The following is a 109307-nucleotide window of genomic DNA, read 5'->3' as shown; positions in this document are numbered from 1 at the left end:
ATAACGACTACATCGCCTCAATAGCACCAGGCATATTTAACAATATGCTATACTGGCGTTATGAGTTAGGAGAGGGCACAACAGAGGTTGTAGTTGAACCCTCATTTATTTATCTTATCTTATGGGGTTTAGGTCTAGTTTTCACCCGTTTTTATTCATTCTAAACACATAGATAACAAAAACCCACTCCTTCAATTTCATTAAGATATGATATAACTCACATATTGGTCGATATATGCGGTATAAAGTCACCTGAAAGCTCGAGAATCTTTATATTAGGTATATAGAAGCTACAGGAAGTATTGACCCGATTCAACCCATTTGTACCATACCGATATCAGGAACGAATTTTCTATGAATTTTAATTATATATGTATGTTGTATATTGAAAAGTTTCATCCTGATATAGTAATTGATTCCCTATTTTTGTACTGGAAAGTGAAAGTTTCAAATGGAATTTAAAGTTGCGTTATATGAGTCGATCTGCGATTATCGATGAGTTTGTATGGCAGCTATATGCTATATTTGTGCGATATCGGCAGTTCCGACAAATGAGCAGCTTCTTGGAAAAGATCCTAAGCAAGATTTAAGGTCGACATCTCGAAAATTGAGGGACTAGTTCGCGTACATAAAGATGGACAGACAGATATGGCTAAATCGATTTAGCTGATCAGATGTAAATGTATATAAAACGCGCTGTCGAGCTAACGCCAGCTAAAAGTAAGTAAGCATAAATGACCGTCATGAGAATACCTGAATTGCTACCTCCATTTGTTGAGTCCTGCAAAAAATTTAAATATTTCAAATCACCTTACGACATTTTTTAAAACCCTTTTAAGTTGTTATATTGAGTATAGTTCTCTGATACTATTGTCAAAAATAAAAAAGAAATTCGTTTTACTCTGTTACTGCATTTTTAGGAGTATTAAAAGTTATAAGAGCTTTCTAATGAGGATTTCAATATGCACAAACGTAAGAGGTCAATCAATGAGTCCCCGACCTACCATAGTAAACACTTTTTTTTTGTTAAAATTGGTTTTTTTATTCAACTAAGTACTCCCCAAGGGTAATACCCTAATTATAACGACTCTACAACTTTTCGATACCATTTTTCTAATTTGCTCCATGTTTCAAAATAAGCCTTAGTTGCAATCAATGAAAATTTGTTTTCAGCGAGCCTTCTTTTGCGATATGAGAACTGGAAATAGTCGCTGGGGGCCATATCTGGAGAATAGGGTGTATGCGGCAGCAATCGGAGTGAAATGATCGAGCCATGTTTTATCCATTGCCACATATCGATGCAAAAACTCGAGTTTTTTACATTTTAACATCTACAAACACTGCTGCCAATCATCTGCTCGTGAGTGATCTGATGATGTACATACATGCTTCTTTGATATCTTTAGAGTGTCTGCCATTTCGAAAAATTTTACTTTACGATCATCTAAAATTAGTTTGTGAACTTTTTTGATGTTTTGGTCGGTAACAACCACTTTTCCACGTCCACTGCTTTCACTGTCTTCGGTGCTTATTTCACTACTTCTAAACTTAGCATATGAATCCTTAATGATTGGTTTTCCTGAGTGTTCTGACACTCGTCATCAAGCCAAGTTTTTACTTCAACATTGTTTGATGACAGACTATATTTCGTCTTGTCCATGTTCACTTTCAGACCTATTTGCTTAGCTTCCTTGTCTAATGTGGAGAAAGCAGAACTAACGGCGTAGTTGTTGCGGTAAATGATATCAATATTATCAGCGTTTGACAGCAGTTGTCCACTTTTGTAGAAGATGGTACTTTCTCTATTTAGTTCTGCAGCTCGAATTATTTTTTCCAAGAGTAGTTTGAAGAAGTCCCACGATAGGGGCTCGCCTTGTCTGAAACCTCGTCCTTCCTGATTCTGACGGAGCTTTGGTATTTCTCAACGTCAGTTTACGCAGCCGTATTACCAGACATAGTGGCACAAATTGTGCTGTTAAAGCAGCTTTGACGAAGAGGTGGTGTGCGTCGATCTTAACGTGTCTTTTCCAAGATTTGGTGCATAGTGAATATCTGGTCAGTTGTTGATTTCGAGGCCCAAAGTCACACTGACAGTGGCGTAGTTACAACTTCGGGCGCCCGGGGCCAAGGATATTCTGTCGCCCCCCTTTATCTACCTACCTACAAGAGGTGGTTCGAACACAAGTGAATTTTTCAAAATATCTTCGATATTAATATATAAATTTTGTTGAAGTATTTTTCTGAATATTAAAAAACAGCGAAGATCGTTTTGCCGCCCGCAAAACGTTGCGCCCGGGGTGACGGCCCCCTTCGGCTGGCGATCCATCAGCCCCGGCCACTTTGTTGTACCTTAGACGGGTAATTGTTTCTCGAACTTTATGGCCGGGAAATGGAACGTCGCTCCATCGTCAACGATTGGGAAATCGGGTTTTGAAGGTTAACTAAAAATTATATGGATTTAATTTTAGTAGCAGCTATGTGTCAGGCCGAGGACTTTTCAGTTAATTTTTTACATACCCACTGTACGCAAATCTTCTGCCCTTATGTTGCCTTAGCCTCAATTGCAATTAAGCCTATAAAAACTGTGCGTAAATATCAAATCGTAAAACATACATAGATCCACACGAATTTTGAGAATAAAATACAACTTCAATTTCTTTTCAAAATCATTATTTTGTACATATATTTCTATTTTTATGCTTACGCTGCACATTCAATTGAATTGCATTATTTTACGTTTTTTTTTGTCTAGCTTACCAAATTAAGTGTGTATGTGTATGTAAGTGCAAGAATATGACTATTGCAAATTACATTAAATTATTATACATACATATATTTACGTAAATAACTATGTTCACGCTGCTATGAGAGCTACCGCTTATACAATTGCTACAACATGAATACCATCAATACCCGACTGCGTGCCAAAGCCTTAGCAGACAATGATGGACAAAAAGAAAGTACATTAATTAATTTGTAAATATTTTTCACTGTTTTAATTCGGCTCACATAAGGTGTATAAATAATTTATAATTGGGGTACTCACAACCTGTCGTAAAGCATCGTAAAATCGTAAAATTATAAATTTTTACACTTGTTTAAAAAAATTGTTGTTGGATTTCATACAAAAATGAGTTTACGCATTTACAATTTTCAATGCTATGTTTTCGAATCGTTATAACTTACAACTTTATGAGACTTGTGAATTGCACAAATATGTATATACACATTTATATACATTTAAGTTTGCACTAAAAATAAATTTTAACTTATATTATACATATACATATAGGTAGGTAGGTATATTTTACTTAAATACATAATTAAGTTGAACTGTGATAGTGACAAGAACAGAAATTGCTATTATTCAAAATATACATTTCCTTGTTTTTTGTATTGTTGTTGCAATTATTTAGATATATATTTTTGTAGTGGGGAAATTAATTTTGCTGTGATGTATGTATGTTCTCAGCCATTTTGTTGTTGGCGGGTTTATGTGTTTTGGAAACTGTTTGAAAATTTCGCTTGTATTGTGGTTGTGTGTAAAGAAAAAAACTTAAAACAGTTTTATAGGAAGAGTTTGGCATTAAAATAAATATTCGCTTGCTAAATATGTTTTGGGTATATATACATATATTTTTATGCTGCTTGTACATGGGTTTTTGTTGCTATTTATTATTATTAATAGTTTTTTGTTTTTTTGACAAATTATGCTAAGCAAATTGTGTGTGCAAATTTGTTATACTTTTATGCATTTAAAGTGCTATTTTTAATTTTAACTTAATTTAATTGTTTTTTTTTAATTTTTTTACGCACATAATTAACAACAAAATCAATTGTTAGGTTTTTAATTACATAGACATAAGTTTTATTTTTTTAATTTTTCAAAATAGTTCATTTTTGTAGCTTTTCAAAGTGTAAAAACATAAGCTTACCTGTTACATAAGTAAACCCGATGACTTAGCGGCGTGTTATAGGGAATTTTATAAATAATAAAATTAAAGTAAAATTACTAGTTAACATAATTTAAACTCAAAAATAAAATATTTATATGCATATTATGCAAAACAGGTGGCAACATTTGCAATTCAACACTTTCGCTTATAATATTTACAACCGAAGTGGTTTTTTAGACACCCGAAAGCATTTTGCTCAGCACAAATTTCGTTTTTAGTTTTCAAAATGTTCATAAATAAGCGTTTTATTGTTTTAAATCGTTCAAATAATATAAATAAATAGTATTTCATTGTAACAATGTTTATATTTTTATATATTAATACATATATGTATGTGTGGGTGTGTGTGAAAGCCCTTAATTAGGGCAAATGCATCTGCAACATTACTTCAATTGCGTTTATTTCAATATTTTTCGTTTATATATGTACATACAGTTAGGTCAAAAGGTAAAAAGTTACAATATTTTTCGAAAAGAAAATATTTGTTACACAATTTTGTAAATTTTGTCAATTTCGCATGGGAATATGCTTGTTTGGTTGTTGTTCGGATTATGAAATATCGACTACTGTATATAATATACACGGCGTTGTATACAAATTTTCAATTTCAAATAACAATTTTCTTTAACTACACATACATGTACATATGTAATTGTGTTTTTATTGTAAATGTGCCGCTTTTCTTTAATAGTTTATAAATTTCAGTTATTTAATTTCAATGTACTCGCAGTATTTACGTAGTAATAGTAGGCGTGGTGTCGCTTCGATCGTTTATTCGCTCGATCGGTATGCTAGTATACTTATATAGTACTTATATATGTACAACGCTGTACATATGTATGCACTTAGTATGTAATCGTTAGGTACGCTCGTTAAATTGTACACTTAAAAATTATTCACAGCTTTTCTCAAAGTGCTCGCCTAGTTGTTTCCGTGGTGGTTGTGGGTAATCTTTTTTTTGCTTTTACGTCGCTTTGCAATTTTTTTTGTTTTGAATTTAATTTAGTTTTTAAACTTCACGCTTAATATGTACTAAACACGTAGTATAACTAGTGAATCCTTATTGTTGTATATACATATGTATATGTGTATGCGTATGTGTAGGCATACGTGTATATTAGAGTTAGCGCACTCAATCGCTGGTGGACATTGCCATCACCACATTGTTCTCCTGATCCATTGCCACCGGCGACGATGGTATGCTGTGATTGCTGCTGGCTGACGCCGCTATCGTCAGGCTCGTCGTGTTCGTTGTGGCTGCAGGCAACGATTCGTCGGCCACTTCGCGTATCGACATGCACGACTGTGACTGTCGTATGGGTGCGAAGGTGGAACGTAAGTTGAGACGCAGTTTGGCGGGTGAATGGCGTTTCGGCATGTTGTTCGGTGTGTAGCTGAGGAAGGGCGATTGTGTGTTGGTTAGCGCAGCTGACGGTGAGGTCGGCGTCGAGGCGGACGATGAAGCGTACGAGGAGGCGGACAATGAGGAGGATGAGACTGATGATGAGCAGGATGCTTCGGTCGAGGTGCAGGGTGAGAGCAGTACGGCAGGTGCACCGGTGGGCGGTGGCCACGTTAGACGCATTGTTTGACTATTTGTGCAATTACTACTGCTACTAGCGTTGCTGCTGTGACTGCTGAGCGTACTGCGCGCATCCTCGAATAAATCGTCGGCGGCATCTTCATCGTTGGCGCACAATTTGCGTTTAGCATCGCCTGGCCGTTTGCGCAGTAACGCGGCATCTGTTTCGTCCACATCCTCAGCATTGGCGCTTGTGTTGTTGTTGTCGTTACTGCTGCTACAGCTGCTGGTAAATTCGACTTGACTAGACGTTGGTGTTGTGGGTGTGGTGGCGCCTGGCGATACGGGCTTCAGCACGCCGCTCATGCGCAAATTTTGTTCCAATTCGAGCAGTTGACCCATGAAGTTGAGGTTGGGTGAGATGATGGGTCGCGCGCCCTTCACCAGCTTGTAGGCCTCGAATAGTGATAGTGATTTGTAGCGCATGACGTAGGCGATGGCAATGGTGGCGCTGCGCGATATGCCCGCATGACAATGCAGCAGTACGCGGGAGCCGGTTTTGCGTGCTTCCTCTGTGAAGAAAGAAAGAAAGAAATAGCGGAAATTAGCACATTTTGTTATTTTTGGTTATTCGTTAATTGAAATAGTTTGCGTAGGTGAGCCAATCAAATGGGTGGAGTCATAATTAACGCAAGCGCGTTCGCGTGTTTGTGTGCCAACAGAGATAGCGTGTGAAATATTGGCGCTTATCGTAGACTCCTATCAAAATCGTTATTTTTAAATCTATGCGCTCATCACTCGACTCGCTAACTACATGAAAACCGGCGCTGAGCTAAGCATTTACCTCACACTCAGCTTATCGGCATTATTTTATCTAGATAATGTACTGTATGTATGTACATATGTACATATGTAGTCGCTTGCTTGTGCGCAAATGTCATATGAATTGCAGTTTTGAGCTCATAAAAATCTGTACTACCGATACAATTAATCTGACAAACGTTGACATCAGAAATTTTGAATTTTTTTCGGTTTTCAAAAATTTTTATTTAATAAAAAACAAAAAAATTAAATTACATTAAAAAAATTTATATTAATTAATAAAAATTATATTAATTAAAAATAAAAAGTCTAATAATAAAATAATATTATGTATAAAATAAAAGAAATAAATACAAAAAAAAAAAAATAAAAAAAAAAATAAAAAAATTTAACCAAAAAAAACATAATTAAAAAAAAAAAATAATTAATTAAAATAAACGAAATTTTATTAGAAATTATATAGAAATGTTGCTATAAAAATATTTTCTTAATTTATATCATCTGTTTTTACTGTTATAAATTGTGTAAAATTTTAATTGAGAGCACGCCTAAATGTATGCAACATTTTCTTAAAATTATTTGTATGCCACTCTTACGGTAACGTATACGCAGTGGTGACCTTTTTATGCGAACTTGCGCTAATTAAATTTTTGATGGGCTAGAATCGCTATTGATGATTCTATATCACCATAAATTTCTTACTTTAGATACAGCAGTTATAAGACTACGTTCAAACTCTTTAATTATTTTTTTTAGTAATACAAAATGAAGAATTATAATTAAATTGGAAAACATGGTTGCATGTATTAATAAAAAACGGTAAGATATCTGTATAAAACTGTTTTTTTTTATCATTTAAAGCTTCTTTGTGAAAGCTTATGGTGAGCTCCAGCACATAAGCTAACATTTTCTGCTTAAAAACATCTATCCTTCAAATATAGAATATCTAAGCGTTGTCTAATTTCCAAAGTATGAAATAAATCCGACTTTTTCAAATATTTCTTCACGAAAATCATCTTAGAATTTAAAATTTACAACGAGGAAAATCACTTTTTTCCTAACGCCAATGAATTTTTGCTGCAACATCTAAGCAATTCACAAATTTTCATGTTCCAAATTAATAATTATTCAATAAAGATAAAACAATAATTTTGGTTATATTCTTATACTTCAAAGGTGAATTATACAAAAAAAATTCAAATGTCGGATAGTTCAACTTCTTTACCAACATACTTTCCTTGAGGGCAGCGAAATTACTCTCTTATCAAAATCAAGCAAATTTGCTTAAATAAATAGACATAAGCACACATTCATGCAGACAACATATGCACATACACACATAAGTATTTATGCCAGTTATTACGGTGCATTGCACTGTATTCCCTCAATAGCAACAAGGCCAAAACGATACTTTGGTTAGTTATCAACTAACTTTAATATTTTATATATTTTATTGAGTCACAAAAAATAGAAATTATTACTAAAATTAAAAAAAAATTGCGTTTAAGTGATAAGAGGGTAAAAGCGTAATTTCCACAGTTTGATTTAAGTTTGAATTAATAGTGGAAAATTTTCGACTTGCGCACTTTTGATAGTCGTGCAACAACAACAAGGTGTAAATCATGTAAACGCGCCACAGTCGAGGGAAATACAGCCCATTGACGTAGTCCACATACACTTACCAACAATATTTACAACAATTTTACGTGCAAACAAAAAAAAAAATATTTTTGCTTACTGTTTTTCTCATACGCTAACTACTTTATCGTTTTTGGTTTTGTTGCTAGTGAAGTTCGCGCCGCTGTTGCTTACTTACTTAAGCCGACGAGCGTAAATACGACGATAGTCGAAAAGCAACAAACAATAATACCGCAATTCAATAACGTTACGGTGTTGACAATGTTTGTTTTTGCTTTTTATTGTTGTTGTTTTTTATTATTTTATACTTGTTTCATTCTCTTGCCTATGCGGATGACTCAGAAATGTACTCGCCGCTGGCAGCCTTGTTGGCACAATTCGCAAGCAGCTCCTCACCGCTATCGACCGACCGACTGACTTATTGACTAACGTCGTTCGGCTGATTGATGGGCTATGCCGGCTGTAAGGGTACACTGGCGGGTGGTGGCTGTATAATGGGTGGGGTGCACTGGACGCAGCAATTTTTATTGACGTATGGCAAATGTAGGCATTTAAGTGCATACGTAGCACGCTTAAGGCTTTTACAGCTAGCGATAAGCAAACATGGAGTTGATTGACGAAATATGTCGATATGTATTGCATGTAGATTTATGTATTTACATATACATATGTACTTATGTGCATATGGCGATTTACAGCAAGAAAATGACAATAAATCAGTAGTCAATATTTTATTTCAATTAAATGAAGGTTCCGCATCGCGATTATGGCAGGAGAGTGCAAGGTAGAGGGTAAGCGTTCTTCATGCTATTTATTGCATTTGTTGTTGTTTCGAAACAGATGTTTATTATTTATATAGTTTTATAGGAAACTTTTGCGCTTTGCTGTGCTCAATTTTGGTTTATCAATTTAAAAAAGACGATAATATCACGCTGGTCGATTATTCACGAATAATTTGAACGCGTAACCTTAAATTTTCTTGATTATATACATATACATATGTATAATAATATAATAAAAAAAATTGACGTCAAAGAAATCGGATATTTATGCATACATAAATTAAAAAATTTAAAAATTTAAAAAATTCCAAAAATTATCTCCCGACTAATATTTATCTAAATAAATTTTGCCAAAATTATACATTTTGTTGCATGTGACGGCCTAAATAGTACGATTGTGAAATTATAGCAGCAATAGAAAAAAATAGTTGTAATTTAACAATGGTTTTATTATCAATACAAAATATAAAAATACGCAATTGTTAAGTAATCTTATCATTGTTATGACAATAGTAATTATAGCTTGTTTTTATTTCGTACTTTTTTATTTTATTATTATTTTTTTATTGTTAAAAATATTTTGCGTAAATAATCTTGATAAGAGTTTGTTTAGAATGCTGTGTGTAATCAGTGGTGCTAGAAAAAAAATATACAAGAGTGCATAAAATGCCTTTTTACTCGCTATAATGAGTTATGAACTAAAAGCTAGTTCCTATAAAAGTGCTATAATTTTATAGCAAGTTTTTAAATGAAATATTTTGTACAATTTTAAGTTCAGTTAATAACTAAAGTTTCTATAAAAGTGCTATAATTTTATAGCAAGTTTTTTTCGTTTCTGACTTGTATTATGTAGAAAATTACTTAGTTTAAGATAGTATTTTAACTAGAAATGGTGAAACTAAAGTTCCTATAAAAGTTCTAAAATTTTATAGCAAGTTTTAATTTTCATTGCTAACTTGTATATAAAGAAAATTAATTAATTTAAGACAATGCTTTATCTAAAAATCCAAAACTAAAGTTCCTATAAAAGTATAAGTATAAAAATTCTAGATCAGCTTTCCTATATTTATATTAAACTTCTCCAGTGCAATCTGGTCTTAGTTGATCTATTGCTAATAAAATTTATGACGGGGCCTTTACGCAAGCGAGCTAAATCTTTAATTATCAAAATTATAGCACACAAGAACTGCTCATAAATACTGAAAGAAAGGGCCAATTTATAAATCAACAAATAAATCTGTTAATAAAGAGCAAACAAATGCATACTCTCGTAAATCTTATCGAGTCGTATCTTTGTTTTTTATTTATTTTGCAATAGAGAGCACAGACTTATATTTATAAACAGAGTACATTCATATGTATGGGAGGCTTATCAGTTGGCATAACTTTTTTATTTGCTTTTTCATTATTTAATTAAGCAAATACGTAAGCCTTATCAAATTGAGTATTTAAAAAAAAGTAATAAGAATAAGTGCCAAAGGCAGAGAATTTAATTGAGAAAGCATACTGTAATCAGTGAAGAAAGCTGACATCAATTTCTTTTTTTGAACGTAAAAAAGTAGTACGAATTACTAAAAAAACTTCAAATGCTTAAAGGCGCTCAAAAAAGTTGTACGAGTATGCATGTATACATACTCCACTTGACACAGGTGTTTGCAGCCTTCTCTTTATGTTTCTTTCTTTCAGATACTAACTCACTCATACCTCAAGTAAGTACAACATGAATATGTGTGTATGTATACTTGTCGAAAATTGTGCTTATGCTATAATAAAAATAAAAATTAGATCATAATTCGCTTTGTAGTCGCATAAATTAAATTACACAGCGCTTTTAAATAGCGCAAAAGCCCTTGGATCAGTTTAATGATATTTCTTGTTTATTTTTCAATATCATTGTACACATACATTTACATATAACTCACATGAGTTTAAATGTTTATAAACGTTGACTTCAAACAATATAAAATAGCACAGCTGCTGATAGGAAACGCTTACTGAGTTATAAGGAAATACATTACGAAATAAAATTTATTATTTACATACTATACAATATGTAATTTCGTTGAAAATAGTGAGCGTCAAGTTATACGAGTGCCAATGAGGTCGCCATTAGAATGTGGCGCCTAACTTTGTAAACAAAAAACAAAAACTGGCGATAACTATAATGAAGTGTTGAATACTAAATAATTTGAAATTCGAAATAATTCAATATAAAAAAAACTATTTCGGAGAAAATTTTGAATTTATTTCTGTGCGGAAAATGGTTTGTGGATTTTTTCTCAGCATTTCTGTGAGTGCGCGAAGTTCAATTGATAATTGTGGATAGCAATCACAAACTTGCTATGAATATAATTTGAAATCACTTGTTGTATTTATTATCTCCATATCTTTCAGAGTATCGACTCGTATAAAGAACTGGTATAATTTTATTCTATAGTTATAGTCAGTAGTTTGAATAATTTAGCTCCGAAATTCCAAACCTTTGAGAGTAGTGAACACAAGAAAAAACTGGTATAAATGCAATAAAATGGTATAATCATATGTTTAAGTTGTTATTATTCTCTTTTTCGTTGCTGTGCCTAGAGTACCGAAACGAACAAACAATTGGTATAAAATATAGTCAGTAGTTTCAATTAGTTAGCTTCGAAATTTCACACCTTTGAGAGTAATGAACACGAAAAAACTGGTATAAAAGTAAGAAAATAGTAGAATCATTAGCTTAATTTGTTTATATTCTATTTGGACTAACTTTGAGAATATCGAATACCGAATCGAACAAACAATTGGTATAAAGTCATTAACTGGTATAATCAGCAGAACAGGGGACCATATGGGGCGAATGGGAAACATTTTTCTGACTAATCTATTTTTTTTTTTGTTTTTTCAAAATTACCAAAGTGAGCTGTCTGCCAGCAATGGCTCATAAGTACTTTATATTCTTACCTAATTCCCACCTTTGAGTGGCGAGTCTATGATTTTTAGTATTATGTGAAAAATTAGTCGAAAAAGCTAAACGTTTTTGGGAGTGCACTTAAAATGCTGCAAAGGGGTGTGTCAAGCAGCCAGCTTGCCATTAATGACACACACATGTAGCAAGAACAACAAAAACAAAAGTTAATCAAATCGAGGGCTATGCCTGATTGTCTTTCTAACAAACTAACTGTCCGTCCAACTTCCTTGCAACATTGAATAACTGCCACACTGTCTGCCTTACACTAATATAGACATGTCTATACACACTAATATTTTTGTATGTCTGTCGTAATATGGCGGTAATAACATTGCTGACTCATAATGTTTGCCAGAGCATTCAACTTGAGTGGAAATAGCCTTAAAAGTAAACACAATTGTTTGGCTAAATCTATGCGCTGTTGTTGTGGTTGTTGTTGATAGTATTGCAGACAGTATACTCATGCTATTCGCTAAGTGTACATATGCGCCGCGTACTTGAGCTTAGTGGTGTGAGCTATTAGGCAATACGCAATTATGATTTTATGTATACTCGCCTTATAAAAAATGATGGCGCGTCTGGGTAAGCGGAAATTAGACGGTCAAAAAACAAGTACAACGGTAAATTTAAGAATTTCAGTAAAAAAAAGAGGGTGCTTTGAAACATAATTATATATTTTAATAGTAGTTCATGTGACTGAACACAGCTACTTGAAACTTAACTCAGCTTAAGCTACGATTTCGGCTAATTTTCCATTTTGTCAGCGTATAAAAATGCCGGTGAGTCGTCGCAGCAGTTAGCTAGTTCGCATTAATTACCTTGATGACGTGGAACAATGCGCTTTCACACGCTTGCGGCTACCGTTTTTGTCGTTGGTTCGCATTTTCGTGCGAACTAATTATGATTGTTATTGGCGAAAATAAGCATTGCCGATACAATAAAAATAAATTACGAGTAACAGCGCATAAAAGCAATACTTGACTAAGCCGGCAAGTAATAACGAGGCGATGATTAAGCGCCGCCCAAAGAAGCACAGGCTGAATGGCGACTGTAAAAGGAAATGTGGTGGTGCGCATGCGTGACTCGTACACGATGTTTTGCTTACTCACACGCAAATACAGAATGCTTTCAGTATGAATGAATGAATATGGGCTGGCGACAACGCATCGGAAGTAAATATTGAACAAATTGCTTACATTCACATACATACATATATGTAAATGTATGTAGATTAGTATATCCGTAGCACGCTTTTACTCATTATGAACGCTGATGAATAATATAGCACCGCGTCTAGCGCGCAATTAGTGGGTGACAGCGCGCTGTTCATCGCAATGGAATGTCGGCTATTCACGCGCTAGTATTGTCACTAGTTGAGCTGTGTTGCGCGCGCTGCAAGTTGCCACCAAATGTCGCACACGCATCACGCTGCCCAAAACGCGCAATGACGCAATGACGCAAGGTCTGCCAGCTGTCTGTCTCATTGACCGCCTGTTTGCGGCACCTAATGCACCAACAGTCGCGCGCCGATGACGTGTTGCGTTGTCATCACTTACATATATGGTCGGCGCTGTTGCATCTTTCACGGAAACGTGCTACACTTGCAGTTTTATGCTTACAGCTCATCTCGATTTGTTCGCTTTGTGCGCTTATTCTTAATTGAACGTGATGATTAAGAATATTTTGGGGATGACTCTTAGCGCAAGCAACACACATATGTACATACACGCTTGTCACTTGCAGCTGCATCATATCAAAAAAACGATTTCATGTAAGTGTGTGTTTGTGGGATTATCAGGCGATGAGCTGGGTGCGCTTTAGCGATATGCATTTAAAAATATATAAACACATACTTATATATATGTCAGATATCTATAAGATTAAGTAGTCAGCTTTGTGCTGCTTTGTTGTTGGCCATTGGCGCGCGCATTCAGCAGGTCGCCGTTAATTTGACCGACTGACGCATAAAGGCAACAGGCAGCAGCTGGCGGCGTGTATTTGCGCGGCGTCATGTGCGCCAGACAGGCATGACGCAGACACGCACTTTCAGATGCTACTTTTTTGTTAACATGGCTTTTTGTTCTCATTACATACACACACGCTTACATACATACGTGCGCGCATTTTATGGCTTTGTGCTGTCTGCCGTATGCCGACTCAGCCGAAATGTCCTTCAGATTTGCGCGTTACAGTAAATGCTTGTGTATATAGTAAATAATATATGTAAATACGCGTCGCTTCCTCGTACTGTAACCGGTGGCACGCTGATATTTAATTGAAAAAAAAACAGTATTTTTGTTGATTCTATAATTCTTGCTACGTGATCTTAAAATTCAAGTCTCATTTGATTTTTTTTTTAGATTTTTTTGTTGATATTTTACGCTGTCGCTTGTGACGCTGACTGATGCGCAGTTTGCCTTAATTGTTCTTTATACTTAATTTATAGCGACTTTTCGTAAGCGCACTGCTCCTTCCCTTGTTCTACGCTCTTTCACAATAAACTCCATTCATGTCAAAATACAAAAAAAAAAATAATAATAAAATAAAAAGAGTTGACAAGCTGTAGTAAGTAGTTGACTCAAAGGCACTCACGCGCCGCTGTGATTTACTTTTAACCCGTGAGTAACAGCCGTGCTACCATACTGCCGTAAACATACACCTTCGCTTTTTTTTTAACTTCAAATTCTCACTGCTATTTTGTTTATTTCCCATCTTTCTTATTATTTATGCATTATTGTATGTCTTCTTTTCCGTTGGCTTTGTATAAGTCATGGTCAAAACGCGTTTTCGCCAACAACTCACACAGTTTTTGGCACTGATGCTATATCTCACAGTATTTTTTTGCTGTTTTGTGTGCGAGACAGATGCAAAGTGGCAGTAAAAATGGAAAGGTAAGCAACGGCAAAGCGCAAAAACAGTAAAAGTCAGCAGCGCGGAGGGAACATAATAAAATCATAAGAATAACAATGATGCAATGAGCAGCTTGTAGCAGGTGGCAGCTAGACATACATACAAACATACACACACATGAAGGTATAATATATAAACATATATATTTATGCATGGTGTTAGGTAAAGCGCAGAGTGTGTGAACGGACGCTAAAGTGTTGGCCAACGGCAGGTAAATTTACACCGATCGCAACAAGAGCGAAGTTAAAGACAAAACCAATAGAAAAAACTATACAAATAAATTTACAGTAAGGTGAGTAATGAGTAGTAGAGTACGAAGAAACTTATATGTATTTTGTTGTGATGACGAATAGGCACAGTGGGGTGGAATGTATTGATTTTAAGAAAAAAATTTAAAATTTTCAAACCAAAAATAATAAAGAAAAAAATTTAAATAATTAAATAAAAATATTAAATAAAAAATAAATAAAAAAAAAATTAAAAAAAATAAATAAAATAAAATAATGTATAAAATAAAATAAAAAAAAAAATAAAATAAAAAAATGTATAAAATAAAATAAAAGAAAAAACATAAAATAATAAAAACATATATATAATATATGTATATAATAAAAATAAGTTATTGATATTCTAAACAAATAAATAAAAAAATTAAAAACAAAAAAATAAATACAAAAATTTGAAAAATTAAAAAAAGGTATAATATTAAATAAAAAAATATGTAAAAAATATATCAAATAAAATAAAGCAAAAAGCATAAAATAATAAAAATAAATTATTGACATTCTTACAAATAAATTAAAAATTTAAAAACAAAAAATAAATAAAAAAAATTGAAGAATTAAACAATTATAAAATATTAAATAAAAAAATGTAAAAAAGAAAAAAAATATATAAAATAAAATAAATATAAATAAAAAAAAACACAATACAATAAAAACATATGTATAAAAACATATACATTCTACGCATAATAAAAATAAACAAAAAGAAATAAAAAATATATAAATTAAAGGAAATTATACAAAACAAAATGTAAAAAACAACAACAAAAATAAATTAGAAGTTAATAAACAACTTTGAAAAAACAAAGTACTTTTGTTATGACGACAACTAGAAATGATGAGCTTGATATGCTATTATTATCAAAAAAAAAATAATAATAAACAATTAAATGAAATGAAAAAAATTGATTGCAAAAATATTAAAAATAAAATAAATATACATACTTCGTGAATGTCGAATAAATTTCAAATTTGAGCAAAAATTTGCAAACTGTGTCTTAGACTTAGGCACTTAATAAACATTTATTGTGGAAACTTCTATTTACGAGCTAAATTAGAATTTTATTTGCATAAATTATCGCTTCTAAGTGGTCGTAAAAGTATTTTTAGTTATAAATAAAGCTCGTACTAAGTCTTTTTTTTTACTGAAAAATAAATTCCAAAATGACTTTTGACGACATTTATTGAGCTTAAGCCAGAAAAGTTTAAAATACCGCAGCATTAGCATACTTTCAGGCGATTTGATTAAAATTAAAAGATTGTAGTATACTTCTAGGCACCCTAGACTTCTAGAAATCAATAAAGAACCTGATATTTTTATAATTTATATGCAATAAGTTTCCTAGGCAACAAATTTATGAGATATACATAAATATATAGAACTAAACTTTCTTTTCGACGCATTATTGCAGCAATTTTGAATCCAAAGTATATTTTTAGGCATAGCGGTTGCAAATAACAAATTTTTACATATTAAATTTTAGTTTAATATTTTTCAAAATCTTTTCACTGTGCGACTTCCTTTAGGCGAGTCATTGCACAGCACTAAGGTTGTTATTACTGCCACTCAAACGCATACATGCATTTACATACTTATGTAGATACATATGTATGTTAATGTATTACTGTTCAGTATAAGTATACGCTTACAGTCAACTGTGCACTTATGCGTTAGAGCTTAGTAATAGGTTTGAATGATAAGTGACATTCGATAAATCAAACAAAAGCCAAATCGAAAAACGAAACAAAAATACACAATAAAAGCATACAGAAATAAAGTAAACAGTAAATTAAACGTAATTATTGCAAATGATTCATGCAAAACTGTTGAGGCCGAAACGACGCCGCAAAAGTTCAAGTGCGTGCCGCCTTAAACGAACTCGACGCTTAAACTACACTTGAGTGAGCTGAACTCAAAGCAGGCAATCAACAGTAATGCGAAAACACAATAAAGTGTAGCAGCGTGGTTAAGAGTAGTATTGCGCGCAAGCGCAGCCTACAGCCTTCGTGCAGTACAGCAAGGCGGTGAGGGCGGTCTAACAACAAATTTGCTGCTTTGTCATACCAACAGCAGTTGCTACACAGCCGCAAACATATTGCACTGGCAATCGATGGCAAATGATTTTCGTTTAAAATTGGAAAAAAAGCGCGAAAATTTTCCTTTAACGCATTGACAGCGCTGCCGCGTCATTTGACCTTCAACTTGCGCAGTCAAGCAGCTGTTTGGTTCATTTGCGTTGAAATCAAGTCATGTTGAGTGGCATGCATGCGAAACCCAACAATTAAAAGAACCCAAAAATATATTATTTTTTATATAAAAAACACGGACAAAATGTATTTTTGCCGAGTTTGACGACTCATCGTCGTCGCGGCCGTGCATTCAAGTGCAGTAATTAGACAAACAACCAAATCACATTTCAATGCAAAACGCAAAGGGAAGTTCATTAAGTTTTAATTTAAAATTCTTTTTTCATATAAAGTATGCGCAGTGTTAAAAATATAAAATGAAAAATGTATAATAAAAATAAAAACGCAAAATAAAATCAACCTTCACTTTCTTATACGGCGCAAAGATTTTTTTGGCGCTGCCGATGATTCATCGGCAATCACACACCTTTGCAGGGAGCGCCTGCGCGCACGCTACCGAAACGCTGACAAACACGCACACACACACACACACCGATGTAGGTATATTTGCGCTGGTGATTTACTTCGGCCGTATGACTGACTGCCTGACAGCTTGATCATTTGCACGCTTCAATGGCTGCATGGATTCCCGTGCGTTGTCAACAGCAACATCAGCCAATCGCAATAACAAAAATAATAATAATAAAGCGTTGTGATCTCATGCAAATGTAAACAAAAACGGCGTATTATACAAATTCGCTATAAAATTTAATGAATCTCGTGTGCCACCCTTCCTTTTAACCAGCGTGTGTCGCCTACCGCGCTCCCCCCATATTCAGATGAGTGTCCATGTTTGGGCTGTTTGTCTCTTTACCGCGAAGCGCTGGATGATTTCAACGCCAGTGATTTACGTTTGCATATATGTATATGTGGTATATATGTATGTATATATATGTGCAAGCATCGCGCTGCTGGAATTTTTACAAGCTACTCCACGCCACATACTCGTCACTTTCTTGTGAACATTTATTTATGACTTATAAGAAATTGTTTATATTTTAAATTGCTGAAGCATGAGTCTGCTTACCGATTGATATGTTTGCGGATACTCATAACTATATACATAAGTATATATATGTACATATGTACTATATGAGTATGTGGTTGCAGAAGTAAGTCATCAGCGCGGATAACCAGCAGCGCTGACCAAAGGCCGCACACGCACATATACATGCATGTGTGTCTGCCTTGGCTCATAATAATATATACTTATGTATTTATATATATTTAGCTTATAAATTCCTTTGATCACACACACAGCGCCTCAATACCAGACACATTTCGTTGTTTTCTTTAAATTTTCTGGGTTTTCGACACCCACCAAAAGCGCTTATTTTTAGCGCGATGACAAATGCGTGGAAATATTAAAATATTTACATGCACACACACACACACACACGCAGCCATGCATTGTCTGTGGCACTTATTAATAACTGTGCACACGTCCTCAAAACATCCGCATTGCGAATATTTGGCATATTTTTCGACTCTAATTGTCCAATCATTGCCTGCACTGCGTTGATTTGTGCCCATTACAGCGCTTAGTAATTATAAATAGCTAATCTTTGGTGACAACAACTACATTAACATACAACTACAACAACAACATTGTAGCGTAAAGAAGTCATAGATTGTCGATAAGTGCTTTTGTTTGCTGAAAACACTTTATTGCTGTCGTGATTAGAGTTGCACCCAGCACCTCGGAAAATAATTCGCTTTCAAATAGCAGAAAATACAACAACAACAACTCAACTATGCATATTCACTGGCGTAAATGGCGCAATGGAGCGTCGAGAGTCGCACTTCTATTTGCAATATGTTATTATTGTTTTTTATCTAATCAGCGCACTCAGGTGATAATTAACACCTCGGCTGTCATTAGATTACATTAGTATTTGAGAAAGGTCTACGTCGGCGGTGTTAATTTGCGTAAATAGTAATATGTCTATGCAGATATGTATATGTATGTGTTTTTGTTATTTTTTTCATGACTAAACAAAGTCAAAAGTGCAGGTTTTTTCAAATATTTTTTCTAATAGTTTATGATACTTAAAAGCTTTAAGTTTAAGGTAAATACGGTGTCCAGCTGTAAAGATTGCTCGGTGAAAAAAGAAATATTTTAATTTTTTTATTAAAATTATCCTTTTTATTTTAATTTATTTTTTATTAAAAATAATTTCTTATTTATTTTATTTTTTTTTTATTAAAAATAATTTCTTATTTATTTTATTTTTTTTTATTAAAAGTACTTGTAAAATTTCGAAAACTCGCTAATGAAAATAATTTTTAATTTCGATTTGTTTCTAATTCATATTTATCTTCGAATACTGAGCGTAAGCGCAGTCTCCAACCAGAAAATTTTCCGCGCTAAATTGCTAAGTCCCCAAAAGCGTGAAAAAAATCTATAAGCCAGCATTTACAACCTGATTTCCTTTTACTTTTCTTATAAATCCTTCATTTTGTGAGTATATTTTAAAAATAGTTACTAAATATCAACTTCAGACTGCTAAATTTCCAAAAATACCTTCGTTGCCTACATTTAGGCTAAAAACTAATTATCGCAATTTTTATCAGGAAAATAACTTAAAAAATATATACAATTTCTTTGCTTTCTAGTGTACATATGTACGGCCGTCTGAATTTTACTTTCTTTGTAGACATTTTTTTCCTCTTTCTTATCAATTTCATCATAGCGTTGTTTTACTTTTACTATCTGCGCCGGCTCTATTAAATATTTGCATTTCTTTTTGATACAATTACTCTAAAAATCTTCGTACATATGTATGCTATTCGTGACAACTTGTCGTCTTATCGTGCAAACAGAGAGTGCAACTATAAGCGAGAAAGACAGTGTTGAAAACAGCGTCTCCGGTTTTCTAAGAAAAATTATACGCAACATGTTCGTAGTAAATATGTACATATATCTAAGCATAAGAAAGTAAACTTTTTTTGTTTTTTTAGCAACTTAAACAATGTACTAGCTTGTTGGAAATAAAAAGTTTTAAACAAAAAAATATTTTTTCTCTTAAATAAGAATAATTTGCATAATGATTTAAGAGCTCAAAAACTGTTAACAGAAAAATATATGATTTTTTTTTTCTAATGCTATATATGCGCATGTTAAAAAATTTAATAATTTTTTTTTTAAGTAAATATTTTTAGAATTTTTTTTAAGACCTTTTACTTTTTTTGATTTTATACTCTTGAGCAATGTTTTTGTAAAAGATCAGATTTAAGCAAAAATATAATCAGCACATTGTTTAGTAACGAAAAATTAATTATTTTACAATTATGCTTTTGATAAAAAATTAAATTTTAGAATTTTCGAAAAACTTGCATGCGATAAATTTTATTGCTAATTTTCAAAAATTGTTGCCAATGCATTTCGATTATGAAAATATAGTCTATACAGCTGTAATAGTTTAAACATAATTTTAAAATCTTGTCTTCATTTTGATGCAATTTGACTAATTTTTTCGCATGCGAGAAATTTTGTTTTTCTTTCTGTTAAGTTTCAAATTTTGATTTTTGTAACTTTCAGTGATTTCTGAATAAATTTTATAAAGTTTTTTAATTTTTTCGCATGCGAGAATTTTTTTTGCAAAGTAGACTTTGTGCTTTTTAATGATTGAAATTAATATTTTTTGAAACAAAATCTTTTTAATTCGTTTTTTTTTGTGTTAAATTTCAAAACTTAATTTTTGTAACTTTCTAAATAAATTTTATAAAATTTTCATATTTTTTTGCATGCGAGATTTTTTTTTTGCGAATTTTCCAAAAGTAGTTTTGTGCTTTTTACAGTTTGAAAATCATATTTTTTACAAAACAATTTCTTATTCAAACTTTTTGTAATTTTTTTTGCATGCGACTTATTTACTACTTCTTTGAAAGCACTTCTTCTGTGCCAAACTCTATATAAGTACTATCTTTTCTTTCTAACCTATATCACCTTAGCTTCATGACAACGCTTGACACGTGCCTCTAAAAAATTTATAGATCTCACTGCATCATTTAGTAGAATTTTTATGTCATCGGGTCAAGAAACAATGAAAAATGGAAAAAAACGAACGCTAATGCATTGTTAACCTGAAAATGTGTGTAAAAAGCCAGCAATAAAATCGTGAAATAGACGTAAGATAACTATCAATAAAGAGCGAGGGAAAGAGAGTAAAAGAGGGAGGGAACTAGCCGTACCTAAGTTACCTATCAGCAACAACAAGAAAGCAGTTATTACAGCAAGCAGAATTAGTGAGCTCTGCTGTAGCCGATTCATTCACGAAACTCACGAAAGTTCAGGCCCTTAGCTGGAGAAATTTTTGGGGTCAAGTGCCAGATATTTTATAAAAAGTGTAATTAGATTATTTACGCTTGAAATTTGAAGAAGAAAATTAGAAAAAAGTAACAACAATATACTAAATATATATAGAAGTATACACAAAATTATTGTTATTATTTCCTTTTTGCTGAAAGCGAATCAACTGCCCAAACTGGCAGCGGCGGAAGCAGGTGGGCAACGCCAAGTCAAACATGGAAGACAACTACTATCTATATATAAACATATATATATTTATAGAAAATAGCAGAGTAAGCCAGAAACGCGAATGGGAAGTGTATACAGTATGTATAAATACAACAATAGCAATCCATCGTGGTGGCCTAGTGCATGAGGTTGTATGAAGGGCAGCCGGGCGGTTTGGCTAATTCTAGCGTGAAGAACGTGCGTAATGACACATTTGGTTTGTTTGGCGAGTCTATGTTTGTATGCTTGTAGTTATGCGCAGACTAATGAATGGATAGTGGAAATAAATCTGTTTTCACACTAAAGCTTACTGATAGCCATATGTAAAATTTGTATATGAATGGAAAAATGTACAGAAATCAATGAAGCGCTAAATGAATGAATGGACAAACGACACTTGAAAGTATAAAAAATCAATAGAAAATGAAATAAGTAATAATAAAAAAAATCAAATGCAAACATACGTACACACAAACGTTGAACGAAAGGATGAATGTGGATAATTGCATTTGTGCTGACAAACAATGAGCCGGAGCTTAAATGGATTTTTAATTGCTTATTTGCATAAATTTTTGGTCGAACAAAAAAAGGAGTGGAAATACACACAAACATATAAATGATTATTATTAAATTATTAGATATGTATATCTATATATACATATTGAATATTTTGAATTACTAAAATTTGCAGATTTAAAAATTATATTTTAAAATAAAAATTAATAGACATTTAAAAAAACATAGATTGCCTGATATCAAATTTAACTATTTTAACTTTTTTTATTTTATTTTTAATTTTTTATATTTTTTTTATTAATTTTAAAACTTTTGTAAAATAAAATATTTTGTTTTATTAAATAAAAATTAAAAAAAAAACATACAAAATCAATTTTGAAATATTTAAATTTAAAATTTATTATTATTATTAAAAGTTTCAACCATTAATCAAATTTTCAAAATTAAAGTTTAAATTAGTTGAAACATTTAAAAAGTCATAACTTGGCGGAATTTAAATAGTAATAAATTAAGACAAAATATTGGTAAACATTAAATTCGAAAATTAAAAAAAAATCTAAAATTAGCAAATATTAAATTTTTTCAAAATTAAAGACTAAAAACTAATAGAAATACTTAAATAATGAATTCTTTCATCTTAAAATTTTCAACTCGTAAATAATTTTTACGAAAAATTAAAACAAAAATATAAAAAATATCGGCAAACCTTAAAAACAAAACTGAAAAAAAATCATAAATTTGCAAATTTCGAAAATTGAAAACCTTGCAAATTAATGCAAAAGGTAAACAAACAACTCTGTGTAACCTAAATTTTAAACATTCCTCATTAACGTTTTGATTTCGGTACATTTTCTGCCAATCCTCATATTTTTCGCATGCAAATTTTCCGCTATTTATGGTTTACTAAAATAGTTTAATTATTATAATACTAGAATTGTACGCTTTTTTCATAATTAATGCCTCCAGTGCATGAATGAATTCGGCATGCGCAATGAGTGAAAATCCATAAAAAAAAAAATACTACAGAAAGTCGCAAAAAAGAAATTATAATGATAATCACAATAATACAGACTGTAGCCAGAAGCGTCAGAACACACACGCACACATACATCTGCGCTTAAGCACACAGGCATTAGCGTAACAGCACACAAACGCGCACCAAAGTGCCACGAAAATAAACACAACGCCTTATAAATATCATACGTAAGTACTTACATATATGTGTATGTGTGTATGCAAACATTTATATTTACTCGCACACAGCGATTGCTTCAGAAATTTCATGGCATAAAAATGAAATGGATGATGAGTCATCGTCAGTCGACAGCCGCAAACCACCAACCTACCAACCAGCCCGCCAGCCAGTGAGCGCGCTAGCAGCCAGCACGCTGTTTTCTTTTTGTGTTTAGCACACATACATGTATGTATGTAGGTATGTGCGTGTATGTTGGTGTATTTGCAGGCAGGGAAGTCGCCGTCAGTCAGCTAGTCATCCATTGCTTTTGTTGATTCTTTACTTATGATCGCTGTTGTTGTTGTTGTCAAATTGTTATTGTGTTGCTTGCTTATTGTGAGCTGTTGCTTCACCGGCAGCAGGCCACGCCGGGGCCGAGTATGAGTGAGTAGAGAGCGAAATTTCGCTTGCACACTCGAATCTCCTAGATAACATTGCACAGACAAACATACAAATATACTTATATGTGTGCTTGTATATGTATGCATAGCTGTAGCGCCGCCATTCAAGTGTGTCTGTGTATTTATGGGCATATTTGCCAGATATTGCCGTGTATTGTTAGCATTTAAAAATTCTATTGTCGTTGTTTCTTGGCGTGGTTGTTGTTGTAGTTTTAGTTTGTACTTAAAAGGCACGACAAATACCAGGAAGAGTGCGGTGAAGAAGCAAAACAACAGCAGCTGAAATGTGTAGCATTAGACACCTATACTCAGCTATGTATGTATATGTGTGTGTGTGTGAACGGGCTGACGTTCAATGTGTTTGTGCGTTGTTCAGGGGGGTTTGGCGGCTATGGGCAGTGGAAAGGTACTACTTACTCACTCGTCGTAGATTATTGCAGACTTGTAAAGTGAAGTGTGCGCACGTATTAAGGCATTGGTGGGGTGATAATGGGCTGTGTGTGTGCTCTGGGTGGTGGGTTGGTGGGATGCAGTAAGGTCGCTCGGCCGGTTGGTTGGTAGGCTGGCAGTGAATGTATTTTTAATGGTTTCGTGCCGTGTGCGAATTTAATGAAAAATAAAAATATTTTTTTGAGAGCTTTTGTTGTCATCATTACTTGCATAAATGCCTGTATATACATACATATTATATACATTACGGGGTATATGTATGTACTATGTATATTGCTCTTATTACATAAATATATTTATCGCATAAATAATTACATAAACATATTTATTTTCTATATTTATTTATTTTTTGTAATATTTTTTTTTTATTTTTTATCAACTTCTTTTATGTTGAGTTATTGGGCTTTGAAAAAAATATTGACAAATACAAGTACTATGTACATATGTTTGTAGTTGTATGTATGTTCAATAAGGCTGTAGGTGCCTTCACAAAATGCCTGCAAATTCAATTTCATTAAAACTACATATATTATATATTTTGCAAACAAATATGCGTACTTGTGGTCAATGAGTCTGAAGTTCGTAGTAAACTTGTATACAAAATGTGTTGTAACATTGAAAACGAAGATTGTGTGGAAATCTTTATTTCTCATGCTACTTTCTAATACAAAGTAGTCATTGAATTTCCTAATAATAAAGTTGAACTTTCATGACTCGAACTTCTATAATTCGCAGTTCTCCATAACTCAAACTTTTGACCTTGCAAGAGAAGTCAAATTTCATACAAATTTCATTAAATAACTTGAAGAGCTTCTGCATGGATTTCTTCAATTTTAGGCTAAGTGAAGGTTTCATATTTTTAATTTCTGAATTTAAGGTAATGTGAAGATTTTTTGCACCCAAATTTTGGCTGAAGTTTTTGAAACCTTATTTTTGATACCCTATACCCCTCAAAACTGTCAACAATGACTAAAACCCAAATTTACCCGCTCGAAATAGCCACATTGCATGTGCTCAATAAATAGTTAATTACGAAAATTTCCCTATAAATTGGTATTTTTATTGAATTTCTGTACGCATTAGAAATATTAGACGAACGGTAACGGTATAATTAGAAAAGGACACGCAAAACAAGGATCATAGACAGAAAACGCACGCAACCCTAGCATGGAAACACTTGCGCTAACGGATATTGCAGAGCCACGCACCTGCCATTAGCAGCTGGCTAATGGGAAAATTCGGTAATAATCGTTAGACAAAAACAGGTACAAATAGCCACTTACGGCATTGAATACGAGCAGTTATTACGGTAAATGGATGGGCAGGTTGTTTACATTAAGCGCAAACAGTTACGTAAGAGTAACAATTTCCTAAACAAATTTGAGAAAGTCTCCAGGATATGACTACAAAAAGAAAATAAATTCCTTATAGACTCCATTTTCCAACGACAACAGCCTAAAAGTCGAATGCACATAACTGTAAGCTTAAGCTATGCAAGAAATCGCTAAGTGCTGATGCAAATTGGAAAACCGCTAAGCAAATAAAAGAAAACAAAAACAGACAAATAAACATGCAAGTTGTTGGAAACACACAAAAACTGCAGGAAGTGGAAGCGGCGGTTTGGAGCGGTGTGAAGAAATAGCAAAAGGCCGCGTGTCAACAATTTGGCCCCAAGGTAGTTCTATTTAGCCGCAAACAGTAGCGCGCTGTCCCGCCAAAAAGGCAAAATTAATGTTTAAGAGTGCCACATTTCAATATACATATGTATGTATGTGTGCATGTGTGACTGTTGTGTGTGTGTAGTGCTAAGAGCGTGGAAAGAATGTCCACCGTCCTTCGGCTGTTTCTCAGCACACGTCCGAAAATAGATCAATGCCCGCGGCGGCAGGAAGGCGAAGGTGGTGGAGGTGAGCGCACATATTTTCACATATACAAACATACTATATACATATGTATGTATGTATGTATGTACAAACATATATACATACATACATATGTATATGTATATACCTACATTTGTATGACTGCTTGCCAGCTTGGGTTGCGGTGGAGCTAAGGATTTGCCTTAAGGCAGCCGACAACCAAATACATAAATACACAAACATGACGCCGCCATTAGAAGGCGGGGTGGTGTAGGAGTGCACCAGCCGTGGTAACGGTTAAATGTACGACGCAATAAAGCGCAAATAAACCAAAATCGATGACAGCCGCAAGGCAAACGAGAAGCGACAAGCCACAATGAAGGTGCTGAGCAGTTGTTGTCGTTGTTGTCGACAACAAAGAAATATAAGAAAATAATAATATGACGGAAGGGTGCCACACCGGTGGGTGGGGGTGGTGTGTGACGGCTTTTTGTGCCACATTTGCCTTTGTAAGGTGATGACTCATCGACAATGTGCGCCATCCTCATCATTAGCTGCTGCTGTTGATGCAGCAATAACACCACCAAACAAGAGCAACACATGCTGAGCAACAAAAATAATGCCACCACCACCACCACCGCCAGCAATGAGCGCAGCACAGAAGTGTAAGTGTATGTATGTATGTATGCAAGTGCTTAAGGCTACAGACGTGCTCATGGCAGCTGTTGTGACAAGCACAACAACTACAACAGTGCGCAAAGGAATGAAAACAGTAGCAGTTGCGACGTTGTTTGTTATTTTTGGATTTTGTAAGCAGTGAGCGCGTGTGTTGGCGCTGTCGTTGCTTTACGCATACAGCAAAAAACACTTCCTACTCACTTGCCTGCTGGGAAAAGCAGCGCTTGTGAAGCGGTGAAGTTCAGGTGTAAGCGCGGCAAAAAAGGATTGAACTTTATGTGAATGAAAGTTGTTAAAGTCCAGAAATAAATTTTCTTTGTTTTTATAAGGGATTTCAGAAAATCAGAAATAAATTCGGTAACGAAGATAGACTTTTGCCTTTCAAATGACATTTTCTTGTATTTTGACATATATGTATGTAGCTTAATAGTCAAATCTACTTTCGAAAATGCCAAGAAGTAAACTAGAACTGCTTTTCGTATATGACAGCTGTCAAAAAATGGCTTCAAAAGTTGAAAGTGATTTCAAAAATTTGTATTTTGAAAATCATTTAAAATTTTAGGCGCCTGCTTGCTCACTTTTATCCACTCCCTGTTTGCTCGTTGATTTCCGATTTTTATTTTTCCTACAGGGTATGCCTTCTGCTCACCTCAGTTCAGTGCGTGCGTACTTTCCTCACTACAAACGCATATGACCGCGGGGACAAAAGTGTGTGCGTGACGTAAAACGTAAACGTTACGTTGCAGGCACAAAAAGCAACAAAAACTTACAACAAGTACCAATAAAAAAACAACTAAAGCATACAAAAATCGAAAAAGTTATAAGGCAAACACAAATGCGTTGAAATAGAACAGCAATAACCCCTCAGATCGATTTTGCTGCGTGAGTGCGCTGGCACACGAAGAAAACTGAGGATGACTAATCAGTGAGAGCTCGATATAAACAAATAAATAGTAGCTAAAGGAAGTGCACTCCTGAGCGCAGAAATGAGGAAAGGTGTAGAGGGTAGAATACCAATTTACTGCTTCGTGAAGGGTACACAAATGCGAAAGGGTGGAAGGTGGGTGGTGGTTATATATATATGCCTTTATAACTGAACCGGAAGAACGCTTGTGGTTACTGTTTATTGCACAGCTAACGGGATGTCTCGTAGCAGGCGCTTCGCTTGCGATGCGTCATGCTTCAGCCGTTGAAGGGCGGAAGAGTAACCACACCACAGCACAAGGCGCTACCTACCACAGTGGAAATGTCAGACAGCACGTCAGCCAGCGGCAGGAGCAAATGCAAAAAGCAAGCAATAATAATAATAACAACAACAACAATTAAACTGCAGCAGCGCTAAACGGTTGGCAGACATGCTTGCCGGCAACAGTCACCAAATCAACAGCAATGAAATAATACACGCAACAAAACCGTTTTGAGCCAACTACTGACCACACTCTGCGCCGTCATTTTGGCTGCCTAAAGTCTCCTGCTTCTTCGGCAATGCCGCAACAACAACGGCCAAACATGCACAGCAATCCAGCCCCAGCCAGCAGGGCTTTCACGTCAACGTCGTTGTAATCGTGTACACAACTTTTCCCAGGCATTCCCTCGCATTGTGTCGTTCGGGCTGTTGGCCTTTTTGCAACAACACCACACCAACAACAACGTTCGCGAATGCGCCTGCTGCAGTCTGGAGGGTCGCATGCCCGTCATACACACACGTACAAACAGCCACGTAACACTGTGCTTATGTAAGTGTCACTAGGAGCCATACTGTCTGTGACGAATGGCGAAGCAAGACACGGCCGACTACAGCAATGCTAACGACAGGCGCTGCGCAGTCTACTCGCGTATATACGTATGTGTGTGTGTGTGTTGGTTGCACGCTTGGACAGTCACTCAAATGGTAGACAGTAGTTGCGTTGTTGTTAGCGCTGCGAATTTTATTGTCGTTTCATACAGGAGCGGCACACAGAAAACAATAACAATAGTCACACTAACAACAAGAGGAGACAGCAAGTTGCTTGCATCGTAAAATTGAACGTTAATGTTGCTAATTAAATAAAATTGAAGACTTCGCCGCCATGACGACACGCTGACAGCTTTCGACTGCTTAGCAAAACAAAAACGGCCTCAAGTGCAGAATGCAACCAACGGCAACTTATGTCTGTTGCAGCAATGTGAGGGTGCGAGAGGCAAATTCAGCCGATCAGCGGTAAAATACAAGTCTATAGCCAATATTATGAATAATAATTTTCATTGCTATACAAAAGCCATAAAATCGTGCAACAACAACAAGCGCGTGTAACGGCGGACACGAAAACACTCATGCATTATTATTGAGGAAAATTTTCAAAGCAGCGAAAACTGGCCATTGACGTCAAGCAAGTATAAAAAGCACACAAAAAGGCGAATGTAGTAATTTAAATTTAGCAAAGAAAATTCACTGTTGGCATTATTGGAATATGTTTCCACTTAATCCCACGAGTTGTAGGCACAATGAGTAAGTGTACAAGGTTTCTTTTCAGTTTTTTTCTTAAATTTATTTTAAATTATTCTTGCAAATGTCAAAGGCGCGTGGTTAGTGACAAATCTCTTTAAGGCTGTGCAAATTTATAATTAAATAAAGGCATTAAAAAAGCATGTACACTAGCGAGTTAAGTAAATGAGTAAGGCGTTGCAGAGTAAAGGCGAGCATGTGTGCACCTGTGCTTAAAATACTAAGCAAAAGCAATATAATAATCTAAATATGCAAAATTCTTATGGAAAAGAAGCACAGGAATAATATTAAAATTAAAATCTTTTTATAAAAAATTAATAAAAATCAATAATAATTAAAAAACAAACACAAAAAATAAATATACACGACATAAACACATATTTTAAGTATACGAGTATATAACATAACAATAATTAATTAAAAAATTAATATAATACAAATAGAAAAAATACAAGCATTTAAATATAAAAAAAAATAATATAATATTTACATACCAAAGAATAATATAATATTCGATTACATAGATAAAATAACATAACTTGATAAAAAAAATTAAAAAAGAAATCATAAAAAAATAAAAAAATGCGGAAGAAGAGAAAAACCAAATGGAAATAATAATAAAAAATATTATGTGTTTATCAATTTTCAAAATAAAAAAAAAATGTGGAAAAATAAAAATGTTAAAAAATATCAAACTTAATAAAGAAAATATAAATAAATAAATATTAATAAATAATTATAGAAAAATTGGCAGTTAAAAATAAAAACAAAAAAAAGTTAAAAATATAAAATAAATATAAACCACAATAAATTATTATTTAAAATACAGAATATATAGATTTATATGAAAATATAAAAAATTATTAAAAAATTATATAATTATTAAAAAATATTAATTTAAAATAAAAAGAAGAAAAAATGTTGAGAAAGTCAAAAATATATAAATACAACAAATTATTATTTAATTTAAGTTTAAATTTTAATATTTTGTATTTTGTTATCTTCATTTTGAAAAATATTATTAAAAACTACTAAAAACAAACACAATCTTTTCACTTCAAACGCCTATTTAATTGATTTTTAAATTTAAACATTTTATATTTTCATGTTTTAAGTTTTAAAATTTAATATTTTGCATTTTTAATTTCTAAATTTTTTTTTTGAGGTTTTGTTGCAAAAAAATTTTTTTTCTTTGCTTATCATGACATAGTATTTAAACTAAATATTTTTTCTTTTTGGACTTTTGCCTCTTCAACTCATCCCTAACCTCAATTTTCATTTACACGTGACTCACAAACCCATCGATATTAGGCTTTGAAAATAGCTTGAAGAAAATACTTTGTACTCACCAATAAAATCGTAGGCTTCCTGAAAATATTGTTTGATATTTTGATGTGGCGTATCACTGGCAGGTATCTGTTTATATTTAAGTCCCGGCGCTGGACCTGAACTCGGTGCTTGGCAGGTAACATTCAAAACACAATTGGCGCCCACACTACTCGGATCGCTGGCATCTTTGCCGTTGCCCAATAGTAAATGGGGGAAAACTGGTGACGCGGGATGGGTTTCAATATCTAAGGTGAAAAAAGAGAGAATTGGAAAAATAAATTATTGAAAAATATCAACAAAAGAATTTTAATGAAATATCTAAGGTGAAAAAAGAGAATATGAAAATAAAATTATTGAAATTTATAAAAAAAAAAATTATTGAAAATTAAAAAAAAAAAAATATTTTAAAATTCATGCAATTTTTTCTTTTTTATAAATTTCAGAAATTGGAAAATTAAATGAAAATTATCAAAAAAAAAATTTTTTTTAATTCAAAAATTCTATTTTTGAAAAATGTCGGAAATAGAAAAATTAAATGAAAATTATAAAAAAAAAATTATTTTAAAAATGTTAATTTAAAATAAAAGCATGTGCCAAGATTTTAAAATAAATAGAGAACAAGTTGTTGAAAACTAATTTCTATTAAGTACGCGTAATACTTCCCATATAATCTAGTCTGAAAATACATACATACGTACATACATATGTACATATCTTTGCGTGTGCAAATTTGCATTTAGCGACGATTCTTTAATATTCTACCCTGCAAATACGAACTTATTACGACGCAAATGACAAGCTTGTACCATAAAAAAAGTTTAAAATTAAAAAAAAATGTAGTGGAAAAATATGTTAGTCAACAAAAATGGTGCGCTGATGAGTGATCTTATTACAGAGCAGCTACGATATACTCGTACTGGCATAGTTAAGTAGGTATGCACATGTATACGCGTATATAGTATGTGTAGCTGAATTTATTTCACATATCAGTGCTCGATTGTGGTTTAAGCCGCACGCGCCCAATTTAGCGCTTTTTAACTCACATACAAACATACATACATATGCACATATGCTTATTAATATGATACTCGCATTATAATATTATGCGCTCATCAGCTTATTGGCAAAGCTGCTCCACCTACAAACGAATATTTATATAGAATAAAAATTAAATTTATTTATATACAAATACACAAATACATATGCATAGCTAGGTATATATAGTTCGCCGCAGATTCATTCTGAAATTAATTTTTATTTTGCTTTCAAGCTCCCGCTCGGGAAGCTCCAGAAAAAACAGGAAGGCGTAGCAGCCAACTGTGATTCTGATTGTGTACGGCATTATTTTCGGTTATTTTTGGTACACAAAGCAAAAACAAAAATATATCCACATACTTACATACATATATACTTGTATATATAAAATTAAGAAAACAATTACATTATATTTATAAATAAATTTTCATCGCAGCTGTAAATTATGGTCCGTATTACGTTTAACTCAGAAAACTGGCCTCATTTAAGCCCTTCGCCTTTCGTTTCGTTTTAATTACTTTAATTTTTTTTGCTTCGTGTAAAACGTGCGGTCAATGTATTCGACCGGCAGCGACCAGTGTTGCTCAATTGTAATGATTTCTGCGTCTTTCTTCTCGTTGTAAATTGTGTATTTAGCGTAAATGTGTGCGATCGTTTGTCGAGATCTGTAGATCAAGCGAGCAGTTTGTGTTTTTCATGTTGGTTTGCCATTGCTGACGTCGCTTCTGCCCTCGAGGCACGAAAAGTGAAAAAAACTAAAATAAATGGCTATGAGATAGTCGTACATGTTTGTAATGTAAATGTGTGCGCTCGTAAAAATATGCGTACGCGCGTAGAATCGCTAGAAATGCTCGGCATTTTGAGGGTCTGTGGTGAGTACGAGTATGCACGCTTGGGAGGCCTTATATTTCCTACGTATGCAGGAAAATTAGACGACAATAATAACTAGAAATCGTAAAATCCGCACATATAATTTTATTAGTTCCATTTTTATGCTCGGTTGTAGCAGAAATGAATTTTTAAAAATATATTTACGCCGAGTTTTTGTTAAATGTGTGATTCCAAACATTTCAGTTTGCATTATTTTTAAATAGAAATTTAATATTTTGGATAAAGAAACAAACCTCATAAATACTTTATACATATTCGTTCAATCCGAAATGTTTTCTAGAAACCGGTATGTACACGAAACCTAAGATTCTATAAAATAAGTTCTTTATAAATATAGGCTCTTTCCTAGTCACTGTGTAGTCTTAATTTTACTATAGATCTGAGGTCTCCGATTATTAAGGTACTTTTGAAGAGTATTCTAATTTAAGACGAGATTTTTCTTGCCAAAAAGTTTGTTTTTATTGAGATATAACCTCAAATGTTTTGAACTGCTTTCTAAGCGGCTAATTGTAAAAGACAACATTGTCCCAAAAATTTACTGGAATATAGTCCAAAATGTAACTGAATCTTGGTAACAAACAATATTTAACATCTTTGATTCACCACGTTTCTCCTCGCTTATGAACTTCTTAAATATTGCTCTCTTATCAAAAATGTTCACATGAAAACACCAATTATATATAAGAGAATACATAGTTACTTTCTTAAAGTAGTAAAATCTCTTTAAATTCCGTATTCATCCAATTAGACCATTATATTTGACTTATGCCAATTGCTTGTTCGATTCGCCATACCCTAAGCTTTGACTAAAAGACAGCTGTTATAATTTTGGTATAGTATAGGCGGTATGTCTACTTCTCATAGAATTTTGAAACGATATTCTGAGATTTCATTCTCCAACTCTATTTTCCTTTTCTTCTCAGAAACAGCGCTAAAATGACGTCACATAATTAGCTCTACTATGATATGTACGAGACAGTTGAGGTGACGGTTGACATTTGCGACTCTCTTTTAACTTAAAGGTGTTCATGGTTTATACATACATACTATGTGTAAAGTATATACATATGTATGTATGTATTCATGTACATATGTATCTATTAATATCCATACAAATTTAATAAATCTGACGGAGGCTCGTTTGGTCGCTGCCTCTCAATCGCCACAACAATAATTATAGTAAAACGAGCCTTAAATGACACACGCATAGCAAGGTTTCGGTGTATGTCTGTATGCATGCATGTATGTTTGTATGTATCTACGCGCGTAATAGCAGCAATTGAAATTTGACGCATATTTACAACTCTACACGCATTGTTGTAATTGCGCTTGTACACCATTTATTATTTCTATTTTTTCTATGCCATGCTATTGTGTGTTGTTGCCTTTTCGCCCTGCTCCGTTACACACATTACACGTTTAGTATGTGTATATGTGTGTGCGAGTTTTCTTTGAAAGAAACGCAGTAAAAATACACGCGGCTCGCATGAGTCATGCCCGCGATGCGATCGACCGCACCGTATGTAATGCCAACACACGCTTACACACTACTAAAGTACTACAATATTTCAACAACGCGTGCAACAACAACACTTGCGTGCGTATTAAAGGCTTCAACCATGCCACATGCACGCCAATATACTTACATACAAACATATGACTGTATTTATAGCCATTATATTTGTACACAACACACCCCCTCCCAAGCCCACTTCCTCTCCATATTTTCTAATATTTTACGAGAGCGTAGTATATTATGCTTGAAGAATTGTTGTAAATTTTTATTAAGTGCTTTCAATTGAGCCAGCAGCAACAGCAGCAGCTTTTACCACAAGCAACAACAAAATTATTACAAATACTACACATGTGTGTGTATGTATGTATGTATGGGTATCTAAACACAAAATTAATGGCAAAAGTAGTCCGCATACACGCAATAATTGCGGCTGACAGTGGCGTTGAAATTTCGAGCTGATGAGCAGCCAGCCAACATTGCGGTGGCGATGGGGTGAACACACACATGCACACAATTAATGCATGTAGTAGGTATGTTTGTGTGCGTAGTGTGGCGCATCTTTGGGTGGCGTATTTTCAGCCACATTTTCTATATTTTCGCTTGGCATGAAAAATTCATGTTGCTCGCTTGTAATTTGTAGTTTTTAATCTTGTTGTAGATATGCAGTTATGTAGTTACATACATACAGTTATATGTGTATGTGTGTGTACGCATATCTATGTTATATTAATTAGTGGTCTTATTTTGCTTATTAAAACAACGGTTTGCGCACATTTACCGCTATACTCATTAGTTGCAAGCAAAATTGTTGAGAGAAATATGCCAATTTGGCAACAAAAATATATACAAATGCTTGTGTAGTTGTATATGTTTACTCTGTGCCTTTTTTACTCAAGTAACCATAGACATTTTCAACGAAACCTTTTCTTTCAACTTTTCGGTGGCAAATATTGATTTTCTACACGCTCATAAAGCTTCTAATTGGGTTATCATGCATTTTCTTTTGCTTCGCGCTTGTGGCATGTCATGTTGTGTTTTTGTTTATGTCCCTTTTATGGCTAAGGATTACCATGACGACCGCCGGTTTTGTTTTGACTGCTGAATTTTGATTTGGATTGCGCTGGTGTAGGCATGCAGCGCTTGAGCACGAGCAAAAATATATACTTATATGTACATTGTAAATGCGCTCTCAGCAACGGTATTTCGCGTGCCTTTGTGCAGTTGCGGGATATTGCATAAGTGGTTGCATGTTATTCGTAATATTTTTGACCTTGCCGGTACTGTGGCGGTATTTGGTAAATTCTTAATTTGAATTCGAAATATTTTTTTGAAAATTCCCATGTCACATGCGTTTTGGAAACGATAAATCCCTTGCTTATTTGTAGTATGCTTTAGATTGTTAGAAATGTTATCACTAAAAATGGCAATCAGCAAACGAAAAATGAACATTCACGGCGGAAATACCAGATAAGCACGAAATCCAAAATATTTTGAAATTCAAATATAAACTTTTTAGATTTTTCTGTCAAGTCTTGTTAGTTTTTGAGTTAAAAATAATTTTTTGAATATTTATTTATTTTTTTTAACATTTTTTCATGTTAATTTTTATTTTTTTATTTTTAATTCTTAATTTTTTTTTAAGTCTTATTGATTTTTGAGTTAAAAATATTTTTTGAATATTTATTTATGTATTTTTTAATCTTTAATTTTTCTAACTATTAGTTCTTACTTATTTTTTAATTTTTAGTTCTTAATTATTTATAATTCTTATTTTTATTTTAATTTTCAGATCTCAATTTTTTTAATTTTTTACTAATTTAATTAATTTTAAGTTTTGTATGTAAACTTTGTAAGTTCTTTGTCAAGTCATATTATTTTTGGAGTTTAAAATAATTTTTTGAGTAATTATTAATTTGTTTATTTTTAGTTTTATTTTTTTTTATTAACAATTTTTATTATTAAATTTTTTTATTTAAATTTTTTTTTATTTATTATATTTTTTTTTTTAACGAAGCCCCTTGCCTTTTTACCGAATGCCTTAGATTGTTAATATGTTCATTCACGGCGGAAATATCTAATAAATCGAAATATTTTAAAGTTCAAATATAAAATTTTTAGATTCTTCTCTCGGAGCTTACTTTTTTTAAATTAAAAATAATTTTTTGAATAGTTATTTATTTTTTATTTCAAATTATTGATTTTTAATGCTTGTTTTTTTAATGTTTATTTATTAATTTTTTACTTTTATTTATTTATTAATTTTTCATTTTTATTATTTATTATTATTTTTAAATTTTTTATTAATATTTAATTAATTTTTATTTGTTAGAGTTTTTATGTAAACTTTTTAGATTCTTCTGTCAACTCTTATTATTTTTTCAGTTAAAAATAGCATTTTAGATATAATTTTTTTAAATTTTAATGTTTTTTTAATCAATAACTCTATTTTTTTACTAATATGTAATTATTATTTTTTTTTTTAATTTTTTATGTTTTTCCTATAATTATTATAAATTATTTTTATTTTTTAATGTTTTTAGTTTATTTTGTTTTATATATTTTGAATTTTTTGGACTTTAAGCAATTATTTCTTATCAGTATTTCATTGAGAGAATGCATAGCACTCACTACATTCGCCAACGCAATTTATTTTTCTTCCTGGAAAATAGACTATTAATAAAGCAACACAGTAAATTCTATTATAGAGTACTAAATTATATTTCTATATATATATTCTGCCTTATAATATGCATATTTTAGTTATTATAAAGCATTTATTGTTAATAATATTTTGATAATCTGAAGGAGAAGAAATTCACTGAAATCACACTTTGCTTTGAATAAAGAATAGGAAACTCTCATCTTTTATGATTTTAAATGTAAATACAGTCCCTGGCCAAATTATTAGACGCATCACTGATTTTTCGTAGTTACCTATTTTAATAGCCTTTTTAGTGTAAAATAATGAGACAAACCTTAATTTTTATAGCCAAACCTTTTTGACTAATAATATTCTTTACTTATTTTCAAAAAAAGACGTAACAATAATAAACAATAGTAGGTAGGTAGGGTTATGACAGCGAGAAGTCGCATTCATGTTTGAACATGATCCGGTTGCGTGCGTGATTACTAACAGTGTGGATGTGTTTCAGTATCGTTTTTGTATTTGCAACGTGACTTTTGACTTCTCGGGTGTTTATTTTGTTTAGAAAAGTTATTAACGTGATTTTTTTTTCGTTTTCTTATCTTTTAAGATGGGTAAAGTGGGGGACCTTTCACCACGCAAAAAAGCCGAAGTCAAGGCTCTCATTAATACAAAACTGTTTTCAAACCGTGAAATTTCACGAAGATTGAAGCTGTCTGAAGCTAGTGTGCGACGTATTAAGAAAAAAGTTGAATCATGTGAAGATTTGAGTCCGAAAAGAGATAACTGATAACTGAGATTTGCATAAAAATCAATAGTGCGTCTAATAATTTGGCCAGGGACTGTATGTGACATACATATATAAATACGAGTATATATGTTTAAAGTAAATAATATATAATCAGTATATATGGAGATTAAATATTACTCACTAAGAACGAAATATATTTGTATATTTTTGGGTATTGTAAACCACATAATCAAACAGGTCACTAATTTTGGGGCTTTTTAAAATAGCAGTCTTCACATCGCTACTTATCAGCACACTTGATTTGAGCTCTGTACCCTTGTCAATAAAAAATACATGTGAAAGCAGGAACAAAGTTATCATAGTTCAATTGAATTAAAGGTAGTTTGAACAACCTTCCGAAACTGGCAAAATCGTTCGTTATTATGCTTCAATTTCATTAAGGCGTTTTATGTATAACAGTTGTTTTTTTTTCATTTAGCGACTCTTTAAAGTTTTGTGAACTCAACTTTAACTATACCAATCCATTATATCAGTACCTTTTTCGATTCGTAATTTTTTTTGGCGACAAAAAAATATTACTCAGCTAAGGTTCTAGGAAAGTTGTTATTTTCTGTATCGCTTTCTTGCTAAGCTGCTGATTTTTATAAAGACTTTATATATTTTTTTTGTAAAAATTATGACTTTAAAAAATAAAATGTTGATGGCTCAATTTTCGGCTTTGGCAACCCATTTTTAATGAGAATTGAATCCTCTACTGGCTAGTACTACTAACAATTATTATTTTTATTAAAAAAAAAATTAACTCCGCAAATAAAAAAATATTGCAGATAAGACTAAATAAAAAAAATATTTATAGATATTTAATGAATGTATTCTCCTTCCATTTATGTATATGAATCACCACTTTAAAAATTCTTCCACCGAGTGACTACTCGATGACTCGAAATGTGCACATAGTTCCATGATGATCTCAATTTTAGGTGCCATACCCTTTTTATTAGCACTAACCTTTAACATTCCCGGCGCACTTGATTGGTGTCTCATAAAACTTATATACATATGTACATACTAATGAAAGGCCATACATTGTACTTGTTCGTAACTTCGCTGATAATCTAAACGTTCTCTCGAAACCAACCCGCATTTTTGCTGATTCAGCGACAGATTACAAATACTTGAGTAATGTCGTTTTATAGACATTGATTTTATGCACATATGTACATGTATGTATGTACCTGGGTAAAATACAAAGCCAGCGCATCCTAGTCAGTGACTAATATCAGTGAGTTTACATTTACATTTGTACATATGTATATATGTATATTTGAGTGCTTATAACTTTGCCTGTGCATGATCAATGGCGCTGAGGAATTTTGACGCGTCATCGTTTGATCCTGCTGAGTAATATATTAACAAAGTGGGTAGTAACAGTAATAGTAACTGATTTCACAACAAGTGAAATAAAGGTGTGTGTGTTTGAGTGATAAATATTCGAAACACTCAAGTAATCGATTATGAAAAGGTTAGCTGATAATTGAGTGGACAGGTGAAATTACAGTCGTGGCGTGTAAGATATGTAAAAAACGTATATTTATATGTAATAACTATACATTTTTGGAATAACATAAAATTATAAAATGCAAAAAATTAACTGTCAACAAAATAATTTTTTTTTTAAATATTTGCAAATTTAAAAAAAAATTATGTATATTTAAAATTTTTTAAAATTTTTTTTTAAATTATATAATAAAAAAATATATATAAACCATTCTGATGACTTTAAAAATTTATTTAATTTATTTATTTTATATTAAACCAAATAATAGTGTTACAAAAATTTCTAAAAAAAAATCAAATTAAAAATTTTTTCAAACATTTTCGAAATAAAACATTAAAAATGTATGAATTGTCTTGAAATTAAAATAAAAAATAAAAAAAAAATAAAAAAATTATATAAAATTAAAAAAAATGTTTACCTCCAGTAGCGTTTTCTAAAAATTTCTAAAAGAAACCTTACAAACTTTATAAAAGTTCTGAAAATTTAAAAAAAAATACTTTAAAAAAAACATTAAAATTTTTGTTTAATATATTGACCACCACTGTACCTAAATAAGCTTACGAAAAGTAAATCATTCCGTGTAGTTTTTAGTTTTTAAATTTTTTTCACTGTGTATCAATACTTAGCCCGCTTACAGTTCAATAATGAATGCAATGCCAACAAAAACAATCGACAATCATTATAAAGTACACAGCGAATGAGCAATTAAGCCTTATAAATGAATCATGCTTAAGCTGCTAAGCATTCAAGCCCGAAGTATGTAAAAAACGTAATTGTACACACGTTTACAAACATACATATGTTTTTTTCAAATGCAATATAAGTAACATTTTTGCATGCATTTACATATGCACATCTGTATATACGTGCTCATAGCGCCAAATACTTATTGGCTGTGTCTTAGCTTATCAGTCGTGTCACCGGGGGCCACTAGTGACGCGCAGCAGCAACGACGTTGGCGCCAGCGCCAGCAATAAGTAATAGGCACACACATTCATGCACACATGTGTACTTTTGACCCCCAGAGTGGCAAGGGGATGAGGATGTTTTCAAATTATTTGCCAATAACAGCGCAGATAATGCATATTTTGATAATTTTGATAATTATGAGAGTGCACACAAGCACACGCACAAATATGAATTACTTATTAGCCGCTGCGCAGCGCGAGTGTAAATTTTACACTGTCTACGGAAGTTGTGCTCTTTGTGCATGGCAGAAATTGTAAATTATTCTGTTGTTTTCACGCCGCTTTGTGAAGGTGAAAATGCAAAAACAGCAATAACAACAACTGCTAAGCTATTTAATTAGCATGCGCTTATAGTTTTGCATGCATGTGCAAAATAGAAGTAATTTGCATGATTACAACAAGCGGTGAAGTGGAATTATTGCCTTTTGCCGAAGTGCCAAAGCGGTGCTACACGGCGTATGAGCAACTGCACTTGCATGCCTGTTGGCAACTGCACTGTCGCTATGTGGCGATGCTGTTGTTATTGGTGGTGATGGTGGTTGGAATTTGGCGTGCATGCAGCACGTGCTCGTTGCAGTAAACACGCTACACTCTGCAATAACAACAAATATAAACATATGTATGCATATGTGAGCGCACCGTAAATAACTAGCGAAAAGCGAGAAAAAATGTAAAAATCAAGTCATTGTAATTTTAAATTGCATTATTGGCATTAATTTGCCTGCGCCGGGACACAGTTGAAGCTGAAACCGCTGCTGCCATTTTGATTTGTTGTTGTTGCTGTAGTTATGTGCGTTTTATGTGCCTTTAATTGACGGCTACTGGTCGCAATTTATTTGTCGTTAAGCATATTCATACATATAAAACTATATTTGCATGAGTGTATGTATGTGTTTATGTATGTATGTATGTATGTTGTATGTAAGCAAATCGCCAAACCACCAACAGGCTCGGTTGTCTATGTCAAAGCAATTGTTTTGTGCGCCAACCTATCACCGAGAGATTTTTATTATTTCATAGCTGTAAATATGGTATACATAACCACATACATCATATTTATATACAGTTGAAGTTAGCCGTCGCTGCATGCCAGCGCGTTGATGAGGAAATAAATATTCATTTAAAACGCATGCAAATACATGTAACTAAATAAAGGCCTAAGTACTTGCACACATGCATACATACATGCATATATACAAAGTTATATATATATAAACAAGCACACATACAATCTTATACACATTAACGCGATTGAACGCGTGACAAAAGCTGTGATTTTCACAAAAAAGCTGCTAAACAAGTTCGCTAAATTGCTCAGACTTGCTTATGCCTGATATCGGTTATCATTTTTACCCTCAGTTATGCAAATATTTTTTTGTGCAATTTGCATTCAGCGCACGTAATGCTTGTCATATATGCGCATCTGTGTGTTTTTGAATGTTAAAAACTTGCATAAATAAATGCTGGCTTACTCAGCTGCGAGTGAGCGGCTAAAATGCCTAACAGAAAGTCATTTGACACAAGTGTTTTACACCCATACATACATACATATACTATACATATGAACGAGTAAATAAGCAAAATGAAATATCGCTAGCAAATAATCGGTATAAATTTGTGAACAGAAGCAATAATAATGCAAATCATTTAGCTTTTAACGATTTTAACTAGGTTTCGCGAGTTTTTAGCTGATTTTAAATACATACATATGTAGACCAATGTGCATGTGTTTGTATGTTTATAAATGTTTAACAGACTCACCATAAACAGCTGGTGTGGAGCAGCTTCTCATCAATGGCGAACGATTGCCAGTTTGCGGCGCCGTTGAGGACCAATCCTCGTTGCAGTCTTCTGATGGCATTGCCTCAGGTGCCGAAGCTGTGCCGTGTGTATCGCAAATTGTCGATCGTTTACAATCTGAAGGGAGAAAAAGCATAAGCAGATATTTATTAATAAAAGTTTAAAAATAATATTTGTAGAATTATTTTTGAAAGCGGACAAGAAATCAGAAAAAGTAAAAAAGAAATTAAAAAAAAAAGAAATTGACAAAAATAAAATAAAAATATAAAAAAAAAAATTAAAAATTGAAAAACAATATAAAAAATAAAATAAAAAATAATATTATTTAATAACCAAAACATTAAACGATTGTAAAAATTTTTGATATAAATTAGTCTTTCAACATCACCTCTGACCATTATCTAAATATTAAATATATAAAACAAAATAATTGAAAAAACTAAAATGAGGCATAATAAAATAATATAAAACAACATAAAAACACATAAAAATTATCTAGAAATACTAAACTAAAATAAAGTAAATTATCTTAAAAATAAAAATATATAAAAAACTAAATAAAAATAATAATTATTATAATAAAATGATTACAAAATAAAACAAGACTAAAACAAAAATCAAAAACAAACCGAAAAATATTAAAAATATTTTATATTAGTATAAAAGGTTTAATATTAAAAATAAATAAACAGGAAATACTAAAATAACATAAAGTAAATTAAATTAAAAACAAAAAACATTCTATACTAAATTTAAAATAAAAAGCTAATTAGATATAACAAAAAACGTAGTTAGCCTAAAATTTTAATAAAAAAAACTAAACTCTTATCATATAAAATATTTAATTAATAAGACGCAATAGTTAATAAAAGAGCAATTGAAAATATAAAGAAAAATAATTGACACTAAATATTATGGGCAATATTAGAATCAATTTAATAACAGCAAATGAATTGCACAAACGAAGCACAAAGTGGCCGAATGCCCTGTAGGAAAGCTAGAAATATTTTTTTAACAAAAATTTTCCAAAAAAAAAAAAATAATTAAAAAAAAAGAAAAAAAATTAAATTAAAAAAAATTATAAAAAATAATTAAGATAAAGCAAAAAAAAAAATTAAATTAAAAAATATTAAAAAATAAAAATAAAAAAATTACAAATAAAAAAAAATTATATAAGTAAAATAAAAAAAGAAATAATAATTACAAAAAAGTTAATATAAAATAAAAAAATTATAAGCAAAATGTATAGATATAATCAAAAAAAATTATATACATATAATAAAAAAATATATAAATATATGTACATATGTACATATGTATATTAAAAAAAAATATGTACATATGTATGTATATTATTATAAAAAAAAAATAAATTTCTTTTAATTTTTTTTTTTATAATTTTGGAAGTTGATTGTCAAATTTTCAGTTATCAAAAAATAATGAAACTCAAATTTAAACAGAAGAGAATAAATACTTATGTTTTTATCATTCTTTTCTTTCAACAATATAAAGAAATCATAAAGGTATTAAGAGAAACCTAATAATACTGGCTATTAAATAAACAATGGACAAGCTTGATATTCAGTAGCACTAAAACAGCTAACACTTTAAACAAAATTAATAAAAAAACTATAATATAATTCTCATAACTTAAAAATTTTTCGACACACCAGCAACAATAGCTGCTCCCTACCGGGTACCTTGCTATAAACAGAAAACAAAACACAGCAAATTGAAACCATATTTGCGTAGATTGGCATACATTTGATGTTTTGTCGGTTTGTACCTTACAAAAGCGAATATTTATATGAATTGAACCAATATCGAAATGTTATACACGGTATACACACAGGCAGTCAGTCATATGCACTTAATCGTACATACTTTGCGCTATGCAAGAGTAGAGAATTATATATGTATAGATATTTATGTATAGAAATTTTTAACACGCAACTCGCATTCAACAAAAGTCAAGTCAATAACAGAACTAAAATCGAATTCGTAAGCGATTCGATTCGATGTGACGGCATGACGTCAACTTGTTTTGCTTGCTTTTTTCGATTTTATTTTTATTAGCGTTTTTACTGCTGCTGAAGCTGAATTTTTACCAGCTACGGTATAGCGTTGGTACTTAGCAATTTTATTGAAATTTATATTTTTATTGACAGACGCAATTTTGTGGGCATTTTATGGAATTTTTGAGTGACTAGATTTGTTGGGTGTATTTTAAATTAATATTAAATATTTAATAGATTATAAAAAAGTAGCAATTTTCCGAAATAATTATGATATTAAAGCAAGTGTAAATATATAAATATAAAGAGTGTAGTTGAAAGATGTCTGTATGTATTGTTATTATTCAGCTTTGCTCATAGCTATGCGCATTTTTTGATTTAAAATAAAGCAACAGTGTACATAATGTTAATTTTTGTTGACTTGACGCGCATGCCAAGCGGTGTATAGCTTGTCAACGCGCAGCTAATGAATTTTGTATGACTTAGACAGCTTCAATACGAGCTAATAATTGACAAATTGAGCAGATTTAATGGCAGAAAACATTTTGTTTTTGCAATTTTTCAACAACAATGCAAAATAATTTTAAAAACATAAAAGTATATAACATATTTTATTATAGAATAATTATTCAAGCGCCGTGTTTGTTAAATTATGGAATTTGTAATAAATTTTTTTAACAAAATAATTTTTTTTTATAAAAAAAATAGATACATATAAGTAAAAGGTAAAAAATCAAGATTTCATATATTTTATAATATTATTTTTTTTTATAAAAAATATTTTTATGAAATTATTTTTTTTAATTTTTTTTTATAAAAAATATTTTTTATGAAACTATTTTTTTTTTTAATTTTTTTATGAAAAATATTTTTTTATGAAATTAATTTTTTTTATAAAAGCTAGTTTAATTTATTTTACAAAAAATATGAAATCTTGATTTTTAGCCTTTTATTTATATTTATTTGAATTCAAATCATTTTTTCAGCATAAGGTTTTTTTAGTTTCTTACGATTTAAAAAATATTATATTTTAATTCATTCTCAATGTTTTTATTATTTTTTTTATTTTGACTTCTGATTGTTATTATTGTATTTGTCCGTTCTTTTCATTTTTGTAAATAAAAAAAAACATTTTTTTCGTTTTCTTTTTAACTTTTTTTTAATTTTTTTTACGTTTTTAATTTTTTTTTAATTTTTAATAATATTTTTGTCTTCCACTTAATGCCATAGTTTAAAATTTACTTTGAAAATACTTTTGTTTAAATAATTAACCTTTTATTATTTAGTATTTGTATTATATGCAGCACTTAATTTGCTTTCTCAAACCAATCACCAACAATTTTCACAACAAAATGATACTGATACGAGTACTATGGTTTCGCTATGATTTTGATTTCATGACTCAGCTTTATTTTTGCTTTTTTATATCAATGAAATACAAAATAATCTTATCAAAACTATACCAATTCGTTAATAACTGTATACACAATATTTTTGTACCAGTCTTAACGGTCTGAAGTGTTCGTGTGGGTTTGCCAATAAACTGACTAACTGAGAGTAAACTGGTGACTGTACGTTTGCGAATTTGAGACGGTACAGCACCTCTAAAAAGCACCTGTCAAAGTTACTAAGTGAAGAAGGAGGTGGGGAAGAACTGTATTATACTAATACTATATACATACATATATGTATGTGAAATCAAAAAAAAAAATTGATAACCAAGAGTCGCTACTAGGATGATTTTTTGATTAATTAAAATTATTTTTTGGAACACTGAGTTTTTGAACAGCGAATTTTGGATTACTGAAAATTTAAATAGTTATTAAAATATTCGTAATTAGCAGTGTATTTTGATATTTAATCAGCAAAATTTATAGAACAATATTTTTTACTAATTATTAAATAATAAATTGTATTTCTTACAAATATAAGATATTTCATATAAATGTAAATCAAATATAATTTTTTTTGAATCCTCTACTTTTGAATTCACATAACATCTTCAACATTTAAAAGTCATTTTTATAAATTTCTGCAACAAAATTTCAGCCAAAAGTATCGTATTTCTGCCGAAATAATACCTCAGAAAATGCCGACTACACAAAAAACGCATTTTAGGCCTTTAAGACCAACGCTGAACAAATTATTTCCATACACATTTATTACAAACGCTTGACACTCACTTCAAATTTAACGAACAAAAGCCCTGAACTGCGCGCGAACTGCTTCAAAAACGGATAAAAAAAACTCTGCAATGCCTGCAGAAATTCAAGTCGCTTGGCGCGTCCGCGGCTGCGACAATGCAAGCGGGTCATTTTTAATTCATGAATTTCAAATTTCAATTCATGAATTTTGTAAATTGTGCGATTCAATGTGTCGCCTCTGCATACACACAGTACTAAAATACAACAACATTACAATACAACAACAAGATGTCACACATTATTGTAGCATATTATGGTGTGTATTAACTTCCTCTGGGTCGAGTGAACAACAATTGTTGATTAGAAATTATGCTTATCAGCGAGAATTGAGTCGCGCTGAATGAAAACACACACAATCACATACATATATACATACATATGTGCAAGTAGAACTGGTTTTAAGCGCGAAATGTATAAAAGTTCTAGTAAATAGCGTGAGCCATATGAAAGGGGAACAATTTAGTTGAACGAGTAAATACAGCAAGTTTAACGCAACTTTTTTGTTGCCACTTAAGGGCTGCTTATCGGCAGCTAAAGTGACAAAGTGCGTACACTTATGCCCGCATGTGCGAGCTCAATAAATATTTAAATAGAGAATGTGTTAAGTAGTTTTTGTGTTATCTGTGCGCTTACGGTACAAATATTTGTGCTTAAATACACATAAATATATTATATATTATATATACATAAATATGTATATTATATAGTGAACAGCCGAAATGTAACATGAAATTTCAGTGATCTGCTTATATAAAAGTGTGTGTGTAGAAAGTGAGGTTAGGTAACGCGTGAAACGATAAGAGAACGATAGAACGTAATGATAAGATAGTCTGTTTTACAAAACTTGAAGCGAGTTGAACTCAAATATTTATAAAATTACTCATTGAAGCGTAGGCAAGACAACTAAGAATTGAGATAACTTGAACTTTTATTTTATTAGAATAAGAAAAAATAAAAAAAGATTTCAACTTTTATGATTATACCGAAATTGTAGACAAAACGAATGAACAGCTGGTATAAAGCAATTAAACTCGTATAAACCGATTAAACTGGTATAAACATGAGCTTTTTACGACGCCGAAAGCATTTCAGACTAGCGAATTGAACTAACAACTGGTATAAATTTCTATGGGAGAGATTTGTATAACCAACAGGTATAAAATAGTTAGACTGGTATAATTTTGGTATAAGCCAAAAATAGTGATATACTATTAAGTTTCATTCAATGCCACAAAACTGTTTAGAATAGCGATTTGAACAAAAAACTAGTATAAATTATATAGACTGGTATAATCCAACCGATACAATCTGGTATAAACCAAATATACTAGCATAATCTTAAGTTTCATTTAATGCCACAAACTTTTTATAATAACGAATCGAACAAACAACTGGTATAAATTATACAGGCTGGTATACTCCAACGATACAAACTGGTATAAAACAAAAAGTCTGACAAACTATTAAGTTTCATTTAATCCCAGAAACTTTTTATACTAACGAATCGAACAAACAGTTGGCATAAAATAGAAACTGGTATAATCAAACACATATAGCATGGCAAGTAGTTGTTGTAATTTTCACTGTTGGTTCAACTAACTTTGATATGTAATCAACCTACCAAGGAACTAACTCAGACTACTTGTGTCTTCTACACTGGTCATTGTAGGCTCAAGAAGCACTTATATAACATGGATCTAGCTTCTTGTGCGAATTGCCGCTTCTGCGACATGAAGCCTGCAGCTTCTAAACACTTGCTAATTGACTGCAAATCAGTCTGTAGGCGCAGCAGAAAGGTCCTTGTATCTATGTTTCCAAATAATGATCACATCGCCTTAACAGTACCTAGCAGTATAAAGGAATTTATCAATATGCTGGGGCTAAGTGAGTCGTTGTGACTTAGGAGAGTGCGTAATAAACCTCAGGTTGCGGTGCAATCCACATTAACTTATCCAAACTTATTATGAGTAAGAAATTATTTAAAGTTATAAGTTCATAACTGCTTAACTAGAGGAGTTATAAAGCAAAATATATTGTTAGAGCAGGTGTTTGAAGCAAAGCTAAATTTTTTACACATACAATCTACACAATTTTGAAAAAAACAGATCAACTCTTTAATAAAATCCGCATATAGGCTAAATTTCAGGTGGATATCTCTAATTTTAATAATAATTTGCAAGTCTGTATATGGGCTGTTAAGACAATAAAGACATAACTACACTTTTGCAATTTCGAAACTCTTGTAAATACAGAGAATCTTCTATATTATGTATCATATGTATCTGCTATATGTACATACTTACATACATACATATGTATGTATGCACTTGTTATTGAGTTCTTTATGCATTCTGCGAAGCGCAATTCAAAACCCGAGAGTCAGGAAATATGCTGATAGAGTGTGACATATCAGCTTTTTCGCGGCTTCACAAGCTTTTGAAAATGATAAAAAAAAATAAATAAATAAAAATAAACCAAAAGTACAGGAAACAAAATACTTTGATAAAAATGTGTAGTACGAGTTCCAAGGCAAAGCATGAGAAAATAGTTGACGTTATCAGTTTTTTGGTTAATTAAATTCGACTTGACTTGATTTTATTTTTTCGAATTTCGCTTGTAACAGCTACTTAAGCGTTAAGTTCCAACACAAACACCAACAGTATTGACCGCAAATATTTTCTGCGACTTCTTGCCTTTTTTGTTGTTGTTGCGTTTTTTACTCTGACTTTTTGGCTGACGTCAAAGGAAGCAGGAAACGTGTTTTGGCAGCTACTGTGTGGCGCGATTTTCCTTACACACTTATATATATTTTTTTAAATTTTTTCGTGTGTGTATGTTTGTAAATGTAATTCGATTTAGAGCGCACTCTTGCCGCGTTGGCAGTTGGACGGGCAAAGAACGCAGCGTAAATAATACCAAAATAAAACACAAAAAAGGCGAGGAAATAAGTTTTAAATAAAAATTAAATGCAAGCAAACACTTGGCTCGCATAAGAAATGCATACATACACACATACAAGTAAATATAAATTTGTATGTAAGAACTGCAATTCAGGAATGATAATAACACAAGAGGGCTGCTGAAAAGAATGCCTCGCATGAAAATCAAATAAAGCGAGCCAGTGCAGACACCACAAATATGTACATACATATGTATGTAGGTATGTACATATGTATGTATGTCAACAAAAACAACAACTGCCTAAACAACTATCGACACAAACACACGCACATTCATACAACTCATAAATAAGCAACAAGCGGAGCTTAAAGCCGCAACAACAGCAGCAACAACACACAACGCCATCAAGCCAAGTAACGTCACCTCTGCGCAACAGTCATCGACGGCAAACAACAACAGCTACAACAACTAGCAAAGGTGTGTAGACAAACAAAAAAAGAGAAGAGAAGAGAAGAAACGCGATCAGCAACCGGAGTTTCAAACAACAAAAATAACAGCAACAACAAACTGTTGCTGTCGTTATAGCAAAAACTCGAACTCGTACTCGAAAGGTCGTTTCAAAACGGGTTCAAAGCAGTGTTGCCAACTAGCTAAAACAACAACAACAATAAAACAGCAAGCGTGTACCAGCAACACAAGTCGCACGTTTTCTGCTGAGCCCTCGTCTGCAGCATTGCGTACAAACGTAGCGTTGAGTCTTGTTGTTTTTGCTGTTGTTTGGGTTGTTCTTGTTTTTGCAGTTACTGGTTTAGTTTGCTGCTTTACTTGTTCGTCAACAGTTGGAGTTTCACATTGCTGTTAATTTTGTTACGTTTTATTTGTATGATTTTCCTCTTCTTCTTCTTCTTCTTCGATTGGCGCTTCTTTCTTGCTTTCGTTCGTTTGAAACGCTTCGCTCAACTGTGACTCACATTGCAACGATACCCCAACAATATTGGCACTTTCAGGCAAATATACATGCAAACATACCTACATATGTGCGTATGTATGTGCATTTGTGTATGTATGTGTGTGCCGACGTGTGTTTGTGCGCCTGTTGTTTGAAGTTGTTGATATGAGGAGTAATTGAAGATGTGCATGTTGTTGCTGTTTGTTGCAAGAAAATATTTCTGTTGGTTTCATATATGTATATAAAATCCACATTGTTGTTATATTTGCTTTTTGCTTATTTGCAACTATGCACATCTACATTTGTACATGCACATATGTATGTATCTGCGCTTATGTTTGCAAAAAGGCGCGAAAGCCGCAACGCGACTTTGAAAATGGGGGATTTATTGCTATAGCATTAAGTTGCTAGGGATATTTCGCACTGGCGCATTTATTAGGAAGTCGCAGAGCAGCTGAATTGTGCAGGAAATGAGTGCCAAGCGCACACATATACACGTATGCAGCATAATGCGGATATTTATGCGTTGCTAATAATGTTATAAGCTGCTTGCATAAATATTTGGTTAAAAAATATATTTCAGTGCGCTTACAACAGAAAAAAATCGATAAAAATTTGCAAATAAAAAAACAATATGAGACTTTGAATGAATATTTAGAAAAAAAAAATAAATAAATATAATAAAATAAAAAACAATTAAAATAAAAAACTTAAAAAAAATGTTTACAAATTCGTATAAATCTAGAAATAAAAAAATAAAAATTATTTAACAAAAAAAATTGTTTTTAGAAAAGACATTTATTGAATTAAAAAAAAAAAATATCTGAAAAATGTTTAGAAAATAGCTAAAATAAGAAACAAAACAATTTTTATTATTACTAAAAAAATATATTATTTTTTTTAATTTTTTATTTTAAAAACTGTTTTGTACTTTTTTAAATTTTTTAAAAAGAAAAAAATATTGTTGAAATGCAATAAGTAGTTAAAATAAAAATGAAAAACAAATACATTTTTATTACAACAAAAAAATTTTTTTTTCTTTATTTAAATTTTTTATTAAAAAAAAGTGTTATTTTTTTAATTTTTTATTTTAAAAAATGTTTTGCTCCTTTGTTCGTTTTTTTTTAAGTTATAATAATTTTTGTTCTTTTCATTTTAAAATAGAAATAATGAAAATAATAATAAAAAAATTATTTTTTAAAAAAAAACAATTTTTATTATAACTAAAAACGATAATTTTTTTTTTAATTTTTTATTTTAAAAAGTGTTTTGTTGTTTGTTTTTAAATTTGGTAAAGTTATAATAGAATTTGTTTGAATATTAAAAAAATAAGAATAATGTTGAAACACAATTTTTGAAATTTTTTTTAATTAACATTCAGTTGATGACTCAATAGAAGCAAAAAATTGGCGAAATTATGAAGTTCTTTTGAAATTTTAAACGATTTCCAGCAATTTAAACTACAACGTCTCAAAAATCATTCTTTAAATATTTTTATTTTGTATGAAGTTAAGTCACGCTTAACTCGGCCTTTACTAAACCACCAACGTTGTGGCAATTTTGCATAAAATTTCGAGGAAAACTATGAGGCACAGCAACAAATTAATCTTATAGCTTTTAGTGGCCCGCGCCACCTGTGTTACATTTCACTATTCTAAGCTTGTAAGTATGTACATACATACATATTGTATATGTAGAATATATTCCAGCATAGAATTCTGCAGAATCGCATGAGGCATTATGAAATGAAGTTCTGAGAAGAAGTTGAGTAAGCGATTAGATCATAAATATTGAAATAAAAGTTTATGAGTGTGTATAAAAATAGTTTTTTAAATGCAAATGTGCGAGTAAGTACTATGTATATGTATATGAAATGTTAACGGAAATTGATTAAATTGTATATATAAATTATAAAAAATGAATGATTAAAGTAAATTTTTGTAAATAAATCAAGCGAATGAAAAAAGAATAAAGAGAATGAAAAAAAATTAAATACAATTAAGGTTTAAATTACAAAAATGGTTGTAATATCAAAAAAAAAAATAAATATGAAAATCTGCAAAAATAAAGTTGTTTGTGGTCCGCTTATAGAAGCTAGTTAATAAGAACCTTAGATAAAAAAATGTTTAACCTATAACAAATTTGTTGTCTTGTTTTGTTTTGTGATCAGTATGAACGATTCCATGACAAATTACAACCTCCGCTTAAATTGAAAATGCTGACGAATATCTTTTTACTTGTTTACTTAATTTTAAGCAGTTATGATTTCACTTTTAGCTCATTTCCACAACTGGGGATTCCCTTACCACATACATACATACTTACATACATTACAAATTAATTGATTTATTACGAAAAATCGTGTGGTGTTCTGTTGCAGAATGATTCATGTAGCTTTGTAATGTAGCTAATGTATGTGGGTATTTTAAGCTTAAAGTCATGTAATATGTAGTTATGAAAAATAAGTTCCAAAATTTGAGGAAAAATGTTATTTTGGGGATTTACAACAAGCTAAATTATTAACTAGATTTTTTTTACCAATAAAAAAATTTAAATTTTTTTCTGCAAATTTATCCAATTGTGTATATTATTCCTTATTGCCTTGCTATTACGAATTTTCCAATATTTTAAAGAGTGAGTGATTATTTTTCTTAAGAAATCAGAAAAAAACCAAGAATTATCTATATTATTGATATGCATATAGTTTTTTGGATTGATTTACATATATTCATACATATTTTGATATGTATTTAAAGCCAAATTTGACCATTATAGAAATTATTGTTGCTGGTAAAATAACCCAAACTCATTATTCCTTCACCACGCAGGTTCTAATAACCCATCGTACCAAATTGTAATATTGATAAAATTCCTTTCCGAAAAATGTTCAACAGACATTACATACAAAACACACATTATTTTAGATATTACTTCTAAAATGAGCTGAGGTTCCTCCAAAGCGCTTAAAAAATTGTCATGAATACTAAAAAATACTAAAAAATGTTCGAAAGAGCAGCACAAGACAGATTTCAAGCAAAATGGTTATAAAATTGGATTATGTTTTGCATAAAACTGGCAAGAAAGTGAAAAGGTGAGACGAGCCTAGTCAAATGGCGAAAGAAACGCACAATTTTAATAGACAAACTGGATTGGTCTCTGCGACTGTTGACGTTCCATCATACATTTTGAAAAAAATAAATATTTTTCAATAAAATTGATGTTGGCGGCCAACTATGCCGCGGCAAGATCACTAAAATAAAATTTATTTAAAAATCCACGTTGTTGCTATAAGGCTATAAAGCGTGCTATGGGCAAGAAGGAGGGTGACTGGGTGTAGGGCGCTTAGAAAACGGCAACATCAACAAAATGATTAGACAAGCCATCAAATGGCAAAAGCGATGATGTTGTCTTGGCTTTGTTTATTGATACGTTTCTTTGCTGTACATATGTATGTATACATTTGTATGTATGTATGTATATATTTCAATACTGCAGACTCACCACTTAAATTATGCGTAACCAAATCAACATATTTTCGACTCTACGCTGATGAATCGCTGATATTTTGGCAAATTTCTAAATATACACGCATATTTCCGCTATTATTAACACGGTTGAAGAGCAAAATAGCTGAATAAATTTTATAATTAAACTGACAAATGAATGCTGAAATGCCGAAAATGCGCAACGTGGGCGTCTATGTGGCCGTTGAGAAGGCGTCGATCTCGTCGTCGTCGCTTGGATGCCTAGGTGGCGAAAAATTTTCCAAGCAGCACTCAGCCCACAATCGGCCGCGTGAAAAGCGCCGTGAAAAGGCAATACTATGTGCTACACACACACATACTTACGTACATACGAGTATGTAAATATGTATGTGTGTATATACTATACTTGGGTGCTGTGCCTTTGGTGGGTGGTGTTAGCGGCTGCTCACCCCCATCCACTTGGATGCACAACGCTAGCCAACGTACTTTAATAACTGTGTATTTTTGAAAATTTATGGAAACTCACACACACACACCATTAAAAAAAGGTAAATGCAAAATGCACATACACACACACACTCATACACTTAAGCGCGCGTGCACACACGTCACTGCGCTGTAGAAATAACTGTCTGTTTATATGTTGTACCTACCATTTCTGCTGTTGATTGTCCTAAATCTCAGCACGAGCAGCGGTGATTCTCTCTTTACCCGCATTTTCATTTCACTTTTATGACTCACGCTCTTGCTGTCACGCTCGCACACACACTCGACTGCCGCACGACACACGTTAGTCGCTTCGGTTTGCTGTTTGTGTGTTTGTGGTGCTTGTTGTTGTTGCTATTATTATTATTGGCTGCTGCGACGCAGGCAGCGACAGCGTAGTGAATCACAAAATCAAATGTATGTGGCTGTGTAGACAAGTTGTGAGCGCTATGCCTCTCTCTGCTCTACGCCGCGTTGTCTCTACAAACACACGTACGTTTGTATGTATGTATGTTTGCACGTAAATTAACAGTGTTTTGCTTTTTGCTTCGCCTGTGTTATCTGTTTGCTGCTGTTGATTTGCTCGCTGTGTTTGTTGGCGTTGTTGCTGTTTTTCCGTATAAGTTTTAAAAATTATTTATACGCTGCTGCTGTTGTTGCTATTATTATTGTTTTGCTGTAACTATGCAGTTGTTGGTGTTGTTAATGCTTTTACCGCCGCTGGGCTATTAGATAATTCATACATGTATGTATGTATGTTTGTTTGCTTGTGTGTTTGATATATGAGCGCACTTTGGGCGACGAATATGAAAACTGTTTAAGGTTCAAAAGTTTTGGCAAAGAAGAAATACGCTGAAAACTCACGCTTATTTGTCACTGGCGCGCGGTAAAGGTGCTGAGGGGGTGGGGTTCGCACAAATTCTAAAGCACTTGCTGTTTTATTGGGCTCTAAGCACACACTGTGTTATTTTCGAAAAACTGCTTTCTTTAATTCTGACGCGTTTTTTCAATGATTCTTTAGTTTCAATTTCTTTTTTTAACTTGCACTTTGCTTTTTCTAAGCTCAATTTTCGTCAGCTTCAAACTTTGTTTTATTTTTTCTCTATCTCTCTCTCATTTAACTCTCTGCAATTACACTTGCTGTGTTTTTCTTGGCCGAAATTCCAAACTAATAACTTGGCTTGCTGACGTTTAGTTAGTTATACACTTACATATACTCACGTACATATGTAAATATATTATTTATATACATATATATTTCTTTTTGTTTTGCTGTCTAGTAATCCACTATCTGACTGCTTGAATGCAACAGAAGCGCGTCTATCTACGGAGCTTGAAGTTAGACAATGAGTTCATCCCCACTTGGTTGCTCAAACACTTAGTTTACTTATAGCGTATGTTCTCTAATTAATTTGTTTAAAATTATTTATTTATTTTTTTGCTTTACACGAAATGCGTGGTTGTTGGTTAGTAGCAGTCGGGGTTTGGTGTTGGTAGTTGCTGTTGTTGTGTAAAAGGCACTTGTTCGTTCCCTTTGCTCCGCATTTACATGTTATGTTAATTCGCTTAAATTCGTTGTAGTCGCGCTTACTTTTTGTCACATTTTTCTCTCGCACTCGTTTTACCAATTTGTTTCTTTTGCTTATTAGATTTTTCTTTTATTTTATTTAGCTAAGTAGTATATTTTTTTTTGCTATTCTTGAATTTAAGTCGACACACTTGCACTTTTATGTAAATTGGCAATTTTTATTTGCTTTTGCTTCTATTTATTATAGTTAGCTTATATTTGCTCTTTTAATTTTTTCCGTTTCTTTGTCGAAGCACAAATTGACTTCCGTCGTTTATATATTTCTTTCCGACACACACGTCCGCTCGTTTGCGTTCTTCGAATTCGTATGAAAGCAAACCAGAAATCGACTTGTTCATTTAATCATCAATCTCATAAAATGCATACACCGTGCGGCGGCTATTGTGACTGGTTGCGTCAGTTTGTGGTGGGTTTAGCAACTAACCATAATTGAATTGAAATCCACCACACAGTTCAGTATACTCTCTGGTTATTGCCGGCAGATGTCGCATATCGGATGTTGAAGTATATATTGGACAAATTTGCAGAATAACAACTGAGAGCAAACCCAGAGCATAATGCAGTGAAAGCAGTAAGAAGTGATTATTCAAGGTTCGAATGATGGAGATTAGAGTAAACATCTCTCTGTATAGCCATGAAGTAGTGCCAATGAAAAAACGTTTACTTCGGCCGTACAGAAGTTATAATACCCCTCACACATAAAAAAGATTCCACACAAAAACTAGACATTTTCGGTAAGCTTGTTTGGCAGCAATTTCTCCGGAAATTGTACCATTGACTTGGACAATATCTATGCCAAATTTCGGGGACATCTCGTCAAAATCAAAAGTTTTCCGTACAGGGATTGAAATCGACTCAGCTAGTCATTTATATTATGTATATATCAGTTTGGGCTATCATTCCTGGTTCCCAGAAAGTATGATTACAGGGATGTTCCGGTTTTAGTCTTGTGAAAATTGGATAATGGAGGAGAAAGTGCTGTATGTTTCCACTTCACATAAGATAGAAATCTTATTATCACCTTAAGAATCTTTTACGATTGCGCCAAGATTTCGGACAAAGAAGCTGTTCGTTGACCAACGCAGAACGTTAGAATGCAAGAAAATAGACCCTGATAGTTTTCAATCCGATATAATTGGGACAAGGGTTCCTCGTTCGTGTGAGCTCATCGACTTTACCTTTTCCAGCAATTCCTCTAAAAACGAGCCTGATAATGAAGTAACTGACTTTGCTTGACCATTGTGGACAGACATTCCTTGCCCAACTTTGAGCGAACTCAACGTGAGTTCTGTCGCTTTGCTGTGGGCGCGAATATTCATCTTCCTGAAAGAAGTTGCACTTCGGAGCACTTACTACTACATTGATGGCAGCGGCTTCTGCTTGAGAACCACTATACTGATCCGCTAAAACTTAGATTGATGGAGTGCTCCTTATAGAAAACTTCCTCTCCAACCTTCTCACTTAGCTTCGACACACCCGTGAAAAAGCTGACTGCACCTCCTCTCTAGTGACTTTATCTGGTCTACATTGTACATATCTCTCGTCTTAGTCACAGAAGCGAATTCCTGAATGTCTTTGTTTTTAGACTCTTATGTACTCAGGTTCTATAAGTCATACAGCGACTTTGACTTTGTCGAAGAAGAGATCGCATTGATATTAATCTCTTTGTTTCATGAGTATTAATCGTTTTCGAGAATTCTGAGATCTCATCGACGAAAATTTGAATTGATTTGAATACCGTAGAGAATCACTTTAAAAATTTGTCTTAATTGCTGCCGGCACTCCCAGAGGAATATCTTAAAAAACATATATAAAATAAACAACCTGAAGGCATAATCAATATAATTATGACTCAAATTCAAACTCCTGTTTTTCATTACTAAGTACAACTTTTATTAAAAGCAAAAGTGTTATATTAAAATGAGTTGTTCAATTCTAAAATGCAATTGTGAGTAATAAAACCGAACTGAATTACTCATTTCGAGCTTTACAAAGGTTGAATTTCATGTGGCGTGGGTATTACCCAACCACCAAAGGCGGCTTCTAATTCACGAGCAATTTGAAAACACAACTTATCTCTATAGGGAGCGGCTACTACTTGAAATCCAACTGGCAAACCATCGCCGTCACGTCCCATTGGTATGTGAGTCGCTGGAAAGCCAATTATATTGAAGATCATAGCATAATCCACATTCCAAAGAGCCAAAAGCGAGGAATCAGTATGCAAAGCGGGCACCGGGAAGGTAGGAAACAATAAAACGCCATAGTCACCAAGCATGCGCTAAAGAAAAAGAAAATGATTACATTGATTAGTTGTAGCAAGTAATAATTGAAATTATTAAAAGACTAACGGCAAACGTCGATTTGAGCACTTCAACTTCAGCTTTGTATCTCAACATGGCTTCCGTTCGCATGCAGCCATTGACCCGACGTAATGCATCGAAGTATAAAGCCTCATTTGAGTATTCGGATTGGGTCAAAACGGCCTTACTCATTTCGGCAAGATGTTCGCGTATTTTATGAGGGCTTGAAGAGTTGATTAAGTACGGAAAATCCTTTAGCATAACAAGACCACCGATCGACATTTCCAGTGAATTTTTGAAAGCGCTCATTGAGATTTTTTGAGTATGTAAGACGCGGGTTTTTAAAAATTTTACAGCTAACATAATTGAAACTTTTATATCTTTAGTGGGTGATCTATGTAAAAGACCGTTGAGACCACTAAATCCAAATGCGTAGAATACCTATAAAAGTTGTAAAGAAAAAAAAGACATAATTGGTAATTCTTTAAATGATTAAAAAAATAAAAACTTATATGTTTTGGTCTTGCTCTCTTGTAATCGAAAACAAAAAGCTGTTAAAAAAAACGCTGAGATAAATTTTAAACGCGTTGAGCTTTCGTTTGTCACTCGTTATATACATATTTGAGAAGGATCCTATTGTGCATCTATTGCTAAACCTTTTTTAATTTTTTTGTGCTATATATGTATGTATGCAGCTACACATGTATATCTACCCTTATGTCCTTGGTTTCCACCGGCGTTGACAGATCCAATAGCTTGGCATTCTTGCCAGCCATGACTTCCATTAATAAACTCAAATCACGACCAAATCGTGTTATTGGACCCATCTGAAGATATTCAAGGCAATCCTTATCCTTACAGTTAGGAAAATGTCCCTCAATTGAAGTGATTCCACCTGTTGGTTTGTGACCGAAGACGCCACAAAATAAACTCGGATATCGTATTGAACCACCAATATCAGAACCAATACCGAATAAGCTTGCGCCGGCCCCATTTAAAGCACCCTGTATAAAAAAGGACATTGGAAATTTACTAAGTATCTGTATTTTTCAATTACATACTTCTCCACCCGAAGATCCACCTGCTGTACGTCTACTGTCGTGTGGATTTACGCAACGTTTTTGTGTTGCCGGATTTGTTTCCATGCTGAAGCAATATTCTGGTGTTATGGAGACCAGTATTGGTATGCCACCAGCTGCTACCAAATTGTTCACCGTTTCACCATTAGCACGACATACTATGTTAGCGCGCTGCCGACTACCAACGCGAAAAGGCATATCTGAAAATTATCACGATTACTTTCAAGTTATCTATTATTAGTTGCTAACAAAGTACCTTTAAGTCCACATGATTCCTTAACGGTAAAAGGTACACCCAACAATTTTAGGCGATTAAAGAGTTCCGGCAATTCCGCGTCAGGAGTTCTTGCAATTAATTCATCAGCTCGTGCGGCCTCTTCTAGCGCTTTATTGAAACGATCTTCTACCACTGCATGGATATGACTATTTACCTCTATGACACGATCAAAGTAAGCTTTGACCAATTTTGTAGATTTCAACTGAAAAATACATAGTATTATCAATGGAAAAACAGTTTGGTAGAACAAAGCCAAATTAAATTTTTTCAAGATTATTACGATTTCTTATTTCGAGAAATTATTGAACGGGTGTTCCATTTCGAAGTTCTCTACTTTTTTAAAGAAAAAACACAGAAACTTAAAATTTAATGGAGAATGTTTATTATATTATAATTCGAATGAACATTCTTTGCCATTTATTTTTTGAAGATTATGTAATGTGCTGGCCACAGCTACTTCTCAGGTGGTTCAATTTTCGAGGACTCGTTCTAACATTTCGATTGGTAACGTTCGAATGACATGGGTGATATTTTGTTACAAAGCTTGATTATCCGAGTGACTGTCCGCATAGACTTTAGGCTTTACAGAGAAAAGCCTAGCGGTGTGTTATCACACGATACCCAATCGACCGGCCCAAAACGTGAAATTAGTTGCTCACCGAAGTGCTCTCTCAATAAAGTCATTGATTGATGCGATATGTGGAAATTAGCACCATCTTGTTGAAACCAAATGTCGCCGAGATCACGAGCTTCAATTTCAGGCATCAAATACGCTGTTACTTCGCCACGACATTCAGTCATACATTCATACAGTCATCATTGAATTTTACGTTCCCACCGGTATCATTTTTGAAGAAATATGTACCGAAGATTCCACCGGCTCACAAACCATATCAAACCGTTGCTTCATCGCGTCGGATCTTCTTGGAACTTTTCAGGGGCCCATAGAGCGAAGCAATGTCACTTGGAAAGGTCGGGATCCCGATGTAAAATGCGCCAAGTCCATATGTCAGTCTAAGTAACTGCGAACGGGCCGACTGTTCAATTTTTTTCACTGGGTGCTGTGGTCGTGGTCTGTTATGTCTGTCGAATACCATCCAATAATGAATGCAGGGTCTCAAGATGGGTGATAGTGTTGCGAATAGAAGCGTCAAGTGAAACGCGCGAAACAAATTTTTTAGCGAACGTGAATTTTCATAATAAAGTTGAACGTTAGAACTCAATTGGCTTTATCGTGAGGTTGGACAAATTTAAAGTATAAATTGTTAGAAATATGCCAGTTTCGAATAAGGGAAGTTTTAATACATATGTATATAAAAACTCAACTCTGTGTTTATTAGAGATTAACGTTTCGAGATGATCTAGAGATGAACAATTGAATTCTTCTTAATTATAAATTCGGAACATGGTTTTCATTAAAACCTATAAAGTAAACACTTAGATGAAATTTCGAGAAATATGGTTTGTTCGATACCAATAATTATCTTTGGATCTTAGAAACTCTCCTCGGGATCATACTCATGAGGAAGACTCAAAGGAACTACTAAACTGATTTCATTCTTTTTTATTAACATTTTTTTGTGAAACGGGATTTTTAGAATCTATATTATACAGAGAAATATGGTATTGTGTCTCTGATCCTGTTGAATCTTTCTGTTAAGTATTTCGGTGCTAAAAGAATTATTTATCTGATGCAATCTATTGTTTACATACACCCATACTATTATCAGAAAATACTTCTCTCCGAATCTCTGAAATATATCTCACAGAATGGCCGATATTTTCGATACAAATTTCGTCCGATTTGGAAAGTTTTTGGTAACAAAGTGTCTCACCTCAAAGGTAAATTTTAATTGGAAATCCTATTTTTTGGGGTTCTTTATTGGTATGAAAAAGATGAAAGAATCAGATGAAATTTAAAATTGTGTTTTATGGGAAGAATGGCTTCTGTCTGATCTTGTCCATTTTCACACTGTAACTTAGGAATATTAGATATAGTTTTACACACCCATCATCCAAATTTGACACCGAGCCTATAAAGCCCATCCATTCCAGGAGAAAGTTCGGGGCTTTAAAGCATATATTTATTGATTTATCGCGTTTTCTGTATTTAAATACCGGTATATGGGGAAAAGGTGCGATTTTAAATCATTTTTTTTTTTTTATTTTCGCACTGCCAGTAGGGTTTCTAAAATGATTTGTTCTAAGCGAATTTGGTTATTGTACCTTTAGTGGTTTAGAGAATACATACTTTAAACTTCCTAGAGGGCGGGACCATGCTCACTTTTTTTAAATTTTTATCATTAATCATTCGTCGGATTTAATTATATTTTCGGTTGCGGTTTCCAAACTTCAAATACCTTCATATATTTATATATTTATCATATTTCTAACACCCAGAAGGAAAAGTCGGAAAACCTATATAAATGATCACCATGACGAGATGAGTCGAATTAACCATGTCCGTCTGCCTCTTCGTCTGTCTCAGTTTTTGAGATTCCGATCTGAAATTGTGCTCAATTCTCACCACGAAGCTATTCTTTTGTCTGAATAGCCGATATCGGACCACTAAAGAATATAGCCGCCATACAAACTGAACGAACGGAATAAATCGCTTGTATGGAAAGCCTTTTCATTTGACGGGATGTCATATTATTATTGCCTAAGGCAAAGGAACTATTGAGATCGGATCCCTACAGCATATAGCTGCCATGCAAACTGACCGATCAAAGTTCTAGTATTTTTGAAGGGTATTATAAACCGAGTAGAAATGAAGCATAAACACGGTAATAGTTTCGGCGCAACCGAAGTTAACATGTTTTACTGTTTTTTTATGGGGATTAAGCTAATGGCTTGGTGAATCGTCATAGCTCGTATTTTTAAAAATAGCAATTTCTTAGTAATTTTTAAGTTCAGCTATAGAGGTCATTAAAGTTTTATGTTACTAAAGATTATGCTAATGTAAAATATAAACGCTCTTATACAGGTAACTATAAGTAAAAATGTAGTTAAGTATTATTAGTACATTATTTGATAGAGTACTTGAGACTGATGTATGTACTATACATAACAATAAACTTATACTTTGTACGCCAATATGTTTGGTAAAAGGTCGTACTTCAAGAAACTCGACTCGACGATCGCGTCTTATAAAGACAATGTTTTCTTTAGGGTAGAATCTCTTAAGACAAAAAATTTATTTTTCTAAGTTGGCAGAACTGTCCTTAATCTTGAATTGTTGCGAATGTTGGAAAAGGCTTATGTGATTCAGTTTTATAAAAAACATAAACATACGAGTGGTACAAAGCCTTCAAAAACTGTCACGAGATCGTAAAAGGGATGCATCGTTCTAGACAATCTTCGACCTATTCAAGTAATAAAAATATTAAAAAAGTGAATGGTGCTTAAAAATCATTAGGCAAGTGTTAGAGAGATGGCAAGAGAGCACCGCATCGATAAAGCTAAATTGTTTTTAAAAAGAGTACGATTGTGACCGAATTTAAAGCCGAAAACAGAATGAATACCATCGATCAACCACAGTATTCACCAGATTTAGCTTCGTGTGTCTTTATCATATTCCACAAACTGAAATTGTCGCACCATGGAACCCGTTTTCAGCCGATCGAAGAGAGAAAAAATTCTCTGAAGGAGCTGAAGGTCATCCCAAAAAATGCTTATGTAAGATGTTTCGAGGACTGGAAAATTCGTTGATGTAAATGTATTTCATCTGGTGAGGATTACTTTGAATGCGGACGGGGAATGTTTGCATAGACGTTATTCATATCTATTATGTTAGCATAGACCCCTGACAGCACGCATTCCCAGAAAAAGTGGTCAAACAAACTGTCATGTTGCGTAAAGCTAGTAGCACAGTCTTGCTGCAACTACTTAGTTCTTTTAAAATTGATCTTGACATAGAAAACCAAAAATTTGGAAATCACTGTTTTGACAAGATCTACTTCAGAATAGTTTTAGGCCCGCAAATCACACCAGACAGCTGTTTTTACTGGGCAGAAGGTAGCCGTCTTTTCAAAGCATGTACTGTATACTGTATTTATGCACATAATGCTTTGACAACTGGTATGATAGCTATCCCTATAGGAAATTCTGTAGTTCTATAAACTTTCTTTAATATCAGTGATTATTATAAATAATTTTGATTTTTGCAGAGGGATCGGTTGTAGAACATAGGGCAATGTGGTTTAGTACTTTTGCTTAGACAGTTTGCTTTAAAATTATACTAAAATAAGAAAAAACGTTGCACCAAAGCTATAATACCTTTTACAAATACAAAATATTTTTTTAAAGAACTTTGGTCGGTTAGCTATTTGCTCTCCGATATCCGTTAAGGCCATTCCGAGTTGACGTTTCTTTTTATATTACCCTGTTCATACTATGAAGAACAATCAAAGCGCATTCTTCGCCATTCCTCCGAAAAGAATTTTGTTAATTTGCATATGACCATAGATATGTAAATGATCACATCATTCTGCCAGCCTTGAAAATAATAACAATGACAAGACAAAAAACAACATCTTAAGATGAAGTGCAATCACCCGAAAAAAGAAAATAACAGTAAAAATATTGCAGCAAATAAGAAAGAGAATAAATTGCCTTTTACTGAATAACAAAAACATAAACCGTTGCCTATGAACAGAAGAGAGAAATTGAAGTAATTCTCTTTTTATACCCTTAACAGGGCATATTAAGTTTGCTACGAAATTTGTAACATTGAGAAAGAAACGTCGGAGACCCTATAAACTAATAATAAACTATTTGTCGGAACCATTATAGCATTTAGCTGTCATACGAACTAAAACACAGATATCAAGTGCTTGTACGGAAAGCTTTTTCATTTCAAGAGACATCTTCAAGAAATTTGGCGCCAATTACTATCCAAGGCAACGGTACAATCTCCGAAGAAGTTATTCAGATTGGACCGCTATATCAAATAGCTGGCATACAAATTGACCGAACAAAATTAAGTCAAAGATATTTTTATACACTTTTATGATTTAAGAAATGTGAAGAGTATTACGATTTAGATGCAACCGAAGTAAACTTTTTTTCTTGTTCTTAGGTATTTTTCAGTGCTTTTAAATGATCTATAAAGAATTTTAACGATTTACCTCAAACCAATTAAAAAAAAATTAACATTTTTGAATATTTTTCATTTTTAATACTTTTCACGATCTTTTTTAACGTTTTTGATACACGTCCTTCTTCATACCTTACGTTGTTTGTATAATTCCAGCACTTCGCCCACCGAAAGTGTCAATAATCTGTCACGAATCGGCGGAATCGTAGACGGACCTTTGCGCGGTAAAAAGAAGCACCATAGCGGATAAGCTATCATATAAAGAATCTTGAATATTAATTGCAATAGACGTAGGAAAAACTCCATCTTTTAAGCACAATAAAATAATGAAATAACGAAAAGTAAGTCTCTAACTAAATTCTATGAAATTTAAGAATTTGTTGTGTCAATTGCGACCGCGATTTTCACCGACTCGCGAGAGTGAGCGAAACCTACTGACTGCAAATCTCGTGCTCATATTTGCTTGACCGTTACACGCTACAATAATATCGCCATTAACTAGCCGGTCTTATTTTGCATATTTACTAATGCGCATATTTGCAAGCGATCTCTCATATTTTTATAAGGCATTGTGTTGCTGTTGAGAGTTCTATGTTTTAAATCAGTTTAATATATATTTGCAAGTGTGTATATAAAATCTTTATGAGAAAGTGGAATAGATATATAGCGAAAATGCGTAGCTACGGTTATTAGCAAAAGGCTAATTAACAGAATTTAATATAACTTTATTTTTTGCTTGTACTTAGCTATGGTACGAGTACATACAAAGGTGGTCAGATAATTAGAAATGATTTTGTTTTCCAAGTTTCAACAATTTACTATTATTATAGTATATTATATTATTATGGTATATTGTAGGGTATATTAAGTTTGTCAAGAAGTTTGCGACCTCCTGTAGGAAACTTTGGATACATCAAAAACAGAGATCGACTTCAAAAACAGAGTTTCGCGAAAAACGCGTTTAAAGACGGCGCACTTAGCCTTGCAAGCCTTAAGCGCACAAGTTCACAAAGCTGTATCTTCGAAACTATTACTCAGATCAGCTTGAAAATTTAGGACAATATTTCATAGATGTTACAAAATTTAGTAAGGCAATAAAAATATTAGATTTTTTGAAACCCGTAAACCCATGTAAACCCTTAAGTTAAGTAACTCTAAAGCTAGTACTATTATTTTGTGGACGAGAGGGGTTGGTATATGTTTTTTATTAAATGGAAACGCAAAATGTAAACCGAAAACATATTCATATTTATTAATTATTAAAATGAATTTCTACTTTTAAATTCAAAAAAATTTTAACATTATTAAAAGTAAAATCATCAAAACATATTATAGAATTTATTTATTCTATTTCAACGGATCGAGTTTATGTGGCGTGGGCACAACCCAACCTCCAAATCCTGCTTCTAATTCAGTAGCAATTTGAAAGCATAGCTTATCCTTGTATGGCGCTGCGACCACTTGAAAACCGACCGGCAAGCCGTCATCATCATGTCCCATGGGTATATGAGTAGACGGAAAGCCAAGTATATTAAATATCATACAATAATCTACATTACTAAGAAACAATATCGAAGAATTATGATGAAGTGCTGGTACAGGAAATGTAGGAAAAAAGAAAACGCCATTGTTGCCGAGCATTTGCTAAAAAAGAAGAAAACGATAAGCAATATGAACCGACCTACATATATTTGGCAATATTAATAGACTTACAGCAAACTTAGTTCTCAGCACCTCAGCTTCAGCTTTGTATTTCAATATATTTTCTGTGTGCATTGCGGCGTTAAAACGTCTTATGGACTCAAAGTATAAAGCGTCTCTGGTGTACTCCGATTTGCCTAATATTGCTTTGCTCATTTCAGTTAAAAGTTCTCTTTTTTTATTTGGGTTTGAAGTGTTGATTAAATAAGAAATGTCTTCTGACAATGTCATGCTGCCCAACGAGATTTCGAGTGAGTTTTTGAAATCACTCATGGATGTCCGTTCAACTTCACAACCACGACACTTTAAGTACTTTAAAGCAGTCAAAATAGCAAGTTGAATCTCCGTTTCTGGCGAAGTATGCAAAATACCATTAAGTCCATCAAATCCAAGTGCGTAAAAAATCTGTTGGAAAGTACGAATTAACTTTTAAAAGTTATACATAACATATACTATACAATATTCTACCTTAATATCCTTTGTTTCCACCGGTGTTAGTAGATCAAATTTAGCAGCATTTTCACCAGCTATAACTTGCATAAGTACGCCCAAATCACGACCAAACCGAGTCATTGGACCCACCGAAAGGCTATTATTGTTTTTGGGGTCAGGGAAATGTCCTTCAACTGATATAATACCGCCTGTAGGCTTGTGACCGAAGACACCATTAAATAAACTCGGATATCGTATCGAGCCACCAATGTCAGAACCAATACCGAACAGGCTGGCGCCGGCACCATTTAGAGCACCCTATATAACAAAAGCAAAGTGCTTAAATATATACATTTTTTTTGTAATTACATACTTCTCCACCGGAAGATCCACCAGGTGTCCGTCTGCTGTCGTGTGGATTTAAGCACCGCTTTTGTGTTGCCGAAAATGTTTCAATGCTGAAGCAATATTCTGGTGTTATGGAGACCAGTAATGGTATACCACCAGCTGCAACCACATTGTTCACTACTCCACCATTCGCGGAGCTTATCATATGGGCGCGCTGACGGCTACCAACACAAATTGACATGCCTAAAGGAAATACTTTGATTAAAGGAAGGACGAGCATATTTTTGTAAACAATTTCTTACCTTTCAAACCGCATGAGTCCTTTACCGTAAATGGTATACCCAATAAGGTATAGCGACTGAAAAGTGCAGATATTTGTTCGTCTGAGGTTTTTGCGATTAGTTCATCAGCACGTACGGCATCTTCCAGCGCGCCTTCGAAACGATCTTGCACTACTGCATTGATATGAGGATTTACCTCTTTGATACGTTCTATGTAAGCTCTCACCAGATCCTCAGATTTAAGCTGAAACGTTGGATATTCACTTATAAACGAAAAATTTTGATATAAAATAACATAGCGAGTACTTTAAACGTGTTTTTCTCAAAGACAAAATGATAAGATCAACATACAATCCAAACAATTTTTTCTAGACGACCTTAGGTCTATTTTGTACTCTCCTAAATCACAAAGACTCTTCTTGAACTCAGCAAATTGATTAAGTCCAATTTGCTGCTGGGAGCTAGGAGAAAAAAAAATTTGGCCGTCTCAATAATGGCATGGATATGGAAGTAAATAAGCTACTACAGTAACCTCATATAGACTTTCTCTTCCTTCTAACTTTCTTCTTCAATAGCGATGCAGTATGAACATCAAGATATATGTGATTGTCGAAATTTTGAACAGTTAAATACTATGTTTGTTAAATGTGGTCTCCTCTGTAGGTACGTAGTTAGAGTGGGTTTTAGGAGGTCCATTGTGGTACCACTGCCTCCTCACCTACCTTACTCCATTGCCTTCTCTCCGACTCACGCCGTGTTTCTGATAAAGTTCTTCAGAATGAAATGTTTTATTTGCGCAACTTCCGAGACGTCGTCAAGAAATACTCTTTTCGAATAGTCATACAATAGCATGGAAGATGTTTAATTCCTGATATTTAGCTGTGATCTGGTAGGAAGGCGACGTGGTATGGTGCATCATGAATTTGTTCCGCAGAGACAGACGGTCAATATGGAGTTCTATTCGGCCGTATTGAGGCGTTTGCCTGAGAACATCCGTTGAAAACAAAAGGAATTGTGTAAGAATAATTTATGGATTTTACACGATGATAATGCGCCATCGCATCTAGCCACGATTTAAAGCCAAAAAACGCAATGAATACCATCGATCAACCACCGCTTTCAACAGATTCGGCTCGGTGTGATTTTTTCTCATTCTTCAAAATGAAGTTTCCGCTCCGTGGAACCCGTTCTCAGTCGATCGAACAGATAAAACAAAATTCGCTTAAGGAATCCATCCTAAAGAGCTTATGAAAAGTGTTTCGAAGACTGGAAAAATCGTTGGCATAAATATATTATTATACATCGAGTGGGGATTACTTTAAAGGCCACAAAATAAATATTTTATTTACAATTTACGGGTACACAATGTCTGTATGTATTTAAGGAAATGCAAGTTTCTACAGTCTTGTATACTAACTGTGCAATTAAGCTATTAACGTCGCGTGCATTATTTTATTTAAATATTATGTATGCCATAAATGCCGACGGCGTTACTACCCTTATCTCTCTTTAAATTTATTTTCCTCTCACAAGTTTCCAGTTAATGAAATTTAGAAATTTATGAGCATTGTTGTAATATTTTTCCATTTAGTCTTATTTTTTATACTCTTGCAAGGTGTTCCTATAGAGTACAACAGTTTTGTGCAACTAACGATTGTAAATTAAATATCACCTAGACCTAATTAAGACAGAATAGAGCGTTATGTTGAAGAAAGGAAATATTTTGTTTTATAAGGACGTTATATCAATAGTAATTGTAAATACTTTATTTGGAATAATGTTGCTCCGTATCAGTCCGTCAGTACTTCAAGTACCCTTAATTTTTTTTGAAATTGCTCGGCAACCGAACTCAGCTTCTCCTTACTTATTTTATTATGTAATTAAATCAATTTACAGGTAATAAAGCTCTGAGTAATTACAATTATTTACATAAACGCTATGTCAGTCTGTTACAATAATTAAATTCTTAACGGCATTTCTGGTATGAATCGTTATTAATAGAGAATAACTTTAATAAATGAGAAAGGGAACTGAGAGTAATTGATGAGTGCAGACTCTCGTATTCTCTAACGTCACCCCGTTACTATTGCATCTAACTAGTATTTTTTTGACAAGAGGAGATAGCTTGTTGTTTCCAACGTAAAGTCGTCGTATAAAGTTTTTTGAATTGTGTGTGCCCTTGAAAATGGTTTAAGATTGCTGCATTGTTGAATAATCAACTATTAAGGTTTGTCATATACCACATACTTGATAAGAATAATAACTATACTAATTAAAAACACGTCAACAGAGTATAAGATCCGTAGAAAAATTGCACACATGTGATATTTAGCACGATTTTTCATGCGATTTTCTTCTTTTGACTGGGAACACTCAAGTTAAACAAATTATTTACTTCCGAGCTTCTTTGCGGACAGGTCAAAGCTTTGGGAGTAGATTGATGAAGGGATATATGATTGGAAATTTTCTATCAACTTCAGATCCAGTCTTCCTGACCACTGCTGCGATTTGCAAGCCAAGACCTTTAAGCCATTAAGTTAGCGGTAGATTTACTGATGCATCCTTCTTCGGATGATTGACTATCTACTCTAACAGCAGAGTGGCTCACTAAGCGAGGGTTTAAGGCGCTTAAGGAATGCCTAACCACCTTAAATAGCATTGAGTTACTGCGTGATAAGGCTATTAGCTGGCAAGGAAAACCATCCTAGCATCACTATCAGTAGAATGCGAACAAGTCGGTGTTCTGCTCTCTACGTGCACTTACTACTGGATGGTTGGGCTGCGCAGGGCTACCGACCGACGATCGCTAGATCCTGTTGTCCCGAGATCGTTTGCAAGATATCCCGTGAGGTCTGCCTTCAGAAAGGGTAGCCCTACTCTAAGCCAATTGGTATTACCCCTAAGGCAAAGCGCTGACTTTTAAGATCAATTACAGAAATTATATTTTTTTGCTTCACAAAGGACTACAAATTATAGTCAAAATGTGATCACCATTTTTAGGCTCAGCTATCGAATCTATCCTAACCTAATAATAACATAACCAAAACTGACCTCTTTCACTCTCTCTCTAATTTTTACTAACTGCTCTGCAGTTCAACTATTTGATATTCGATCGAGATCGTTGGACCTTGTAAAGTGTTTCTGATAATAATATTTTGACTTCCTTAATTTTTCAAATTACAGACTTCAAAACTATTAAAAACAATTTAATTTTCTAAGAAAATTAAAAATCTTATATTTTGACTTATATTGGATAGAATTTATGTAAAAGAGCTTACTCCTGGGTTGTAACAGTAATTTCTTTTCTGAAAAAAATATTGACCTCTTCATTGTCATCTTCTCTTCTTCATTTGTAGAAAAGTCTACCTCGTATAAAATATACACTTGCTTAGTCTGTTGGTTACCTTTCGCTGTTGCATCAATTTTATCACTTCAACTACTGATAGTATTAGCAACTGGTTGCGAATTGGCGGTATGGTGGATGGACCTTTTCGCGGCAATAAAAGCTTCAAAAGCGGATAAATCACAATAGAGATAAATTTTAAAATTAATTGTATTAAACGTAGTAAGAACTCCATTTTTAAACAAAAATTATTTAAATATTTTTTTCATATGTGTTTTGCTGTGCCCTCAGTAACTTATGCCAAGTTGAGCAAACTTAAAATTTAAACCAACAAATCGCAACCGTTCACTACTTCTATCAATAAATGACCAAACCCTACTGATTTCAACATCCCAATTAGAATTCCCTTCAGGCGGGACGCTACAATAATCTCAACGTGTGAGATACTCAACAAGCGAGTAATTGCATCAAAGTGCACGTACTTATATTAGGGATGTACATTTGACATTTAAATTAAAGAAAAATTCTGTATTATTTTCTATATTCTATATTATTTATTCTATATTATTTACATGAATTTTTATACTTATTTCTATTACTCAATCATACACATGTGAACTTAATACTTTTCTTTGCAATTTCATTAACCACCTTTTTTTAAATTCGTTCTCCATATAGGTGTTTTATTTAGGCATCATGTTCAAGTTAAAGAAGATTTAATGTGCCAAGCCCAAAATTTTTAGCCGACAGGCTGATCCTCTATATCAAATTATAGTTCTTTATCTTGGTGCTTAGTTATGACATCTTAAAGGTTTTCGCTTAATGTCATTTTGTGAGCGTTGTATTTGTCCGATTACGCCAGTCTGAAATACCAACCGTCTTACGATGCCGGAAAACATGTGCACCAAGTTTCATTAAGATATCTCGATTTTTACTCAAGTTACAGTTTGCACTATGACTTTTAGAACTTAAAAATGTCTGAGGGTGTCAATGGTGGAGTAATCAATCAAAATGAAAACGTAAAGTAAGGTGCTCATATTTCAGTTAGCATTTCAAATTGCATACTATGGTCTATTGGTAGGGTCAGTTAGGCGAGATAAGTTATACATTTATTTTAGAAAATATTACTCAAAAAATTTTTGGCTTTTTTTGTCCCATGAAAATTTATATAAACTTTTGAATATTTTAGGGCCACTAAGTAAGCATTCCTGGGCTTCATTTCCCTTGAAAGCGCAAATACATTAATGAAACCTCGACTTGATAGTATTCTCTGCACAGATAATTTCAATCCAACTATTTCATTTGAATGAAATGTTCATTGTCTATATTTAGCTATACCAAATGAACTTCAGTTTGAAGTTCATAAATTAATATATATCTACTCCACCAAACAGTTAAAAGTGCAGTGAGTTGATAAGATTGCCAGTGTAATAAAGTTAAAAACTTTTCCTTAAGTTCTGCAATAACAAACAAATAAAAAAAAACTATTATACTCTGTAGCAACATATTGCAAGAGTTTAAAAATAGAAAAAAACACGACTTCTTATCTATAAACCAGTACTCAGACAGATATGGATCTATGGTGCACAACTTTCGACAGTGTGCTAACGCACATAATAAGATAGTGATCCAACAATTCCGAAAACAAAATACTAAGTCTAATTATCTCAGCGCCAAGGTATTGTATTTCTTTATTGTATTGTGATTTCTGCGTAATCTTGGCAAACCAAAAATATCGAAAATTGCACATAAAACAAAGTTGCCAACTCATTGTAAAGGTGAAGTATAATGATGAAGAGTTGAACAACCAAAGCGTTCCCAACCGCCTCAAACTTTGCGATCTTTTACTTTAGCCTATACTAATCATTGCATTGTTTTTTCGTAATTCGTTAATACATACAATATATCTCATACACTAACCGCCAATTTGCAGAATCGAAGCTTTCGATCGATATCTCAAAAAGTGAGGGATTAGTTCGCGGATATACAGAGAGATCGGCGGACAGTCTCAAGAATATGCCGCAATCGACTCAGCTCAGTCATGCTGATGATTACTTTGAAGGAGATGAAATGGACAAAATTCACCTTTCAATTTGATCACAGTAGTATGTTCTAGTCTCGCCAACGTTTCCTTTTAGGTATTACAAATATCGTGGCGAGCTTAATATACCCTGTTCAGGGTATAATGTTAACATCAAATGTGTCGAATAATATATTAAGCATTAACATTGAAGTCAACTGAGTACCACAAAAGAAAACATAAAAAAAATATCATAAAAATTTATTGGTGAAAAACATGCTACGTTAGCACTGCCCTTAATACGACCCTGGGTATAAATATGAAAATATACAAAAATGTCGTTATGACTGTTTTAGTATAAAAAAGAACGGGCTTGCTATCCTTATTCATTTCTTAAAATATCTGTATTTATCATATCAATTTATTATTTAATAGAATTATTTACATTTACATAAAAAACTATCAAATCAACAATATTCGTCTATTTCAACGGATCGAGTTTATGTGGCGTGGGCACAACCCAACCTCCAAATCCTGCTTCTAATTCACCAGCAATTTGAAAGCATAGCTTATCCTTGTATGGCGCTGCGACCACTTGAAAACCGACCGGCAAGCCGTCATCATCATGTCCCATGGGTATATGAGTAGACGGAAAGCCAAGTATATTAAATATCATACAATAATCGACATTACTAAGAAACAGTATCGAAGAATTATGATGAAGTGCTGGTACAGGAAATGTTGGAAAAAAGAAAACGCCATTGTTGCCGAGCAGTTTCTAAAAAAGAAGAAAACGATAAGCAATATGAACCGACCTAAGTATATTTGGCAATATTAATAGACTTACAGCAAATTTAGTTTTCAGCTCCTCCGCTTCAGCTTTGTATTTCAATATATTTTCCGTGCACATAGCGGCGTTAAAACGTCTTATGGACTCAAAGTATAAAGCGTCTCTGGTGTACTCCGATTTGCCTAATATTGCTTTGCCCATTTCGGTTAAAACTTCTTTTTTTTTATTTGGGCTTGAAGTGTTGATTAAATAACAAAAGTCTTCTGACAATGTCATGCTGCCCAACGAGATTTCGAGTGAGTTTTTGAAATCACTCATGGATGTCCGTTCAACTTCACAACCGCGACACTTTAAGTACTTTAAAGCAGTCAAAATAGCAAGTTGAATCTCCGTTTCTGGCGAAGTATGCAAAATACCATTAAGTCCATCAAATCCAAGTGCGTAAAAAATCTGTTGGAGAGTACGAATTAACTTTTTAAAGTTATACATAACATTTACTATACAATATTCTACCTTAATATCCCTTGTTTCCACCGGTGTTAGCAGATCCAATTTTGCAGCATTTTCACCAGCTATAACTTGCATAAGTACGCCCAAATCACGACCAAACCGAGTGATTGGACCCAACGAAAGGCTGTTCTTGTTTTTGGTGTCTGGGAAATGTCCTTCAACTGATATAATACCGCCTGTGGGTTTGTGACCGAAGACACCATTAAATAAACTCGGATATCGTATCGAGCCACCAATGTCAGAACCAATACCGAACAAGCTGGCGCCTGCACCATTTAAAGCACCCTGTATAAGACAACCAAAGTGCTTAAATATATGCATTTTTTTTTGTAATTATATACTTCTCCACCGGAAGATCCACCAGGTGTCCGTCTGCTGTCGTGTGGATTTAAGCACCGCTTTTGTGTTGCCGAAATTGTTTCAATGCTGAAGCAATATTCTGGCGTTATGGAGACAAGTAATGGTATACCACCAGCTGCAACCACATTGTTCACTACTCCACCATTCCCGGAGCTTATCATATGGGCACGCTGACGGCTACCAACACAAATTGACATGCCTATAGGAAATACTTTGATTAAAGCAAGGACGACCATATTTTTGTAAACAATGTCTTACCTTTCAAACCGCATGATTCTTTTACCGTAAAAGGTATACCCAATAAGGTGTAGCGACTGAAAAGTGCAGATATTTGTTCGTCTGAGGTTTTGGCGATTAGCTCATCAGCACGCACGGCATCTTCCAGCGCGCCTTCGAAACGATCTTGCACTACTGCATTGATATGAGGATTTACCTCTTTGATACGTTCTATGTAAGCTCTCACCAGATCCTCAGATTTTAGCTGAAACGTTGGATATTCACTTAATAGCGAAATCAATATCATAAATAGTTTTTGAGTTACAGTCATTTAAAGGTAGCCTTTCCGGTCAACCAGTTTTTCTCAAAGACAAAATGATAAGATTATCATGACCTTTTTTTTGCCTGCTTTGTGTGTAATTCCATATATAATGTCCTAAACATTTTTTGATCTGATCAAAATCAACCAATACCAACTTTTTTTATACTCTCGCAACAAAGTTGCTAAAGAGAGTATTATAGTTTTGTTCACATAACGGTTGTTTGTAAGTCCTAAAACTAAAAGAGTCAGATATAGGGTTATATATACCAAAGTGATCAGGGTGACGAGTAGAGTTGAAATCCGGATGTCTGTCTGTCCGTCCGTCCGTCTGTCCGTCCGTCCGTCTGTCCGTCCGTCTGTGCAAGCTGTAACTTGAGTAAAAATTGAGATATCATGATGAAACTTGGTACACGTATTTCTTGGCTCCATAAGAAGGTCAAGTTCGAAGATGGGCAAAATCGGTCCACTGCCACGCCCACAAAATGGCGGAAACCGAAAACCTATAAAGTGTCATAACTAAGCCATAAATGAAGATATTAAAATGAAATTTGGCACAAAGGATCGCATTAGGGAGGAGCATATTTGGAAGTAATTTTTTTGGAAAAGTGGGCGTGGCCCCGCCCCCTACTAAGTTTTTTGTACATATCTCGGAAACTACTATAGCTATGTCAACCAAACTCTATAGAGCCGTTTCCTTCAGGCATTTCCATATACAGTTCAAAAATGGAAGAAATCGGATAATAACCACGCCCACCTCCCATACAAAGGTTATGTTGAAAATCACTAAAAGTGCGTTAACCGACTAACAAAAAACGTCAGAAACACAAAATTTTACGGAAAAAATGGCAGAAAGAAGCTCACCCAGGCTTTTTTTAAATTAAAAATGGGCGTGGCGTCGCCCACTTATGGACGAAAAACCATAACTCAGGAACTACTCGACCGATTTCAATGAAATTCGGTATATAATGTTCGGTATATCGGTTCTCAACCACGCTTTCTTCCAATATAACGCTATTTTTAATTCCATCTGATGCCTTCTCTGTATAATATATACATTAGAAACCAATGATCATAGCGGAATAAAACTTTACTCAAATACGGTATGTGAGCTGAGGTATCCCTTGTGGAAAAATTGTTGTGATCGGACTATAACTTTTCAAGGTCCCTGATATCGAACACGAAGAACTCAGTTACCAACCTAACCTAACCTAATTTTTCACCGAAAATATCGGTAAATCTCTCAGAATTTAATTCTACTTAATTTAACAGCAAAATAAAAAAATATGTAAATGACGGATAATGAAATCTCGATTATCACTTTATCGTGCGAGAGTATAAAATGTTCGGTGACACCCGAACTTAGCCCTTCCTTACTTGTTTTTTTTTAAAACGTCGCCATTTTGTAAATTTTTGTTCTAATTTTTCTATCGTAAATCATTATGTGGAGAATATAATATCTTCTAGTTTGACGAGAATATTTTGTTTTTACACTTTTAGCAAAAAAAAAAATAATATGCCGTCTCTAGCATCCTTGCGCCATGGCATGGATATGAAAGCAAATTAGTCATTACAGTCCCTTCATATAGACTCTTTCTTACTTTTAACATTCTTCTTTAATAGTGATGCAGTTTTGAACATAATTATATATGTGAATGTTTAAATTTAGAACAATTACTCCATGCTATTGCTTCTTCTCCGACTCACCCCGTACTTCTGATAAAGTTCTTCAGTATAAAAGGTTTTATCTGCTTCCATGCTTATCCACTTTTCTCTGAACCCTTTTGTGTGGTTTTCAGAGCTGCCTGGGAAGTAAGTATCTACTTATTAGCGGGCCTAAAAACTCTTCCATATATACCACACAGCTTTTGTTTGGTCATGATTGTGACCGAATTTAAAGTCAACAAGTAAGGAAGGGCTAAGGTCAGGTGTCACCGAACATTTTATACTCTCACATGATAAAGTGATAATCGAGATTTCATTATCCGGGAGATTTACCGATATTTTCGGTGAAAAATTAGGTTAGGTTAGGTTAGGCACTGAGCTCTTCGTGTTCGATATCAAAGACCTTGAAAAGTTATAGTCCGATCACGACAATTTTGCCACAAGGGATACCTCTGCTCAAATTCAGTATTTGTATAAAGTTTTATTCCGCTATCATCATTGGTTCCTAATGTACATATTATACAGAGAAGGCATCAGATGGAATTCAAAATACCGTTATATTGGAAGAAGGCGTGGTTGTGAACCGATTTCACCCATATTTCGTACATGTCATCAGGGTGTTAAGAAAATATTATACGCCGAATTTCATTGAAATCGGTTGAATAGTTCCTGAAATATGGTTTTTGGTCCATAAGTGGGCGACGTCACGCCCATTTCAATTTTTATTAAAAGCCTAGGTGCAGCTTCCTTCTGCAATTTCTTCCGTAAAATTTAGTGTTTCTGACGTTTTTTGTTAGTCGGTTAACTCACTTTCAGTGATTTTCAACTTTTTTTTTCATGATTATCCGATTTCTTCCATTTTCAAACTGTATATGGAAATGTCTGAAGGCAACGACTCTATAGAGTTTGGTTGACATAGCTATAGTAGTTTCCGAGATATGTACAAAAAACTTAGTAGGGGGCGGGGCCACGCCCATTTTTCCAAAAAAATTACGTCCAAATATGCCCCTCCCTAATGCGATCCTTTGTGCCAAATTTCACTTTAATATCTTTATTTATGGCTTAGTTATGACACTTTATAGGATTTCGGTTTCCGCCATTTTGTGGGCATGGCAGTGGGCCCATTTTGCCCATCTTCGAACTTAACCTTCTTATGGAGTCAAGAAAGGCGTGTACCAAGTTTTATCATGATATCTCAATTTTTACTCAAGTTACAGCTTGCACGGACGGACGGACAGACGGACGGACGGATGGACGGTCGGACAGACGGACGGATGGACAGACAGACATCCGGAATTCAACTCTACTCGTCACCCTGATCACTTTGGTATATATAAACCCTATATATGACTCTTTTAGTTTTAGGACTTACAAACAACCGTTATGTGAACAAAACTATAATACTCTCTTTAGCAACTTAAGCTATTAACGTCGCGTGCATTATTTTATTTAAATATTATATACACCGTCATTGCTCTTATCTCTCTTTAAATTTATTTTCCTCTCACAAGTTTCCAGTTAATGAAATTGTGAAATTTATGATCTTTGTTTTAATATTTTTTAATACAGTCTTATGTTTTTATGCTCTCGCAACGTGTTGCCACAGAGTACAACAGTTTTGTGCTCCTAACGATTGTTTTTATCACCTAGAACTAATCGAGACAGAATGGAGTGCTATATTGATGAGAGGAAAATTCGTTTCCTGACAAGAAAGTAGTTTTGAGTAAAAATGGATAAATCCCAATATTCGTCATAAAAATGTCGTTATCTTAGTTGACTTCGTTTATGATATTAAATAGTTTGGTTTTCTTGACTTCGATAGAATGTAAAGCAATGGGTTGCATAGGTTTCAACCTCTGCTTAGCATACTCATATACCCTAAACAATGATATCTGTTTTCAGCTTGGCATCATACCCTATATGTTTTTTAATGAGGAAGATATATCAATAGTACTTACATATGTATATTAATTGTAGATACTTTGTTTGGAATAACGTGATTCCGTATCAGAACTAAGTGATGAATCTCAACTACCTGCATGCACCTTTAAGTTTTAAAATTTGCGAGAAAATTCGGCATCCGAACTTAGCTTCTACTTACTTATTTTATTATACAATTAAATCAGTTATCAGATAATAAAGCTCTGTCTGAGTAATTACAATTATTTACATAAACGCTATGCCAGTCTGTTACAGCAATAGAATTAAAATATTAGCGGCATTTCTGTTATGACTCGTTATTAATAGAGAATAACTTTTATAAATAAGAAAGGGAACTGAGAGTAATTGATGAGTGTAGACTCTCGTATTCTCTAACGCCGCCTCGTTACTGTTGTATCCAACTGGTATCTTTTTGACAACGTAGAAGTTGTATAAGTTATATTAATTGTATGTGCTTTTAAAAACGGTTTCAGATTGTTGCATTGAAATTAATATTCCTCTAGGTTTGTCCTATGGTGAAGATTTGATAGGAATAATAATTATTTTGATTAAAAATATACCAACAGAGTATAAGCTCTTGGCAAAATAGTATTATATTTGTGATCTTTAACAGGTTAATTTTTCGACTTTTCATGCGAGTTTTAGTAGCACGGATCGCAAGATCCTTTTGGCCCAAGATCGTTCGTAAGATATCCAGTGAGTTCTGCCTTCAGTACGGCAAGCTCTACCCTAGTTGGTTGTGGCCCTATCGGTGTCCACGCTGTAAGGTTAAGAATCTTACGATAAGAAAAGAAAACGAGGTGGTAACATCTGAACTTCCTTAATGATTGACGTACGTTTGCGAGATTAAGGCTGAAAAACTTGGAAGCTCACACTTCCAGATATCCGACCGGGGGAATATAAATTTAGTGTCTAAGCAAATTAATATTGTCCCGAAGGCGCTTTGCTGACTTACAAGATCAGACCCAGAAATTATTTCTTTTAGCTTCACAAATGACTACATATTATAGTCCAAATGCGATCACAATTTTGAGGATCATAACCTAACCTAACCTAACCTAATAACAATATAATCTAAATTGAACTCTTTGACAGGTAATTTTCAACAAGTGCACATTCGTATGTGACATTTCCTAGATGTTATATTTCTTAGATTTGCTACATTACTGTAGATCGTTAGACCTTTTTTAAAGTGTTCCTTATAACAACATTTTGATTTCCTTAATTTTTCAAATTGCAGACTTCTAAATTTTTAAAAACAATACATTTTTTCTCGAAAATTATGAATCTTATATGTTGACTTATATTGGATAGAAATGTAAAATGAGCTGCGATATAACCGTAATTTAATATCTGAAATATTATTGGAGTCTTCATTTTCATCCATTCTCTTCTCTTGTAGAGAACTCTACCTTGTATAAAATATACACTTGCATAGTCTGTTTCTAAAAGTCGTTGTTTACCTTTCGCTGTTTAATCAATTTTATCACTTCAACTACTGGTAGTGTTATCAACTGGTTGCGAATTGGCGGTATGGTGGATGGACCTTTTCGCGGCAATAAAAGTTTCAAAACCGGATAAATCACAATTGAGATTAATTTTAAAATTAATTGTATTAATCGTAGTAAAAACTCCATTTTTAAACAAAAATTATTTAAATATTTTTTTATACGTGTGTTGCTATACACTCAGTAACTTTTCCCAATCCAGCAAACTGAAAATATAAACCAACAAAAATATGCTATATCAATGAAAAAAATGGAACAAAACTATGAAGTATTGTTATTCGCGCCCGTCCACTACTTCTATCAATGAATGACCAAAACCTACTGATTTCAACATCCCAATTAGAATTCCCTTCAGGCGCGCGACGTTACTATAATGTCGACGTGTGAGATATTCTACCAGCGAAAATTGTATCACACTACACATATTAGGGATGCTCTTTTAAATTAAAGAAAAATTCTATATTATTTTCTTTTTTAATTCTTCCATATATTATTATATTATTAATATGAATTTTTATTAAAAAGAACTCTTTTTTATTAAAAATTCTAGAAATATTAAAACTATTTCATTGTGGAATTTTTTGAGGTAAAATATGAAATCGATGTGTCGAAAATACATGTTGAAAATACATTTATGTTAACATTTCATAATTTCTTCTTCCAGCGATTACAGGTTTTTGTGTTTTTTTTATTAAATCCATAATCTCAGCGTTTTTAAAAATTAAGTTATTAGCCTATATTACCATAGATACTTATTTTTATTACTCAATCATACACATGTGAACTTAATACTTTTCTTTGCAATTTCATTGACCACCCTTTTTTAAGTTCGTACTGCATATATGTAGGTGTTTTATTAAGGCATCATGTTCAAGTTAAAGAAGGCTTAATGTCCCAAACCCAAAATTTTTAGCCGACAGACTGATCCCCTTTGTGAAATTACAATTCTTTATATTGGTGGTGTAGTTACACCTTAAAGGTTTTCGCTTAATGTAATTTTGAAGGCGTGGTATTTGTCCGATTACGTGCCGACGCATGTGCACCAAGTTTCATTAAGATAGCTCGCACTATTAGTTTTAGAACGTGAAAATGTCTGAGAGCGTCAATGATGAGGCTAATCAATCATAGTAAAAACTTAAAGTAAGGTGCTAATATTTCAGTTAGCATTTCAAACTGCATACTACGGTCTATTGGAAGGGTCGGGTAGGCGAGATTTATTTTAGATAATATATACTACAAAAAAATGTTTAACTTTTTTTGTCAAATGAAAATTTATATAAACTTTTGATTATCTAAGGCCACTAAGCAATAATATACGATTCCGCAAGCATTCCTGCGCTTCAATTCCCTTGAAAGCGCAAATCCATTAATGAAACCTCTCGCTTTGTTCGTCACCCACAGCACTTAAATTTGCCTCAAAGAAATTAAATGAGAGTCAATCATATGCATTTAGAAGAACATATTGCACCTCAAGCTTTTATGGCATTATAAGTGCATTTAATTTTTAATTCAAATACGATCGTCTAAATCACTTTGTGTCAATTAATTCAGTTCTTCTAGAGTCACTATCTTCAGATATTTAATCGTGCTCCCATAATACAAGTTGGGGAAAATAATCCTGATTTTCTGATCGACTTGGCACTGTATAGGATAGGTCGAAGACAAGTTTAAATACTACTGGATAGTGTGTTTGGACTTGGTTATAAGGCCTTTTGCTTGAGCCAAACTTTCATGATATTTTAGTTCAGTCCAAAGCATTGATATAGCAAAGCGGGATTTATACTGAATCCTCATACGAAATCTAATAATGTAATTTAAATTAAAACACTTTTTGAATTTCGAAACCTTGAAAGCGTCGATTGAAACAAATAATTGGAATAAATGTGGTTACATACAAAATTCTAAATATTACTCCATATTGCTATATGAGTTTATTTGGAAAAGTGAAGCTTGTGAAGGGGTTTGTTGGATAATGCATCATAATTGCGGTCAATATAGTTGTTCTATGGAGCCTCGACTTGATAGTATTCTCTGAATAGATAATTTCAATCCAACTTTTCATTCATTGCTTTCGGCATTCCTATCAGCTAAATTTTTGCTTGTCTATATTTCACTGTACCAAATGATATTTAATCAGTTTGAAGTTCATAAATTAATATATATCTACTCCACCAAACAGTTAAAAGTGCAGTGAGTTGATAAGATTGCCAGTGTAATAAAGTTAAGAACTTTTCCTTAAGTTCTGCAATAACAAACAAATTAAATAAAAAAAACTATTATACTCTGTAGCAACATATTACAAGAGTATAAAAATAGAAAAAACGACTTCTTATCTATAGACCAGTACTCAGACAGATATGGATCTATGGTGCACAACTTTCGACAGTGTGCTAGCGCACATAATAAGATAGTGATCCACTAATTCCGAAAACAAAATACTAAGTCTAATTATCAAAGCGCTTTATTGTATTGTGAATTCTGCGTAATCTCGGTTAAACCAGAAATATCGAAAATTGCACATAAAACAAGGTTGCCAACTCATTATAAAGGTGAAGTATGATGATGATTACTTTGAAGGAGATGAAATGGACAAAAGTCACCTTTCAATTTGATCACAGTAGTATATTCAAGTCTCGCCGACGTTTCCTTTTGGGTATTACAAATATCGTGGCGAACTTAGTATACCTTGTTCAGGGTATAATATTACCATGAAATGTGTCGAATAATATAATATATTAAGCATTAACATTTAAGTCAACTAAGTACCACAAAAGAAAGCAAAAAACAAAATATCATAAAAATTTCTTGGTAAAAACACGTTGCGTAAGCCCTGCCCTTAATACGTCCCTGGGTATAAATCTGAAAATATACAAAAATGTACTTATGGCCATTTAAGTATAAATAAGAACGGGCTTGTTATCCTTATTCATTTCCTAAAATATCTGTATTTATCATATCAATTTATTAATTAATAGAATTATTAACATTTACATAAAAAACTATCAAATCAACAACATTCGTCTATTTTAATGGTTCAAGCTGGTGTGGTGTTGGTATAACCCAACCACCGTATGCCGCTTCTAATTCACCAGCAATTTGAAAGCATAGCTTATCTTTGTATGGCGCTGCGACCACTTGAAAGCCGACCGGCAAGCCGTTATCATCGTGTCCCATGGGTATATGAGTAGTCGGAAAGCCAAGTATATTAAATATCATACAATAATCGACATTACTAAGAAACAATATCGAAGAATTATGATGAATTGCAGGTACAGGAAATGTAGGGAAAAAGAAAACGCCATTATTGCCGAGCAGTTTCTAAAAACGAAGAAAATTATACGTAATGTTAAAAGGCAATATTCGGAAATATTAATAGACTTACAGCAAACTTAGTTTTCAGCTCCTCCGCTTCAGCTTTGTATTTCAATATATTTTCCGTGCTCATTGTGGCGTTAAAACGTCTTATGGACTCAAAGTATAAAGCGTCTCTGGTGTATTCCGATTTGCCTAATATTGCTTTACCCATTTCAGTTAAAAATTCATTTAAATTTTTTTTGTTTGCAGTGTTGATTAAATAAGGAAAGTCTTCTAAGAGTACCAAACTGCCGAGCGATATTTCGAGTGAGTTTCTGAAATCAGTCATTGGTGCTCGTTCAACTTCACAACCACGACTCTTTAAGTACTTTAAAGCAGTCAAAATAGAAAGTGCCATTTCAGTTTCGGGCGATTTATGTAAAACACCATTAAGCCCATCAAATCCAAGTGCGTAAAAAATCTGTGGGAAGAAGGCATTTAATTACTAACTTTTGTTTTCCAAGTAATACTTAACATAGTGTACTGTCCAATATTCTACCTTAATATCTTTTGTTTCAACCGGTGTGAGTAAATCTAGTTTTTCAGCATTTTTACCGGCCATAATTTGCGTTAGTAGGCCTAAGTCACGACCAAATCTTGTGATTGGACCTAATTGAAGATACTCACGGCAAACTTTGTCTTTGGAATCTGGAAAATGTCCTTCTATCGAAGTAATACCGCCTGTGGGTTTGTGACCGAAGACGCCATTGAATAAACTTGGGAATCGTATGGAGCCAGCAATATCGGAAGCAACACCGAATAAGCTTGCGCCTGCGCCATTCAGAGCACCCTATATAAAAGAAAGTGCATTAAAAATGTTTTTTTTTTTGCTAATTACATATGTATGTACTTCTCCACCGGATGATCCACCTGCTGTACGTTTATTGTCGTATGGATTTAAGCAACGTTTCTGTGTTGCCGGGTTTGTTTCCATGCTAAAGCAATATTCCGGTGTTATGGAGACCAATAATGGTATGCCCCCAGCCGCAACCACATTGTTCACGACATCACCATTCGCGGCGCTTATAAGATGAGCACGTTGACGGCTACCAACACGGATTGGCATGCCTAAGAAATTTTTATTATCGTTAAAATCATAACAGTTAAGATTCTTTACTAACATGCTGTTACCTTTCAATCCGCATGATTCCTTTACCGTAAATGGTATACCCAATAAGATATAGCGTCTAAAAAGTGCTGATAATTGTTCACCCGTGGCTTTTGCGATTAGTCCATCAGCGCGCTTGGCATCTTCCAGCGCGCCTTCGAAACGATCTTGTACTACTGCATTGATATGAGGATCTACCTCTTTGATACGTTCTATGTAAGCTTTCACCAGATCCACAGATTTTAACTGAAAAGTTGGTAAATCAGTTCAATGACGAGTCATTTAATTAAGGGGGTTCAAATAACTTGATATTCGAAAATATGGTCCCACCTCAAACAGTGTGCAATGTTAAGTAGGACAAAATTGTTATTTACACGAGGATAATGTGTTATTTAACAGAGATATGCCCGACAGTTTTATTAACTGCATCTGGAGCATATAAGGGGTCAGTAATATTTAGAATCTTTACGCCAGGGCATGAACATGAAAGCAAATAAGTGACTATACTCTTTTCAAATAGACGTACTTCGGTGAAATGCTAAATATACTTATCACTTTGTTGTTTTACAAATTTCTCTATAGACCGAGTGTTCTGCCCCTACACCACATCGAGAAAGTATACAGGTAGCTATTAGATCACGCCTCTAATTTGCTTCAAAACTTACACTGTAGACGGAAATTACAAAAGCATGGAGATTTTGTTTATAAATAAGATTCTGTGTGTTTTGCGCCTAAATTAATACAAGTTGGACAAACTTCTATTTTCTTTTTTGCCAGCTATATCCATGTCACCTATAATTATTGAAAAATAGTACATACATATATACATATTCTATAGTATTACAAGCATTGGATGCTCGAAAGTATGTATATAATAATAGGTTTATGTGAACCAAATGGAGTATTGGTTTGATTTGGCCCATTTTAGGCATGCGGGCATAGCTGTGGTCATAGAAATATTTTCCCTAATTTTCTCTACTCGGCCTTACAGATTACCTGATAAGTTGGTAAAAATCAGCCATTTGCACTGGAGTCATATATCATCTCAATAAAATCATGTGATAATATTCTATTTAATATTATACAAACCAGCTTGCGCCTCTCTCTAGCCATGGTATATCGAATACATTGATTAAAAAGTGGATAAAATAGATGTTTCGTATATAAAACGATATAACTTAATCAATTAAAAAGACCTTTGTCCAATATTTGCATTATTCCTATAGTAAATAATATTACATGCTTAGTATTGTAAAAAAACTACAGTAGTGTTACTTTCAGACCCCAGCAGGCACATGTCTTTAATTTTTTAAATTATAGGATTATGTAATACTGCAATAATAATACTTAGCACCTTCTTATTTGTTCTATTATGCAATTAAATTATTTTACAAACAGAAAAGCCTCGAGTAATTACAATTATTTACATAAACGACATGGCAGTTTGTTACTGTATTAGTGCATGTATAAATGGGGTAAGGAACTGTATAGATTAAAATCGATAAGTTTAGATACTAAAGAGAAAATAATAAAAGCATATAACTCATTGGAAAGGTAGTGAATTTCAATAGCAAAGGAAAAACAATTATGGGTGAGAGGGTATTTGAGTTGGGTGTTTAAAGAGAAAATCTACAAATTCGTATTTACAGATGGTCAAGTAAGAGCGTGGTCGTGTTAATTTAAAAAAAAAAAAATATTTTATGAAACTTTCATATTTATATATACATTGTACACATTACAAACAATGATGCAATTTGTTCAATACGCCAGTCACCACCGGCGTCGATAATTGCCTGGCATTTCCGAGGCATTCTTTCTACTAATTTGACGGCATATTCCTGTGGCAAGTCTCTCCAGATCCGATGAATTTCGTAAGACAACTACTTCAAAGTGCATGTGCGTCTACCACGAAGCTTCTGTTTAATATATGCCCACACATTTTCAATAGGGTTTGTATAGGGCGACTGCGACGGCCAATCCAATATAACGATGCCAGATTGAGTTTTCCACTGAGTACAGAGCTTGTTGCTTGATAGTTTCGTAAGATATATCTAAACCTTTTGCCATTAATTTTGCTAGTCCTTCCCGCAGTGTTAAAGCAGGATTCCGGGAAAACAGATTCACTCTTCTTTTTACATCTTTTTTGTTCACTTTTCCTATCGAACCATGTTCTGGTAAATCATCTACATTTTTAGCCACTTTATATCGTTGTATCCACTTCTGTACAAATACCTTCGACTTTTTCATATATTTAGCAGCGATGATTGCGACATTTTGGGACCTTTCGTGTAGATACAAAGGAACAGAGCCTTGTAGCGCAACGCGTACTTAGCACTCATGGCGTTTAACGTGATTCTCTTTCAAAAGAAAAAGATCTTGTTTTTTCTCCTTATTTCAACTTAATATTGAAGAAGGTTTCTAAAATTGCTTTTCAAAAAAGTCGGATGGCAGTGACCTGTTTTTTTACAGCGGCTACTTACTTTATCAATTCGTTTTAGCCCACTACTAGTTTCTTTTTTAATTTATCACCTTTTTCAAAGTCCCTAAGTCTTTTCGTCCTGCTCTGGTAGTGTTATTGACATATTCAGCCTCTTGAATTCTCCTAATACCGTCTCGTTATTGTTCAAGGTAATATTTATTTTACAGGAGATAACTTGTTTTTTCTTCATTACTTTTTATGGTTTTTAGACTAATAATGTCTAAGATACTCCAAGAGAATATTGTACCTAAGGGAATTAGTTTCGCTATACATATATTTTTTTCAAACATTTGATTAAAAATGTAAAGTTTAAAATGAGTTTTCGTATCTAATATTGTCTGAGCAATGGTTGAAAATCAAGAGTGTTCACAAATACAAGTAGCTTTTTCATTCACTTTCTTTGGACTAAACTGTGTTCTAGCGCAGAGTAAAAATGAATGAAATCGGTCTACAATCACGCCTTCTTCCCAAATGACACAATTTTAAATTTCATTTGATTGTTTCACTTTATGTTATTCAAATTGAAAAGCAATTAATAAAGCGAGATACAAATTTACACGAATAATGCCTTTGAAGTGTGCCATCGTATGACCACAAATTATCCAAATTCAATAAAAACTGTTCAAGCCACTATGTACCGAAACCAACCGTGAACCCAAGTGCCCATAGTTGACTTTTATCTGAAAATTTCGGTCAATGTGTGAGATATATAATTTAAATTCATAGATAGTCGTTTCCCAATAATAGTATGTATGTTTGTCAAATATTGTTTGAATCGTTTCAATAACTCTCTTAGCTTCCATATACCTAATATGTATAAAGATGTGCGAACTTCCGGGTGAACATCTAAATCTTATACAAGAAAATTTTAAAATTAATATGAATAACATATTTTCTTCTCTTTCTGTGCCAAATTCCACTTGAACACTTTTTAGAAAATATATATATTCTGCTCAAAAATGTTATTAAATGTTTATAACATTACACAAACTTAAGCTGGCACAATTCACAAAAGTACACATTTCGATCACTCACATTTATAACGAATATTTTGTTTGACACCACGGATATAGATTCTGCTCTAACAATACCAACATTCAAACTTAGGCTGTTCGAAAGAGTTTTTGTTTACCTTTCGCTGTCGCATCAGTTTTATCACGTCCACTAATGGATATGTTACCAACTGGTTACGAATAGGCGGTATGGTGGATGGACCTTTGCGCGCCAATAAAAGGTTCAAGAGCGGATAAATCACAATTGAGATCAGTTTTAAAAAACATTGTAATAAACGCAGTAGAAACTCCATTTTTAATGAATTTTATTTATATTTATCATATGTGTGTTTCTGTACACTTAGTTACCAATGCCAAGTACGGCAAACACAAAATATTAAGCAACAAAAATATGCTAATGAATGAAAAATAGAGAGAAAGAACTCAAAACCGAAATTGTGAAGTATTTTTAGTCGTGCGCGCGTTTACTACGTCTACGAATGAATGAGCGAAGCCTACTGAACGCAAGACCCCAATTGGAATTCACAACAGGCGCGACGCTACAATAATGTCAACGTGTGAGATACTCAACGAGCGAGTAATTGTATCAAAGTGCATGGATTAGGGTTGTACATTTGACATTTGGGAAGGAAATTTCAAAGAAAAATGCTGTGAAATTTTAGTGTTTACTTTTTCAATTTTTTCGTTTTCATTTTTTTTAGTAAAAAAAAACTTAAATAGTTTGTATACAAGTTATGAAAAATATTAAAAACTACAGTTTTTGCGTCTATGAAATAAAAGAGATATTAATATTGTTCACTGTATAAATATACTTTTCTTCTTTGATTTTGCAAGTTTTACTACAGGCAAATATAATCCCAAAGACTTTTCAGCTTAAGTCTAAACTTTCAAAATATGCAAAAAAAATCGATTTTTTCAAAATCCTAGACCAGAATACTCAATTAAGACAGCGTTTTGAAATTTAAGAAAAATGTTTTGTGTCTAGTCTCCACAGCATTTATTTTTCGTCATCTGGTACTTCTTTAAAAAGAACACTTATAATATACGCTTGTAGACCCATGGTGTGTTTAATTTTATACTTTTTTCTTTAATGAGCATCCCTAATGCACATACATTATCACATACAAGTGATAAGATTGTCGGCACAGTAAAGTAAAGCTTTTAGAGAGCGCATTCGAACGAACTTAGAAGTTTAAATAAAACATCGTTGCGATGAACTTGAAAATGAGCGAAAGTGAAAACAGCGCCGGCATTAGCTTAAGCGATCGTAATACATATGTATGTAATACATATATGTATGTACGTAAAATTAGGTGCTCATATTACTTGCTCGTTTAATAGCATTTAGAACTGACAACGTTGCTACGGTAAATTTTTTTTATCGACTAAGTTATACATTTATGTGAGATAACCTCCAATCGTTGGAGCGTGTCTAATCGAACACACAATTGGTATAAATGTAATTCTGAAGATCACTCTAGCTTGGGAGGCGTTTTGTTGGTTAGCTCATCTGATCTATAGTCAGCGAGTTAAGTACTATTGTTTTGGCATGAAATTGTTCTCTAAATGCAGCTTTTCTGCTTTTCTACATTTATAAATTTAAACATACTGAAAAATATTAAACAGTTTGATATTCATAAATTAATATACTATATGCATAATATATGGTCCCTAATCTACGGAATCGTTAAAACTGCAGCGGGTGGATAAGATTGTTGGTATAATAAACTTAAGAACTTATGGAACCTGCAATAAAAATACGAAATAAAAAAAACTGAAAATAGATTTTTAAAGAGTATGTAAAATATGAAGCGCCCTAATAATTATTGGTAGGTAAGACCTTTTCTTCTGGTAATACTTGTATTTCATATAATATGGTTTCGAAGTAATACAGCATTAAAATGTCTTTTATTCTTCGTGAGCATAAATTTTAGTCTGATGAAAGACCGTGAATTCAGCAGAATTCCTACAAATTCTTTATTTTTTCTGTCGTAACAATGATAGTCTTTTTGCGAATCTTCTTCTGACTTTCATTTTCTAGAAGTAAAAAAGGTTTTTGTTTCCTTTTATGTAAGCAAACAGTTTTAGTTGCCTAAATCTAATTTAGATGAATATGCAGTTATATACAAACTTAAACCGGATGGTGTACAAGGGTTATCTTTATGAGGAAGCTATGACATCTTTTTTGAATTTTGATAAATAATATAAAGGATTGCTTGAGAATTGACGAGTAAGATTCAGAGATCTTAATGGCATCGTTGGAATATCTGAAGGATCTGTGAAAACCATTTTGAAAGATCAATTGAGCCTTAAAAAAGCGAAAGCACGATTAGTTCCAAAATCACTATTTTTTTTTTCGAAAAACTGCTTATGAGATGTTGATTATAAAATACCCCTCAGTTTTTAAGATATCGTTTTGAAATTTTGCAAATGTCATTTTCTCTTCAGAAAGCTGCTCATTTGTCAGAACTGCCGATATCGGACTACTAAAACATATAGCTGCCATACAAACTGAACGATCGGAATCAAGTTATTGTATGGAAAACTTTTGCATTTGACGAGATATATTCACGAAATTTAGTAGAGATTATTTTCTCAGGTAACAATGTAATATTTGAAGGAATTATTCAGATCGGATTAATATAGCATATAGCTGCCATATAAACTAAACGATCGGAATCAAGTTCTTGTATGGAAAACTTTTGCATTTGTCGAGATATATCACGAAATTTGACATGGATTACTGCTTAAGATAATAATATAATCTTCGAAAAAATTATTCAGATCGGATTACTATAGCATATAGATTCCATACAAACTGAACACATAGTTATTAAGAGAAATGCAGCTGTGAAGAGTATATTAGCTACGGAGCAGCCGAAGTCAACGTTTTCTCTTGTTTTTGCTGAATTTTATGTGTGAGTGTTTACTTACTTTACCCAAAATATGCAGAAAAACTATAATGTGGAAACAATTATTTTATTTTTAGAATACATTTTTTTTTGTTTTATTAATATTTTATAAAAAATTCGCATAATAAAACATTTAAGTAATTGTTACTAAGTTTTATTAAAAAAAATTAACTATTACAGCTTGTAAGAGTGAGCGTTCAAAGACATTCGATATCAAATCAAATTTGAAGCCCAGAGAAACATTAAACAAACATTTCCACTTACAGTTTGTTATACTATATTTAATAATGTGAAGAGAAGAGCTTTTGAATATAACATTAATAGTTACTCAGAAAAACCATTAATCATCATCAATCATAACTAAAAAGCGTAAAAGAGAAAGAATGATAGAGCTTAATCCCAAATTAAGTACATTAGTGCACAGAACCCAAAGCTTTTGCCATATCGGAAACTGTTGAAAAGCTTTATGAATTTAAACTAGAACCACATTGAAAGCTTTAAAAAGCTAATAAAATTCATGTTTTTATATCATGCTGCAGCGGTGGCACCCAACCGCCGAAAGCGCCCTCCAGTTCGGCGGCAATCTGTAGACACAATTTGTCTTGATACGGCGCAGCGACAACTTGAAAGCCAATCGGCAAGCCTCTGTGATCCAAACCCATTGGCACATGTGTGGCGGGGAAACCCAGTATGTTGAACATGAGCATTAGATCCACACCCACCAAGTTCAACGTGCTTGTATGGAAGCTAAACGCGGAGGTGGGAAATGTGGGCAAGATGAGAACGCCATTGTTACCGAGCATTTTCTGAAAAAAAAACAAAACAAAATAATAATAAATATACAAGTAGTGGTTACATAATATGGTAAACTAAACGGTTTTCATCAACAGACTTACCACTAACTCTTCTTTCACCGTTTCTCTTTCGGCACGAAATTCTGCTGCTTCCTCATCATTTAGGTAAATTTTCTTCGTTCTTATCCACTCCATTATTATAGCGTCACGATTGTGTACAGATTGTCCAAAGAGTGATAAAATTAGCTCCCAAATAAGTTTACTTATTTCTGGCTTGGCTTCATTTGTTATGCTCGGCAGACCTTTCAGTTCGGCGAGAGCGCTTAAACCTATTTCTCTGGCGTGTACGAATTTTTCCAATTTAATCTATACATTTTCGTTAATATACAAGTATATTAGAGAAGCTTATGATTTTTTTGATATCACAGAACAGAAGTTAGAATAAGCAAAGGCTGGAGAGACTGATATTTCAGCTACATAAAATGGCATATTTTTATGTTTTATTGATATCAAAATTTTGAATGTGCCTATACTAAATATGTTATGGGAAGCCATGTGGAGAAGTTCACGTAAGTGAGAAAACTTCTCTGAGCGTCTGGGAATGACCAGAAACGGCTTTTTTTTGCATTTCAAACTTAGCCTTATCTACAGCTACACACGAAACCATTGATTTTTGGAAAAAGCAAAAAGCAATTAGTACGATTAGAAGAAGGAGAAAAAACAGACTGCCTACAATGTAACGTTACAATCGACCACAGCACTTGCGGGTGGGATAGATACTGAGAGAGACGCAGAAATGCGTGAGTGCCAAGAGCTTGACAAGTTGGCCGACAGGGGTAATGGTCGAAGATTCTACGAAAAGTTGCGTCCACTAACATGAGGTTTCAAGACCGGAGTATTTGGGTAAAACCAATAATAAAGTTGGCTTCATTAAAGTGTTATAACCACTTATTTACCTTCTTATCACTAGCAATATATGTCTTAGAAGAAGAAATGTTATAAAATTAAATTTCTTGCCTGCTCGGTGGTAAGTCCACCTTTTTGGAAACATTTCACCGCTCTGGTTATGGCCAATCGAATGTCGAAATCAGTTGGCTGGTGCATGAATGCTGCAAAACCCTCAAAACCATAGGCATAGTAGATCTGTAAAAGATATTTATATATATTTTTCAATTATTCAAATACTTCATCTTTCATACACATACCTTTATGTTCTTCAATTGGACTGGTTCGTCAAATTTCAATTTCTTTGCATCTTCACCAGCCATTACTTGCATTAGTATGGGTAAATCCTTAGCAAATCGTGTTATTGGTCCTGAGGCTAAATACTGTGCGAAAGTCGGATCGTCGCTATATGGAAAGCTACCCTTAATTGAAACCAAACCGCCAGTCGGTTTATGTCCAAATACACCACAAAACATTGAGGGCAAACGAATAGAGCCTCCAATATCCGAACCAAATCCGAAGACGGAAGCGCCAGCGCCATTTAAAGCGCCCTATAGGCGATAGATTGAAAACATTATCTACTGTATTTGAAGAACAGCAAAAATTAGCTGTTAAATATTTTACCTCTCCTCCAGATGAACCTCCAGACACTCTGTTGAGATCATATGGATTACGACACTTTCCATACATTTTGGAGTTCGTTTCGTAGCTCATGCAGAACTCGGGATTTGCTGAAACCAAAAGCGGTATACAACCCGCTGATCTAAGGCGCTGAACGATGTCATTATCACGTTCGCATTTCAAATTCTTTCGATAAATGTTACCCACAACAAACGATAGACCTATGAATAGAGACAATAAAGTTAAGAGACTATGTGAAACCCCTAAATATGTTCAAGAGAATATTTGAAACGTCTTTATTACAATCACACATAATTTTCCTTATCCGTCAGTGACCTTTAAGTTGATAGCGAAATCTTTGGTTGAATTTGAAAAATATATATGTAAGTCTAAGGTATTAAGGGTTTCAGACTTGGGCTTTTGTATCTTAGTTTATCGAAGTTTATGTTTTCTATAATGGAGGCTGGAAAGCTTTACGATTTAAAAAATTTATTCCTTTTTCATAATACAGTTGGAAATGTTCGAAACTGGTATACGTAAGTGAATCTATTCAGAAAAAGAACATGTTTGAGACAAGTGATCTTTATAATCAAACTTTGTGTAATAATTCTCCTAATCCATCATATTTTCATCATCCTAAAAAATTACATTGATGTTGAAATTGGATAATAACAACGCCCAAAAAACTACTAAAAAAACAATATTTAGCTAACGAAGAACCTTATAATCAATAAATGTCTTTTTCTGAAATTCTACAATAAGGTCTCACTAACTATAAACTCTTATAAAAAAATAATTTTTCCTGTGTACATCGGCTGCGAAAGTTGCCATCAGACTCAGAGCGTCAGGGTTCCTCAAAGAACACGTGTCTGAACCCTCGGAAATCCTCACTCACTTTGACTTCATACCGGATCACTTGGATGATGGATTCGCCAAACCGAACTCTGGCGGCTCCTTCTGTACACATATAACGGTGAGGAAGTTTTGGGTTGGAAGAGGTCGTTGAAGGAGAGGGGCAGTGAGCTTCTTCACTGATGATTCTGACTATTGCAGTGTCTTCCAGGCCGAGGTTGCAGCCATTAATATAGCAGTACATTTACTGTTCCGGAGTGCAACATTCATCAGAGAAGGGACCATCCACCCTGATAGCAGACCGGCGATACTTTGAACTAATTAACAGTGCATTCAGGGCTGATCAAAGAGTGCCTAACCTCGCAGGAAATTGTATAGCTGATGAGCTAGCAAGAAAGACGTGCTCTCGTATCCTCTTGTGTTCTACTACTTAAAAGCAGCTTCCGCTATGTCAAGCGCTGGACCATCATTGCTACATGCGCTCTCGCAAAAGCCATTTGGCCCAAGATCGACGGCAAGAGATCTAGTGATCTTTTTGCCTTTAGAAAGCTAAATTTTAATGGTCTATATCCCTATTGGCGTCCATGCAATAAGGCTGGGAGTCCTGCCGGACGCCATCTGCAGAAGGTGTATTGAAGGTGTGAGGTGGAAACAACTCAATACTTCCTTCTTGACTGTCTGACTGTCCTGCATTTGGCAGGTCAAGACTTAAACATTTGGGTGCGCATAATTTCGGACATCCCGCCGAGCTGGTGCGAATGGAAATTAAACGGCTGTGCAAATTTGTATTGGCTACTAAGCGTTTTGCTAATTTATAGTTCGAACACAGGTGTTCTTCTTTTCTATGGCCTTTTCTACCCTCTGTACCCTAAACCATGGGTTAGTAATCTGTATACATATGTATATCACGTTGTATAGGTATGACAATTAAGAAATGAGACTGATTCCATAAAAATATTTATACGTATATTTGAAAATTATTCTACAACTCTGCCATCCCCTTCAAAGTAGTCCCCTTGGACAGCTATACGGGGATTCCAGCGCGTTTTCCATGCTTCGTAACATTTCTGGAACGCTTCGACTGGGATGTCCGTGAGTACCCTCGTCACGGTCGCCTAGATGTCCGTAATCGAGTCAAAATGGGTTCCTTTGACCACCGATTTTTGTTTTAGGAAACAATAACAAGTCACAGGGTGACATGTCGGGCGAGTAAGGCGGCTGTTGCAACACGGCGATACCTTTAGAGGCCACGGCGACGATTCCACGGCTATCAAAAAAGGCAATAATCATCGTTTTCACCTTCGACTTGCTCATGCGAGCTTTTTTCGCCAATTCTTTGCCAATAGACATGAGGGTTTCTATGCGACTACCTTTAAAAATTTGTTACTCTGAACATAAAGTAATTTGATACTGAAAATGAGTAATCGACTTATAAAATCATGAATATTTCATGATACCGTAATTTCATCAAATGCAGCATGTAACCTAAAGTTTTCTAGGCTATAATCATGAAAATCTTCTTTTCATTGGAAGGGTTGTTTACGTGTCGGGTTCCAAACCCTGCGCACAACCCAGGGGTGGGCATGTTTCGCCTTCTCCCTTCAGCTCGCCTTCGCATGTTTTTTTTGTCTACATAGAAGATACTTGGTCTAAGGCCGGAAGTCGTGAGCTGCTTGAGCTATATGTAAAATAATCGTTTCTGGCCACTCTCAAGTGAAAGGCACTCAGAGAACTTTCCTCGATTGCATGAAACTCTACACATGGCTCCATCCTCTTCATGAAGATATTGGACTAGCGAAGTAAATTATATTTATTTTGCAGAATTTTGTCAGCATCATCGTTTCGGTATGATTATTATTATACATATAATGATAAAACATCGTACTATGAACATATATTTTATGTTGTAGATTTTAGGGTCCAAAATCATTCTTCTAATAGTGCAATAAGTAAAATGACTAACGATGTACAAAAATGAAAAATTAAAAATAAAATTCCCGACTTTAAGGTTACAAAGTTCGCATAGTTCCTCTCAGACTGACCGCTGAATGAAATATAAAAGCTGACCTTAAATGACATCTCGGAAATGAGGAAATGTATGTGCAGTTTTTATTGCTTTATGACTCATTATAAAAAAATGTATTGCGTAATATACGTAATAAATGTGTCTAAAAGCTTTTCATGTCATTAGAAAGTTCAAAAATCGCGTCATTACATTCAACATACAGCTCACCTTTCACCCCGGCCGACTCTTTTACTGTAAACGGTATACCCAACAAGGGGTAGCGTCCGAAGAGTGCGACTAATTGCTCATCATTGGCTTTGGCAATTAAACTATCCGCATGTTCTGCTTCCTTCAGCGCTTGCTCGAAGCGATCATCAAGGACGGCATTTAAACTTCCATTGACCGCCTGTATTCGCGCGATGTACGCTTGCACCAGCTGCTGGGCGGTGATCTGCGAAGAACTTTTTTAATAAATATACCATTTTTATGAATATTAAAAAGCGTTGGTACCTTTTTTTGTCGCAGCTCCACAACTAATTCGCCAACAGATTTTAGCAGCAACGCATCTTGAATTGGTGGATAATCAGGCAGTTTACGCGGCAACAGCAAATTAACAAGCGTATTGACGATAAAGCATAATGTATTGCCAAGTGCAAAAAAAAAACGCACTACGAAAAGCATTATATTGAATTCGGCATGCAAATGTGACCGGCTGAGAAATTGTTCAACTATAAATATAAATATTTCCCAAATGCATACTAAATATGGGGTATTCTATACCAAATCGAGCACTTTTGAACCCGACCCCTTTAGATTTTGCTGAAACTTATCCATCCTTTTCTACTCTTTGAAAAACATTGTTGAGAATTTTTTCAAAATTTTTTGACCAACTTCAAAAAAGTTATGAATTTTTCAAAAACATGGAAAAAAAAATTTCCTTAAACTTTATTTCTATCATATAAAAAATATATGTTACGGTTATGTTTTAGACAGTATGAAAAAACCGTATTCATAAATCGATACACACTAGCGTATAGTTTCTAGTATACTGACTATAGGTAAGTCTATAATTGTTCAACATTAGTTTATCGACCTTACTAATGGTTAAAATCTGAATCTTGGTGATTATATTCGTAAATTAAGTTTATAAATTGAGAATATTATATCATAAAATTGTTAAATTATATGATAGAAATAAAGTTTACGGAAAATTTGACAATTTTTTTTTAAATAAATAAAAAAATAAAAAAAAAAAATCGGCCCACTCCGGGATTAGCAGGGATAGTTGTCAAATTAATTGAGTTTTTTTTTGAGGAAAAAAAAATGGCGAACTTTCAAAAAATGGCGAAAAAAGCGATTATTTTATATAATTGATCGTGTTAAATTTTTTTCGTGTATTTTTTCGAAAAGTTCATTCAAAAACAAAAATTAAAAAAAAGGTCCCCAAAAGTTGTGGCTATTTGAAAATAAAAAAGCCATTTTTTTGAAAAATTCATAATTTTTTTGAAGTTGGACAAAAAATTTTGAAAAAATTCTCAAAAAGGGTAAGGATGGGTAAGTTTCAGCAAAACCTAAAGGGGTCGGTTTCAAAAGTGGTCGATTTGGTATGGAATACCCCATACATACATATGTACAGTAAAAGGTGGTTTTTTGGGAAGTATAGAAATTTTATAGAAATACAAAGGAGAGTGGGAAATGAGTTCAATAAAATACCTTTGCATTAATTCTTAATATTTTTGGCAATTGCTTTCGAGCATTGTGGATTTACATCTTATGAATTTTCTACTAAGTTTTCGAACATAGCTGCGCTATCTCAGAAAAAAGGTAATCTAACGAAACTGAATGCTATTTTCTCGATTATCGATTGCAGATTCATTTCTCGATTAGATGATATGAGAGTAATTTGGACAATAGTCCTTCCACGTAAATGTACAAGTTTAAAACAAAATTTAATATTTGCTCTTTGTTCAAAATGCATTTTACGACCGATGACCAAAAGCTGCTGTCACTTTTTGATCGATAACATCGATTGTAGTTATCCAATTGTCTAAAAGTATTTACGAACTGTCAACAAGAGATCAATCTTTGTATTTCATATACCCACCAATAGGTGGCCCCACCAGAAACAGTTATATTTAAAAAGTTCTGTTTCTTTTGCGACAGACCTTGTATACCGCCAAAGAACACTCTTATACATACATGCTTTGATGATAATTCAGAAGTTTTCAATAAATTGATACAGCAAAATGAGTAAACACGTTTTTTTAGATTATAAAAAAGTCTTTAATTATACCCTGAAAAGTTTACCCCGATGTTTTTAGCACCCAAACGAAAATGTCGAAGATCCTATAAAATGTATATACTCGTACATCAGAGATCAGCATGATGAACAGATTCAATTTAGCTACGTCCATCTGTCTGTCTGTATACACGCGAACTTGTAATATCAACCTCAAATTTTGCACACATTCGTTTGTTACCAATAAGATGCTCATTTGTCGGAACTTCCCATATAGGAAGGAAGTTGTCATACTAATTGACCGACCGAACTCAAGTCATTGATGGGAATCTTTTTGATTTGACAAGATATCTTCTCGAAATGCATATGGGAAGAGTGTTTCGCTTTTGTGAAGCTGACGTTAATGTTTTTTCTTGTTTTTACTTGAATTATTTCTTTAATGTGTCCTATCTTTCAGTTTAAATATGGAATATTACTAAGATTTGTATTAAAAAAACTAAAAAAAAATTAAAATATCAAAAAATATTAAATAAATTTAAATATCTGGTTTTTGCTCGTGATATCTTTGGCAAGATGATTTTATTTTTTTTATTGATTGCTGAACTTTGGAAGGTAAGGCGAATATATTAAAATAGTTTTAACACCTTATTAGGAATTCTAAAAGCAATTCATTCTGCACCAAAACATATTTGGCTTAGGTTAATTCAAGACCCAATATTTTCTTACACTTCTTTTCAATGAGAACCAATTCGAAATGAAAATTCTTATGATGCCGGTATAGTAATTCTAGTGGTACAAACGGCCTAAGTTTGTTATAGATGACTCATTTTCTTAATGTTTCTAAAATATCGTTCGTCCAAAAGGTTAATTAAATTAAGAGTTTTTTTATACATGCGGCTTACAGCGAGGCAATACTTTTGTCGCAGTTGGATTTTTTGACAGATGATACTTGATTTGTACTCAGTTTGGTTTGTCAATTCATAATCAACAGGCTTGCTTCACAATAACGTTTGCAAGTCATGCAAATTTATTACTAAAATGTTGGCATCGTAGGTTATTTCCACCCTGACATGCAATAAATGGTGCTGAGTCTGTCAACTTTATGGAAGATTTTTCGACAGGATCTTGGTTTGACCAGCAAGCGCCACACACGTTCGCTGAATGAGCCCAAAACGAGATGGCTACCGATCCCGATTTGTACAAGAAACTTTTGTTCAGCGCTGAAGCTTACTTTTAGTTGAACAGGTATGTTAATAAACAAATTTTTCGCATTTGGAATGTTGATAATTGTTGAGACGTCGATTTAACACTACTGGGCAATTTTTTTTTTGGGTTAAAGTCACTTGTCTACGCTAATAAGTCTGAGGTAACTCTAATCCACTAAGGTTTTGATTATAGAGATTCTAGACACTCATACACTTTGGTGTCTTCTTATAATAGCTTTGCTGCTTTGTAACTGTAGCTGTAGCTGTAGCTGCTTTGTAACTGAAAAGGATCCGAATTTTACCCGATTAATGACCTACATATCTTCTTTCGATGACCTCGCTTTGTTTGAGCCGATAATTAAATAAATTTTTTAAAATAAAATCCCTATTTCTGATCGCAAAAAACTTTCTTTTTACGGCAGATAATGAAAATATCATCCGATATTCGCACGCAAATCGATTACACGAACGAAATGTGCTTACAATTTGTAGATCTTTCACTTTTCACATAGCATCAAGGTTCACATAATCAAGAGAAGCTCAAAGAATATATACTTATAGGACTGGGAAAGGGTCGTATGCCAAAAGCTAGGTGATATTTTGGTGAAGATTGTATACTTAATCTTGGTTATTTAACGATTGCCTAAAACATTTCACGAACAGGCAGTCTGTCCATTTATTTCCGCATAGAATAGCAGTTGAAAAATAAAATTACTTCATAAATCTGATTCACGGGTTCCTTTACCGAACCGAACGATGTTCAATCGAAACACATTTATTTGGAAATAGTTAAACTATACATTTGGCACTGAGGATAACACAGAACTTTAGCATAATCTCTCGAACACGGAACCACTTAGAAATTGGTACATATTTCAAAAATTTCACAATTTTTAGGCTAAATTTTAAAAACTGTATATTTTGTGACTGCTTGAAGGGTAGAAAAGGACGGATAAGTTTCAGCAAAATCTAAAGGGGTCGGGTTCAAAAGTGAATGCTTGATAATATATCCAGAATAGTGTATATTAAGATATTAAGTTTGCCATGAAGTTTTTATTAGCTGCAAGGAAACATACAAGGTGCGTTCTAATGTAAACACTTTTTGAATCTAGTGCCCCCTGGTTTTTTTTTTTTTCAGCTACTTCAACGAGAGGACCCTATGCTATAACACAAACCAGGGCTACAAAAAATACAAAATCTCTGGGGGAGTGCCACAGGGATCTGTACTTGGGCCCCTCCTCTGGAATATAATGTATGACGGAGTACTGCGACTCAAAGTACCGGAAAACGTTCATATCATTGGGTTTGCAGACGACATTGCCGTGGTGGTAATAGCTAAACATATAGAGGATATAGTTTCGGTAACCAACACAACAATTTCTCAAATTAGCGACTGGCTCGAAACTAATGGACTATCTCTGGCAGAGAGCAAAACAGAAGCCGTACTTATTACAGGCAGAAAGGTCCGGGAAGTTGCTACATTCTGCTCTAAAGGTGTAAGCATAACCACTCAGCCTGCTATAAAATATTTGGGTATCGTTCTTGACGCAAGATTATCGTTTAAAGAACACGTAGCTTATGCAAGCGAAAAAGCTACGAAAATATGCAGGGCTCTAACCTGGCTAATGCTCAATACCCGTGGACCAAAACAAAATAGGAGACGACTACTAGCCGGAGTATTAAAGTCAGTTGCTCTATATGGCGCCCAAATATGGGAGAAAGCTCTTGAAGTCAAATCATATCGTCGCGGCCTATTTTCTACGTACACCATATGCGCATTAAGAGTATGCTCCGCGTTTCGTACAGTATCCGAAGACGCTGCCCTAGTGATCGCGGGCTTACACCCGCTAGACCTCTTAGCCAAAGAGCTCACATACCGTTCAAATGAGAGAGTAACGCCCAGAGTCCAAAAGGAGAAAGCCAGAGCAGATACGGTGAAGCGGTGGCAAAAACGATGGGAAGACAGCCGAAATGGCCGCTGGACTTTCCGCCTAATCCCTAAAATAGAACTATGGCTTAATAGACCGCACGGAGAAGTAGATTTTTACCTCACCCAAGTTCTCACTGGACACGGCTGTTTTAAATCATATTTGAAGCGATTCAAACATGAGGACAACGACGTATGCGATTATTGCGGAGGCGAGATCATCGAGAATGTGGAGCACACAATGTTCCAATGTGCGAAATACGACGAAGAAAGGCAATTTTTGAAAAACGCATTCGGGAAAGACCCAACCCCAGAAAATCTAGTGTCTCAAATGGTAGAATCACTAGATAAGTGGAAAGCCGTGTCCGAAGTGGCAGCAAAAATCATGAAACGCCAAAGAGCTGGAGAACAACAACGTAGAAGATTACTACAAATTCCAACGAACAACTAAGACGCGACACACAAACCATGACTGGAGCAGACAAGGAGGTTTTGGGTGACAACCACTGTACTAGGGGGGTATAAGACAAACCGAGGTGGGGCCAAGTAAATGCAGCTTGCTACGGAATGCATTAGGACCATCACGTACGTATGAGTAATACTCAACCTTCCTCCCGACGTAATACTTGACGGTGGTACCGGGGGGTTCGGTACAGGACAGTAGGAGGTTTAGTTCGGATTAAAGTTCCACACTGACTTGGGTTCAGGCTTTCGATGCTTCCTCCTCGTACCAAAAAAAAAAAACAACCGGCCAAAGAGCTAAAACACTCGTTCGACATGCTTTTGTACCGTGCAAAAAGCTGTATTGAAGCAGAAGGAGACTATTTTAAATAAAATAAATTGATTTTGCCGAAAAAACTATTTCTTCTATTTTTTTTAAGTCCGATTTACTTTGGAATACACCTTGTATGGCTGCCATACAAACGGAATGACCAAAATCATGTCTTTGTATGGAAAACTTTTTTATTTGACAGAATAACTTCATGAAACTTCAAATGGATTATTGGCCAATGAAATGATGTAATCTCCGAAGACACTTTGTAGTTTGGACTACTATAGCTTAAAGCTCACATACAAATGGACCGATTAGAATCAAGTTCTTGTATGAAATATTTTTTATTTGTGAAGGGCATTATAGTTTCGGTGCAATCAAATTTGATAATTTTTCTTTGTTCTTCAATGCTTTGTTTCACCATTTATTTGAGTACTTTTTATATTGGCTTTCTTTACTTTACAACATTCTTTAATGCAAATGTTTAATATGTTTTTTTTTGTTTAATTGTTTTTTGTTAATACACATAGTGAGCGAATAATTAATTCCACATTATCTAGCTACACTTTAGCACTCTGATATAGCTAGGTTGTGCCGGCGTTATTGTATTTTTCTTCTACACTAATTGTTACACAATTTCTTTTTTGGTTTGACAAAGTGTCACACTTTTCTCCTCATTTATTTTTTTTGTCATATGCATACTTTTTTTTAAATTTACCGTATTTTATAATATTTTATAAGTTGTTTACTACCGATTATCCTTGATTTGATCACTGAGTCGATTACGATTTGTGTATTTCGCCCGTTCCGTTGTTGCTTTCACCTTCAGCACGCGTCCACTACTGAGGTGCAATCGAATTAGCTTAGCCTCACTAGCGCCAGCAAAACTTTTTAATCAAATGCCCGTATTTGCTTATCCGTTCTTACATGTATATGTGTGCGCACCTTTACTCGGATTTAAGTACAGGTACTTATAAATTTCGTATGATTACAATTACGCACACCCAGCTAAGCGCTCGGTTTATGTACTGATTTTTTTTGTTTCTATTTTTTTGTTGTCATTTGCGTTCTGAGACAAAGTTCAATTTAACTCACTCTTACCTTCAGTGAATAATTTTTTTAAGTAGCGGAATCGTTTGCTTAAAACGATTTGCAATCACTAATATATTCCGCTATGCAGTTGTGCTAATATATACATATGTATGTTTTTGTATTACTATATACAGAGATATACACATTTGTAAAATTCTCTTTCATATTTTTATTGTTGTTATTCGCTTTCTAAGCTGATTGCGCGCCTTAAAGTGTTGTGATTTGACGAAACAGAATTTACTAGTGATTAATAGTGCATTGTTTAACCCCTTCGGAGATCAGAAGACTTACGTCGATTTCACTGAAATATTGGAACTGAATAGCTGGAGCTGTTAGTATTGTGACAAGGGAATATTTTAATTTTGCGCTTGGGTGTCCAATTATAGATATATTTGGCCTCAAGGCATTATATCGAGACCTCAAAGTTCTACTTATTATAGTTAACGCCTAATAAAAGTGAGCCTGCGTCTGTGGTATGAAAATCTTGGTGAATCCTATGTACCATAAAAGAGTGAAGGATAAATATCACCTAAAAAATGATCGATGCGAAAGTTACCAGAAGATTCGATGAACCATAAACACCTGGAGATCTTTTCATTAGGTGCCTCTTCCTAACGGCCAACAACTGGCAATTAGAATCAGTAAACTTACCCTGGCATACTGGAAGTAATTTGCCTTATTCCTGACTTAAGTTGTGTAATAAATGATTAAGCATTTTTTTATGATCGCATTTTAGAGCTATCCTCATGAACGAAACAACTGGCAGTAAAAGACCGAAAGATTTTCGTACTATACTACTACCTTTTACACTACATAAGGCGCTAAGACAAAAAGCAGAAGCATCTTTTGAATCCTTCAACAAAGAGAGACGTACAAAAAATCATTCAAAGTTCTCCAATGTCAATCAATCGGTGCTTTATAGTGAACCAATCATAAACTGAAGAATATACGTATATAACTTTAAAGGGACGGTTTTCAAGAGATGATATATCCTGATTATTATTGCATTGTTCCAATATTTCGAACAAGCTTTGGAAAGATGCTATCCCTGTGCGTCTTTTTCAATACACTCATATATTAATATGTAATCTTAGCTGAAAGTCATCGTATTTTTGTGGTAGTTTGTGATGGATATGCCTTAGCTGAGCGAAGGGGCCAAAATTTCTTTTGACAATTTAATTTTTGACTTAGCAGACGAGGAGGTCTAGGTCTAGGTGGCCAAAAATAAGGAAATGTTGGAAACATTACTCTAATAATATTGTTGCAAAGCAAATGAAGAGTTCGGAGAATCTTTGGAACATCACTCAAAGCAAGGAAATTGAGTGCTATATGAATTGAAGCCAAGCGATATTAAAAACGAGTTTGCATTGAGACTGGTGAAAAAAAATGAATACAACCCTATATGCAAAACGTCAGCCTTCCAAATCAACGGCAAGATCGAATATCCATTACGTCAAGGTAATACTTTATATTTGGTGTGGTCAGAAAGGCGTGCTGTATTGTGAGCTACTAAAGCTGGGTGAAATTGTTAATGAAGAAAGATGGATAGATACGAGACAATAATTTTTCTTCATGACAACGTTGCAATACTAGTTAAAAACTATATATTTGGAAAGCAGCAGCTGAGAAGTTTTGCAACATCCACCTTATAGCCCAAAAGCCTTGCTGCTTCTGACTATCATATGTTCCGATCAATGAAGAACTCCTTCACTGGAATCCGGTTCATATCAGAACAGAGCTTCAAAAGTTGCCTTGTTCTTTCTTTGGGAATGAAATCCACAAATTGTCAGAATGGTAAGAAAATGTAGCCTTAGATGGGCAATACTTTGAATGTATCTATGGTATGTACATACACGTTTACTTAAATAAACGTTCACATTTTGGATCCAATATATAGTGAGGAAGGTCCATAAATATACGATTAATATATTGTATGTATATATGTGTGGAGAGTTGTTTGTGTTTTTACTTTTGGCTTTGATAACCCTTCAGCGAAAGGGATCAAAAGAAAGAAGAGAAACCTTTCGAGTTGGGCAGTGAGAAACAATTTTTTTACTTCTTGATAATTTTTGCACTCAGTTGGCAATTTTAATGCAAAAGTTCCCTTTCGAAGAGCATGAAACCCTGTATTAAGATCTCATTGAGTGTATATTTTCATAGTCACTGAACAGGCTTTGTCGATCATTACAGCATCCATTTGTGATACGTTTATTAGTCATTAGAGGGTTAAACAGTGTGTTATAGGATTTATTATTGTGTTAATATGTATTGTATACGAAAATACGTCATAGGAATCTCGATCGCTATAATTATATATTATATTATTTTATAGCTAATACTTATTAGATATTATTAGCAAATATGTAGTGGTAGTGTGATATTTGGTATTAGATGACTATCAAGAAGATAAATGTAAAAACTAATATTATTCTAAACTAATATTTACTCGTCATTTGCGTAATTTATATGAACATAAGATATTACTTTCTCAATCACAGCTCAGAGGAAATTGATAAATTATTTACTGAGCAATTGAATGCATTCAACAATTCAACAACCGACTGCGGTTTGCAAAGAGGCTTTAGAACACGTGGAAGCTGACAGACGCAAGTCGCTGTGCGGTTTTGCTAATTTTTTTATGCAATTAGTTGGCGGGGTTGTCGTTTGAGTAATACGAGTGTGTTATTATAAACAATTTTCTAGGTAACGACAGCTATTAAATGCTGTTTTGACAAAGTAATCAAATAACTTTTTGATTTTATGATATTTGAACGAGTTTAAGCATAACAGTAATTAGCGGACCCTGTTGTTTCTTGTCTGTGTTTAGAGTATGTAATATACTCGTATGTATATTAAAAACTCGATAAATTTTGAAAATGTTATTTCTAGGTTGGGGATACTGTGAGAAATCAGAGGCAGCCAAATCTGACGAATAAGGTGACTGAGCAGTGATTCTCTTTTCGTTCTTTCGGTACGAGTATAGCATTGAAATTCTTCATACCCAAAACACTATCCAAAATGTTGACATCCTTTGCTATCTTACTGATGCCAACACTACGGTTTGAAAGTCCTGTTTTTATACCGAGAACAGGTTATATTAAGTTTGCCACGAAGTTTGTAACACTCAGAAGGGAATGTTAAAGACCATATAAAGGGTGACCCATTTCGAGGTTCCTTACATTTTTTAAGAAAAACAGAAAAATACGAGTTTAATAAAAATCCTAATATTCGTTATATAGGGGCTAGATAAAGCTTTGGCTCAAATTTATTTACTTCAGGCACAAAGATATAATTATATATAGAGGTACTAAGTCACACGAATTTTCGAAATTACTTAAGTGGTTCGCTATGGAAGACATCAGTATCAAATAGTTTATACACTGTGACAAAAAAGTATACGGAAATTGTATATAAAATTCAAAACGTTTAATTATTCATCAATATTTATTTTGTCGCCTTCAAAAGAAACACACAAGCTGTAATACACTAATGTGAACGATCTTTCCAGTACTCGAAACACTTTTCACAAGCACTTTTTGGGATGGTCTTCAGCTGCTTCAGCGAGTTTTGTTTTATCTCTTCGATCGACTAAAAACGGGTTCCACGGATAATCAATTTCAGTTTGACGACCAAAACAAAGTCACACCGAGCCAAATCTGATGGATAAAGCGACTGATAGGTGATTCATTGCGTTTTTAGCTTTAAATCACAATCGTGGCTCGATACAATAGTGCATTAAAATCGTGTAAAATCCATGAATTGTTCCAATTCCTTCTTTTTCTGCAGATGTTCTTACGCAAACGCCTCAATATGGCCAAATAGAACTCCTTATTGACTGGCTGTCACTCCGAAAAAAATTCATGATGCACCAAATCACTAATAACAAAACTGTGCATTAATTTTTCGGCGGCTTTGGAGTAGTTTTTTTTGGTTTCGGCTCGTTTATTCCCACCATTCCGATGATTGTCGAACACATAAACCTATGTCTCATCGGCAGTTATAATGCTCAGTAAATGTGAGATCGGAATTTGCACGATGAAGCGTGTCCAACAACCTATTTACGAGTTTCATATCCAAAGTATTCACCAAAATCATTCAAACGTTCTCGCCAGATATGTCGAGCTCTCTTGCCCTCTCTCTCACTCTTGCCTGATGATTTTCAAACACCATATCCTTCACTTTTTAAATATTTTCATCAGTTAAAGAGGTTGAAGGTCGTCTAGAACGAGGCATATCTTCAACGATCTCTCGACCATCTTTGAAGGCTTTGAACCATTCATAGGTTAGTGTTTTTGAATCACCGTAAGCCTTTTCCAACATTTGCAACGATTTCGGATACGATTTTATTTTAGAAATACAAAATTGGAGACAAATTCTATGTTCGATATTTTTATCCATTGTAAATAGCGCGATAGTTTCATTGAACAACGGCACTATCCCTCTATGGTACTGAAGACACCTCGGATGTGCTTGAAAATTGCTTATGTTATAAATTTCATTTAAGTTAAACGGGTAAAAAAGCGAATTTCTTTGTAATTAAAATGCAAACACGTTTTTGTTCTAATAATAGTCATCATTAATCATTTATTTAATATTGTAATTATTGTTTTTTGTTACATTTTCCCTTTTCGTATTAAATAAAGAAAATTGAAAAAAAAACGAAAAATATAGAAAATCGGAATTGAGTCTTGCAAAGGATAGAAAAAGTAAATTAAAAAGTATACATACACAGACAAGCAATTTGCTATTAGCATTACGTACAGTGTATGCAAAAAGTAATGGATATTTGTAATTATAATTGTAGGCAGCATTGAATGTTTGTATATATTTACATAAATACATATGAGTATATAAACTTGTTTGTATAAAAGACTGAAGTGGGTGCATAAATTGCATACAAAGTAATAAAGTATAGAGATATTTCAATCCAGCAACTTAATAAATATGTACAATACAAGTACAGCTACAGCTATATTGATATTTACTCAGCCTAATATTTTGTGGACATATGCAAGTGGTAAATATTTATGCCATGACTTATGGAAGCTTCCTCATCACTATATTTTTGTTGTTTTGCCGATCATCACTGTCGAATTAACATTGATATTAATTTATGCAGTTTGGTAATGAATAGCCTGTGGCGTTGTAATAATGTTTTTCTGTTTTATATTCACACCCCTTTGATTTTTGTTATTGGCTGAATTTCTTTAATTGTCATTTACTGTTGACGTAAATAATTAACTTTGATTGTTTTTTTTGTTTATTTTTTTGATTTGCAAATATTTTCCCTTTGTATGTTCTCTCTAATAAAATTTATCTATGACTTTGCCATTATTTGTGTTTGCTACAAAAAGCACAGTTTTTGCAAGTTTATGGGAAAGTTGTGCTTTCCTGCTTGTACCTTCGGTTTGTGACTTGGCTGTCTTTTATTTAGTACGTACACGTACCACAACCAGTGGAAAAATGAGCTTGAAGCCACGGTGTTCATTGTGTAGCTGGTTTGCGGATCTCACTTGGCGTATACGTAACTTCTAACAGTGTTACCTAAATATGTGTATACCGTGCTCATTATAAGAACGTCGTGAACTGTCAATTTTTAGTGTTGATGAAATCAATGCGAGTGAAAAAAAATTATATGCCTAATTGAGGCTTGTCTTTATGAGATATTTAAAAGACTAGACTGGTATGCCTGCAAGTTTTGCTTTTTGTTTTTTAATTCGATTAAAATTCACAAGTTCTTTTCCTTCGAATTCCAAATAATTTGCTATAAATAAAAACATACCAAATGAAAATTTGGAATTCGAAGACTTCAAAATTAACGTAGTTAAATTGTTTACGGAAGCTCAAACATAAAATAAATAACCCTGTGCACCAGCCATCTAATAATTTCTTCACATTTTCCTAGCAGATAATAATTTTGGGCGAAAAAAAGGGGATATGGTTACTCAGAACGGTTAAAGGTAACCTTTTTTGGGTTTTACCATTTAAAAGATACATTTTGCTCTATGGGCTCTTGAAAATTGCCAAGAAGATCCCACGTTTTCGAGCGAAATTTTACTCAGTGATAAGGCCCATTTCGGACTCAATGGGTATGTAAACAAGTAAAATTGTCACATAGCAAGCTGAGCAGATTCAAAAGCTGCCATTTCAACCAGAAAAAACAAAGGTTTGGTGTGCTTTGTAGGCCGGTGGAATCATCATCCATATTTCTACAAAAATGATGCCGGTGAGAACGTAACCGTCATAGCGACCGTTACCGCGTCATTATAACGACTATTTAATGCCTGAAATTGAAGCTCGTGATCTCGCTGACATTTAGTTTCAACTTACACATCGCCTCAATCTATGAATTAGAGAACACTTTGGTTAGCAGATAATTTTACATTTTGGGCTGGTCGATTAGCCACGGCTATCACACGCTCGAACGAGTCATCGAAAATTGGACTCAATGAGTAAACCATCTAAGACGTGGCCGGGGACAA

The 109307-nt window shown here is 33.6% G+C and overlaps 6 protein-coding genes across 10 annotated transcripts; all 6 read right to left on the bottom strand.

Moving 5' to 3' along the window:
- Nucleotides 1-2653: 2653 nt before the first annotated feature.
- LOC105233931 (dual specificity protein phosphatase 15) lies at nt 2654-55648 on the bottom strand. 3 transcript variants are annotated; one of them, XM_049450494.1, is made up of 5 exons: nt 54593-55648; nt 53896-54453; nt 41650-41805; nt 30546-30770; nt 2654-6050 (listed from the first exon to the last, which is right to left on the bottom strand). In XM_049450494.1, exons 2-5 carry the CDS (start codon nt 53963-53965, stop codon nt 5089-5091), a joined length of 1413 nt encoding a protein of 470 aa, XP_049306451.1. In that variant the 5' UTR covers nt 53966-54453; nt 54593-55648; the 3' UTR covers nt 2654-5088. The 3 variants fall into 3 exon arrangements, with proteins under 3 accessions (XP_049306451.1, XP_049306452.1, XP_049306453.1); XM_049450495.1 differs by having other exon boundaries at nt 55176-55648; XM_049450496.1 differs by lacking the exons at nt 53896-54453; nt 54593-55648 and adding an exon at nt 44976-45369.
- A 1537-nt stretch (nt 55649-57185) lies between these two features.
- On the bottom strand, nt 57186-64527 carry LOC105233930 (fatty-acid amide hydrolase 2-B). The gene is made up of 6 exons (XM_011216106.3): nt 64206-64527; nt 58955-59177; nt 58681-58898; nt 58333-58623; nt 57668-58060; nt 57186-57597 (listed from the first exon to the last, which is right to left on the bottom strand). Exons 1-6 carry the CDS (start codon nt 64377-64379, stop codon nt 57304-57306), a joined length of 1593 nt encoding a protein of 530 aa, XP_011214408.2. The 5' UTR covers nt 64380-64527; the 3' UTR covers nt 57186-57303.
- Nucleotides 64528-65300: 773 nt separating this feature from the next.
- On the bottom strand, nt 65301-70557 carry LOC105233929 (fatty-acid amide hydrolase 2-A). The gene is made up of 6 exons (XM_011216105.4): nt 70240-70557; nt 66857-67079; nt 66580-66797; nt 66243-66524; nt 65787-66179; nt 65301-65717 (listed from the first exon to the last, which is right to left on the bottom strand). The coding sequence occupies exons 1-6, from the start codon at nt 70411-70413 to the stop codon at nt 65421-65423; spliced, it is 1587 nt and encodes a 528-aa protein (XP_011214407.2). The 5' UTR covers nt 70414-70557; the 3' UTR covers nt 65301-65420.
- A 2020-nt stretch (nt 70558-72577) lies between these two features.
- Nucleotides 72578-79832, bottom strand: LOC105233629 (fatty-acid amide hydrolase 2-A). The gene is made up of 6 exons (XM_049450483.1): nt 79463-79832; nt 74117-74339; nt 73840-74057; nt 73502-73783; nt 73046-73438; nt 72578-72976 (listed from the first exon to the last, which is right to left on the bottom strand). Exons 1-6 carry the CDS (start codon nt 79634-79636, stop codon nt 72680-72682), a joined length of 1587 nt encoding a protein of 528 aa, XP_049306440.1. The 5' UTR covers nt 79637-79832; the 3' UTR covers nt 72578-72679.
- Nucleotides 79833-82420: 2588 nt separating this feature from the next.
- Nucleotides 82421-87968, bottom strand: LOC105233940 (fatty-acid amide hydrolase 2-B). Its single transcript, XM_011216117.4, has 6 exons — nt 87581-87968; nt 83993-84215; nt 83712-83929; nt 83361-83651; nt 82890-83282; nt 82421-82825 (listed from the first exon to the last, which is right to left on the bottom strand). Exons 1-6 carry the CDS (start codon nt 87752-87754, stop codon nt 82529-82531), a joined length of 1596 nt encoding a protein of 531 aa, XP_011214419.3. The 5' UTR covers nt 87755-87968; the 3' UTR covers nt 82421-82528.
- A 2543-nt stretch (nt 87969-90511) lies between these two features.
- On the bottom strand, nt 90512-102692 carry LOC105233939 (fatty-acid amide hydrolase 2). 3 transcript variants are annotated; one of them, XM_049450484.1, is made up of 8 exons: nt 102452-102692; nt 96101-96318; nt 95819-96041; nt 92737-92954; nt 92373-92663; nt 92185-92310; nt 91270-91533; nt 90512-91179 (listed from the first exon to the last, which is right to left on the bottom strand). In XM_049450484.1, the coding sequence occupies exons 2-8, from the start codon at nt 96269-96271 to the stop codon at nt 90889-90891; spliced, it is 1584 nt and encodes a 527-aa protein (XP_049306441.1). In that variant the 5' UTR covers nt 96272-96318; nt 102452-102692; the 3' UTR covers nt 90512-90888. The 3 variants fall into 3 exon arrangements, with proteins under 3 accessions (XP_049306441.1, XP_049306442.1, XP_049306443.1); XM_049450485.1 differs by having other exon boundaries at nt 102486-102638; XM_049450486.1 differs by having other exon boundaries at nt 102436-102592.
- Between the last annotated feature and the right edge of the window lie 6615 nt (nt 102693-109307).

Source organism: Bactrocera dorsalis, chromosome 2, assembly GCF_023373825.1.
Source record: "Bactrocera dorsalis isolate Fly_Bdor chromosome 2, ASM2337382v1, whole genome shotgun sequence".
In the NCBI taxonomy this organism is placed as follows: Eukaryota; Metazoa; Arthropoda; class Insecta; order Diptera; family Tephritidae; genus Bactrocera; species Bactrocera dorsalis.
This window is presented reverse-complemented; position numbering and strand designations above follow the sequence as displayed.

What these genes read in the sequence shown, in the direction of transcription:
- LOC105233931 (XM_049450494.1), bottom strand. Translation starts at nt 53,965, where the DNA reads ATGAAAATGCGGGTAAAGAGAGAATCACCGCTGCTCGTGCTGAGATTT. An exon ending in GACAATCAACAGCAGAAATG is followed by an intron (nt 41,806 to 53,895) that starts GTAGGTACAACA and finishes TTCTCCCTTCAG; the next exon opens with ATTGTAAACGATCGACAATT. An exon ending in CTCCACACCAGCTGTTTATG is followed by an intron (nt 30,771 to 41,649) that starts GTGAGTCTGTTA and finishes TTTTCACCTTAG; the next exon opens with ATATTGAAACCCATCCCGCG.
- LOC105233930 (XM_011216106.3), bottom strand. Translation starts at nt 64,379, where the DNA reads ATGGAGTTTTTCCTACGTCTATTGCAATTAATATTCAAGATTCTTTAT. An exon ending in AATTATACAAACAACGTAAG is followed by an intron (nt 59,178 to 64,205) that starts GTATGAAGAAGG and finishes TGTATTTTTCAG; the next exon opens with TTGAAATCTACAAAATTGGT. An exon ending in TGCTCAAATCGACGTTTGCC is followed by an intron (nt 57,598 to 57,667) that starts GTTAGTCTTTTA and finishes CTTTTTCTTTAG; the next exon opens with CGCATGCTTGGTGACTATGG.
- LOC105233929 (XM_011216105.4), bottom strand. Translation starts at nt 70,413, where the DNA reads ATGGAGTTCTTACTACGTTTAATACAATTAATTTTAAAATTTATCTCT. An exon ending in AATTGATGCAACAGCGAAAG is followed by an intron (nt 67,080 to 70,239) that starts GTAACCAACAGA and finishes CCAACGTTTCAG; the next exon opens with CTTAAATCTGAGGATCTGGT. An exon ending in GTGGATCTTCCGGTGGAGAA is followed by an intron (nt 66,525 to 66,579) that starts GTATGTAATTAC and finishes TTTGTTATATAG; the next exon opens with GGTGCTCTAAATGGTGCCGG.
- LOC105233629 (XM_049450483.1), bottom strand. Translation starts at nt 79,636, where the DNA reads ATGGAGTTTTTACTACGATTAATACAATTAATTTTAAAATTAATCTCA. An exon ending in AATTGATTAAACAGCGAAAG is followed by an intron (nt 74,340 to 79,462) that starts GTAAACAACGAC and finishes CCAACGTTTCAG; the next exon opens with CTAAAATCTGAGGATCTGGT. An exon ending in GTGGATCTTCCGGTGGAGAA is followed by an intron (nt 73,784 to 73,839) that starts GTATATAATTAC and finishes TGTCTTATACAG; the next exon opens with GGTGCTTTAAATGGTGCAGG.
- LOC105233940 (XM_011216117.4), bottom strand. Translation starts at nt 87,754, where the DNA reads ATGGAGTTTCTACTGCGTTTATTACAATGTTTTTTAAAACTGATCTCA. An exon ending in GGAATCATGCGGATTGAAAG is followed by an intron (nt 83,930 to 83,992) that starts GTAACAGCATGT and finishes AAAATTTCTTAG; the next exon opens with GCATGCCAATCCGTGTTGGT. An exon ending in GTGGATCATCCGGTGGAGAA is followed by an intron (nt 83,652 to 83,711) that starts GTACATACATAT and finishes TCTTTTATATAG; the next exon opens with GGTGCTCTGAATGGCGCAGG.
- LOC105233939 (XM_049450484.1), bottom strand. Translation starts at nt 96,271, where the DNA reads ATGCTTTTCGTAGTGCGTTTTTTTTTTGCACTTGGCAATACATTATGC. An exon ending in TGGAGCTGCGACAAAAAAAG is followed by an intron (nt 96,042 to 96,100) that starts GTACCAACGCTT and finishes AGTTCTTCGCAG; the next exon opens with ATCACCGCCCAGCAGCTGGT. An exon ending in AGAGTCGGCCGGGGTGAAAG is followed by an intron (nt 92,955 to 95,818) that starts GTGAGCTGTATG and finishes CTCTATTCATAG; the next exon opens with GTCTATCGTTTGTTGTGGGT.